Source organism: Ochotona princeps, chromosome 1 (genome assembly GCF_030435755.1).
Source record: "Ochotona princeps isolate mOchPri1 chromosome 1, mOchPri1.hap1, whole genome shotgun sequence".
Taxonomy (NCBI): Eukaryota; Metazoa; Chordata; class Mammalia; order Lagomorpha; family Ochotonidae; genus Ochotona; species Ochotona princeps.
The window spans coordinates 37,354,232-37,476,127 of record NC_080832.1 but is presented as its reverse complement, the minus strand read 5'-3'; the positions used below and the strand labels follow the sequence as shown (position 1 = coordinate 37,476,127).

Here is a 121,896-nt window from a genome sequence, read left to right as displayed (position 1 = left end):
ACTGGGAACTGCGCTTTTGCAGCCATTAAAAGGCAAGCTGCGTTTTGAGAATGTGTGATGTTTGCAAATCACTTGCTTAGAAATTTGGAGGGTTAAAAATCTGGTTCAAATGTGCTATGATCTTATTTTGTCCCTGACTCCCAAGATCTTCCCAAGGGAAGCAAAAAAATAGGGTCCCATTCAAAGATGAAAATAGCTGAGCCGCAAAGCCTGGAGCAGTGTGGATGTGGGTGTTGCATGGTCCTGTGTTTGGCATGGAGTTAAGTAAGAGTGCAAACTTTTTTTGGGCCTGGCGGCGTGGCCTAGCGGCTAAAGTCCTTGCCTTGAACGTGCCGGGGTCCCATGTGGGCGCTGGTTCTGATCCCGGCGGCTCCGCTTCCCATCCAGCTCCCTGCTTGTGGCCTGGGAAAGCAGTCGAGGACGGCCCAAATGCTTTGGGACCCTGCACCCGTGTGGGAGACCCGGAAGAGGTTCCTGGTTCCCAGCTTCGGATCGGCACGCACCGGCCCGTTGCAGCTCACTTGGGGAGTGAATCATCGGACGGAGGATCTTCCTCTCTGTCTCTCCTCCTCTCTGTATATCTGACTTTCTAATAAACTGAATAAATCTTAAAAAAAAAGTGCAAACTTTTGGATGTGTTGCAAAATTGATGCAAAATAGAGAATCAAACACTAGCCCAGAGAAGGAATCTTGGCAGGCTCTAGTCTAGGTTGCCTTCTGCAAACTCACTCACTTGCTGAGATTTGAAGAGAGCCGTCCTCTAGCTTGGCTCCATCAGGCAAGGCACCTGTAAGTATCGCATTTGTATAGCGACAGTATTAGCACCAGGGGGAAGGCTGAAGCCTCAGCCTGTTTTTCTCCACATTTAATTTTTCTATGCGTGGAACCTGCTTCATTTGTAGCATCTGGGGCTTCAGGTTGGTCCTCTGCTCCAGGACTGGAGATTACACTTAGCGGAAATCTATTCCCAAGGGGCTTAGTCACTCGTAAATCAATTCCAGCTGCTTCAGTCTGTTGCCTGAGCATTCCGACTTCTTGTGTCCTGTGTACACGGAACAGCCAGTGCAATTTCTCTTTATGAATTATGCTAATATAAAACTACCCTGGAGACTTTAGAACTACACCAAATGTCAACTGCTTTAAGAATGCTTCCCTGTGAACTTTCCAAATCCTACAGAACTTGCTCCAAGAAAACGCTATTTCCCAAACTGTCCAGAAGTCGTCTTCCCCCACTTTTCTTTCACTAACTGTACATTTTACTAGTAATACCTGGGAAGAGAAAATCCCCATTAAGAAAAATATTAGTCAGTGAGGGACAAGAGATCTTCCCTCGACTGGCTCACTCCCCAGGCTGCCACGGAAGCCTCCCACGTGTGCGAAGGGGCTGAGCCCAGTGCTGTTCCCAAACCAAGGGCAGGGTGCTGGATCGGAAGCGGGGCAGCAGGGACTCGAACCGCTGCGCACACGGGACGCCGCAGCACCCTCTCATTCGTCTACAGATCTGTCACAGGCCCGCTCTCTGTGGCTGGGACATTTCACTTTATACCTACTTCTGGCAACCAAGAGGCGAACCAGCCCTCACAGCCGGAACTGCGCCGTAGGTCCGACTTGCAACTCCCCTCCCGGAACCAGCATCTACGGGACACGGCCAGCCTCATTCTGCTTCCGTTTCCGGTCCCGCAGGCTCCGCCTTCGCGGAAACTCGGTTTCCCCGAGGTCGTTAGCGGGGGTGGGACTTCGCGCGAGGCGCGCAGGCGCACTGTGGCGGCTGAAATGGCGCTGTCCTGCAACCTGAACAAGTATCTTCTGCTGTTGGCGCAGGAGCATCTGGAGTTCCGCCTTCCTGTGAGTGCGCAGCGCGCTTTGAAGTTTCCTATCGGCCGACTGCACAGTGTGGGTTGGGGTGAGAGCGGAGGCGAGCTGCAAAGGCTTAGGGCTTGCCGCCAGGTGGTGGGCGGACCACGCGCCCTCAGTCCTTGGGCAGCCGAGGAAGACCCCGGGGACCTTGCTGCGCACGCCATGCCTTTCTCTGCACGCACACCGAGGCCGGTGATAGCAGGTGGAGGTGGGAGTCCTCCCCCTCATCTGGCCGAGCCGAAGGGCGTCCGTCCCGAACCCTCAGGGTCTTGTGCAGGTGTCGTGGTGTGCAGCGCGAGCTCGGTGGAGGTGCTCCACAGAGGAGGGAGAGGTGGGACAGCGAGTTTTAGTGCTTCTCCCAAGAGAACGTGCCGGTCACCGCTATAGCTAGGACAGTCCGAGCCTCCAGCCGTTGTCTGTTGAAGCTAAGGGCTTCCGGTTATAAAGTAAGTGCCTTGAGTAAGCGCAAGGAAGGAGACAGGGATATGTGAGTGCAGAAAAGAGAATAGTCGAATCTACCTGAGCTTGGATGCTGGCCTCTTCCAGGGCACCGAGAGAGCATGACACGTGAGCTGAAGGATGTAGTGTCAGCAGGGCCTTGGAGAGAAATCAGTGAATTAGCAGTGCACACTGTTGGTTGTTACTGACGGAGTGATAAAGGATAGAAGTGGGGACTTAGAGAAGGGGTCAGCGAAGCAAAGCATTGAACATCCTGGAGGTTGGGAGTGGAACTTACTGAGGAGGTCTGAGGAGAGAACTGACCGTATTTTTTTTTTTAATTGTTTCTAAAATACAGTGAACTTATTTCACTCATTTCACAATACTAATTTAGGAGCGCAGTCATACTTCCCCCTCTGCCTACTGCTGGCATTCCTCTCCCACCCTCCTCCTCTTTGTATCCCTTTTTTCTAATGTTTACAATGGCAGATTTAACTTCTCTTCTCAGGGGCAGGCTTAATACTCCATTAGGAAAGGTATCAACACGTGGCATATAGAAAATGAAGTAAATCAAAAAATTGAAAAATCTGCAATTCCTCAGGAATGTAGACAAAAGCTGTAACCGATAGTCAAAACCCAGCGAGTCCGTGCTGCTCGTATACGTTACAGGGGTTTGGACCCTGTGTGGTAGTTATCATGGATTAGGGAAAACCAATGCAGAATCTGATTTTTTGAAATTAATTTAAAGCAGCAAGGAGAGCCGATTTGAGAAGGAGAAGACCTGGAACTAAGAGAGTAGCTAGGGGTGTGCTGGAATTGTCTTGTTAGTTGATCGAAAGTTGACCTTGGGCAAGCAGTAAGAGAATGGACTGGAAGAGTAATGGGAGGTCAGGTCATCAGGGCTGCGACCTCCCAAAGCTCCGCTGCCCTTGTTCACCACTGGGCCTTTGACCTTCCCATGCCATGAGAACACAGCAGCACCCAGTGCTCCTCAGCCAGCAGTGGCTCCTTGGTGGGCTGTGTGCTGGGCCCCTTCTTCCTCATCACCCTGGTCAGAGTGGTGGTGGCAGTGGTCATGTATGTCCAGAAGAGGAAATGGGCGGATCAGCTTGACCACCTGCTCTCCGTGTATAGCTACGACCCAGCAGAGGAGCTAGACAAGCCTGAGCAGGAGCTCCGTTCGGATGTCGGAGACCCTAAAGTGATCCATGGCTGGATAGTGGCTACCCACACAAGCGGGCACCCGTCTGGATGTCAAGACCTGACCCGCCAACCCAGCCGTTCAGGTCCTTGGGGTCCTGTGGTTCCATCCCTCCTCCAACCAGCCTCACCGCCCCCCCCCTTCCCCAAGCCCTGCAGCTGAAACTCCACACCCACCTGCAAGCACTCAAGGGCACTTCCCGGGGTGGAAAAGGAGCTAGGAGCCAACCTGGCCTCCTGTAGGTTAATCCCCACAAGGGCTTTGGGGTGATGGGCCCAGATGTGTAGTATTCATTATATTTATATTTCTATATGTATATTAAATAAAGTGTTCTGTGGTGAGAAAAGATCATTAGGGCTGGATTGTGGGTGGATATGGTACGTCAGCGCTGAGGATGGGGACCACAGGTGTTTCCAGTGTGCTTGTGTGTTGAGTGGACGTGATGAGGCGGCAGTGGATGTGAGAGTACGCACAGAACGTGGTCATGTGGGCAGTGGATTTCTGGGAATCTTGTGCATGTGAAACTCGTAACTCAGGGTCCAGAGACCCTGAATGAACTGAGTTCAGTGTCTTTGAATTTTGAATTCTAAGGGAAAGAAAGTGGAGGCCGTGAAAAAGACAGGCAAGTGTCAGAATAACGAAGAAATCGGGAAAAGTTTTAAGAAGCAGGAATAAATAGATAATGTTGAATACATGTAGTTTTTGGTTAGAAAAGAGAAAAGTGTTTACAGATACCTTTAATTAGATGGTAATTGCTTTGTGAATTTGGCTATAGCGGTTATATAGAACATTAGTGGAGAAAGCTAGGTTACTTGGGTTTACTAGTCCCTAGAAAATAAGGCAAGGGAGACAGGCTAGATTGTTTTTTAAAGGTTTACTTTATATGTGTGAAAGGCCGAGAGAGAGAGAGAGAGAGAGAGAGAGAGAGAGAGAGAGAGAAAGACATAGATAGCACTTCCATCCACTGGCTCACTTCCCAAATGGCTGACTGGGCCAGGGTGAAGCTGGGGATTTGGAAGTCCACACATGTCTCCCAAGTGGTTGGCAGGGACACAGATACTTGTGCCATCATCTACTGCTTTCCCAGGTGTAATAGCAGGGTACTAGATCGAACCAGTGAGCCAACCCAGGGTAGATTGCAACTAGAGTGTCAGAAGGAAAAGCAAGAGATTAGGTAATAGTTTGAGAAGGATCTGAGGTCAAGGGGGGACTGCGATATGTAGACGTTAATCCTGAATATCCTTCCAGGCTAGGGAGACAGGGAGAATGGCTTTAAAGGCACATGAGGGATGTTTGTCCTTAAACAGGGTGAGAAAGAAAAAATCAGCATGAGACGGCGTGTTTGAGGGCCTGTATTGTAGGTAATGAATGAGCCCAGATTTTTTTTTTTTCAGAGATAGAGGAACAGTAAATGGAGAAATGAAAAAAAATAGAAAATTTGAAATAATTATTAAGAAAATTGCCAGGGGACAAGAAAAATTGTTGAATAGAGAGGAATATTGGTGGTACAGCCATGCTGAAAATCAGCTAAAGGGGAGATGAGGTAACTGCCATGAGGCTGGGATTTTCTTCAGCCATGCTCAGCTCATTGTTCTTAGGAGTTGTGGAGGAAGATCGGGGCATTGATTCAGCATTACATCTTTGAGTTTCGTGCAGGGAGGAGTAGTTTAGTGAGGTCTTAATGTATGGAATGTCCTGTGAGTGAAGAAACCTGAAAACCATTTCTGTGAAAAACATACAGGTGCAAAGCTAACAGAGGTATTCTTGGCGTGGGAGGTTGTAGTACTGGGCACAGTGGCTGGACAAGAATTGACAGTATAGTGCATGTTTTAGAAAGATAATCCAGAGGATCAGATAGAAAGTAGCACTTGGTGGACCCTGGAGTGGAAGTAGAGGGAGCAAGGAGGATGGGCAGATGTTGCAAGGCAGTGCAGTGAAATTGGAATGGTTAGGCTGCATCTCCAGGATAATATCCCTAATGCCTGCTCATTTTACCTGTTTCTTCCCCTTTAGTTTCTTCTTAGTAATTTATCCTGGTGCTTGTTTAGTCTTGTAAAAGCTGAGTCGTGTTATACATACTCATTGTGCCAAGGATAGAACTTTGAGCTTGGCATTTGAAGTCCACTATTGTGGGGTTCCCTGCTTTGTTCTCTCACCTTCCCCTGGCTCTCCGGATGGCACTGACTCCCCTCCATTCCTGAATGGCGTCCCCTCCTCTCTGTGCTTGGGCCTATAACTCCTGGAGCTCCCTGGCCTCTGGTTTGGGTATTCCATTCCTTGCTTTACGATCTGTTGATTTTTATACAGTCAGTATTCCTCTAGATTTCTGACATGCTTGTGGACTTTGTTGCTTGTATTTACTCTTCACATCTGTGATCTCCCATTTGTGGACTTCCCATGTGTACCTCTTACTTAGAATATACATGCCAGATGTGGCATTTTAAAATTCGTCTGAGGAGGTTCTCTGAGGCCAGGGGGAGTGTGCTTCTCTGGAAGAAGCTAGGCGCACATGGGAGCATTGGCCATCCAGTGTCAAATGAACTCATTTTCAGGCAGTAAGCCCTGTTTCTGATGGATTCATGCATCCTTCAGGGGTATGGGCCCCCAGCTGGCTGGTGGTTATCGGGCTGCCTTCCTTGTCATAGTTGACACTGTATTCCTTTTTCTCTGTAGCCTCAGTAAGCTCTAGATGGGTTATTTACCTTCATAGCTGCTTTTGGAATTGGTCAGTGTCATAGGGAGAAAGTGGAGTCATGGTGGAATTTCGGTCTTCTCCTGGATCCAGATAATTCTTGTCGTGTTTCTGTGCCTTCAAGGTAGAGGTCCAGCGTTTCTAGATTTCTTGTTTGTTCGTTTTAAGCAGGAAGCTGGCTCTTGTTCCTAACTACATAGTTTGACATTCTTCAAGGTGGATGTCCCTCAGCCATTGCTTCAGATTTTCTTACTCTTTAGGGCTTCCTTTAGTTTCCAGGCAACTTTGTTCTAAAACTGAATTAATTTCATACTTATTTGAAAGAGTTACAGGGGATGGGGAAGGAAAGGAAGGAGAAGCAGAGATGTTCCATTCACTGGATTACTCCCCAATGATGGCTGCAGCTGTTGGAGCGGGCTGTTCTGAAGCCAGGAGTGTCTGAGTCTCCCATGTTGCAGAGGCCCCAAAATTTGAGCCTTCCTTCACCGTTTTCCCAGGCCATTAGAGGCAGTTGAGTAGACATGAAGCAGCCTGTATTAAAAACTGGCGCCCATATGGGATGTTGACACTGCAAGAGTTGTCTTTATGTGCTGTGCCACAGCACCATCACCTGAAGTTATCTTTTTCTCTCTCCTGCTGGCATGCAATCTTCCTTTGGCTCTTTGAAGAGCATGTGCTATTTTCTAATTTGTATTTCAGTAGTAGGGTTAAATATTTTGCTGTTTCTACTAGGTCTTCAGCTCTCTAATGATCAGTGTGCCTTTGTGTAGCTCAGTAGAGGTCCACAATAGTAGTTGCTCTATGAATGTTGAGTTTGTTCTTGGGGAGGCACTTCAAAGGGTAAGCGCACACATTTGGGTCTGGCCAGTGTATCAGGACCACTGAGGAGGAAGGCAGTAATGATTTGTTGCCTTTATGGATTAAAACGGATTAGGCATGTTAAGTGTGACCAGTTGTATTTTTTTTTAAAATTTATTTTTATTGGGAGGTCAGATATATGGAGTGGAGGAGAGACAGAGAGGAAGATCTTTCATCCATTGATTCACTCCCCAAGCAACTGCAATGACTGAAGCTGAGCCAATCTGAAGCCAGGAGCCCAGAACCTCTTCTGGCTCTCCCATGTGAGTGCAGGGTCCCAAGGCTTTGGATCGTCCTCGACTGCTTTCCCAGGCCACAAGCAGGGAGCTGGATGGGAAGTAGAGCTGCCGGAATTAGAACCAGCACCCATATGGGATCCCAATACATGTAAGGCGAGTACCTTTAGCCACTAGGCTGGGTAGGCCCCTAGTTGTACTTTTGACAATTAATCAGGGCCAATTTCACTTGGCAGCTGCCTTCCCCTAAAAGTAAAGGTTAGAACCTTTGTTTTATTGCCAGTTCTCAAGCAGTCTCAGTGGAAGAAAAAGTGGCTAGAAGACATCCCAGATATTGCCATGTTTTCATATCCAGTGTTCAATGTTTTTCTTATTACAGAAAGATTCTCAACTGCAAAGTGTATTTGCCATTAGATGAATAAAAGTATTTTAAAAAAGATTTATTTTTATTTGAAAAGCAGAGTTATAGAGAGGGAAGTTATAGAGAAGGACACAGAGCAAGCGAGTGTGGGTATGATAGAGCAGCTCCATTTCCTGCCTCACTGCCCAGATAGCTATGATGGCCAGAGCTGGGCCAATAAGGAGCCAGGAACGTCTCCTGGGTGTCTCACATGGATGCGCCGGCCCACGGACTCAGGCCATTAGCAGGAGCTGATTGAAAGTGGAGTAGCTAGGACACACACCGACACCCATGTGGGATGCTGGTGCCGCAGGTGGATGCTTAAGCTACTATGCCATGACACCAGCCCCACCCAATGAATAAAAATCCTACATTTGCTCTTTCCCAAAGAGGTAAGTTACTTTTTTAATGTTTTCCTTTCAAATAAGAAATTTGAGTTATTTTATTTGTTTGTAAAAACATTTTTCTTTCTTTCTTTCTTTCTTCTTTTTTTTTTTTTTTTTTTTTTGTGAGAAAGGCAGAGTTACAGAGAGGGAGAGACAGAAGGTGTTATTTTGCACCCAGTGGATCACTTTCTAGCTGGATACAATGGCTGGGACTGGGCCCTACACTGAAGCTAATGGGTCCATGTCTCTTGCCTGGCTGGTACATGCCCAGGGGAACTGTTGGACAAAAGTGGGACATTAACTGATACCCACATGGGATGCTGGCACCTCAGGTGGAGGCTAACTTACTATTGCTGGTTTCTTGCAGTGTATTCTGAACAGCGAGTTTGGATGATTCAGCTAGATTTAGTCGGGTGTTGTAAATGAAATGTTAATTTCCCAATGTGCTGTACTATAGAATGAACACCAAATCCAATGAGATCATGTAACTTCAACCTCATATTTTTTTTTTTATGTGTATTAGAACTCTGCCCTTCTTGTGTGTTTTTCTAAGCTGCCAGACTGCAGAGTCAGTGTATTTGAGGCATGATCATCCTCATTCCCTTGCTAACAGTCTAGGTCCTGTCTTCCTCTCTTACCTCAGGAAGTTAGCCATGATTCCTATTTTATACATGAAGAAATTAGAGTCAGAGGAGTTAAGTTTCTCATATAAAAAACATTGTCTGAATCTGTTTGCCATTGTGGGAACTTACAAAGAATAGAGGCCTGTTCTGGCCAGCAGAGCCAGTAACGTGGATACGGCGAGGATCTGGGGTTGCGGCACCTACAAGAGACCCGTGATGGTGGAAGTCTCTCCGAAGACTTTCTCTCTCTATTGCCCTTTCACCTCTCCTTGTATACTGTTTTCCCCACACGCTCATTTGCAGAATATTGGGTACAGATGAGTCCAGTTGGACCTGGTGCTTTTAGCCCCAAGCCCATTCCCTGTAGTACTCAGCTAAACGAGTGCTAATCAACTCCTTAGCCCACAACAGAGGCCTTCTTAGGCCACAGTTTTGCAGGCTGAGAGCTAAGCTGGGGGCGCTGCACCTGCCTGGTCTTTGGTGAGGACCCTGGTGGTGGATGCCCTCATGACGGTGGCAGTGTATGGGCAGGAGATCCCGGGGTAAGACCAGGAGTCAGGCAAGAGGAGGGCAGCTCTAGCTTTTTGTCACTAAGCTGCAGTTCTTAAAGCTTTCACCGCCTCTTGATCCCACCACACTTGGGCCTAACCTTTGATGGACACCTTCAAACTGTATTAGAACCATGACAGTGACTCAGCTAGTATTTGGGAAATCAGAAAAACCTTACTCTGACACTCAAGACTCGTGATGTCATCTATTGAGATGTGTGTTATCCACACTGCAAAATAGCTGTTAGAGTTCCTTTATTGATTACTTATAGTCTGTGCTAATTCTTGCACTGACTGTATGACTAGACTGAATCCAGCCTTTTTAATATTAAGTTTTTAAGACAGTGCTTTGTTGCAGAAGCAGAACAATGGTGAGAATAGAACTAGCTGCTGCTCCATTGGTATTGATCTGGGTCACACTCTGAGCCCAGGATGCCTGTGGCCCACTGTGCTCCTGATGTCACAGTTTGCCTTCTGGCTGGGAGTGAGTGGCAGCAGCTGTTATATGTCCTGCATGCTGGAGTGAGGGTCTGCCGCTTTTATTTTTTTCCCTCTTTTTAAATTGCATAAATTTTAATTTTGATAGTTTTTACATATTTGATTAGGGTACGAAGGGCCAAGGGCTAGAGGAAAGTAGGTGAGCCCATTGTTTTCACATTTTCTTCTTTCCTGTATCTGGAGAAAGGGGAGAAAGAAGGGGAGAAGCCACACCCAGCTTCCCAACCATCCCTGGGTTCTTGATGTGGTTCATGCTCCAAGGGTTCTGCTCAAGTGGTTTTGATAGTTCGACAGTTTTCTATTGCTGCCAACCTTTCCACTCCAGTTACGATGAAATCTCTCCAGGCTCCACTGACTTAGTCCACCTTAAAGACTGTTAGGCAGACACATTTCTACAGATGTTTTATTGGGCAGCGTGTGACTCAGGGGACTCACTGGCCGTGGGGGACCAGTGTCCCCTGAACCACCACGGGGAGAGCTCCAGGCAGGACATGGATGGCCCTGACCAGAGAGGCAGCAGGGGACCAGGCCGGTGGTCACTTCTCTTGGTGCGCGTAGTTGAGCAGTTTCTTGATCAGGTCCACAAGGAACAGCAGCATGCAGCGGCAGCAGTAGCGCTTCAGGCCCAGGGCATCCAGGGCGTCCCCCTTGGCATACTCGGCTTTCAGCAGCTCCAGGTAGGGTACCCGCTTGTTGCCCAGGACCTTGCAACAGGTGTAGCAGTGCACGGGGAGGATCATGGCAGTGGCTCCATGGCTCTCTGGCTCTGAGCTCTGGAGTCTGAGCTCTACTGAGCTTCGACTCAACACGTGGACTACTGACTTGCTGCTTCTATTTAAGGGAATACTTTATTAGTGACACAAATCATAGAATTTGTAGAGTCATTCTGTGTTTATCAGTATGGTGATTGCTTTAAAGAATGTGTATGTGCTAATTCAACTGATGGCAACTCTATGCATGATGTCTTTGAAGCACCTGTTTTGTTGGTTCTCTTTCTAGTTCTGTAGGTCTCTTTAGAAAGGAGACTAAATTATCTTGTGCTTCTTGAATCTGCCGAGATGTTTCTTAGTTTAACAAACATCCCAAAATTGTTTTAAATATTACATTTTAAATAATTGTCAGATTTGTTCATTTGTAGTTTGTGAACTAGTTTTTTTCTTTTTCAAAATTGGGGCAATTCCTGATTAAGCCTTTTTAACAATGTTTCTATTGCTTCGATTTATTCAGAAATTACTCAACTGTGTTGTTACAATAGCATTCTTTTTTTTTTTTTAACTCTGAGTTAAAATTATCTGTTGAAGTTTAAATGGCTCAAGTAGCTCATCAGCCCAGTCTGTTTATTTTTAAAATCATATTACGTCTGCCTTTCTATTAGGCTGGGTTCCTTGTGTTAAAATGTGTTCCTTTTGTGATCTTTTCAATATAGGAAATAAAGTCTTTGCTTTCACTTTTTGGTGGCCACTTCTCTAGCAGTCAGGAAGCTTATGGAAAGGTAAGTTGAAGTTTTTACTAAACCCAATATGGCACACTCATAGGTAGAACCCCTTGTGTTTGAGAATAAATGGCCATCTTAGATTTGTATTTGTGTAATTACTTGTATCTCTGTCCAGAAAGAATGGAACAATGTGATTTGGAAAAATTGTGGTGCTGGAAATTTAGATTTATTCCTATTGTTCACTTATTTTCTTTAGTTTTTTTTTTATTTCGTTTTATGACACAGTTTCATAGGCTCTGGATTCCCCCAACCTTTCCAAAAAGCCCCCCTCCCCCCATGTTGGATTCGTCCATATTGTTACGGTAGTACATTTCATATCCAGTCATGATTCCTTCATTGAGGGCATGGACCATGCAGAGTCCAGCATTTTATTGTCCAGATAAATTCAACAGTTTCATTGGGAGATCTTCCCTGGTCTGAAAGTAGAGCTGGCAGAATATCATGCCCTCAATGAAAATTCACAGTACAACTTCAACAACAATTTATAACATCATGAAGTTAATTGAGATGGTATTGAATGACCAATATGTTAGAAAATGCAAGTTCTTAACCACATCCTGTGACTACTTCACTGACAACTCAATTTTAGTTTATACACAACCAGCTGCTATACACCTTAAAATGGTTGTAGGGTACTCTTCAACTGTCTCGTGTCTATTTTCATTTTTATTTTTAGCAGTTTATAGTATTGAAGTGTGATTTTTACTGAACTTGGTGAATTTTAGGATAGTCCAAACAGGCTAATAAGTCTAACAAGCCATATGTTAATGATTGAGGAGCAGAACAGTTTTAGGAGGAGGTGTGCAGAGAAGTCTTCGATACCTTAGTGAGGAGTAACTGATCTTTGTGTCCTACCTAGTAAGGTATATGGGAGTCCAAACCGACTGTTTCTTGTCTGTTCTCAACTTTCCTTATTCGTCTCTATCTGATCTAATTTTTTGGGGGGCTCCAGAGCGACCCTAATGGTCATTGCCAGAGAGGGTGGGGATCCAAAGTTGGAACTAAGTAAGGACCAGAGAAAGCTCCTCTCCGAGTCCCGAAAGAAGTTTATTGTACTTCTGTTTCTGTGGACCACTCAGGGCTCCTGGCTGTTGTTCCGATGACATTAGTTTTAATTTAAAATTATGCCATAATTTGTATATTTGTCTTTTCACTGAAAAAATGATTGTCTTCTGTTGGTGATGTATAGGAATTGAGTGTCCTTTAAGTGAAAGGCTTGGGACCAAAGTGTTTCAGATTTTGATTTTGGCGGTTTGAAAATACCTATATTTATATAATGAGGTAGCTTGGAGATTGAAGCTAAGTCTGAAACAAAATTGATTTATATTTCCCATACACCTAATGTGAACTGCTTGAAGGTAACTTTTTTTTAAAAGATTTATTTTATGTTTATTACAAAGTCAGATGTACAGAGAGGAGGAGAGATAAGAGAGGAAGTTCTGTCTGATGATTCACTCCCCAAGTGACCGCAACAGATTCACTCCCCAAGTGACCGCAACAGTCAGTGCTGTGCCGATCCGATGCCGGGAACCAGGAACCTCTTCGGGGTCTCCCGCGCGGGTGCAGGATCCCAAGGCTTTGGGCAGTCCTTGACTGCTTTCCCAGGCCACAAGCAGGGAGCTGGATGGGAAGTGGAGCTGCCGGGATTAGAACTGGCGCCCATATGGGATCCGGGGCGTTCAAGGCGAGGACTTTAGCCTCTAGGCCACGCCGCTGGGCCCTGCTTAAAGGTAACTTTACACTGTGCTTCAGGGCGCCTTTATTGCCTGTGAGCCGTGCAGAACGTCAGGGGTGGAATCGCCTGCTCACAACATAAACATCGTGTAAGCACTCCGAGATTTTAGACGTTTCAAATCCTGGAGTTTGAAGTTAGGGATGCTCATGTTTAGCTTTGAATTTAGAGTCAAATTTAGAATTTAGTTGGATTTCAGATTTATATCATGAATCTTTTTTATTTAATTTTAAGACTTATTTTACTTTTATTTGGAAAGTAGAATTACAGACAGAAGAGAGAGAGAGCAAGAGAGCAATAGCGAATGGGAGAGAGATCTTCCATCTGCTGGTTCACTCTCCAAGTGGCTGCATTGGCCAGAGATGGGCTGGTTGAAAGCTAGAAGCCAGGAACTTCTTGCAGGTCTCCCAAGTCTTTGGGTTCAGGGGTTCAAGGACTTGACCTATCCTCTTCTCTTCCAGGTCATAAGCATGGAGCTTAAGCATAGGAAATGGAGCAGCCAAGCATTGAACCAGCACCCATAAGGGATGCTGGGACTGCAGGCAGAGGCTTAGCCTACCACACCATGGTGCTGGCCTCCATGAGTCTTTTAAACTTTGGCTTTGTGTGTGGTGTAAAATTGTGAGCTTTATGTGTACATTTTATCAGTATGCAAGAGAAGTTTAGACAATAGAAAATATCATTCAAAAACTTTTTTGACAAGTTATAACTTAGGGATTCCGCCTTCTAGTGTTTTTGTGAGGTACTTTTTCCACTTGTGGTTACAAGGCTTCATCACTAACATGGTTGTACGATATTGTTTGCTGCTTTTTTGTTTTTCTTAAGGTTGCTTTTTTGTTTTTCTTAAGGAAAATAATATTAAGATGCCAATCTTTTTCTGTGTTTGAATTCTTTGGATTTTTTCTTAAGGTATTATGGATAATGTGAGGAGGAAGACCAGGTAAAATAGTGATGTCCAGGGAAAGATAAGAGAATTTAGGATGAAAGTTTGCTGGTGTTGGACTCTTATTCCTGAGTGACTTTCACTTGTGGAGGAGAAGAGAAAAGCAGGAAGATGGTGCTGCTAGTTGGCTGAGAGTCGTGGACTGCACTCGGGTTAGGTTTAGGTTGTGTTGAGTTCCGGCAAAGGATTCATCAGCGCCTGTAATGTTGTGTTTGATAGGGGTTTGGGAAAACTCCCGTGAAGATTTTTTTCCTTAGACTGTGTGATAAAAATAATAAATTAGGTCAATGATAATTAGTAATGTCCCCTCTGACTTTCCATTAGAGTAATTTCAAAGCTGCCCTCCCCGGCCCCTCAGGTGGCTGCAGCTACCAGAAGAAGAGAGATCATTTAGTAACTAAGGAATATGGACATTACTTGGAAGTAAACAAAAATAACAATAATTGTCTTAAAAGGAATGATTAGCAATAATACGAAGTTTTGAGATTATACTTCGTATAATGTCACACTACACAAAGGGAAAATGCAAAATTAACCTTAAAATTGAATGAGCTTGGATTTTATTTACTGGTAGTTGTCGTTTGTGAGGGTCACTTATAAAAATGATCTGATACTGTACTCTATTATCCTAACATGTTACCTATAAAACTTAACTAATGAAGTGTTTTTTGTCTTGTTTATATTCATATCAAGTATCCTTACATGAAGGTAGCAAGTAAGAATTTCTTCATATTAACTAATTGAAGTTTAGAGGCAATGTAACTACTCAGAAATGTTGGGTATTGTTTCTTTCAGTCTCCATTTTGGATCCTTAACATTCCCTCTGAGGATATTGCAAGAAACTTAATGAAACGGACAGTGTGTGCCAAGTAAGAGAAACTTTTCCATGCTCTCCTGCATGCGTGTACACCTCACATTTCCTGGGTACCTTGTCTTACTGTTGTTTTGGTACTGGAAGAAAGAAGGAGCCTTCGTGGAGGAAGCGCTGATAATAGCTTGTAGTTCTGGGGTTTTCCACTGGAGGACAGTGAAAGAACAGAGGAGAAAATACCTGCTGAACCAGAGTGAGAGTCTGAGGGAGAAATGTAAAAACTTTTGATTTGTTTTTAAATAGTTCTGTGTTAAGCAGAGCTATAGTTTAAGATTTACATAGGATTGATGATGTCACACTTAATTATAACCAAGACATTGAAAGTCTAAATCTGTGCCTTATGTAATAGTTGAATAAACGGATTGGTAAAATATAAAGTGACAAAATGTGGGAACTGCCATGAAATAACATTTTTTTTTATTAGAGAAAGGAATTCTGACGATGATATCTTTGTTATAAATTAATGTAATCACATTTTCGTTGTTTATTCTGATAATTTGTAGATTTTGTCATTGACATTTTTTTCCTTTCCTTTGAAAATTGAGCATATTTTCTCTAGCATCTTAAATATGAAACAGCTTAGGTTGTCTTTTAGTCGCCTTTTTTCTCCCAGCATTTTGTTAGGTTGCTAAAAGCATTTTTTAAAAAACTTAGAAATCACATTTAATTGCAATTTGAAGCTTTTATTGACATGGCTAGCAATGCTCAATGGCATGCTGTGTAATTGTTGTATTATAGAATTGGCCATGCATGGCCTCATAGTTGTTTTACATCATTTTACTGAGCAGTCATCCCAATGCTAAATCTAGTCTAAACTGAAACTTGCTAGTGAGCTTTGTTTATTAAATTAAAATAGCTGGAAAATAGAAATATAATTTAAAGAACACAGTTTGAATAATTATTAGTTTAGCTTAGCCTACGGACATTTGTGATGTCTGAATCTGAAAATTATATCATTTCTGGTTTAAAATAGCTACTTAAGCCTAGGTGTTTGGCCTAGTATATAAGACTGATATATCATTGTGGTTGGAATACTAATGCTTCATGTTGGAGAGGTTGGCTTTGACTTGTGGCTTTAGCTCCTGCCTGTGATTTCCTGCTTATGCAGACCATGGAGGCATTGGGTGTTGGCTCAAGGGTTGATTTTCTGCCCCTGGTGTATGAGCCATGAGTTCATGGCTCCTGGCCTCAGCCACCTGACTATTGGTAGTATTTGAGGGTTAAACCATTAGAAGGGGATCTTTCTCTCTCTTTCTGCCTCTCAAATAACTAAAATAATTTAAACAATAAAATAGCTGTTTGAACACTAAGAGTTTGTACATTATTATTCTGATACATATCTGATTAATAGTAAAATTAATCCTAATAGTTAACTTTTGTCAGTTGCCTTTTCCTTGAGTATTTTGTGTAGCTGAGGTGGTGACTAAGAGTAGTATTGTAACTGACTTCTGCCTGTGAATTTAATAGAAAGCAAGGAGGCATTTATTTTTTCAAAAATAATATTTGCAATCTTACTATAATAAAATGAAAATAAACTTGATAAGCTCAGATTCAAAAATAACTTAAATTCAAAATTTCCTGCGGAAGAATAGGGAATGGCAGTAAGTTTTTAGAAAATGATTTTTTTAAAATGATTTATTTATTTTTATCGGAAAGGCAAATTCACAGAAAAAAGGAGAAACAAGGAGAAAGGCCTTTTGCCCTCTGGTTTACTCCCCCAGTGGCCGCCATGGCCAGAGCTGAGCCAGTCCGAAGTCAGGAGCCAGGAGCTTCTTCCAGTTCTTTCACATGGGCGCAGGGTCCCAAGGCTTTGGCCCATTCTCTGCTGCTTTCCCAGGCCACAGGAAGGAAGCTGGATGGGAAATGGAGCATCTGGGATATGAACTGGTGCCCATATTGGATCCCAGCAGTTGCAAAGTTAGGATTTAGCCACTAAGCTATCGTGCCAGGCCCAGCAGTAAATTTTAACAAACTTGTTTTTAGCATGAAGTATTTGGCCGTACCACAAAAAGAAGGAAGAATAGAGCAGACTCTTGTGTATTATCTTGTTAGTTCTCAACATTTTGAAGAAGTTACTAAATGTTACCACTTAATAGGTAAATGTTAACAGGAACATTTTGTGCGGTTCTTTTTCACTGTTGTTATGGAGAGGACACTGGGGAAATTTGAGTTTTCTGCAGCTTTTTGCCTGTTTCACTAATACATGCAGTTTTATTACATCATTTGTTTTTGTATAAAAATGTCATGGGTGTACCGAAGTTTAGCCTGGAGTTAAGATGCCTGCGTCATAGATCGGAGTGCCTCTGTTTGAATCCAGCCTGCTCCTGATATAGACCTTGGGCAGCAACAGTGACCACTCACAGAACTGGGCTCTTGCCACTCACTTGGAAGGCCTGCACTCCTGGCTGCTGCGTCTGGCCCCGGTCAACGTGAGCATCTGGGGAGTGATCAATGGATGGAAGCTCTGTCTCTCAGATACATGAAGTGAAAACTATAAATAGAATCATGAAGGCTCGGGAAAATTCGAATTGAATTTTCCTCCTTTCTTATAAAGTTCAAATTCTCTCTCTGTGTGCTTGTGTTAGACTTCAGGTATATATACACACACCTATTTGTCAGTTTTGCTTAGAAATGCGCATAGTCAGTGCTTCTAGTGGGGCAGACATAAAGAACTGGTAAGATGGCTGTTACATATTACTGCATGAACTAAGTTTGTTACTGAGGTTAGTACCAATCATTTATTTCCTAGGTCTATATTTGAACTTTGGGGTCATGGAAAATCTCCCGAGGAGCTGTACAGTTCTCTTAAAAATTACCCAGTGGAGAAGATGGTGCGTAGTGAAACATGGTTTTATGTAGGCATATGTGCATATTCTGTAGGAAAACAACTAAACTTAGAAAAATTTATTTGTTTTTATTTTAGATTCCATTTCTACATTCAGACTCTACTTATAAAATAAAGATTCACACATTTAATAAAACATTGACACAAGAAGAAAAAGTCAAGCGAATAGATGTAAGTGAATTTAGCAAAATAACCCTTCTTCCCACCCTTTAGGATTAATAAAGTGTAGCCATTGATGATATGTAGCACAGCATGCTAAGTACTTTCTTTGTGCGTATTGTGCCGAGTGCTTTTCATGTTTTACGTTATTTAACACAGATACCAGACTTCCAAATAGATGTTATTAGATCAGCTGGTTTTTCTTGTGAATTTCTATGGGACATTTGCATTATTCTTTTTTTAAGGCACTTGAATTTCTGCCATTTGAAGGAAAAGTGGATTTGAAGAAGCCACAGCATGTATTCTCTATTTTGGAGGATTATGGCTTGGATCCAAACTGTATCCCTGAGGCTCCCCAGAATATTTATTTTGGTAGATGGGTAAGCAAGTATGCTTTGTACCTATCTCAGTTTGTTTCCTTTAAAAGCTAAGAGTTTGACCTTTGTGTTTGATTCTTTGTATTTAGAATTTTAAAGCAGGTGAAATGTCAGAGCTACTATGTGGACTATAATTGGTGGTCCTCTCCTCTCCTCTCCTCCCATCCCCAACAGGGACTCCGATGAAGTGCAAGAGACTGGTTAAATGTCAGGACTTGGGGAGGAAGGCACGTTAAAACAAGACTTGCCAGAAAACCTGGGTTTTTTGTTTGTCTGTTTTAATAAATTGGGAGGAAGGCAGAGTGCTGTGATGTTCTGAAATTCCATTCTAGGACTTCCCTTTTACAAAGAAATGAAATCACTGTAGAGCACTTCTGCCCACTGCCTGGAGGCCGACAGTGAGTATGTTGAGGCCGAGGCTTACTTAACAGGCTACTGTTAGGGGCAGAAAAAGGTGATAATTACATTCAAGTTCAATTTACTTTTTGTCTGAAAAGACACAGTAAGTGGGGAAGACATTAAACAGGAGTATCTGTCCATAACTACTTTGATTACATTATTTTTATAGATCAAGTTTAGAACAATATGAAGAGAAGTTCTTATCAGCAAGACACTGTGGTTTGATTGTGAATGATTGTCTGAAGTTTGTTCTGTATGGTTGTACTAATTAAAAAAAAAATCTGATCCAGATTGCAGATGGACAGAGAGAGCTTATTGAATCATACAGTGTCAAAAAGAGACATTTTATTGGAAATACAAGCATGGATGCTGGGTTATCATTCATCATGGCCAACCATGGAAAAGTGAAAGAAAATGATATTGTCTTTGATCCATTTGTTGGAACAGGTATTTTCATTTTACCTATGAACTACTGTAGATAGGTTATTTATGCTAATAAAAGCCATGCTAATGTGTCTGCTAAAAGATTTCATGGACAGAATAATGTTGTAATTGTCATTGGATAATGGCTAAAGAGAGAACCACATCTTTATGGAATAGCCAGTATGTTGTTGTTCTGTCACTTCAAAACTGTGGTGACATAATTTTGTGTGTTTCATTCCAAACAAACCAGTAAAGGGAAACATCTAATATTTTTTACAGCAGAAAATCTTGCAATACCGTGCATTCTACAAATGTGGTAAAGCTATCCAATTTACTTAAATAGGAAAATTCTTGGCGGGAAGGAATAGCTGAAAGACAACGTAACAAAGATCCTCTTCTTAAACTGAAAAATATAAATTTAGATGGGGTAAAAACTGTGTCTTTGATTTGGTTTGTGGATCTTTGTAAGTAAATGTGAAAATAGGAGAAGTGACCATCATTGGGTTAGAATCTGGTTGCTGGGGCCATGATGACCTGGTTGTGTATCTCCTTAATTGGAAAGGCCTCAACCAGCTTGTTGCCAGTTGAAAACATCAGGTTTGCTTTTGATTCTGGGAAGACGTTTTCCTGCTCTGCTGCACTTTTCTTCATCTTACCTATTCCCAGACAGTACTCATGGTTAGGTTTGTCTTGGCTCAACCCATTGTGGTTCTGTGATCTGTGCTAGTAGAAAGCCAAGGTTTATTGAATAGTTACTTTGGCGAGAACCGTGCTATGTACTGTAATTCTGCTGTCTAATATTTTACAACTGAAATGGAAACTTAAAAAAATTCTCTCACAGAGGTTGCACAGACAGCTTAAGTGATTCTTGTGTGAACTTTTGCAGGGTGCAAGGGTGAGATGGTTCTGACTCAGTCCAGCTCAAGAGCTCATACTCTTAAGTTCTGCATTAGGATCTGCCAGCTAACTTTATGCCATAAACTAGCTTGAGGAGTGTAACTCCTTAGGATCAGGAAGAAGTAGTATCAAGGGTCAAAAGATTTCTCACTGATGGAATGACTTGTTTTCTGTTTATTGCTGTTAACTCACCAGCCAGTCTTCATGATCCCCATTTGTGGTTTATTGATGTCTTCTACTGGTAATCTGTAGATTGTACATTCCTGGGCGGAGTGCTGCATCAGTAATTTTGTGTATGTCTTAGGGTGGAATATCACAAAGTGACTCTTTACCCCCACTGGAAATATTTTGATCAGCCAATCTGGGTTGTGTTGGATTTTCCACTCTATGATTACTTTTTATTCCTTATTGTTATTGAGCATATGTGAAGAGACACATTATGACCCTGTAAACACTCTTCTTTATCTAAATACCTCCATCACTTCCATTAGGTTAGTTCTTAGACATTTGCACATGCTCAGTTATTTCTAGCTAGATTCTTGGATTTGTTGACATTACTTGTTTCTTCAGATCAGAAAGCTGACTATTCATGATCTGTTTCTCCTGTCTGGTTACCCAGGTGAATAGTTCCTCAAACTCTTATTACAAGGGTTGTAAATACATGTACAAATATTCCTACATTTGGTGCGTAAACATATTTTTGCATATCTTAGAGATTGTGGGTTTGCATGTAACAGTATAAGTTTTGATGTTTCCTTAGAGTTTTTTTTTTTTTTTGCTTGTCCCTATTCCATATTTATGTGCACTTTATTGCACAGTGAGAAATTTGGGCTCCTATCACTATCAACACATTTACTCAACCTGTATTTTTCTCAGTTGAAGCATACTGTTTTCATTTTTTTCTTCAGTTTATCCCATAGGTGTATGTAATGTAATTTATTTGAAGTTTTGGATTTGAACATTGGTACTTTCTGATACTTTGTAGTGAATAACCTCTGTAATATTGTTGAGATAGAGCTAGAGTAAATTCCTAGAAGTAGCATTGCTGGGTAGAAGAGTGCACATCTGGCTTTGTAAGACACTGCCAGATTCTTCTCCGTTATGCTGTTATGTATTTCGGATAACAATATACGTGGGTCCCTGTTATCTAAAGATTGCACCAGTAGACTATATGGTTTAGCTTTTGGATTTTAAACATACCTCTTTGAATTTATGCCTCAGTTTTATTTTGTTACAAAACAGTCAAGTAACTTTGTGCTTTAAGGGAAATTTTTATACTCTTTTGAATTTTCTTTCATGTCTTTTGCCTGGTTTTCTAAAGGATTCTTAGTGCTCTGTCTTAAAAAAATTATTTTATTTACACAAAAGGCAGAATGATAGAGACAGGAAGAGATGTACTAGTTCACCCTCCAAATAGCCACAACAGTCAGGATTAAATTAGGCGGAAGCCAGGAGCTGGTAGCAAGGAGCTGCATGGTTAGAGTGCCCCACTGTCACTGCTTTCCCATGCACTTTAGGAAGAAGCTGGGTAGGAAGCCGAGCAGCCTGAACTCTGATCTGATCTAGAATGCATGCATTGCAAGTCGAGGCTAACATGCTGTGCTGCGATGCAGACTCCACCCTGTTCCTTTGCTAAAGATTCGTCCCCTCTCTCTGTGCTATGTGTTATAAGAATTTTTCTCTTTACTTGATATTTATCTTTTGATTTACAAAAGCAAAAAAGCAATTACCTTTTTTGCCATTTAAAAATTTTGCTTGGCCTGGCACGATGGCTCAGTGGCTAAATGCTCTCTCATGTTGCATGCACCGGCATCCTGTATGGGTGCTGGTTTGTGTCCCAGCTGCTCCACTTCCCATCCAGCTCCCTGCTTGTGTCCTGGAAAAGCAGTAGAGGACAATCCAAAGTCTTGGGTCCCTGCACTCATGTGGGAGACCCAAAAGAGGCACCTGGCTTCAGATCGACTCAGCTCCAGCTATTGTGGCCACTTGGGGAGTGAACCAGTGGATGGAAGATCTTTCTGTATCTCCATCTCTGTAAATCTGATTTGCCTTTCCAATAAAAATAAAATAAATGAATAAATAAATCAAGGTTTCCTTATGCCCAATTTAGAGGAATTCATTTGTATTCTCTTCTGGTTGTAGGTTTGTTCTGTATCTGTTGTGTGTAGTCCATGTGCAGTTTATTCACCTGTATGATGTGTCAATCTTTTCTGCAAATGTCATACCTTTATTATTCCTTAGCTTTGATCTTGAATTTTAACAGCTTTCTGTGATAAGAGAGCTTTTTGAGATATATACGTTAATATAAGACAGTGATTTATTAACTAATATATTAACTAATATAAAACAGGGGAGCCAGCATGGTTACACAGCAGGTGACACATAGGATGTCCTGTGGCACCAGCATTCTATGTGGACGCTAGTTTGTGTCCTGGCTGCTCCACTTCAGATCTAACTCTTTGCTATGGTATGGGGAAACGGTGGAGGATGGCTCAAGTCTTTTGGACCCTGCACCCATGTGGAAGATTCAGATGTTGTTTCTGGCTCCCAGCTTTGGGTCGGCTCAGCAGTGCTCTGGCTGATGTGGATATCTGGGGGGTGAACCAGTGGGTGAAAGACTTTCTCTTTGTTCAAAATCTTCCTTTCAAATAAAAATAAATATTCAAAAAATATACAAAACACATAGACCAATGCATAAGTAGAGCTTTCAGTCTAGGTAGTTTCTTTCCCTTGATAAGACTGGATATGTTATGAAATGTTGACTTCAGAGCAGTGCAGGGGCACTGACCATCTTGGGCTTGATAAGGACATCCTGTTTGCCTTACTGCAGTTCCTTACAGTAGATCATTTCTTATAGCACAATTAATGGATAATTAGAAGATCTTTTCAAAATTTATGTAAAAAAGTACATTTGTATAATGTGATGCATAGCTTTAAGATATCCATCCAGCTGTAATACTTTTTTGAAATTGTTCATAGGCAGTAATTGTGGATAGATACAGTTAGTTCTTAAGAACAGTTTGCCTTTTGCCTCATGGTTGGGTGATCCCTTTTGAAGCATTGAAAAAAGAGGCCGCCTGTGCCCTCCATGGCTGTAGGTTTTCACAAAGGGTTTAATGATGTGTTTTCTTTCACTGTCCTTTTTAGTATTATTAATTTATCTTTTTAAAATTTAAGCCTGAGACTGGGGTTATGGCATGGCTGGCAAGGCCTCTGCCAGAGACTCTGGAATCCTGTAATTCCTTCAGTTCTAGTCCTGGTGATTCCACTTTCAATCCAGTTTCCTGCTAATGGCCTGAGAGGAGCCCTGGAGGATGGTCCAAGTACTGGGACCCCTGCTGCCCCTGTCGAAGCTCAGAAAGAAGCTTGGAGCTCCTGCCCTTGAGGCCATTTGGGTGGTGAACCAGAGGGATGAAGATCTCTCTCTCTCCTCTCTGTCTCTCTGTCTCTCTGTAATACTTTGAAATAAATAGATAGAATTTAAAAGTGTAAGCCTTTGACTGCAATGCAAATGAAAGGTGCAGAAAAGGGAGATGGGAGGGAGACCAGGGAAGGAAATGAGGGAGAAAGTGAGTATCACTTTATTCTCAGACTATACAAACTGTGTTGAATCAGTTAGCAACTATAAAATTCAAGCATAACTAATTTCTTTTCCATTTTAATGATGCAAAATTGGAAATGTGTGTTGTTTTCAAGGTGCGGTCACCCTGGGATTCCTGTGAGTTATGATTTTCTCAAGTACGTAGAATAGGGTAGAAAAACCTCTGGGAACCTGTGAATTTCCTCCTGCCTAAATAATTACCTTTCCTTTTTTTATTTTGAAATTTGCTACTGTTGTTGGTAATGACATTGGGAGCTGCCGAAACTCGATCTCCTTTGTGTTTTAGGAAACATGCCAATTCTCATTTTATTTAGACTTTCTGAAGGTTTCATTGTAATTTGTCCAAAAGGGCAATACATACTGTTGGATCAGCTCTCTGTAAGCAGGAAAGGCTGCTGTTCTGGTATGTTTATGCATTAATCCAGTGAACTCCTGGCATGGTGCAGCCCTGTGTCTGAAAAACAGAATGTGTGAGTGTTGTACAGCTGGGGGTGCCTGAGTATAAAGCTTTGCTGGTATAATGTGTTTACTTCCCACTTGTTGTTTTATTTCTGTATTTGGTAAGTTAATGTTTGTTTACTTCTTTTGGTTCCAAACTCAAAGGAAGAGCTCCAAAAGCACAAGGTTTAAATCTGTATCAGTTACTCTGTGGCTTTGGGTATGATAACTTGCTTGCATCTCAATTTCGTCATTGGCGGAATGGTCCTAGTAAGCACCTTGTGAGGATTAGGTGAGGTGATAATATGCTTTCTAGGAAGCTCCTGGGACATAGTGTCCAGTGAACTGTCATGAGCGTCATTATTAATTCTGTGTTATTACTTTGTCAAGAAATTTGAGGCCTTTCTGGTGAAAGATGAGAGATTCTACTAATATTATATGGTGGTGAAGAGTGTGGGCATGAACTCAGTTTCTGGTCTTGTCTTTGTCTTAATTTCCAAGTTATTCAGAATTTGCAACGGTGGGTCAAATTATGACAATAGGCAATGAAATTGTGGCTAAAGTTACAGTCATTAGTTCCTGTTTAGTGTAAATAATTAGCACACATATGGGTAGATTGTTATAGATAGCACAGAGCTTGGCAGACATGGCTCTCGTTCTTTTTCATCCTTGTTTTCAATTGAGTCAGCTGCTCCAAAAATGAGAAGCCATGAGGTGACAGTGGGCTTCTGTCCTCAACTATCGGAGGGTACCCCATCGGTGAGAAGGGGTATCGATACCTCTGGAATTTTGTCATTGCACAAAGATTGATGCAGAAGCCTGCTGTTGGGAAACTGATCATTTTAGTTCTGGGAGGAGTCGGCAGGGTAGAAAGAGAAAGTAGTTCTCTGTGTTTGCATGGTATTTTCTGTTTCCTGTTGTTGCCACACCTCTTCATAATTCTCATTTTCTTGAGTCTCATATTTTTACTATGACTTCTATTTTTAGGGCTTCTGTGTTTACTCACATGGGTGGTATAAGTTATTGAGATAGAATTTTTTTAAGAACAGGATAACATACATATAGCATTTATTCCTAATTTTTTTCTCAGTAAAACCGTTTCCATTTGCAAAGCCTTCCTACCTGTCTGAAGGTGAAGCTTTAGTTTTCATGCTGTAGGATAAAGTATTTTCCTTTATATGATGCTACCCCAATCTTAAAGTGGGTAATATTTAAGTGATGAGAGATTGAGTCGGTTTCTAGATCACGTAATGTGCTATTATGTGCTTCTTCAACACTTCACCCTCTGGCTTAGCATCCTTCTCCCACCAAATAACATTCCTCAACAACGGTACCTGAGATATAACTAAGTTAAAAAATGCTTCCATCTAACCTAAAGAGTAGTTTTGTGATACATAGCGATTACCCAACGACCAGTTCACAGCAGCTAATTTATTATAATTTTACCTTAAATAATTGAAAGCATAGAAGACACGGAGTTATGCAGTCTAACAGATTATTCATCTCCTTTCAGCAGTGTACTGTAAATTGGGTCCTCTCAAAACTCACTCTATCCCAGTGGATCAGGTTCTGTTTAAGGAAGCACAGGAAAGCTTTTCTGTTCCCTTTGACAACTAGCTCTTCTAGGTGAGTATCTGCCTCAGCCGGCAGAATTGAAGCAATTCCTTGTGATTTGGGTGAAGTGATTTTCTGAGTATTCCATGTCCTCACATGCACTGCTCTCCCCTAAGCCTGGGCTGTTTGGAGAGTCATGGGGTTTCTTTTACTGCAACTCTCCTGTAAGTGCTTTTATAGTCAGTTTAGGAGAACCAAGGATTTGGTTTCTGCTGTACTTTGAGGCCTCCAGTTCTGTTCCTTACAAGCTCCTTATACAAATTAGTCGTTTTCATGAAAAAAATTTTTTTAAAGATTTATTCTTATCAGAAAGTTAGATATTCCGAGAGGAGGAGGGACAGAGAGGAAGAGTTTCTGTCTGTTGATTCACTCCCCAAGAGTCTGCAATGGCTGGAGCTGAGCCAATCTGAAGCTAGGAGCCCAGAGCCTCTTCTGGGTCTCTCACGCAGGTGTAGAGTCCCAAAGCTTTGGGTGGTCCTCAGCTGCTTTTCCAGGCTACAAGCAGAGAGCTGGATGGGAAGTGGGGCTGCTGGGATTAGAACCATCACCCATATGGGATCCCAATGCGTGCGAGGTAAGGACTTTAGCCACTAGGCTACTGCGCCAGGCCTTCGTGAAAAAAATGTTTTTAAGTATCTCACCAGACTGTGTTTTGTGGACTTGTGGGAAGAACACCTTTCATTTATAGTCTTGAGCCTCGGTTGGCATTGCCCATCTCAATTCCACATGTTAAATTTCAGAAGAATATAAGGGAGAAAGCCCTAGTTCTTTTTGCCTCTTTCAGCTGTGTGTATGCTCTGTGGTCCAAATACAGCTTTCTGAGGTCAGCTTGACCGATGCTAGACCTTTCGACTGTGTAGCTGTTTAGGCAAGCCCCAGGCAAGTATTTTATTTTGAATATTTTGAAACAGTGACATTTAATGAAAAGTACAAATATTAAAAATTTGTGTAACATTATGAAGTTTTTTTCTTAAAAGTTTCAAATTAGAGTTTCATTACGTTCATGATTCTTAGGAATTTCCCTCATTTGTGAACTGATTCTGTCATATTCCTTATTTTAGTCAAATTTTATTGGTGCATTTGTTCTTACATTGATTTCACACTAATTATATAGGAAAAATAGTTGTATTGTTTTTATGTATACTTGATAATGGTGGTTCATACATTTACATTTATGATTTAAAGCAAGAGATAATTATTTGATTTGTTATCAGAGTACCTGTTAAAATAGGATATAATTTAAATAATAAATATATTAACTTTTATAAATATTGATATCTCACACCCTAATTGTGCTTTTGTAGTTGCTGAAAACTGTTTTCAACGAAAATAGAGCCCAATGATAAGAATTAATTCATTTTAGATTATTCATGTAAAAAAATCCGTAAGTTTTCATTCAGTATTTTTAATGTGAACTAGTTTTTGCTTTATTTTGATGAGATCTTGCATCTGCTCCTTTCATTTCTACATACCCACAGTAGGCAGGGCTAAGCCAGATTGAAACCAAGAACCCAGAATTCAATCTGAGTTTTCCAAATGAGGGTCAGGGAGGGATCCCAGTGTTTGAATCCTCCCAGGTTGCACGTTATCAGCAAGCTGGGTTAAATCAGAGGACAGGGTATTCTGATATGGTACAAATGTGCCAAGTGGTAACATAGCTGCTATTGCTAAATATCTGCCCCTATATTCTCATTTTTAAGAAAGGAACAAGTTGCATCGGTGCTGACCTCTTGAAATATGATGAATATGTCTTAACATACTTTTGATCACAAAAGGTAGTGTTTCCTAAGTAATGCTGTTGAAAGGAATGATGCTAGCTAGGTATGCATACATTTCTTGCCTTGTGACTGGTTTCATGAGTATAACCTTAGAGGTTCTCTTTTTCATTTCTAAAGCTTGCTGAATATTGGAAAGTCCAGGGTTGTTTCATGGTACTCTGTCTGCAGCCACTGCAAGACTCCGGATCAAATCGAATAGTATACAAAATAAGAGTCTGGGACTTTCTATTTAACAGACACTTGTGTGACGTTTCAGGTGGCCTCCTGATAGCATCTGCTCATTTTGGTGCATATGTGTGTGGGACTGACATAGACTACAATACAGTTCATGGTTTGGGTGAGTAGAGATCTTAGACATTGGATTGTCTTTGCTGTTATACCAAATGTGCCTTTGAATAATTTTTATGTGACATTACTTTAATGTTCACATACAAGATTATGATACAATAATACTGAATATTGTATTGTGCGTCTGCTTTTTTATAAGGTAGCAAATTTTATGTATTTCATAATTTAGATTGAGGAGTATGCCAATACTTCCCATCTTTCCCTCTGGATATATGTTTTTATTTATTTATTTTTTAATGACATGATCCTCTGTGTGAAGTGTGATCTTGGGGAGCACAGGGGTGAATAAGAAAAAGATATTGGGTCTAGCATACGAGCCTAATGGCTAAAGTTCTTGCCTTGCATGCGCTGGAATCCCACATGGGTGCCAGTTTGCATCCAAGCAGATTTACTTCCCATCCAGCTCTCTGCTTGTGGCCTGGGAAAGCAATTGAGGATGGCCCAAAGCCTTGTGAGCTTGCACCTGGATGGGAGACTCAGAAGAAGCTTCAGGCTCCTGGCTTCAGCTTAGCTCAGCTCCAGCCATTGTGGCTACTTGGGGAACATGAAGATCTTTCTCTCTGCCTTTCCTCCTTCTCTCTCTAAATCTGACTTTTGACTAAAAATAAATCTTTTTTTTTTTTTTAAAAAAGGTAAAGAGATTGTCTCAAAAGTATTTGTAGACCTGGTAAGAGAGTTAAAAAAAAAAAGAGCAAACTATGCATTTGTGAACTCAAGGGTTGGGAGAGAAGAAGCAGAAGAGCAAGACTAGCCATTTTGTAAACCAGCATGTGTGTGTTAATGAAACAGTTCACATGTAGGATTATCACCATTTATCCAGTGATCACATGGAGTAGACTGCATTCATATCTAGTCTCCGATATCACAGGTTTGTTCTAATTTTTATAACTGGCCAAGACATCTTTAAAATACATTGATGGTAACATAACTTGAAAGATTCTGCCTTCCACTGAGGGGCATGTGACATAAGTATCTGCTTTGCCTGTGAGGTGATAAATTCTAAAAGCTTTGCTAGTGAGCTGGGAGTGGATGGAGTTGCATCAAACTGAAGAAAGGTTTTCTTTTGGCTGAAAGGCATTGACAATTTCAAGATTCATGGATGACTTTGAGATTGCTTGTGTTTGTGTTGTTCTTCATTATTGTAACTTGATCAGTCAACCTTTGGAGTACTCTTTTCTTGTTCCACACTGTGTTATTGCATAGATGAGAATTTATTATCCTTTATTTTCTTTTACTGAAGGAATTTGAGAAATGGCTCTGATGTTCTACCTTTTTTCCTATTCTGGCTATAAAACTTAGTGGTAGTTATTAGAAGGAAAATGAGTTATATTTTGTTAAGTTTACACAACCAGGCTGACAAGAATGTTAGAGCAATATGCTAGAGTAGACAAACTGCTAAGAAGAATTATCCCCAATTGCTTTTAGTAGAAGCAATGCCTCTGCTTCAAAGAAATTGTCCTATAAAATTTATTTGAATTTTTATTTGTGAAAGCTATATTTAGGAAGTTATGTTATAATCTTCGGTCTGCTGGCATAGACTTCTGGTTGAGGTGGAGTTTCTTTGGTGCTTATCCAAGGTACTGCTGTGTGTTCCCTGTTTACTTTGCCTCTGATCTCTGCTATATTGTACAGTAGTCTCAAGTTTCTCCTGTTTAAAAATACAAAACCATTTCCACCAGTCTTAAATGGGCCCACTTGCTGCCACTGATTTCTTCCTCCTTTTCAAGAATCTAGTGTTTAGTTGGTGTCCACTGTTCATTATCTCTCAGCACCGATTCTGCCCATTATAATCCTGCTCTCATGTCTGTTGCTCCGTTAAAAATCACATGATGAGGCTACTGTGAGTTGGCAACTTTGACTCTCATGAAACTTGCTTGGCTACACAGCTTGAATCCTGTAGAACTTTCTTGACGTTTCCACCTCAGTTTAATGAAGGCCCTGTGATTATCTTTCCTGCTTTTCTCTACACCTTTTTGTGACTTCTACTACATTTCCTGTAGTTGAGTCATGTTATTGTTTCCATTTGTAACTTTTGTTTTTATTGAGAAGTAGATCACAATGCATAGTACAGAAAGGTGTAAAGATATGTATGTGAAACTATAAAGGATGCAATGAACATATATGACTTAGCAAAATGTCTTTTAATCTTACGGATTCATCCTAAGCTTATATTTTGAATTCTATCAAGTGTATTCTGGCCTTCAGCTGTTCCTTAAATGTCTTTCTGTTGAGCTGCTCATTCCACCAAATAGGTTATTTGAGGAGTGAAGTAATGTCTAGAAAAGATCTCTGTCTGTGTCTCTTCCTCTTTATCTCTCTAACCCTGCCTTTCAAATAAAGAAATCTTTGTTAAAAAAAAAATACTGAATGTGTATAAAACAATTTTACTTGTAAGGTGGTGAAACAAGATCAGTTAGCTATCAGTACAGTTTACTGTTCAAATCTGTTTTTATATTAAGTTGAAATAAAAACATTTTATTTATGTGCATACATTTAACATTTTATGTGAAAACAAATTATTTGCGCAACCGTGGATTAGCATAAGTTAAAACATTACATTGAGTTAAACACCAGAAGGTAAGAATGCTGTTGAATTATCTGATACTTTCTTCCTTTTCCTTTTTCTTCAGGAAAGGCTAGTAGGAAAAACCAGAAATGGAGAGGACCAGATGAAAATATTAGAGCAAATCTTCGTCAGTATGGCTTAGAGAAATACTACCTTGATGTGCTGGTTTCAGATGCTTCTACACCTTCCTGGAGGAAGGGCACATATTTTGATGCAATCATCACTGATCGTAAGTTTTTTTTTTTTTTTTCCCCCAATGGGAAGTTTGGGTAGAATCTGTTTCCTAAAGTCGTTTACATCTATCGATACATAGACAAAATGCTAATTTGTGCTAGTAGTCCTCCCCGTCCTAACAGCTTCACCTAGTAAAAAGTAGAAAGCTGTTAATGTTGGATATGGTTCCAATTTTATAGTTAAGGTTTTACTGTATGATGTTGCTATCCTCTTTTATATACTTACATATTAACTTGGTATTCATTTTCTCTTCTAGCTTGTTTGTTGAGGCTTATATTTGTTTTAATAAACTATAAATGTTTGTTAGTGTATCAGTTGAATCTAAAATGTCATTCATAATGATCACTTTGAGTAGTGGGGCAAGATGGGTTAACCTGGGTTGACTGGATTAACCTGCTTTATTATTATCATTATCATTATCATTATCATTATCATTATTATTATTGGAAAGTCAGATATACAGGGAAGAGGAGAGACAGAGAGGAAGATCTTCCATCCATTGATTCACTCCCTAAGCGGTCGCAATGGCTCTAGCTTAGCCAACCTGAAGCCACAAGCCAGGTGCTTCTTCCATGTCTCCCACTCGGGTGCAGGGTCCCAGGGCTTTGGACCATCCTTGACTGCTTTCCTAGGCCACAAGCAGGGAGTTGGATGGGAAGCGGGGCAGCCAGGATTAAAACCAGCACCCGTATGGGATCCTGGCGCATTCAAGGTAAGGATTTTAGCTAATAGACTATAGTGCCAGGCCCAACCTGTTGCTTTAGATACCCAAGTCCCATATTATAGTGCTTGAGTTTGAGTCCTGCCTTTACTTCAGATCCAGCTTCCTGTTAATGTACCAGATGATTCCTCAGGTTACTGGAGTTGTTATTACCCACAGGGGAGAGAGAGCTAGAGTTCCCGATTCCTGCCTTCAGCCTGCCTAGCCTCCAGCTACTGCAGGTTTTTTGGGAGTGAGCCAGCAGATGAAAGTTACCTCTTCGTTGCTTGCTCTTTTCCCACCTCTTGTCTTCACTCTGCCTTTCAGATAGGTAGGTAGGTAAAACCTAAAGAAGTCCTGTAAAATTTCAGGTATCATACAGTTCTCCATGTTTCGTGGGTTTTTTTTTTTTTTTTTTTTTTTAACCTTAGAGTTCCTTTGCAGAGGTATAATAAATCAGGGGATGCTGTAAGCCACGGGACTGGTGAACTCACTGAGCTTCCGGAATGTTCATGAGCACTTATTTTCCATGCCTCGTGAGATTTTGGTTTGTTAGGCAGCTGAGCTAAGAATAGATCTGCTTTTTCTGGCATTTGGCAGTAAGTCTGTAAATAGTGTCGAAGTTAAGCCCTCTGTCTGAACCCTCCTGAGTTCTTTGGTAGCATAGCTGCTTTCTATGCTAACAAAAGGAAAATTTTTAAGATATTATGCTGGCATTGAGTATAATTTAAGATAGTCAGGCGAGTTCATATGAACATTTTGCTGTCCCACTTGGTGTATGTGTATAAAATGCGTATTTTTTTTCCTGATTAAGTAGCAGATGTTGTAGCCCTCTATTCCTGTCCTTCTGTGTGTATTTCCTAAGAAAAGAACAGAGATTATCAATTTTAGGAAATAATTTAAGTTACGTTTTATCCCATAGTTGTGTCAGGTGAACCAGTAATGGCCATTATACCTATCTTGGGGTATTTCATTTAGTAAGGATATCTTTTCAGCCTCCTTAATTTGTAACATTTGCCCAGCCTTTGTCTTTGTTTTCTGACAATGACATTTTTGAAGAACACAAATTCTCATGTTGCAATAGTGCCCGTTGATGTTGTGTCCTCAGAGTGTCTCATTTGGAGTCACATTATGTCTACTTGTCCTTCATTGGTCATTTGGTGACTTGATTATCTGTATTACCTGTTTCTCTCTAGCACCATATGGTATCAGAGAATCTACCAGAAGAACAGGTTCACAAAAGGAAATACCAAAGGGAATAGAAAAATGGTAAGTAGAATTTAGATGTAATGTTTTACTAGTTTCAGAAGAATCATGTTTCTAGTTAACAATCTTAAAACTCTTTACTGCTTTTGTAATTTTCTCTTTGTACAGTCCAGAAAGCCACGTTCCTGTCTCGTTGAGTTACCATCTCAGTGATATGTTTTTTGACCTGTTAAACTTTGCGGCCGAGACCCTCGTATTAGGTGGAAGACTAGTCTATTGGTTACCAGTGTATACACCGGAGTATGTAATCTTAATTCTGGTTTTAATTTCATTCGTTTTCTCTGACATTTGTATACCTAGTACAATTTTTTCTTTATCTCTAATTGCAGTAAGGGTATCCTGTTTAATGTGTATTTGTAGCCTTTGTCTACCAATAGTTATCTAGGAAAATATACCCTTCCTCTTACTGATCGAATTGCTTTGCTGTTGTATTTTGCATCAGGCACTGGCAAACCCCAAGTGTGTGGACCAGATATGGTCCTCTGCCTGTTTTTCTTTTTTTCTTTTCTTTTTAAGATTTATTTTATTTTATTGCAAAGTCAGATATACAGAGAGGAGGAGAGACAAAGAGGAAGATCTTTCATCTATTGATTCACTTCCCAAGTGGCTGCAACGGCCAGAACTATGCTGATCCGAAGCCAGGAGCCTCTTCTGGCTCTCCCATATGGGTCTGCACCCAAAGCTTTGGGTTGTCCTCGACTGCTTTCTCAGGCCACAAGCAGGGAACTGGATGGGAAGTGAGGCTGCTCGGATTAGAACTGGCGCCCATATGGGATCCCAGCATGCAGGTGAGAACTTAGGCACTAAGCTACCATGGCGGGTCCGCTCTACCTGTTTTCCTAAGGTGTCTGAGCTATGACTTGTCTTCATATATGTATATATATTTTTTAAAGATTTATTTATTTTATTACAGCCAGATATACACAGAGGAGGAGAGACAGAGAGGAAGATCCTCCGTCCGATGATTCACTCCCCAAGTGAGCCACGACAGGCCGGTGCGTGCCGATCCGAAGTCGGGAACCTGGAACCTCCTCTGGGTCTCCCACGCGAGTGCAGGGTCCCAATGCATTGGGCCGTCCTCAACTGCTTTCCCAGGCCACAAGCAGGGAGCTGGATGGGAAGTGGAGCTGCCGGGACTAGAACCAGCGCCCATATGGGATCCCGGGGCCTTCAAGGCAAGGACTTTAGCTGCTAGGCCATGCCGCCGGGCCCACATATATTTTTAAATTTATTAATTTTCTTTGAAAGGCAGAGTTGCCACAATGACCAGAGCTTGCTCGTCTGTTATTTGAAAGGCAGAGAGACAGAGAAAGAGATTTTGTATACACTGAATCATTCCTCAAATGCCACATCTGTGTGAAGCAGGCAGACACCTGGAGCCTGGAACTCAATCCAGGTCTGCCCCATGAGTGGCAGAGGCTCCTATCCGAGAGGTTCATCTGCTGCTGCTGTCCCAGGCACATTAGCAGCGAGCTGGATCAGCAGCAGAACTGATGCTCCTATGTGGGATGCTGGCAGTACAGGTTATGGCTTCACTTGCTGAGCTATGCTGTCCCCAGTTTTTCGGAGTTGCTAAAACACAAAAGAATATGCTAAAGAAACATATGTATAACCCATATGTTTCTATGAATCTAACATATTCTGTGACCCATTTGTAGGAAAGATTTTCCAACTCCTGTGTTACATGCTTACACTTAGCACCTTTCTGGTACCTTATTGTCATGAGAACATGTGATACAATAGATCATTTTTTTATTGATTACATTGCATTATGTGGCACAGTTTTATAGGCACTGGATTCCCCCCACCCTTTCCCAAACCCTCCCCACATGGTAGACTCCTCCACCTTGTTGCATTACCACAGTTCAAGTTCAGTTGAGATTCTTTCATTGCAAGCATATACCAAGCATAGAGTCCAGCATCTTATTATCCAGATAAGTTCAACGGTTTCTTGGGGAGACCATCTGTGCTCTGAAGGTAGAGCCGGCAGAGTATCATCCCGATCAATTAAAAGCCCCGGCATTACATCAGTAACAATTTATAATGTTATGGAATTAGTTGACATGGTATTGAGTAACCAATATGTTAAAAGAGAGAAAAAAAAGAATGCAAGTTCAGAACCACATTCTGTGACTTCTACATTGACATTTCAATTATTAGTTTATATACAACCGGGTTCTATACACCTTAAAATGGCTATAGATTACTATTCAGCTGTCTCATGTCTATTTTAATTTTAGTATTTAGCAGTTTATAGCATTGAAGCATGATTTTGCGAAACCTGGCTGTTTTTCGGGTAGTCTAACTCTATAACTCTAACAAGACATATGTCCACAGTTTAGGTGAACAGTTTTAGGAGGGGTGTGCAGAAAATCTTCCATACCCCAGTGAGGAGTAACTAATCTTTGTGTCCCACCCAGTGAGTTATAAGTGCATCCCCGCTGACCGTTTCCTGTCTGTTTCTAAGCTTTCCTTGTTGTTCTCTATCTATTCTAGTTTTTTGTTTACTTGTTTGTTTGTTTTGAGGGGTTTCTGGAGCGATCCTGATGGTCATTATGAGAGAGGGTAGGGACCCAAAGTCGGAACCAGGCAAGGACCAGAGAAAGCTCCTCTCCCTAGTCCTGAAGGAAGTTTATTGTTCTTCTGTTTTTTTTTTTTTATAATAAAGCATTATTTTATTTGTTAGATACTGGCTATTTTAGCTATTTCTTTTTTTAAACATTTTATTATTATTATTATCATTTTATGATACAATTCCGTAGGCTCCTGTCATTTCTCTCCCCTCCCCAATTCCCTCCCACCCCACCTAGTTCCTCTATATCATTACTAAAATATAGTTCTTCATACACAGTCATAAGTTCATCATTGTGGGCATGGACAATGGCAGAGTCCAGCATCCTATTGTCAAGATATAGTGAACAGTTTCATTGTAAGTCCATCTTTGTCTGGAAGTAGGGGTGCATACTGCATTGTATCCTCAAATCTGGATGTTAGTCTCCATTTCACAGCTACTGTACATCCCCTCAAATGAAAAGTCATAATACAAAATCAACAATAGAAAGAAAAATAGAAATTTACATTGCCATGAAGTTAAATGACATGTTACTAGATATGAGAGTCTCCATTACACAGCTACTATACATCCCCTAAAATGAAAAGCCACAAAACAAAATCAGCATCAGGGAGAAAAAAGAAATTAACATCACCATGAAGTTAAATAACATGCTACTAAATGACTAATGTGTAGCTGAAAAAATGAATATCAAGGGATTTCTTGCAGAAAATGATGCCACTGCGAATCATTGAATGATTTAATCGGAAGAAAGTGTTTTGAAGAGATGAAACTAACAGAAAACAACAAAACCCATGCGATATAGTTTCTGCTGATCTTTGTTGGTGAAGTGTGTCTCTTTTAGACAATAAATAGATGGGTGTTGTCTTTTAATCCAGTCTACTAATCTGTGACGTTTGATTGAGCTTAAGCCATTTACACTCAGGATTAATATGAATTGGTGTTACTTTGGTGCTGTCATTTTAGGAATGGGTTGTTCATTGGTTTAGTCTTCTGATGTCATTTTACTGGGATGTTCTTCCTGTTTGCCTTTGGTTTTGGTAGGTGCTATTCCTCTTCTCTGTCAAGAGAACATCTTGAAGTATCATTTGTAGGGCAGGTTTAGAAGAGGCAAATTCTTTCAACTTTTCTTTACTGTGGAAGAATTTTATTTCATTTTCAATGACAAAAGAAAGCTTTGCTGGATATGTTATCCTAGGCCGACAGTTTTTTTCTTTTAGAATGTGGAATATGTCACTCCATTCTCTTCTTGCCTGTAGAGTTTCCTGTGAGAGATCTCCTGTGAGTTTAATTGGCATTCCTTTATATGTCAATTGATTTTTTTCACATGCACATTTAAGGATCTTTTCCTTATGTTCAGTTGAAGAGAGCTTGAAGATCATGCATGTGTCTTGGTGAAGATCACTTTTGATCAATCCTGTTGGGAGTTCTGTGTCTCTCCTAGATCTTGTTTCCCAATTCTTTCTCCAGATTAGGGAAATTTTCCTTTATTATTTCATTAAATACATTTGCAAACTCAGCTTCTATTTCTGCACCTTCTGGGACTCCCATAACTCTTATGTTAGGCCTCTTAACAGTGTCTTTCAATTCTTGAATACTTTTTTTGGCCTGATCCAGCTCCACTTCAGCTTTTTGTTTGCTTCCCCCTGGTGACAGGAAGTATTTTCTAATTCTGAAATTCTTTCTTGTGCTTGCTTCATTCTATTTTGGAGACTCTCCAGTGTATTTTTAATTTGCTCTACTGTGTTCTTCATTTCTGATATACCAGCCTTGATTTGCTTTATTGCTTGCTTAAATCCTTTGAACTCTTCTATGTGCTTCTCATTGTTGCTCAGAAGCCTTAAAATGAGTTTTATGAATTCTGTGTGCCCTATTTTCTCAATGTCTTCCTCAGTGAACTCTGAGGTTGGCATAGTGTTTTGCTCTTTTGCAGGGGAGTCTTCAGTAATATTCATTGTGCCTCTGTGTCTTCTTTTGCTCTTGGTCATTGTACTTCTGGTTAGCAGAGTCTTCTCCTTGAGGTGGGTTTCTAAGCTGTGTTACCCACAGGTCTAAATGCGATTTTACTTAAGCAGTTGGTATACAACTCTTTGCTTGCAGCCAATTGTGCCACTCCCTCCTGCGAGTTCCTGGTCTGGGTTCTTATGTCAGATTTCCACCGTGGTCTCCGTAGCCCCGGCTCCTGGCTCACCACTCTCCACCTCCTATGGTCCCATGCTGATGCTGCACCATTGTCTGTATAATCTTTCTCCCACTTTCAGTTGGAGCTGGTCCCAGGATTAGAGAGACACCAGGCGTCTTATACAGTTAGGTTGTTGGTGGTGCTGATCTTGTCGGAACTTGATGGATGTTAGGTCTGGGTGCCACATGGACTTACTTTGACTTGTATGATGCCACAGTCGGTATTATTTTCTTGCGGGACCAGTGCAGTCCACGAACCTCAGTGAGTTCTCGAGAGCTCAGCACATGCTCAGTTTACTGTTGTCCCCTGCAGTCCTAAACCTATTACCACAGTGTACAAAATGGTGCCTGATGTACCACTAGAGTTCTTGATCAGCTGGCTGTCAGGTCTGAGGGCTACCCAGACCTGTCTTGGGTGGAATCTGTAGAATGCCACGTTGCTGCAGTTCACTGAGTCAGAAATGAGTTCACTCCCAGTTCTCTTTATGCTCAGTCCTTTCTTTTGCCTTTGCCTCCTTAGGCAACATGGCACCCAATTCAACTCTAGGGGACTGACGGCGCTGTGAAATCCACCCTGTTCTCGCACTGTCCATCTGGGATCTGCTGATCTGTCTCTGCTCGTGGTCAAATGAAACAGACCAGCAGGATGGACAGGGCTTTGTCTGGGTTCACCTCCCAAGCTCCCAGTGAAAGTCCCTTCGCACCTGGTTGCTGGTGGAGTTCCAGCTGCTGGTGGAGTTCAGATCAGCATTAGCTTAATGCCACTGGAGTATCAGTCACTACAACACCACACTGCTGTGTCCGCTGCTTTCCTGTGTCTGACAGTCTCCAGGTACCCCTCTGCTGTTGTTCTGTCCTTTCCTATTTCCTTGAATATGTCCTCTCTGCTTCATCCTGATTAAATGTTTCTCCATCCATTTAAATGTGTCCTTACCCTATTCTGCCATCTTGATTCTCTCCTGTTCTTCTGTTTCTGCGGACTGCTCAGTGCTCCTGGTTGTCATTCCGATGACCTTGAATCCTGCAAGGCAGGATTTGGGCTTCTTCCATCCTATGTGTTAGATCTAAATGGGGGTGGGGTGAGTGACCTTAGAGTTTTCAGCCTCTGAAGGCACTCCAATTCCCTGTGGTCTCCTTGGCAGTTGGTATGTAGTTCTCGCTGCCCATACTGATAGTCCTTGGTGAGGATCTGGGAGTCTCCAGAATTGGGATACAAGCCTCCTCCTGTCCACCTGCTCCACTCTGGGGTCTCCCCCCTGCTCTGTACATATGACCTCCTGTTAAGAGGTTGTTAGGATCGCTCCTGATTCCCCCCATATACCTTTGTAGTTTTGCTATTGTCTAATGCTGATTCGAGACTGTTGTCTATGAGTTACCAGTTATGATCCTGATAGGTTACAATTCCCGTCTTCCTCACACCTTCTAGGGTGATGTAAGATTTCTCTGCTCTCCCTCCCCATTTCTGAGTAGCATAGGGCCTTACAAGTATATAAGGTTTTACAATTCTTTGATGTGGATCATAAGCAGTGTGACTCATATCGATTGTTGGTTCATTGGTTACTTCATAATATCTTATTGCATGAGATACAGGCTGTTTGGGGTTGAAATAATATTACTGTTTTTTGGATTGACATCATTTCATAACAGCCACATCAACAACAACAACAACAACATTAACAACAAATTATAGTACCCTGAAAAAATAATGTGCCACTGAGTAACCAACACATGTGTGACAAAAAGGAAACACAGAAGTCTCTTGGGAAAAACGATGCCATCGTGTACTTCATGAGCACGTGATGAATTCTACTAGAGAAAAGAGATTATTTGGAAGCAACCAAAGTGAAATAAAAACATCAAAACACATGGGATACAGCCAAAAAAGCCAACAGACAATCCAAAAAACAGTATAGATTGGACTGTTGCAGTTACACTTTTCCATTTTGGCTTCCTTATATGAGAGAGAATATATGGTATTTGTTCTTTTGTGATTGACTCATTTCACTGAGCATAATGGTTTCTAGTTGGAAGCACCTGGTTGTAAATAGGATAATTTCATTCTTCTTAATAGCTGAATAATATTCCATGGAGTAGATTTACCACAGTTTCTTTAACCACTCTTCCTTGGATGCACATATGGTTTGTTTCCATGTCTTTGCTATTGTAAATTGTGCTGCTGTAAATATAGGATTACAGATCCCCTTCTCACATGCAGATTTCACTTCTTTTGGGTATATTCCTAGGAATGGAATAGCTGGGTCATATGGCAGGCTTATCTGCAGTTTTCCAAGCACTCTCCATACTGATTTCCGCAGTGGTTGTACTAGCCTGCACTCCCACCAGCAGTAAAGGAGGGTGCGTTTCTCCCCACATCCACGCCAGCAGGTGTTGTTATTCGAGTTCTGAATGTAGGCCAGTCTCACTGGAGTTAGGTGGTACCTCAATGTGGTTTTCATTTGTATCTCTCTGATGGCTAGGGAGCCTGAGCATCTTTTCATATGTCTGAGCCATTTGAACCAATTCTTTTGAGAAATGTCTGTTCATTTTTTTTGCCCATTTTGTTACAGGGTTGTTTTTTTTTGCTGTCCCTGGGTTTCTGAAGCTCTTTGTAGATCCTGGATATTAGTCCCCTATCACTTGTGTAGTGTGCAAATTTTTTCTCCCGTTTTGTTGGTTGCTTCTTTACTGTGTGAATTGTTTCCTTTGCTGTACAGAAGCTTTTTAGTTTGATGTAGTCTCATTTGTTCATTTTGGATTTGATTGCCTTTGCTTTTCTAAGAAGTCTTTCTCTGTTCCTATATCTTAGAGTGTGTTTCCTATGTTTTCCTTTAATAGTTTGATGGTTTCTGAGTGTAGATTTAGGTCCTTGAGCCAGTTAGAGCTGATTTTTGTATCATGTGACAGGTGCGGGTCTTGCTTCTTTATTCTGTAAGCTGCTATCCAGTTGTCCCAACAGCATTTGTTGAATAGACCAGGTTTTTTTTACCTGGATTGTTTTCAGTTTTCTTGTCAAAGATTAGTTGACTATACATGTGTGGATTCCCTTCTGGTGTTTCGATTCTGTTCCACTGATCTTCTTCTCTGTTTCTGTACCAGTACCAGACTGTTTTGATAACCACTGTGCTGTAGTATGTCTTGAGGTCTGGGACTGTGATTCCTCCAGTTTGATTTCTATTTTTCTGGACAGCGTTAGCTATTCGTGGTCTTTTGTGATTCCAGCTCAACTTTTGTATTATCTTTTCTATTTCTGAGAAGAATGTTGTTGGGATTTTTATTGGGATTGCGTTGAATCTGTATATTGCTTTTGGTAATATGGTCATTTTGATAATGTTGATCCTGCCAATCCAAGAACATGGTAAGGTTCTCCATTTTTCAAGGTCTTCTTCTATTTCCTTTTTAAATGATTTATAGTTTTCACTATAGAGGTCTTTCACATATTTAGTTAACTTAATTCCTAGGTATTTAAGATTCCTCGCCTCTATTTTAAAGGGGACTGTACTTAAAATTTCTTTCTCAGCCGTGGAATTATTTGCGTATACTAGTGCCATCGATTTGTGTTCATTAATTTTGTATCCTGCTACTCTGCCAAAGTCTCTTATGAGTTCCAGTAGTCTCTTGACTGAGTCTTTTGGTTCTCCTTTGTAGAGAATCATGTCATCTGTGAATAGCGATAATTTCAATTCCTCATTTCCAATTTGTATTCCTTTAATTGCTTTTTCTTGCGTAATAGCTCTGGCAAGGACTTCTAAAACTATATTGAAGAGTAGCGATGGAGTGGACATCCCGGTCTAGTTCCAGATTTTAGCGGGAAAACTTCTAATCTTTCCCCATTTAGTGTGATGCTGGCATTGGGTTTATCGTAAATTGCTTTAATTGTGTTGTAGAATGTTCCTTCTATGCCTATCTTGTTTAGGGTTTTTAACATGAGATGATGTTGGATTTTATCAGATGCCTTCTCTGCCTCTACAGTAGATCATTTTTAAAGATTTATTTTATTTTTATTGCAAAATCATATCTAGAAAGGAGGGAAGACAGAGAGGAAGACCCTCTGTCTGATGATTCACTCCCAAGTGACTGCAACGGCCAGAGCTGCGCTGATATGAAGCCAGGAGCCAAGAGCCTCTTCTGGGTCTCCCACATGGGTGTAGGATGCCAAGTCTTTGGACCATCCTCTACTGCATTCCCTGGCTACAAACAGGGAGCTAAATGGGAAGCGGGGCTGCTAGGATTCAAACTCTTGCTCCTTGGGGTCCTGGTGCATTCAAGACATGTACTTTAGCTGCTAGGTCACCGCACTGGGCCCACAATAAATCTTTTTAATGGCCAAGACTTAGGCAAAAATACAGATGCTTTTAAAGCCCTAATTATTTTTATTGTAACTGAGTTGAATGGTATTAGTAATTATTAAATAAGAATGGAGCTGTATACGTCATCATTGGAAGACAGGGTGTTTGAATATGTGAGATCTTCAGATATGTAAGATAGTTTTCAATCTTAAAATTTGGTTATTTCTTCACTATATTTACAAAACAATTATAAAAAAACATTTTGGATTAGTGGTGACCTGTCTTTATTTTCATGGTTCTGAGCAGGCTCCTGGCATTTGGAAACTGTTTTTTAAATTTGTTTTAGAAGTACCATTACCCAGCTTTAAGTTTACCAGCTGGTTATGGTACAGGTTCATGCCACATTGTTTTTTTTTTTTGGCTGCCATTGATAATGTCATTTAACCTCTTCATTTTAGTAGTGAGGACAATTAATTCCAAAGAACGAAACAACTTTGTCTCATACTAAAAGCTAATTAGCTGTAGGTTTTCCTTATTTCCTCTATTTTTGATATGTATCATGTCGGATACTATTAATATTTCGCAGAACTTAATTGTATTTTTCTGTACAAAAACATTCTGTCTTAGACAAACTGGTTCTGGTAGCAAGCTGCTTGTTTTTTGTCTTAGTCTAGCTTTTAGGGCTGATATTTGGGAATAATTTCAAATTTATAAAAATTGGGTACTCAAATACAGTACCCAAACACTTGCATCTCTGTCCTCATGCAGATTGTTTTCCCCAAATATTAATATAATCTCCTCGTGTCCTTCTTCCTTCTCTTACCCCTTACCAGTAACGCTCTTTGTAACTCTTGGAGAGAAGCTGCAGCAATGATGTCCTTTCCCTCCTTTATATTCCATTGCATTTCTCCATGTAAGGAAATGCCCTGCTATGATCATCATCTCTGAATATCAGTGTTGATAATGACATTGCTGTCCACGTCAGGAACCCCATTCAAAGTTAACAGTAGCAGTACAACCAGGATCATTCGCTATGTTCATGTATCTTGTTTTGTCAGTCTACTTCAGTATGAAATATTTCCTTACTCTTTCCTTGTCCTTTACGTCCTTGGCAGTTTTGTAGAGTTACATGGCTTGTATTCTGAGAGTTGACCCTTGACCAGGGTTGATCAATGGTTGCTTTATGACCAGACTGGGGTGAAGCATTCTTGGCAGGAATACCACAAAGCTGATCACCTTGCAGCACATTTTGGAGGAACACATGGATCGTATCTACTGGTTATGCTAATCGTGATCTTCTGGTCATGATGTTCTCTGTTAGGTGTCTTCACTCGGAGTCATCCTTTTCCTCTTTGATGAGTATTACATGGAGACAGCCTGTGAGTATACCAGGATCTTCTTGTTCATCATCTGCTACTCGCATTGACAGCTGCCACTGTGGTGGTTGCCAAATGATTTTTCTATTCTGTTATGCCTTCACCATTTACAAGTTGGCACTGCATGAAGAACTTTCACTTATGTCCCATTTATTTGTAGTAGTATGAAGTCATGGATTCCTGAATTATCCGTTGGTTTGTAATTTATTTCTTATTTTTTTGCTGTTTTTCCAGATTTGACCCATGAAGATCTCTTAAACTAGCTCCTGTGTGCTTTAGAAATGCGATTAATTTTTGTTCACTTCTAGCATATTCACTATTTTGTAGTTTAATTACAGTTGAAATTCTAGAGGTCAAGAGTTTCTTTTGGAGTTCTTTTATTTATTCCTTTATTTAAAAAAACCCTTAAATGTATTTCTAGAAACCTTTAGAAGTCGTCACTATTTCTTCAATGACTTCTGTATTTGAATAGTTTTGAACAAGTTAGAATTTCTAAATACATATAACTAAAGGAGATTTTTAGTAGAAAAAAAAGTTTTTATCATTTTTTTGCCTTGGATGTTTTGCCAAAAGGTAGATTCCTGCGAGCTCAGTGCCTGGCAGTCCTGGGAACACTGCTCTGGTGTTTGCTTTCTTCACATCTGGCTTCATGACTGTTATTGCTGGGGCCGCTGGTGTTTACTGCTAGACTTCTCTGTCTTCTCCGTTAGTAAAGTGGCTTTTTGATGAATTACTGATTATTTGTGTTGACTTATTGATGAATGCGATTTCTAGTTTATGCTAGGGAAATTGATAGCTTTTACTTTTCAGTATGAGTCATATGCACTCTTTCCTCTTGTAGAAATTACAACATCAGTAAGTTTGATCTAAAGTTATCTGCAATCCTGAAATAATGATCTTCTCAGTTAAGCAGTTTAGAATTAGTTTGGCTATGCTGTATTGGAAAATATACCTTTTCATTGAATCAGGAATAAGTAGAAATTTAATAGAAAATTGTACTTTTATACTGATAGTTTTAAGATTTTTGTGTTTTTGGTGTAGTGTATGTTCAATCCTAGTATTGAATTAATTTCTTAGGCAAATTCTGTTGTATGATTCAATTTTAAAAATAAAAATCACCTGGTGCAGGTAAGTATAGCTGAGCACACTGGATCCTTGTGGGGGGGAGGAGAGCTCAGCAGGCCTGCAGGACCACCCCATCCTGGAGCTTAGGTTTTTTGACCTGCACAGGTGCCTGTTGCTGGGTAGCCCAGACCCCAAAGGCACTGGGTGAAGCCCCTTGGGCTGCCTGTGGACAAACTGTCACGGTTAGAGGGTCTTGATGTACAGAGGGATGATGGGATTGCACAGGTGGCAGTGGGAGATGACCTGTGGTTTTTATGCCCAGGTTAGGAACTTCCATTGAGAAGTCCATGACTTGTGTATATATGTAGGGAACTGATGCCAAAGTGGTTTGGAGGGGAGAACAAGAGTGAGAGAAGTGGGTCTGATAACAAAATTTGTGGAGGCAATGTAGACTCACCCAGTGGAACTGCAATCGTTGCTGGCTTGCCCGAGAACTGCGGGTGGGTTCAGGCCTTGCTGGGGAGCTAAGGCGGTGCCCCAGCTGGGTTGGGGTTCCCACAGGTGAGAATGGGAATAGGATTGAGGGCAACAGGTGTGGATGTACATGGCTACAGACTGCACAGGTGTGGGTGTGCGCTGGGATGGTGGAGCAACAGATTAAGCTTGATTCCAGCCCCCACTTGTACTGTGAGAGCCAGGTTGGGTGTAGAATTGGCCAGACTAGGTCTTGACTCCCGCTGAACTATGTGAAAGCTGTTTCTAGGTGTGAACCGGGTAGTGCTGGACTGCGGCAACCAACAACAAGAATCAGAATGGGTGTGGCCGGTTGGGCAAGGCCATTGTTCTTGCCAGGACAGGAGGTGGACAAAGTCAACCTGGGCCAGGGACCCACTGATGTGCTCAAAAACTGCCACTGGGAGGAGACTCGATGGAGGAGCTTGAGAAATTCCTTCATTGTGATGCAGCCCCTGCAGGTGAGCGAAAGAAGCAAGGCAAGGAGCAGCCCACACCTTGGCAGATTATAATACCCACTGGCATACATGTGGGTCAGGTCTGGGGACAGACCAGTTTGGGCCAGCACATAACACCCACTGGTGGATCTGAAACCAGGACAGGGGGTAGGAGGAGCCAGATTGGGCCTCAACACCAGCCAGTTCACATTAGGACCGGGACAGAATTCAGGCTGGGCTGGGACAGGCTGCAGCACCCACCAATAGGAGCTGGAAGAGGGGGCAGGCTAGGTTAGGGCAGGCTGCGCATTAGGACTGCGGATGCTGAGGTGAGGCGAGTCATGCCAGTTTGGTCCCTGTGAGGGCTGGGTACGTGAGTCCCAGGAATGGGGGAATCTGACAGAGCTCAGGTCATGGGACCTACCTGTGTGGTGACGGCTGGGTTTCTGAGCCCCGGGGACAGGGGAGCCGGTGATGTGTGGTCAATTGGCCCAGATCCTGGGGTCCGCCTTGTAAGTTGGTGTTGGTGTTGTGAATCCTGGGGGTGGGGGATGTGTGGGGGTTGGGACTCCTGGCCTGGGTCCAAGGGCCTTCATGCTAGATGGGTGTCAGGGTCATGAGCCCCAGAGGTGGGGGATTTGGTGGGACTTGTGTCTCCTGTCCTGGGCCCTGGGGGCCCGCCTACTAGGTGGATGTCAGGTTTGTGAGCCCCGGGGGTGGGGGATCTGGTGATGCTTGGGACACCTGCCCCAGGTACTAGGACTTGCCTGCAAGAACATGTCCTACTTAATGAAAAAGGTAGAGCAGTAGATGCAGGACCTATTATAAAAGGAGAATATGGCAACATATTTGGTGTTGTAACAGAAGAACAGAACTAACTGGACAACTACCCAAACAAATGATGACAGCAAAAAATCTCGGTGAATGGAACCAATGGACATTGAGAGAATGACATCATCCTTGGATCGGTGAAATTTGCAGCATTTCTGAACTGTCCAAGTCACTTGGACAGAACTCTTGAAATATGTCCACATTGAGACTCTAGGTTGATATGAGGTGGTAGTTCCTCATCCCTGGGTACTGGGACATGTGTAAAAGTCATGAGTGGATTTCCCATTTGTTTCTCCCTTTCCCCCAGGAACAACAAGAAGAAACAGCAAATTTGGAAGCAGTGAATTCACCCAATTTTCCCTAAACCTTGATCCTTCCTACCCTGATAAACCATGTAATTATTATTTAAAAAATAAGTTAAAAATAAAAATTACACATTGTAGTCAGGTTCAGGTATAGTGATCCAAATGATGTTCCTTCATGCTTAAAATCAAAGATGAAATAGAAAGATAATGTAAAGCTTATAAATTCTTAGGTTAAGCCAGATAAATGCTTGGTAACAGTTTGAGCACTTTAACATCATTCATGTCACAAATGCTCAATAAAATTATATTGGTTTTATACTTTTAGATTAGATTTATAAAATTGTTTTTAACTATAGTTATATAAGGCTTATAGGCATAAGGGATTTATATCTAATTTATGTCTATACATATTTAAGTGGCATTTTAAATAAAAAATGCTTAAGGCGATTCCACCAAGAAATAGATTTTTTTCCCTTTTAAAAAAGGGTACATTACTAAATTTAACAGATATTTCAGTTATTCACAGGCCCTACTGTTAAGCTTAAGGTCAAAACTACATCCTCTATGTGTCTACTTTTTATTTTAGTCTCAATGATGGGATAGAATATATTTCTTCATTTATGCTTTGTGGAAAAATTCCAAACTTGAAGTTGACTGCTGTTCAAAAAAAATACGTTTCTGACTAATGAACATTACAAACTATTAGATGAAGTCTGCAGTGGTCACTGCTTGTGAAAACTCCAGGGAAGAAGGCAGAGAATGCCTTCAAGAGAATTCTTTTCACTGATAATGAGGTCAAGTGCATTGTGGATGCTGCTGGGTAAGTGGGTGGTGATGGTTTTGAACATGTGCTTGAGGTAATGAGCAAGAGCTTGGGGAAGGTCCAAGGGCACTAGAGAAGTTAAGAGTAGCAGTTAAGTGCAGCGGATGCCCTAGACCAGCTGGCTGTGGTCCCAGACCCGTAGATGAGGTACTGATCACTCTTCCCATTTTAGATCAGAGCTTCAGGATAAACTAGTAATAAACATGTGCAGACACTATCCAGAAGGGCGCAAGGCTCTGCAAAGGAACAATAAAAACTGCCCATCGCAGTGTTGTTTAAGGTAGTTTTATCTAGTGAGTGCCCTCCCTGGCCCCGTTCTTCAACATTCTACTCCACAGCTGTTTGCCCTAAGTCTGTCTCCTGTTTCTTCTGCTCTGGTTCTTCATTATTGTTCCTGACTATTCTGCTTTCCTAATATCATCTCATTATCTGTATTCATATAGGACACATGCTATACAGACTTGTTACTGTTGCTTCAGTTTTATCTCCTGGTTAATGCCATTAGAGAACTGATTTTTTTTAGTTGTATTTTATTTGTATAATTTTATATTTATGTAAGTTATTCTATAACTTTAGTGCTGTATTTGCAAGCTTAATAAAAGTCTCAAGATGCCATTAAAACTTTGCAGGGCACTTCATTTCATGGGAAAAAGTGCATGTGCTCCTGGACTTTATACTCTGGGAACAGTTAGTCATGTCGAAGGGTTGTTGGAGCATGTTCTTTTGTATGCCTCATCTGCTGTGGAACTGTTTGGTGTGCAGTTGTCACCTTATTTTTTTTTTGTGGTTTAAATTTTGAGTAGTCTTCATCAAGACAAATTTGCATTTTTTCTTTTGCTTTAGCTAAAAAAACCCAAAACTTCTTTTGGATGTCATTATATCAGAATACTTTGCATTTTAAAAATATAGATAGATGTGGGCTTCATGGATGGTTAGAATATATAGAGTGAAATGGTACAGCGTGTAATGGGAGGGTGGCCCACAGCATGAGCCCTGTGACTGGGCTGTGTGGGTGAGTGTTCTAACACAGCTTCTCTCTTCAGGTACACTGAAGATATGGTGCCCTGTCACCCCTGCCTCACACTTATTAGCAACTGTGAGCAGAAGCTTTCCAGTCACACATCAAGGCGCTTGATCACAATGGAGAAGGTGAAGGAATATGAGGTAAGTTGTCCTTGTATTTTCAGCATAAATTCTGAAATATTCCAAGGTAGAGATTTCTAAGTAATTTTCCTGTGATTGAGTTTCGAAGTGTTAGTTTTTGACTTTTGAAAACCTACAGTTGAGTGCTGAAAGAGAGGAAGTTGAAGAGGTTTGTGACATTTGTTTGGGGTTGGAGCTGGAGGGTAGAGTAGGATGCAGAAATTCAGCAGAGGTAGAAGTTGGTCTGAACCTCTCAAGCTTGACTTGACACTGCTGTTGCTAGTTCAGTTTCTGAGCAGAGCACACCTTCAGTTAAACGACTCTCAGTAAATCAGCAGTGTGTTAGCATTTTTCTCCAAAAGCAGAATCTACTTGGTTGCAGACTGTAATGAAGAGAAAATTTACTTTGAGAAGAAAGGAAATTTCTCCCTTACCTGTTATGGATCAGCAGGTGCTGTGTGTGTGTGTGCCTGTCTCACTCTCCCACATTTACATTTGAGAGGAAAGGATAATGCATCTATCAAGTCCTAAAGTGGTGAATAATGCTTCATCATGGAGCTTACTTAAGTCTACAGGATGTTGTTTGGTCTCTACTTCAGCTGACTTGGGAAGCTCTCCTATATGTCCTCGAACTGAGATGGGTCCCATCTTTGCTGTAAATTGCAGGGCGGTAGTGTTTGAAGATTTTACAATTCTTATCTCTATTCTCTGCAGTTGATTTGTTTTCACCAAATCCTTAGCTTAAGGATTCTTTCATAGTAATGAAAATAAATATTTGTTAGTGTTTCATACATATGTAGTTTTACTTGGTTCTTTTTGTCTTTCACTGTTGCTTCCATTTGCCTTTAATTTAAAATCATATTACCTTTATGCTAGCAGCTGTCAGTGTAAATGACTTAAATGATTTCTCCCATACACTTCTAGCCCTCATTTGTTTAATGATTCTTCCTAAAATATTGCATTTTTGTCATTTCATTATGCAAAATATTTTAGTGAACCTGTTATGTCACTTAGTAATGATCAGAAGTTCCCTGAATAATTTGGCTGTAAGATCAGGATTCCTCCCCAAATGGTCCCAATTGGAGACCATTATGCTCAGTGATATGAGCAGATTCCAAAAGGACAAGTATCATGTAAGACAACCTCCTTTGAAAATATAAAACAAAAAGTAAAGGTAAACACACACACACTTGTAATTTTACAAATGAAGGTTGTAATGGAGAGCAGGGTATCAGGAATCCAAGAAAATGCACAGAATGCACCTGTGAATTAGACTCCCAGTGAAACTTCTAAATCTACGTAGACAACAACCACCATTGCCTGTACCAACAGTGTCATGAGCCATGTAAACAGCAGAAAGTTGAAGTCAAGGATATACCTGATAGACTGTTTTACTACAAAACACAGGCGACAGTGGTGGGTGGATGGGAGGCAGAGAGAAGGGGATGCGTTGTGGAGAGGAAGGAAGCCCTATGTCTGCAGAATTCTAAAATGGAAAATAAGAATAATAAAAAAGATCAGGGTGCTTCCAAAAGCTCCGCTATGCATGTGTGTAAGTAGTTGATTGATATCTACAGCGTATGGTATCCATTGTATATATACACATATACATAGATGTATTGGTATATGTAATGTAGCTAAAATGAGAGTACATGGTAGTCATTTTTAAAGCAAAAATATTAGAAGTTTATATTCAAATGACATCATGGAATGTGTTCTATTTTTGTCTTTGTTCAACTGGATATACTTTTAAATAAAGATACTCATATTAAGTAATGATTTTACTTTATAGTAAGTTTTTTTCTTCACATGATGTAATTGCGCATTACTGTTCACATTTTATACCACACAGTTTACTTATTTGGTTGAAGTTTTTTTTTTTTCTTGGAAATTAAATCCTGTTTCCAAGGATGGTGGATTACCTGTAAATATTATAGATTTGGAAACTCCAGGAGTGGTTTCCAAATCATTTGCTACAGTGACACCTTCCAAAATAGTGCTTTGAAATAACCAATATATATTCATGTATATTGTAAAGACTTTCTTACCTGACATCCATTCCAAACTTAGTTTCTTAAACAATACTGGCTATTCCTGCTCTGAAATACACTGACTAATGCCTGTAATATGTTGTCTACTTTTTAGCTAATGTTTTAGCTAATGTGGAACTCTGTGATTCCACCCCTGCCTGCCAACTGAATTGTCTCTGTATATGGTGCTCCTAGAGCCATTGATACTAGTTGTACTTGTTATAATGAGATGTACTCTGATTAAATACTGGTTCAACTAGTGAGATATGAGTGTAAGAATAAAGTTGTCATTTCTATAACAAACTAAGTTGTATGCTTTAGAAATACAGGTGAGTTGCTATGAAAGAGCCCCAGCTGGATATAGATTAGAGAAAAAGTTACCACAATCTATATATGTGTACTCAGATTACTTTATGAATCTTTAAGTTATGGCATCATTTCATAAAAGTCAACATTGGGAATTTTTATAGATCTTGATTTTATATGAAGGATTAATAAATATATACAATTAAAAAATATTAGAGAGCACTCTATCTGCTGCTTTACTCCCCACACACCTTTCACAAAGGTGGGAGCCAGAAATGGTATCCAGACCCTCCTCTGGGCAGTAGGAATCCAATCACCTGAACCATCATTGCTACTTCCCAGGGTCTGTGTTAGGAGCTGGAGACAGGCATCAAACCTACTTGCTTGGATATGGGATGAAGGCATCTTAAGTGCTAGGCTCATTGCGTGCCTTCAGTATACAATTTTTAAAGTAAGTGTAAGGGTAGATGTTTGATACAGTGGTAAGATACGGTTTGGAACATCTGCATTCTGTACTGGAGTATCTGGGCTTGAGTCTGAACTCCATAGCTAGTTTATGCTTCTGCATACCCTTGGAAGGTACCAGATGATGACTCAAGCAGTTGAGATTTCGCCATCTGTGTGGGTAACTCGGCTTGTGTTCTGATCTCCTGGCTTTGGCCTAGCCCATCCTTTGGCTCTTTTGGGCATTTAAGGAGTGAGCCAGGAAAGGAAAATCTCTGAGTATTGTCTCTCTTTCTATGCCTTTCAAAAAAATAACACGTTTTAACAATTTAAAATAATTTTAATGTGCTTATAAAGCATTTTAAAAGAGGAGGTATGGTGAAGAGAGACAGAGACAGATGGAATTTCTGCCTGCTGATTTGCTGCTCAGAGCCGGCAGAAAGCTGGAGGTGTGAGCCAGAGCTGGGAATCAAACCCAGGCACTCTAGTGTGGAACATGGCCATGGCCACCATGCCTTAGCTGCTAGGCTGAACGCTTGCCCCCTGCACAGCATTTTGATTTTTTCCTGCTTTATCTATTGTTCAGTTCACTAACTGTGCTGGTCTCTTTGGGCTGCTGTAGCAATACCACAGATTGGGTGATGAAACAGGAGAGTATTGTCTCACAGTTCCTGGGGCTGGGAGTGCAAGATGCAGGTGCTGGCGGGAGTTGATTCCTGGGAGCCCTTCCTTGCTGAATTGCAGAGCATGCACTCTGCCTGTGTCCTCATGTGGCTTTCCCTTGGTGTATCTGTTTTCTCAATGTCTTTTCCTTTTGTGAGGAAACTAGTCCTACTGGATTAGGACCTCTCTTTCATATGGTCTTATTTCATCATGATTACCTCTTTAAAAGCCCTGTCTTCAAATATTGACATGTTAGAGGTTATAACTTCGATGTAAGGGATTTTAGTGAACAACATACATTGTAATATTAACCATTGCCTGTATTTATCTTGTGGAATACAAGACTTCTTTAAGACAAGGGTACTTCTAAAAGTTCATGGAAAATTGAATTAAAGGTAAGTTTATTATGATATAAAATTTTGAATCCATTCAGTTTTTTCATAATTTGTATATTTCATGAACTTTCAGGAGACCCTTCATGTGCATAGCTTTCAAAAGTTTTTTGCAATAAAATAATAAACTTACCTCTAAAGATTTTAATACTTTATTTAAACAAATGCTAACATTTTATTGTATTTGTTTCATACTTAGCTGTTCTATATATAACATACTGTTTGAAGCCAGGAATATTAATATGACCTAATGTAGGATTCATGGTGAGGATCATAAAGTGAAGGGAAAAGGGTATATTATTATATAGCGGGTATAATTCAGTGAACACAACATGTATAATTGTACACCAAGTAATTTATCTCTGTCAAGTTTTTGAAGCACACTCATATGTTAGAATATACTTCTTTTCTCCCCTTCATGTCAGTTAATTTTCATATATATATGAACATCATGTATATATCATGTATATATAGATAATATATATATATACACACATTTATACATGAGGAAGTGAGGTACTAGATAATTCAAATAGTAATATTTCAACTCTCAGAAATCATAGCATTTAATGTAACCATTAGGGTTCATAATAATTAAACTAAGTAATATTTGTCACTGCAAAACTAATACATATAAGAAACAAAAGTATTACCCAAAGATTTTATAATTTAAATCTTGATATTAGAAAAACCAAGTAAGTGACATTAGCATTCTTTATTGTGTAGCCCATGTAAATTGTGGTGAAAAAAATGGAAACAAGAAGATATAGGAACAAGTTCTTTCATGATTAATAGGACCATGTAATAAATCAGCTAGTGCTATTTTATTGGAAAAACTGAAAAATCAAGATATATCATGGACTATTTCCATATTTGCTTTCTCTTGAGTTCCTATTTTGTTGAGTACCAACTCTTCCCCCCCCCCGATTTACAATATTTCTCTAATCAAATATATTTAATGTCTTATGGAAAAGTAGGTTTTTGAGAATTTTAGTCCTGTATTAATATGACAATAAAAGGAAGATGGGGACACCCAATTGAATTTTTAAAACTTTTAGGTAGTTCCAAGTTTTCTTAGGTGTTCTTTTATACATCCTTCTTTCCATTTCAGATTCATTAAAAACAGACACACAAAGAGAAGGGGACTGCCCTTGTGCCACAGCATAAGTCACTGCTTGCAAAGCCGGCATCCCATAGGGCTGACCCAAATTGTGACTGTTCTGCTTCTGATCTCTGAGCCAGCTTGCTGCTAAGGTACCTGGGAGGCGATGGAAGCTGGTACAAGTACATGCACCCCTGCCACTCATGCGGTAGTCCAGGAGGGAGTTTCTGGCTTCTTCTGGATTTGGTTCTGGTTCAGACATGATTGTTGTGCCGTTTGGAAGTGAAGCAACGGACTGAAGTTTCTCTGTCACTGTATATTTCAATTAGTAGGGGCTACGAAATGATCAGGAAAAGCCTAATGTCTGAGTCATTTTGTGATGACCTTCATTTTCTTCTATGATGAAATTTAATCAGTTTTAACTAGAGTGGAATTTACTATAACCAAAAATTCTTTGTCAAATTAATCGTGTTTGGGTTATAATTAATTACTTCATTTCTACCTTCTGTTTGTGTGGGGAGGAGTTTATATAATTGTAGCAAGATCCCAGTCTTTTATAATACAAGTGATGACATAAAATTGTCAAACAGTTCTCACAGGCGTCTAACAAATTATTCACAGGCTTGTGCAGCACTGTTGACTTTGGCAGTGGAAGACTATTAATTTTGGATTTTTACACTTTTACATACCGTGCCTCTTTGTACTTGATTTCTCATTTGTTAGGTTTAACTTCAGTATAACTTCAGGCCCACCGTATAATATTGTTATATTCTCCTTCCCCCCCCCCCCTTTTAAATGTAAAACTAGGTTATAACTAACATGTCTAGAGAATATGGATATTTCATAAAACTTTGTATCCTTATGTTCCTCGCTGTAGTTTTTAGACTTGCTTACCTTTGCATAAGTGCTAAAGAAGAAAATTGTTGATGAATATGTTAAAATCATGAAGATACCTGAGAGGAAGAGCCACTTTTATTTCCTCATGAGGGATTCTGAGAGCCGAATGAAAAGTAGCGCTTTTTTGTTTTAAAGAAAAAGATATTACATCTGCTGGCTTGCTTTCCTAATGGCCACAACCTAAGCCAGGAGCCAGAAGCTTCTTACAGATGTCACACTTGAGTGCAGAAATTCAAGTACGGGGGCTATCTTTTGCTGCTGTCCCAGCTAGTAGCTGGGAGTTGGATCGGAAGTGGAATAGAGAGAACATGAGCAAGCACGGTAATGGGACTCCAGTGTTGAAGTTGGCTGCTTTATCCGCTCTGCCACAGTGCTGGCCTCAAAACTAGCACCTTTATGGTGCTTTGTTGGTCAAAAAACTTTCCTAAGCATTTGCTCTTACTGGTTTCTCCCCATTAGAGTTGAGGTGGGGATGGTCTAGGCTTGTCCCAAGTGGCAGAGTTGAGGATGAAATCCCTGTTTGCCCAAGTGGCAGAGTTGAGGATGAAATCCCTGTTTGCCCTGGAAATTCTGTGCCCTTTTCTCTGCATCATGGAACTTCCCTCCTGGTGCATTTTTCTGTCTTTAGATTATGCCAAGAAGAAAAGGTAAACATTATCCAGTGGCTTATGACTAGTTGCTTTTAAAGATTTTCTCTTTTTGTCTAGTTCTGGTTAGCTAGTGTTGCTCGTGGAGTTGCCATAGAGTGCCACTTGATTTTACTGCCACTTATTTTTTCTCTTGACACAGCATATAGTAATGTTGCTGTGTAGGATTGTGATCACAATGGTTGCTCCTATAATTTTCATTTTCTTATAAAATTTGTAAGATACAGGCTGGCAAGGGTACATAGTAGATAGAGTCATGGCCTGCAATGCTAGCGTCCTTCGGGGGCACTGCATTGTGTTCTGGCTTCCAATCCAGTTTCCTGCTAATGATTTGGGAGAAGCAGCAGAAGATATGACCCAAAAGTTTGGGTCCTTGCTACCCACATGGGAGATCCAAATGAAGTTCCTGGCTCCTGGCTTCAGCTTTACCTGGTCCTGACCATTGCAGCCATCTGGGGAACCAGTGGATGGAAGGGAGGGGTGTGTGTGTGTGTGTGTGTGTGTGTGTGTGTGTAACTCTGGCTTCAAAACAAATAAATAAATCTTTATGAAATGATAAAATTCGTGGGATAAAAATGCTTATCTCCAGAGCTCTTTGGAGCAGATCAGACTATAGTTATTTTGTGTTCAATGAATGTCACCTTACATAACCTTTTCTACCTGAATCTTCGTGGACAGATGAGAGCACACTCTGAGTAACACTTCTCAAGATTTTCTTAAAAAAAATATATATATATATGATATACTTATCTATTATCAGAAAGAAGGAGACAAAGATATTTCATCCATTGTTTCACTCCCCAAATTGCTGCAATGGCTAGAGCTGAACCCATCAGGAGCCAGGAGCTTCTTTTGCAACTTCCGTGTGGGCACAGGGTCCCAAGGCTTTGGGCCATCCTCTACTGCTTTCCCAGTCCACAAGCAGGGAGCTGGATGGGAAGTGGAGCAGCTGGGACACGAACTGGTGTCTATATGGGATCTCAACACTTGCAAGGTGAGGAGTTAGCCATTGAATTATTGTGCTGGGTCCTCCTTGAAATTAAAAAAAAATTTCATGTATTGCAATCTGTTCTCTAAAACATAATGGTGTAAATATAAAAATTATTTTAAGTTAATACTGTATCAAAGGAACCACCTATGCACTGTTTATTTTATTCCCCCCCCCCTTTTTTCTTTTTATCATTGATTTGTCTATTTATTTGAAAGGCAGAGTGACAGAGAGAGTGACCTTCCATCCATTCACTGGTTTAGTCCCCAAATGGCTGTAAGAGGCAGGGCTGGACCAGGCTGGACAAGGCTGAAGAAACCGGGTGTCAGGTACTCCATCCTGGTATCCCATGTGAGTGACACGTGTTCCAGTATCTGGGCCATCACCTGCTGCTTTTTCATGCACAAAAGCGGGCAGCTGAACTGAAAGAGGAGCAGGTGGAACTTCATGTGGTACTCTAATATGAGATGTGTGTGTCACAAGTAGCCCATTACATCACAATGATAGTTCCCTGCTTTATGGCTTATTTACCTAATGTGCTACTATAAACTTTTAGTCACTTATGAAGTACTAAAGTATAGGCATGTTTAGCTCTAGATATCATATGATTAATTTAGACTAATTACTACTATATAGATCAGTTGTCATTTTGTATGGCTCAGTTGAATTAATGATGGAATAATAGCAGGTCAAGTGGCAAATAATGAAAGTTTATGTGATTTTTTTGTTGAGTGACAGTCTAATAACACGAAGATGAATTGTAGACAGTCTAATAACACGAAGATGAATTGTATATCAGAATGAAGTATGCCCTGAATTGAGTGTTTTAACTAAAGAACTGAAATGTCTTGAAGCTGAAAAGAGAGAAGCAATCATTACTGCTGTAACAGTGTTTCTTAAATGAGGAAAGGTGAGAATGTACTCTGTGGTCACCTGAGAACGTGGCTTATGGATGCCCTGAAGTTGAAGAAACTTTAAAGTTTTTATGCTATACAGTTTCTTGTATTAGAATGTTTTTATTGTCATTAGATAGTGTATATATATGTATATGTATATATAGTATATATAGCCTATAATATAGTACAGTATATAGACTATATAGTATAGTATATATAGTATATATAGTATAGTATAGTATATATAGTATAGTATATATAGTCTATAGTATAGTATATAGTATAGTATAGACTATATATACTATAGTGTATAGTATATATACCATAGCATATATAGTATAGTGTATATATATAGTATATAGTATATGGTACTTACAGTGCATATTATATAGTATTATATAATGCATATATTTATTATATATTATATAGTATTTATATAGTATTTATAATTGCATAGAATGCATTGTTAGCATAACACATATGGTTATTTCCAGTTTTCATTGTTCTTTCTCAAGCTTGATCAGTTAGTGGTATTTTTCAGAGGCAGCTTCTTGATTTGATTTACCTCCCAAAATATTTTGTGATGGTTGTCTCTCTCTTGCTATTATTGTAGATTTTGCTTTTTGATTATACTTTTGAAAGATTAGAAATTAGATAGAAGTATCCTTTCATAAAGTGTAGGTGACACCTCATTTGTTGAAAGGAAAAATAAGACAGAATGATACCAAGTCAGAGTGAATTGTAGCAATTGGACATAAGCACTGGTTAGATCTTAACACTAACCAGGATTCATGACTATTAAAATGTAGCATGGGACAGAAACATTTAAAAATGTGTGTTTTAAAGGAAGTTAGATGGGAGCGTATTGTGTTGTCTGCAAATTATGTTTCAGTTTGAGGTCTTTGAAAAACCTGGACTAGAACCGTTCCAAATGAATTTGCTCTTGCTAATAGTGTTTCCTTTCGCTTCACTTTCAGTGTTGGAGGGGGTCATAATTTCACTTTTTCTTTTTTGTTGAATACATTGCAAATTATTTTGCCAAACAAACTTTTTTTTTTAATGATTGTGTCTGATGTACCAAGAAAAAGGGAAAGATCTGCTCTTCACCAATTCTGGGAAAGGCAATGAATTAAGATCTTTGAATCTTGCATCTCAGAGTGCCGGTTAGAATGACTGTTTTATTTGCAGAAGCAAGCAGTTCCCTGAAGCCGAGAGAGCATATGGTCTAGCTCTAATACTCGTGTTTTCAAGCTGTCATAGTAAAACAGTCTTTAAAAGACAGGTGTTATAGAATCTTAGGCATAGGTCAGTTACAAAATGTGAATAATAATCAGGGATCCTAATGTATGAACAGTTTAAGGAAATGGGAAGTCTCAAGGCAGACTCAGTATTGTCCTGTGGTGCTTCTTTAGTAATTCTTGAATGAATGACATATTTTCCATTTTATACTTTTTAAATCATTTTTCTGGATTTAACCTACGATAATTTGAGAACTGTTTCTTCAGTGTTTTTCAAATTCAAACATGACCTTGTATCTGCTTCTTCTCTGGCCTTGCAATACTCTAATCCTGAGTTTTTCATATGTTGTTTTTTGCCTAAAACATGAAAATACCATTTAGTAAATAGTTACCAAATGCATGTTCATGCAGTCACCATCAAGATGAAGATGACAGAGTAATGCCACACAACGTTTCTGTTCAGAAATACCTCCTTTTGCATGTGGAACCACCATTATGATACTTCTCAAACTTTTTATTTGAAAACCAGATAGATAGATAGATAGATAGATAGATAGATAGATAGATAGATAGAGACTTCTGTGTTTCCTTTTTGTCACGCATGTGTTGGTTACTCAGTGGCGCATTATTTTATCAGGGTACTATACTTTGTTGTTGATGTTGTTGTTGATGTGGCTGTTATGAAATGATGTCAATCCAAAAAACAGTAATATTATTTCAACCCCAAACAGCCTGTATCTCATGCAATAAGATATTGTGAAGTAACCAATGAACCAACAATCGATGTGAGTCAGACTACTTATGATCTACATCAAAGAATTGTAAAACCTAATATACTTGTAAGGCCCTATGCTACTCAGAAATGGGGAGGGAGAGCAGAGAAATCTTCCATCTTCTTAGAATGTGTGAGGAAGACGTGAAGTAAAACCTATCAGGAACATAACAGTTAACTCATAGACAACAGACTTGAATCAGTATTAGACAACAGTAAAACTACAAAGATATATAGGTGGGATCTAGAGTGATCCTGACAACCTCTTAACAGGAGGCCATAGGCACAAAGTAGTGGGGGACCCCAGAGTGGAGCAGGTGGACTGGAGGAGGCTTGTATCCCAATCCTGGGGACTCCCGGATCCTCACCAAGGACTATCAGTATGGGCACCAAGGACTGCATCCCAACTGCCAAGGAGACCACGGGGAACTGGAATGCCTTCGGAGGCCAAGAACTCTGAAGTCATCTAACCCCGTTTGGATCTACCACATGGGATGTAAGAAGCCCAAACCCTTCCTTGCAGGATCCAAGGACATCGGAACAGTAAGCTTCCATCAGGACTAGGGAGAGGAGCTTTCTCTGGTCCTCACTTAGTTCCAGCTTTGGATCCCACCCTATATTGCAGTGACCTTCAGGGTCTCTCTGGAGCCTCCCACCCCAAAACACACACACACACACAAGCATGCATGCACGCACACACACACAAATTGGAATAGACAGAGAACAACAAGGAAAGCTTGGAAACAGACAGAAAATGGTCAGTGTGGACTCACACATGCTGTACTAGGTAGGACACAAAGATTAGTTACTCCTCACTAGGGTATTGAAGATTTCTCTGCACACCCCTCCTAAAACTGTTCTGCACCTCAACTGTTGACATATGCCTTGTTAGAGTTATAAGCCAGTTTAGAATATCCCCAAATCTGTTAAATTCAGCAAAATTAAGCTTCAACACTATAAGCTGCTGAATGCTAAAATGAAAATAGTCACGAGATAGCTGAATAGTACCCTATAGCTATTTTAAGGTGTATAGCAGCCGGTTCTGTGTATAAATTAAAATTGAAATCTCAATGAAGTAGTCACAGGATGTGGTTAAGAACTTGCATTTTTTTTAACATATTGGTTACTCAATACCATGTCAATTAATTCCATAATGTTGTAAATTGTTGTTGATGTAATGTTGTGGCTTTTAATTGATTGGGATGATATTCTGCCAGCTCTGCTTTCAGACCAGAGATGGTCTCCCAAAGACACCTTTGAATTTATCTGGACAATAAGACGCTGGACTCTATGCTTGGTATATGCTTGCAATGAAGGAATCTTGACTGAATTTGAACTGTAATACTGCAACAAGGTGGAGGAATCCACCATAGGGGGGAGGGCATGGGGAGGGTTTGGGGGAATCCCAGAGCCTATGAGACAGTGTCACATAATGCAATGTAATCAATAAAAAATAATAATCAAAAAAATGAAAACCAGATAGATAGATAGATAGATAGATAGACCTTATCTACCTGCTGATTTACTTCCAGATGCCCACAACAACCAGGACTGAGTCAGGCCAAAACCAGAAGCCCAGAAGTACATTCAGATTTCCCATGTGGGTGGCAGGGACCCAGGTAATCAAGCCATCATTACCGCCTCCCAGGATGTTAACAGGAATTTGCTTTGCCTTGTAATATTAGCACTGTTACATTCATCCCTAAACAAATTGGGTTTGCTTGTTTTTGAACTTTACATAATAACATTGCATTTTTCTGTTTCTTTTAATGGGTTGTGGAAATTTAAAAAACTTACCTTTGAGGAGAATGGTCTCCGAATTAGAATGTTTAAGCACATATTTGTACTTTTTAATGTTACACATCTTTCATTGCTTAAGGAAGAAGAATCTTTTCCATTTTAAGAAATAGATACAACATGCAAGTTATTAATTTTTACATTGTTCATTCTTTGTAATATTTGAAATTCTACTTTTATGTGGATTTTAGTAGATAGCATGTAGAAAGTGCTAATTCTTACTTATGATATGTATGAATATTCACAATGCCCTTCTTACAGTTAAGAAGAAATTATGTATTGGATGCTAGATGTCAAAGTTCAATTGTTAATTGTCACTCATACTTAGAACTCTAGAGATGAAGGTTTAAATATTCGCTAAAATATTTCCATAGACCTTTAGGCGATTAATGTTTTCAAAGTAATGCAATATTTTTTAAAGAGTAGATGGTATGTAAAAACTTACTTTAAAGAAAGATTTCTCACCTATTTCCCATTGAGGATAGTACTAGAGGTTTTTCTTAATAATATTGGATGCCAGACTTTTGACCTGCTTGTCCTTGGTTTGGAAATGGCCTAGTGCTGTTTATAGTTGTGTAACTTTAGCACAAGTGGTTTCTATAGCTACTGTCCAGTACCAGATGTAAAACAGTGGGGAACTTTGATAAGGAGAGCAGGATTTTTAAATAAACCCAGACATGGGTAATTACCCTGAAGCTGAACTGAGGCCATTCTGGTTAGCACTGTCCTTTACATTTCATTTTACTTTGCTGATTACAAGGAAGTCAACCAAGTGCTGTTTTTCTCTTCCAACCACTTGCCTTCTTCCTCACACCTGATTTTAGGAGTATAGATTGCAGCTTAGTCTACTCATGAATCTGGATGTGTTTCCTGACAGTACCAGATGAGCACCACCAGGTTGGTGGCCTTTGCTGTGGCAGGAGCATCAGGGTTTCCACTTATCGCAGATTTAAGTTTTGTAAACCATTTGTATTCAAGTGTTTGCAATGAAACTGCTGTTTTATGTAAACTGCTGTCACTTGGAGAATACAAATGACTTAAGGTTAATACTGGTGAGGTGGAAGAAATCATTATCTCATTATCAGGAACTGTCATTGAACTAAAGGACAGCTTAAATCTGACCTACAATTAAAAAGAAGCCATTTGGTGTGGTGCTGCGTGACTGCAGAGTTCTGCGACTTCATCACCTAGAAAGGGGAGATCCCTTATTTGTGATGAACAGCAATTTTATAAATTGGTGATTAGCCTTAGGTAGCTTCACCAAAGGTTTGGGGATTCCATAAAGTCAACACATGCTGTAAAGGACACCAGGAAGGAATTTTGGCTTAGTCTGAGCATGGTAGGGACTGGTGTGAAAACTGAGATATTAGGCTTGAACAAGTACCTAATGAGTGATTTACCACTGAGAGAGGGCTGTGTTTTTCCTGAGGGTGAGTATACAGGAATGAATGTATGAGGTTTAGAACTGTTGAAACTTTGGAAAAGGTAGTGTAAGAAATGGAAAGGGAGAGTACTGTCATTTACAGTTTTTACATCCATGTGCTTTTCCTCTGTATTTTTGCCTCCTGCCTTCATTGCATATTCTCTAAGGGGAAATCCATGACTTCCCTCACGCAGTATGTGCTCTATTGGAATCATTTGTATCTAGTGTTGGCTACACAGATGGATAAGGCTGGGTCCTTCTCTGAGCAAATTTGAACACCAGAATGGGCAGGCAAGCCACTGCAGCAGCGTGTTGCGTTCTGTGGCAGTCATTGGCCTTGTGTGAACATGAGAGCACACACGCACCTGAGGAGGCAGTCACTTGGTAGGCAAGACATGAAGCTTCAGGGGGTGCAGAGGCCTGGCAGGGATGTAGTGCACACCAGAACCCTGACTGACTGGCAGGAGCTCAGCTGGAGACAAGCAGGAAACTGAGGGGGTGCTCTGTCTGGAAGAACCCTGTATGCACCAAGTTCATCCCACAGGTGGGCACAAGCCCATGAGATGTGTTAGGAGAGAGACCGGAGTTCATGATTGATGAAAGTCAAGTTTTCTCTCACTTGGAGGGGAATTTGAGTCATGGACAGATGACTTGACATTGGCGACACAACTCCTGGAGTAGCCATGCAAAGAGCAGAGCATGACACCATAGCCAAGGAAGGTGGAATTGGGAGTTTTCAGGGAAGCTAGACATTGTGAATTAGTGGATAGTAAGGCTGAGGGAGACTTTTCTGAACTCTGGCCTGTGACCACTGACTGGATAGCAGTTTTTTGTATGCTTTTAATTTCTAAATCCTAAGGACCATGGTGTGGTGCTGCTCTCCTGGGCTCCTGCAGAACTCTTACAGCTGGTTTCCCTGCTGCGTCTGCATTTCTCTCTCCCGTTTCCTGTAAGTGCCCAGGGTATCTATCAGAGCCTAAGGAAATAATGAAATTCTCCTGTGACTTTCTGTAAAATTTAGTTTCAAAGACAGAGTCCTTTGCCTAGCCCCCAGGCCAGCCCAGTGTGTCCATGGCCCCTCCCCAGTTTTGCTTTGTAACCCTGTCCCCTTGGCACATGGCACCTTCACCACGTGGATCTTCTTTTAGGTTCCAGGATGGACTCAGCCCTGTTTTCCCTCAAAGGTCGCATGGTGCTTTCTGCAGCTGGAATGTGGTTTTCTTCCTTTCTTTGCATGAATTTAATTCATCTTATATGTCTCAGATAAATCTCACTTCCATAGGGAGGCCATTCTTGGACTTTCCCCGCACATCTTCACCCAGATGTTGCCTCCTGTCTCATAACAGCTTATTTGCCTGGGCTCAGCTGGGTATAGCTTAACATATGTCTCCCCATCAGTGCTAAGGCTGTGTGAGTTCACTGACCCTGTTTCGCTCACCATGCAATAAATGTTTATCAAATTAATAGTAACTGTTGCAGTGATTATTTGGGGCCCTCATTGAAGGAAAGCAGTTATACTATGCACCATTTAGATCATCAATTTGAAGGAAAAGAAAGAGAAGATCGTTACAGCTAGCGAAAGTTTTGTCAAATTTCACTGTCATCATCACCGTGACATTATTTTTCAAAAAACAGCGTGACAAAACCATTTCAATCCTCTAATCTCTAGGCTTCATTCCCCATGAGAAGCAAACCAAAAACACTACTGAATCAAAATATTATGGAAAATTAAAACACCTTCCCGTTGTTTCAGGAGTAGATGATTAAAGATAATGGCAGATTTCTAGAAGGCAGTAATTAGGTAGATAATTTTAACTCATCCTCAGTGAAGCATCTATAAAAGTCTGAGTGGTTTGTGATGCTCAGTTTGAGAAACATATGCACACATTTTCCTGGTGAAACCCAGGGTGTCTTACATTTTATCCTAAGTGTTAGTTTTAAGTGTTAGAACTTATTACACTCCAGAGTAAAAGTTGTATATGCTACTTCTTTCTTGTCCCACAGAGTAATTTTGCAGGGCTAATTGGCCCAGGTGCCAGTAACACACCCTGGAATCACAAATGTGCATCTTTATTTGTATATTGCTATCTCATTGTTGAAAAAAGCAAAAGTATGAATAAATGTTCAAGCTCGCTAGTGAGAGAGGCCATGCTGGTCAGGTTGGTCTGTGTGAGTCTAGGACTTGCAAACATTTGGGGAAGCAGCATTTCTGACTTACACGTGTGTGATCGGCCCTACCAAACACTTTGTGTCCATAACGGACATTATGAAAAAAAAGAGTTGCTTGATGTGGCCAGCAGAGGGTAGTATACACATAAAAGTGAACCAGATTTGTGAGGCTTCCTTAGGTTTCATTGGGAAATGCGGTAAAACTCCCTGAATGTTTTCTGTTTAGAATTAAGCAGTACTGATAGGACAGAAGATTGGTTAGGTGGGACAGTGCTTAGAGGGTTTCTGTGTAAAAGTTAAGATCTGCAGTATGTGCTGCCGTAACGTTGCTGTCCAGTGTGGATGTCCTCTCAGTGTCACAGTGCATTTTGCAGGACCCCCTAATCTACCATGTGGAAATTAACTCTAACAATTGTTTTGATGCAGTTTCTACTTTAAAAAGAGAGAAAAAGAAGGTGGAAATGGCCCGAGATCTGAAATCCGATTTAGGCTATGGTTCTGGTAGTGCTGCTTGATAGTTGTATGACTTCTGCCAAGAAACTTTAACTCTCCCAACCTCATTTCCTTATCTACAGAATTGAGATGACAAGCTGAATGCAATCTAATAATTATGTAAAACATATATGTATTTCCTTTGTTAAACTGGATCTTGTAATTTTTGTGATATTTACAATTGCTAATAGTCTCATGAGGATAAACGGTAAATATAAATGCAATATGTTTCCATTAAAAACCCATTGGTAACATGCAGGAGTTTTTCTAAAGAAACAATCTTGATTTTTTTTAATGATGAGAATAATTAATCTTGATATATTTTATTCACATCTCCTTAATTATTACCAATAGCTAAGCGGCTTGGGAAAGGTGACGTAACCCTTTTTTTCTAATTTTCTGTTTTGGCATTACCTAATTCTTTGTGTTATTTTTATTTTTCATCAGGTATTTCTTTCTTACTAAAGTTGGGCAGAACTCCAGTTTTATGATACATAGGTGGTATGATTGATCGTGGTAGATAAATTGGAAGATGTTAGAGTAACTAGGAGTCATGTGGGGGAAGCTTGATGCACTCAGAGAGATTGAAGATGGTTTTTCTTGAAGTTACTCTTCTCTCCTTAAGTAAACACTTAGGCTTTGGAGAGGTGATGAAAAATATGTAGAGTTGAATATCATTGTCTCAAGTGTGAGCCCTGGTAAACTGAAGATAGAGTGAAAGAGAGGTAGAGTGAAAAGAGAAACATGTGAGCTTGTTTTCCTCAACACTGAGGTAGCAAATTCTAAATCGTGCATATATGTAGAGCAGATCAGATATGAACTAAGCATATTTTAAGAGGGTATTGTTCATAAGTGTATATCATTAATGTGGATGGAGCTGTGTATGAGATGATGTGTTAGATCAGATTACTGAATATTTGCTGAGGAACATTTGGGGAACCATGGCTTTCCCTCTTAAATGAAAATAGTAGCCAGGACCCTGTGTGTCTGGCTTATGCTGAAGCAGAGCTTATGCTGAAGGCGGTGGCAGGGCGCTTGCCAGATCCCTTGCCGCACAATGGATCGGAAGCTTTTGGGTTAGCCAAGAGTTTTTCTTAACAGATGCTCTGTTTGGCCGGTCACTTTCCTATCAAAGGGGACATTCCAGCACAGGATCCCAGTCCTTCACATTCATTCTTCTCTACGTCCTGGGGAAATAAAGAAAATAGGATTCTGCCCATACTCCCCACTCCTCCCAAAGGTACAGTTCTAGGATTAGTAGTTTTTCCAATCTTTCCCAATGGTGCATGTTTCTGATGCTGTGTCTCCAGAGCTTTGGACTTGTGTTGCATTTACTATGTTCTAAGGGAATGGTGATTTTAAACTCTTCAGACGAACAATATCATGGGTGTTTTCATTCCTCTCTTCTTTCCCTCCTCTTCCCTCCTTTTCTCTTCCCTCACTTCACCTTGCCTTCGTTTCTTGATTTGGATCAAAAGAATAAAGAGGGGGAAAGGATATGTGTGTGTGTGTGTGTGTGTGTGTGTGTATGGTGTGTGTCTTCCTTCCAGTGGGTATATTTGCTACATGACTGCCCTGGGCCAGGAAAAACCGAACATTGGGGAAAATTTGAGCTCAGTTGGGCTTCAGTCAGGGGACTGGCATATTAAATTTGCATTTTATTAGATTTGGTTTCGTCATAGTATGGAGAATAGATTGGAGAAGGGACCACGAAGGCACAGCAGCTGGAAATAGAGAAGTGAAATGAGGAAAGTGTAGGTGGAGCGAAGTAGATCAGTTCTGAGCAAATGTGAGAGGAGGACTTGACCCAGGTTCTGATTTTGGTGACTGGGTGAGAACTGATGCCAAATGAGTGCCTCTGGACGCGGCTTCTGAGTATGAAGCAATTCTGTAATTACAAGCTCACACAGGTGGATGGCTCTTCCTGCGACCTTATTTGATGAAGGAATACAATTCAAAATGAATGCCTGCAGTGGTTAATGGCAGGCCCCTTCCTTTCCTGTGCCCTCCACCAGACTTCTGATAAGCATTGAAATGAACACGTTGGGGTAGATGTGAGCACATTGCTTTGCATTGCTGTTGTCTTGGGGTCCTCCTAGGGTTATAGTCTCCTTAGCATCCCTGTGGCTGCTGTAGCTCCTTTGGTATGACAATTGTATGTCACTGAAATGTATCCTTTCCACTAATGCTTCACATCTAGCTATTTCTTGGTAGGCAGTTTGGCCATCGAAGTTTTGATCTATTAAATGTTCTTTCAAGGAGCTACCCCTACATCTGGAGTTGAGGAAAAATACACTGGCCTGAAAAAGTCTTTTTGCATTATAGGGAAGAAAACAGTCCTGGGGTTGAGCAGACCTGTGTCCACACTCAGTTCTGCCCTTACCAGCTGGGTGACCCTGGGCCTGTTCTGTTAAATAATTGCTTATCTTTAAAATGATATTAATAGCAATAATAATAATAATAATGGTAATAGTAGCTCATAATTTCTATAAATTGCTTAGTATGCTTTGGGGTTCATAAGAAATATTCAGCAAATGCTTTCATTTAGCACTCTCTAGTTGTATACCTACAGGTTAAGTACATAAAGTGTATTTTTTTAGAGATTATATGTGACCTGAAGTTAGTAACCTTGGGGTGTCTTCATGTTCTTGCAGGAATCAGAAAATATAATATGCTTAATGCCATAAAATGAATTTGGGAATGTTTAACATTTTTTAATAATTTAGATGTTTATATACTTTTTTAAGAATATGTGTGGCAAACTTGTGTCTAAATAAGCAGATGAGTCAACATACATTTATTTTGGCTATATCTGGCGGCTTTTTATTAGTGTTAAGGTACAAAGCAAACGATGAGCACTTTTTCTGATAGGAACAGGCGAAAATACGAAAAATAGTTTGAGGGTCATTATAGTCCATTACAAATATGTCTGTCACTTTTTTTTTCACTGTGCAAAGCAAGATTATTAAAGATATTCGAAATGGAAGACCTCCTGTACAACATCAGGAGAGTATTCCAAGAGAATAAAAAGCCACTTACTATGCTGAAATCAGGATAAAATATTAGGTTTTATATTTTCTGATTGGGTCTTAATACTTGTTTGCAAAATCCATAAATCCTTATGTTGTTGGATATGACTTTATAAAAGTATATAGAAAATGAGATTTCATGTCTAGTTAGACTTTTCCACAGTTCGGAATGGTTAGTAAATGTGGATGACGAACTGGTATTTCGATAAGCATTGTCCGTTCTTCAGATTTCTAGTCCATCATATCCGCGGCATTCTAGCACAGAGCAGTGTCTCCAGCGTCCACTGAATGCTGGACTGAGCGTTGGTTTGTGTTTGCCCATGACACTTCAGAGTGTGTCTTCATCTACTGCTGTATTTGGAGTGACCAGAATTGTTCGATTATTAACCAGATGTGGTTATAACCCATAAAAAGTTTTGTGTGTCCATATGACATGATAGAGATGAATTAATTTGTTGCAAGACAGCTTTTCCTTGGACAAAAGCTTCCCTGCTTAGGGGTGGCCACAAATGATTTTAGTACTTGCTAAGCTAAGAATCAAAAGTTGATCTTGACTGTGCCATCTTGCCCTGATTCTCTCTGCCTTCTCTGGGTGGTAAAAATGTTTGTCCTCTGGTCAGAGTTAGGCGGTGGGGAGAAGGGATTGTTGTGGGGGAGCAGCCAAGGTGAAAAACAATATGAACATCCGTGCTTGTTGCAGATGGAAAGTGAGGGTGAAATTCCAGTTTAAATTATAACAAATGTCCACCCGACAGTGAAGTTTTGCTTAGAGTAATGTGTCTGCTAACTTGAAAACTAAATCCAAACAGCTATTTTATTTTTGTGTTTTCCAATCTTCCAGAACCGAGACCAGTATTCACATCTGCTAAGTGATCATTTTCTGCTCTATCAAGGTCATAATTCTTTCCGTGAGAAGTATTTCAGTGGAGTGACAAAAAGAATTACCAAGGAAGAAAAAGCAAGCCAGGAGTGAGCATGAAGATTTTGACTGAAGAAGGACTAAGGAGTTGATAGGAAAGACAATCTGGATATGGACTCTCCTGTAGAGTCCAGAAAATCTGTAGTATTTCAGAAACCTGTAGTGTGTATCCGAATGCTGCCAAGCAAGCAGCTCTTTCAAAATTATTGTTGTTTTTGAATATTTTGTTGTGTGCATTGTAAGATCTTTTGGATTTTAATTTATATTTGTACTTTTAAGTATTAATGTAGTTATACTCAAAATAGTTATATTTTTTACAATTTATAAAGGAAATTAATATTGTTGACTTTTTACATATATCAGTCAGTTTTCAAGGTAATCAATGATGGTTAAGAATTTATTCATTAAGTAAATGAATTTGGGTTTTTATTGTATTTGATTTACATTGCCAGTAATAAACCTTACTGAGATTTTTTTAAAATCATGTGGTGTTTAGTGCTTTCCGGGGGCGGGGGGCAGACATGATATTTTGTTCAACGTTCCAGACAATAAGTAATAACAGTGATATAGTGGTGTTGAAAGGAGCTAGGACCTGACAATCTTGAAGATTCCAAACTCCTGAAGGGCTGTCCACATCTGAAGCTCCTCTGTACCTTGGATTTGCTCCTGCATTTTTGAACCTTGACTGCCGGTCAAGTTAACTACCCACAATTTCTGGTTTAGAAAGTAACTGATAGTTAAAAGCGGTAACAACAGCGCAAGTCCCTGATGGTTCCCTAATGGTATTAGGTCTAATCAGTGCTCTTTGAAATAGAAGCTATATTTTTCTTCAAGTAGAAAGTTTGCTGAGTTCGCATTGTGTCCATTATGAAAATATCTTGTTTGGAAACCACTCTACCCGTTAATTCCGGATGCTAATAGCTTTCCTGTTTTTGGTGGTCAGATGTACCTCAGCAGGGTGGCAGTAAGTGCAGCCTCTCCGTTTAACCAGACTATTTTTATTTATGTTATTAGTATTATTTTAGTGTTACTGCTGGCTTTTATGAACTCACAATATTAGCTTGCATGCCTTTGGAGCTCAGAAGACTCGGGTCAGGCTTTTTGCCTCTTTCTCCCTCTTGTCTTGCAGCTCTGGATTTCAGCAGCAGATCTCAAACATTTCAGTGATTGTTTTGTTTGGGTTTCTGGATATGATTTGTGGCACACTGGGGAAAATCAGAAAGTATTCAAGGACAGTTTGCTTTCAGTATTTCATAAACCAACTTATTTAAAAATTTTTTTGAGGTTATATGAGGGGTGAGTTTCAAGCTTGTTACTTAGTTGGAATATGAGATTTTAGCCCTTTTAGGTTTGTCAGAAAGTTAGACCCAATAGTTCTAAAAATCTGTAGTCACTTTGTCCTTAGAAATTATCCAGCACAATCAAAATGTCTATTAGTTGAGTTCCTCTGAGCTTTAAATCTTACTGTGAGGCTTATTTTCATATTTATCAATAGTTTAGTTTCTCATTTCTAAAATGTCAAAGACTTGCAGTGTGAATTTCTATCATTGTTGTGAAGTTTATACTCAAATGGAAAAGAAGCCCGGTCACTAAATTTCCCTTTTCTAAAGAGAGAGCCTTTATTTTTTGGCATTGAGGTGTTATTACTTTCTGCATAAGTCATAGCAGATCATTTTCTGAATTGCTTTGCTTTGATGTGAGCCCGTGTGTTCCTTGGAGCTTACCAGCAGGGATTTCACCTACCAACATGCCTGTGTTTCAGATGTCCTGTAGTGTGAACTGAAAGTATAATCTGGGAGCAAACCCTAGGTGGTCCAGCACTGGTCTCTCTAGTATTTATAATATGACATAATCTGTAATTTTGTTTTGGGCAAATATGACTTATCCATAAAATTCAAATGATTACCTTGGTGTTGGTTTGCCAGAAGGGCTTCATTCCTGTCCATTCTGGTAAGTACATTTTTTTTTTTTTTACTGGTATATCTGGGAGGGAATAGTGGAGTAGGTGGTTCTTGGTGTGTTTAGCCAAGGTGGCTAGCAGATTAAAAAAAAAGTTTAAAATCTGTTACAATTTTCTCAGCCACTTCCTGCCCAGGGTAATCCAGATTTGGGCCAGCCTGCCACCAACTTCCTTATGACTAACTCTTTAAATAAAAGGATTAAGCAATAAAACATTTTCAGACTGTTTAAATTCTGGGAGGTAAGTCAGTGTTGCCACTGTTTTGTTGTTCTTGTTGTTGAGAGAAGTCACTTAACATGTTGAGACTTCCTACATGTTTGAGAAACATAGTGAGTACAATGACAAGACCTCACTTCAAGTTTGGTAGGGAAAAATGGATTATGAAGTAACTTCACAAGATGCATTTTGCTGCTTATTTGGGTGAAAAAATGTACATTAAAATTTGGAGACATTTAAATAGCTTTTAAGATGGTATGTGTTATATTCATAACATAAATTAAAGGAGCAGAGTTCTAACATCAGGAAATTAGATGTTAAGGTTATGTTATCTAGATGCCAATGTAAGCAAACCTGGCTCTTTAAAACAAGGTCTTAGTCATTTGGTGCTAGAAGAACTGTTGACATCTTACGTTGGAAATATTATCAAGTATTGCTTATCCAAAGAGATGTTGGAATAAAACAATGTTTTCTTTGTTGAAAATTGAAGGTGATCTTTTTTAGGGAAATGGTCATCTTTCCCTACCATTTTAATAAATCTCCCTTGAAAAAGCACGATGATACTGAGATGATGTTAAAAGTTCTATTAGGAAAAAAATCCTTTGTAGATAAAGCAGAACATAAATTATTTCACTAATGCAGTGTAGGGATAGGAATGGAGGTGGGTGTTGCCAAGGAAATTGATGACCTTATTGTTGACCTGTTTGACCAAAAGAGAATAAATTACCCCAAAATAAAACCTTGGCTCTTTTTTCAAGAATATGGTTTTGCTCCATTACAGAGTTATTTAGAAAACTAAACACTTGCAAGATTTTTTTTTTCTTAGAAGGATTGTATTCATAGAATAAGTGAAGTCTACTTTCATTTCCAACTCACCCACTCCCATTTTTCTCAGATATTTATCAAGTAATGTGGTCTGTAATCCAAACAAGAAAAGTGCCTTAATCCAGAACATACACATGGACACAATAACACTAGACTGATGGTGTTTGTGCTTTCCTAAAACATTGAGCTCTTCTCTAAAACAGAGTGGTTTGAGAACGTAAGGTCTAGAGTGTAAAGAATCATAATGGAATGATAAACATATCTGTGATTCTATCAAGCCATAGAATCATAGACACAGCACATTCCTGGCTGTCGTTTGGGATACAATGACTGACGAGGGAACCTGACCCTTTGCCTTAAAAGAGGTCTGCCTCAGGTTGTTCACATGTTTCACTGTGTGGGATAAGTGCATTGACATTTAGACATAACTGTGGCCAAGCTGGAATTTGGCTCTTACCCTTCGTTCATAAGCCATCGTAGTGAGGCTCTTAAGGGGATGGCGTTTCAATTGTCATGGCAGTCTCTTAAGAAGCCCGTGTTGTGGAACGAAATGGGGTTTAATAGATGAGTGTTCAGATAAGCCAGCCCCCCTTATGTAACTTGTAAGCCTGTGAAGAGCCCTGGTGTTTCTTGAGATATTAGGACTTGCTTTGTATATTTTTGTTCTAGAATTTGAAAGTTCTTGATGAGATAATCATGTTGCAGTCATGCCAGCTGAATTGCCAAAAAAGGAATCTATTTTGACCTCTGTGACTTTGAAATCTCTCCTTTAATCAAGGTTCCCTGAGTCTCTTGGGGGTTTATCAGAAGAACACTGTTTGACTGACATCCAGAAATGAGGATTAGCTGGTCTTAAGTATCAGGTTGACTAAATTAAAATAAAAAGTCTGAACAGAAAATGAAAATAAAAATGTAAATGGCGCCGTATGCTGTTGGAATGGTCTGCCAAAGTGTTTTATGTAGTATGTTGTAAGTCAGTGTTAGGAGTCCAATGATCAGAGTTGCTATTGGTGAAATTTGAAACTTGTAGGAGTCCCTTAATATTGTATATACATTGTGGGCTGTGTGCTTTATCCCAAGTCTGAGTGCTTTAGCAAAACCAGAAGAAGTTGGCAATACGATTTTCTACCTGTTAAGAAAATTCTTCAAATATGTCTTCTATATCTGTAAGTGAGGCACTTAAGTTTCTGCATCCTAAAGTACCTTTTTGAGGATGTAGTGATAAGGATTGTTTACCCTTTACTCTCCCCCTCCCTCCTTTCAATTCCTAGAACAGAAGTCAAGTTTGCATGCAGCCTTAAAAGACACTGTCTTCTTAATAGAGCAAGAGACATGCTTGCTGCTTGTTATAAAAGATTTGGATTTTCTAAGCTTAGGGTTCCTTGAAACTTGTTCCATTACAAGGCAACTCACTGTGTGTGTATGTACCCATGTGGATTTATCCTTGTCACCTCTCTGAGACTCGAGTAGAAGGGAGAACTGATCAAAATAGCTGATTTTCATGCTGTTTACTCTTCTATAAGTAATATGTTTTCGTGACATAACTTGTTACTGTGAAACTAGCTTGCTAACTTCTTAGATTTCAATAGAGTAAGATCCGAGATGGGGATAGCTTTGATAATGAGCACAGGCTGTTGAGACATAGCTTTCCGAAAGAGGATGAGGGTCTATGGCCATGCCACCCTGAACGTGCTCAATCTTGTCTGAAAGAGGATGAGGGCTTTGTGGCCCATCAGAGAAATTGAAGGAAGTCCATAGAAATGACTAGCAGACAAGTTGACCAGCTTTCTGATTAAATTAGTAAGACAGTCTTCAACTGCCCTGTTGATGAGGAGGGATTGATGCAGTGTTACTGACAAGAAAGGATTTAGATTCGAAGACAGCAACCCAGTTGGAGTTTTTGATAACTTTTCTGGAAAGGGGAGAGAAGTATTCTTAGCCATGTATCCATTAATTCCAGGTGACTATGTGCCACTGTGACAGTACTGACATCTGTCTTGGGTGGGCTGGATAATAGTGACACAGACTTATACCCATACCACGCACAAAACAGCAAAGTTTGTGACCTCTGTAGGCAGAAGCTGGGTGAATCATTTTGCTTGGGAGATACGATGACAGGGCGCATAATGCTTGTTAAGCTGAACTGTAGTCTATCTCGGGCACTGCCATTGGACTATCATGCCAACCAGGCCCACTCATAGATGATGAAAAAAAGTTTTAGTTTCCAGTAAGTCTTGGTTACTTTTTGGGGAGCTTTGGTTTCCAGGGAATAATACTGGAGATAAACTGGAAATGGGCAGAAATGAAGCATTGACTAATATTTGATTTTTACTTCACTAGACTGAGTTCATATTGCTGATAGAAACATACAAAGTGGCCTAATGTATATTTAAAAACTGACACCCCCCAAATTCTAGATAAATTCTTGTGGTGGGCCCCACCACTTTAGAAAGCTGTTCTACCTTCTATGTGAAAATTGTGTGAGAATTTGACAGATATTTCTGGGTAATGGAACAGATGCTCCTGATTCATATGAACAACTTTCTGTTGTTGCTGGTTTGTTCGAGTCAGTCAAAAGGCACAAAACTACTGGCTCCAGTCTGAAAGCAGTGTGTCCATGGCTGCTGGGTGAGAGCGGCCACCAGAGCAAAAAATAGATCCTGTCAGATGATCTTGCTTTAGGTAGACCAAGATCACATGTCTCATAAAATAAATTGGTTACTCATTACCCAGCAAGCAGCATGATAGTCAGCCTTTTATATTAATGTGCAAAACAGCTGACCTACACAAAACTGAAATAGATACAGAGCCTTGGTATACTGGGGTATGGAAATCCTCATCCCATGCCTGCCTCATTTTCCCTTCCCTGCTACGCCTAAAGTTTATTTGAAAAACAGGATGACAGAAGAATAGGTAGATACAGACACAAAGAAAAATCTTTCACCTACTAAATGCCCACAACAACCAAAACTAGGCTACGGTGGAGTCAGGAGCCAGGAACTTCATATAGTTCTCCTGTGTGGGTGATAGGAACCCGCATAGTTGGGCTGCTATCTCTTGCCTCCCAGGCATGATGGTGTGAAGCTGGATCAGAGATGGAGTAGCTCAGAGTTAACCAGGCACTTGAAGTATGAAGTATGAGTGTCCCAAGTGACTTAACCCACTGTAGCCATTCCTGACATAAGCTTCTTCAAGAGAAATTTTTGATGGGTCTGTGGTCTCTTTATCCCAAAGGAAGACCAATGCTAATATATATTCACCCCAGTAAGCTAGTATGGGATAGTTTAGTGAGAACAGGAACTTAAACTAATGATGCTGTTGAATACAGTGCCTAATTATCTTACCCAGTCCTGGAAGAAAAGGGGGCATTCAAATTCAGTCAGTGGGTTTGGGTTGCAAATGGAAAGCTAACATGACCTTCTGATTTTGGAACCAATTCAGTATATTGTTGTTCTTTCCATGTGCAGTGTTTATGGGAATTGACATCCAAGGTGCTTGAATATTTCTGTCTTGTGAGTGCCGAAGGGTACCCTATAGCCAGAAGGATCATGCAGACTTGTTCCTTTGACCTACAAAATCTCCTGTGACTGATGGTTTTGCTGCCTCTAACCAGAAGTGCATTAGAACATTTAGACACCTGGACTAACCAAGTATGCCCTTCTAGGCACATCCTTCTGACAAACCACTGTTAGAATATTACTGAGCTCTTATCATAACTGAACCATCTAGCTACATTATCCCATTTGAAGTTGATTAATCAGACTGATGGTTACCAAGGGAGGAGGAGCCAACAAGCCTCTTCTGTCAAATCGTTTTTTTTAAAAGATTCATTTTTATTGAAAAGTCATATACAGAGAGGAGGAGAGAGAGAGAGGAAGATCTTCTGTCCTTTTATTCACTCCCCTAGTGGTCGTAACTGCCTGAGCTGAGCTGATCTGAAGCCAGGAGTTTGGAGATTCTTCTGGGTCTCCCACATGGGTGCAGGGTCCCTAGGCTTTGGGCCGTCCTTGACTGCTTTCCCAGGCCACAAGCTGGGAGCTGGATGGGAAGTGGGGCTGCCGGGATTAGAATCAATGTTCATATGGGATCCTGGTGTGTGCGAGGTGTAGTAGCCGCTAGGCTACTACACTGGGCCCTATCAAATAAAATTGTTACATGCAAGAATACAACGGGCTTAGAAATTTATGCGTAATGTGGTATTACTTAGTAAATAAAATCTATGCGTGTGGATAGCAAAAGCTTTGAAGGAACCACACCAGAGAGCACTTGGAGAGTAACACTGATGGTGACAGAGTTGGGGGGGTGGTATGTTTCTTTTATTCGGTTCAGTAGTATTTAGGCTTTTTTGGGCACAAATGCTGCATAAATATATTATCAGTTACAGAACATATAGAAATACTAAATAAATCAATCGACATTTCCACTTGTAGTATAAATCAAAGCTAAAATTTAGGAATCAGCTGTGTGGTACGGCAGGTTAAGCTGCCACATGCAACAGCATCCCACATTACAGCCCCAGTTAGAATCCTGGACATTCGGCTTCTGATCCAGCCTCCTGCTACCATTTCGGGCAAGGCAGCAGCAAAAGACCCAAGCACTTGTGCTCCTGCTAAGCCACATGGGAGATCCTCGAAGTCCTGGCTTGGTTGGGTCTAAACCTGACTATTACAGCCATCTGGGGAGTGAACCAGCAGATGGAAGATCCTCACCCCTTCTCTGTCACTGTGCTTTCCAAAATAAATAAGTGGATATTTTAAAAATATTTCAATCTCATAAAAATCTTAACCAAAACTACATAAGAACTCTATGAAACTTTTTTTCCCCACTCCTTTCCTGGAAGAATCTTCAAACATGCACAAATGAAGAAACATAATTTTATTCCCAGATAAGAAGTGAGTAATTAGCAGTTGTAATAATCCCCTTTCTGGGGTGTGTGTGTGTGTGTGTGTGTGTGTGTAATAAACTTTCACAAACTGCTTTTGTTTCACTTTATTTGAAAGACAGAAACCTAAGCAAAGAAAACAGAGACACAGAAAGATCTTCCATCCACTGATTCATTCCTGAAATAAATTCAACAGCCAGGGCTGGGTCAGGCCGTAGCCAGGGCAGCCTGAAACTCAATCCAGGTCTCCCAGATGGGCAGCAGGGCCCAAGAGCTTGCATGATCATCCACCACCTCACAAGGCGTGCATTAGAAGGATGCTGGACTTAGAATGCCCATTTCCTATATAGGATGACAGTGTCGCAAACGATATCTCACCACTGTGCCAAACATCTGCTCCTACATATAATCCAATCAAGTGATAATACAAATCTCCATGAGATTTTTGAGAAGGGTTAGGAAGATGATGGTAACTGAATTACAAAATAATACTCATGGGCAGACATTTGGGCTGGCAGCTAAGATACCAGTTAAGGCATTCATAGCTCATATTGATAGTCCTGGGTTCCATTTCCAGCACTGGTTCCTGACCCTCAACTTTCTATTAATGTTAGTCCTGGGAGGTGGAGGTCAAAGCTTAAGTGTATGGGTTCCTACCCCACTGTGTGGAAAACCTTGACTGAGTGCCCAGCTCCCAGCTTTATCCTGCCCTATTCCTGATCCTTGTAGGCATCTGTGGAGTCAGACGGCAAAAGGAACACGATCATGTTCGTTCTCTCTCTCTTTTATGTTGTCTTCCTCTCCAATAAATAAGTTTTAAAATAAAATAATTTGGGGTCATTGCCTTGGCCTGCTGCTCCAGCATCCCATATGGCTGCTGGTTTGAGTCCTGGATGCACCACTTTTGATATAGTTCCTTACTAATGTGCCTGGAAAAGTAGCAGAGTATGACCCAAGTGCTTGAACCCTTGCACCCATGTGGAAAACCCAGAAGTGCCAGGCTCCAGCACTGCTGCCATTTGGGAAGTGAACCAGTGGGTAGAAGATTCTCTCTCTCTCTCTCTCTCTCTCTCTCTCTCTCTCTCTCTCTCTCTCTCTTTCTCACTCTCTCTCTCCCCACTCTCTGTAAATCTGCTTTTCAAATAAAAATAAATTTAAAAAATAAAAAAACTGCCCAAGTTATCTTCAATTTACATGAAAAAATGGTAGCTGTACCCTTCATTCCTTGCCCTAAACCAAGTCCCTGGCTCAATGGCATCCTCAATTCAGAAAGCTTACTGTGAGAGAGTTTAAGAATGTATTTAGGTTGCATGTAGGAGATTCTTTTACTTCCCTTTAGATTAATTGCTTAAGCTAAAAACAGTGGTGTTTCAGTGGGCTGCCATGGTGGTTCACCCTCAGTGCCACGTATGCAGAACCAAACATAGATAAAGTTAATTTGGTTAGTGGGCAGAACTCTCAGCTCTGGCCAGTACCCTCCTTGATGAACACTGTCACATCTTTAGTGACTGTTAAGATGTTTCTAACAATGTGTGGTTTTGTCTGCCAATTGGAAAACTGTCGGTGTAGCTAAAGACACCCTTCCTTGGGACTTTTAAACAGTAGAAACACATTACTGCACCTGGTGGAACTGTTTGAGTCATTAATGTAGATCCTCATTGGGAAGACTTATTGTCTGATGAACCCTAGTAGAATCAAACTGTAGATCGAGGTAGCAGCATCTAGATTGCCATCTCGGTGCCTGGAGTGATTATTGTTCCAGACTTGGCAGCACATTCACTCTTAGCAGACGCTGTGCAAAATAAAGGACTCTGCTTATGGTGTGGAAGCTACCATTTGGTGCCAGATTTGTGACTCCAGCCAAAAGTTGACTTGGTTGCTTTGTGGTAAGAAAGACCACACCATGTAGGGTGTTGCCTTCTCCTGCTCCTGGCAGATTGATTTCTCCTTGCCCCTTGTTCCTGCCCTTCCCTTAGCTATTGGTTGTGCGTCACTGCTATGGACACTTTCTTAGGTTACAATGTTGCTATTCTAGTCTCATCAGTTGACTCCAACCACACCACTTTTGCCAATGAAATTAATATGTGTCATGTGTTCGCCCTTCCGTATCATTTGGTATGACCATGGTATACCTTTTTATTGCAAAAGCCACTCAACCATAGACCAGTACTCAGGATAGTTGATAGAGTTTCCATACTTCCTACATCCACAGACATCTGGAAAGTTTAGCTTTAGAAATTTTGCTCTGCTTTTGTTATATGTTTTCTCTGGCAGTCTTTCACCAAGCTTTCTCAGAAAGGGTTAGCACATTAAACCAAAGTTAACTCTACATTAGAGCAGCGTTTTGTTCTTTATCAAATACCTAAGTCTTTCAAGAAAAAGGGATTTCAATTCACGACAGTTGGTAGCTAGTAGCTCAAATCTCAGGCCAGGAAGTTTCCCGATGGAGTGCAGGAGAGAGCTGTAAACAATCTGGTGCCATTATATTGTTAGAATTATATCTACAAATCACACTGAATCTTACAAAATAATTAAAAAATTAAATAAAGACCACTTTAACTCGGTGTTCTTGACCTATCTTTATCTGTGCTTTTCTTTCTGTTTCAGCCCATTTTCCATTGCTGTAACAAAACATCAGAGACTGAATTCTTTATACAGAAAACTGTTTGGTTCACAGTTTTGGAAGCTAAGTTTGAGCCTGATCATTCCATCAGTACGGTCTCTGGTGAGGGCATTCTGACTGCATTGCATCATGGAAGCTGGCACAATGGCAGATAGGGTTGCATGTGAAAAGGAGAAGCCACGTGATATAGGAAGCCCAGAGGGTAGGTAGGGGACAGACTTGCTCTTCTGTAACTACTCACTCTATGCCCCAAAACCTCATTGCCTTGCATTTAGCCCTGCCTCTTACAGATTCACATCACCATACTGAGGACCAATGTTCCAAAAACATGAATCCTTCAAGACACGTTGAAACCATATTCACATCCTAGGCCTCTCTGTACACGTTCCTTTAGATTCCAAAAAGGGTTGATGTGTTCTTTTTGTGACAAATGTACTACTGAATTAGTTGTTTTGCTCTTCCTTTTCTGGCATACATGTTTTAATGTTTGATGGTGCTTGCTTGATGTCTGCAGTGGTACCACACATGATTTCAAAAAATCCCCCCAAATTTACAATCCAGATGAGGAGATGAGACACATTAGAACATGGCAGGATGAATTCAATGCCAGAAGAGGTCTCAAAGAAGTTTGCAGGGAGGAGAATTTTCAACAAAGCAGGATATTTAATAAATGTGCCACAAAAAATGTAATGCTTAAGCTGAACTGTTAGAGGTAAAAAAGAATTTAGTTTAATGGAGGGAAGAAGTACATTCCATGGTAATTGTGTGAATGTGAGCAATATGAGTAGTGTGAGGAAAGTCCAGTTGTGGGATGTACAAGTCCAGTTCAGAGGTTGGTGGCTACATCACGCTACATCAGGCTCACTAATGAAAGGCTCATGTGTAGGATGTGGGAGCAAGTTTTGAAAAGGGTAAATTGGGTCAGACTAGAAAAGACTTTTACTGCCCTTCAAAGGAAGTTGAATTATTGACCATAGGCTGTGGAATGTAGGCACAGACTACAGATTTGAGAGCAGGCAGTGATGTTTTAGAAAGGTGAGCCTGGCAGTGAGATGCAGGCCAGGAGATAAGTGGATAGTGCAGGTGAGACTCTGAACCAGCAGTGGGAATGGACAGCAGGGGGCACGTAGAAGATAGGCTACTCAAACAGGGGTCTGCACTGCTATGGTAGAAACCATACTGGCACTACAGAGTCAGAGCAGTAATCATGTGTTGAGTGTCGGGCCCTTCAGTGGTTGTGGGGATGGACAATCCTCACAATGCAATGACTGTAGGGAGTCATGTGGGCACATGTAGGTGAGGCTAACTTGGGGGTGCAGGGAATGGTTTCTAGAAAAAGTGGCCTGAATTGCCTTAGAAATATTGGATTTTTTTGGTTGTAACAAGGTAACATTATTCTTGACAACTGCACAAAGTATTAGTTCAGTTTAATGAATGATTGTAAAGCAAATCACAAGGGTATACAGGAGTTTTTCAGTTTAAGTCATGGAAAGATAAGGAGGTGGTAAGGATACAGGAGGTAGAGTAGCCATGCCTACAAACAGCACTGTGTGTAGACACACATGCTGTTCAGAGTTGTTGCAGTGCGGATGGCAAAGCAGCAAAGTAAGTAGAGTGTAGGGCAGGAAAGATGTTGCATTGCTGCTTGAATACCTTGGATTTTGCTCCTAGCCCAGGTTGGTGGGGGCACTGCTACCTCTGGATTATCGCTGGGGGTGCCATGTCTCAACTGTGGTCTCACTGTCCTTGTGTAGTGGTTTGGAGCAGAGGGTGGTAAGAACAGAAGCTGGATTAGCAGTCAGAAGCTGACACAGGTATCCAGGTAAGAGAACAGCAGTGGAGTGGGGACTGACTGAAGAAAGGCTTAGCAACGGAACAAACAGGTCCAAGGAGGAGTTGGGGATGATGTCTCGAACTCCAACTGGGGAATTCAGTGGGTGGCACCGGGAAGATAGTGGAAAAGGATAAGTTAAGGCCTGGGCAGTCTGACCCTGGAGAACCTACGGCACAAGCAGGAAGAACTGCACAGCAGGCTGTTGAGTGTGTAAGACTAAAACCAGATAATAAATGACTGTCTATGTGAAGAGCAGAAGAACCTTTGCAAGGACCAAATAAGAGGTTAAATTCGGCTCTAAGGTCTGTGGCATTTCCCCTCCTGCATGATATGTGTATTTGGCAAAGAGAATTGACATGATCCAATACTCATGAGACTGGATCAGGCAATTCTAAGTTTATTACAAGAAACTTATACTAGAATTACTAACAAGAAGAAATGACTCCGGTGTACCACTCAGACTGCTGAGAACACTACTGGCTTCAGGATGATGTGCTTCTGCTCGAAGTGGGTAGATGGATGCACTCCATTTGTTGTAGAAGCTAGTGGGTCATATCACAGAGTCAAGCTTATAGAAGCTGTTGTCGATTACTCCAAGAAAAACCTAAACAAATACACAGGCCACCACTGGTTAGACTCAGGAAATGGAAAAAAAAAACCTCAAAAGGGTTTCCTCTCCTCTCCTTTTTATAAAAATACTTCCCCTCCCTTTCTCTCTTATTTAACCAAAGAATACCTTTCGGGTAGCAACATAAAGACTACAGGGTTAGGCCAGAATATGGGGAAAACTTTAATTAAATCTGGAGTTTTATTTGTTTTTTCAGTTATTAAAACATGTTGGGCCAAAAAAAAAAAATTCCAATTTCCCTCTGACCCCCTTGTGCACTTGGCAGAGTTTGTGACAACCTCTTTCTAGCTGTGGACCAGCCAAAAGCTCCTACTAATTTGGATTAAACTGACGAGTTAAAAGCTTCACACTGAAATGCTGCCAGAAATGTCATGAGGTCAGTCCCTTGACACTTAACTCCACCATTTTATCTTTTGGAGAAAAAGAAATGACTAAGAATTTGGTTTTGATTTTGCACATTTAGCTTGTTTTTTTTTTTTTTTTTAATTCATTTTAGAGAACGAGATCAAGAACCTGAGAAGAGCAGAACCTTGATTTTTTTTCCTCCAGCGTGAACCCAGAGTGAGGACTTTTTATGACCCTAAGCAGGCTCCTGAGGCAAAAGAACAAGACTGGGATGTGTCATGAGTCAGGCTCTGGGGAAGACATGGCCTGCACTCCTTTGGGCATAAGAGGGCCAGGACACTCAGTCCCCCAGTCACTTCCTGTATTGGGACCCGCGGCTGGACCTTGAAGCCCATTGTTGATCTACCACTCTGAATGACCAGTAAGACATAGTCCTTTCCTTGGTGGGCTTATGGACTGGAGGTGAGACTGGTGAGAAATGAAGTCGTAGTCAACTAAAATATACATAGTTGGCTCAGTTGGCTTTGCATATAGCAATCCCAGGGTAAGGACCTAATCACCTAACTCCTCTCACTGGGGTACTGCATCGGCCAGGTGCTTTTAGTATCTTACCACCTGAGGCATTGCAGACCCTGCCCTTCCCAGGGCCAGCCAATTTTTAGACAGAGTAAAGGGTTTGCTTTCTCTGAAGGTCTTTCATAAGCAAACGAACAGTGCAGAGCCTCCACATTGTACCATGTCCTCCAGCCAGGTCTAACACCCTAAGCCATCATTTCCCTGGCCTAGTCACTCTAGCATCAGATTTGAGCAATCAGGGATGGTCCCTTCACCCCATAACTGACATTATTCAAACTTGCCAATCCTGTGCCTGCTTACTCTGCTTTGGCTCTTCTTTCATTACAAGAAGGCCTTTTCCTACATTTTTTCCTCACATTTGCTGCTTCCTGACTGACACCAGGGCTTCCCTGGGTGGCCTTGCATGACATAGCCTGCCCCCTGCTCTTGGGAACTGCAGGGAACAAGCCGTTTTCTCACAGGTATTTGTCATCTAACCTGTTGCGCTAAATAGTAACAGAACCTCTATTTCAAATTCCAACGGAAGTTGGTAACAGGATGGGGTCAGGGAAGACTTTAAAGGCGGATGACCTCTGCCAAACTTAAAGAAGTTCTGGAAGTTGCCCGATGATGTCCGGAGGGCTGGAGAGGGGGATTCCACGAAGAAAGAACAGCAGCTGACAAAAGCACATCTGGGTAACAGTTCCAGGGGTACTGAGGCCTGGAGTGAAAGGCACCGGGTGAAGAGGAGAAATGAGGCTGGAGAGGTCACGAGGGCCCTGGCATAAGGGACCAAGACCTGGCTGTGGGTGCTGGCCCCAGTCCTGGGAGAGTCTTGCTCCCTGGGAGTTCCTACCCGTGGTGTTGCCAAGGCTCCTACAAAGATTTCCCTTCATTCAAAAGGATGGCTTGGGGGGTCATACTTGACAAAGGGCTTCTAGGAAGAGGGGATTCATGGCTTCAGCCCCGCTCCAGATCTTGGGGGGTGACCTCTTCTGACTGGGTTGGGACACCTGCTAATGACTGCCAGCAGCAAAGCAATCACCCCCTTGGAGACTTCTTTCGAAAAGCCTCCATGGACTCTCGGTTACCCAGGGTAAGCGGGAAGACAACTGTAGCAGGCCTCTTAACTCTCACTGCCAGATATGAGCTCCCAAGCCCAGGCGCAGGCTCAAGTTGGCGTCCTGCAACATGGGAGATGATTTTTATTGATTTCACTTGTCAAACAGCCTCGACAGGGCAGGCCTGCAGAAGAGCAGCCAATGAAAAAAAGCTTGGGAGTTGCCAGCTCGTGTTTGCTCTTATCTCTAAGGGAAAATACAAACACTGTTTCAAGGAGCTGCTTCTCTCCTCCAAGACAAATGAGCTGTTGAAGTGTCAGGATTTTGAAATCCTTGCAATAAGCAGTAAAGATGTTTTACTGATCAACCTCAAGGAATCTGTCATAAATAAAAAAATGCCTTGTGAGTCCAGGCCTGTTGCTGCTTTCAGAATTGTGCCTTGGGGCCCATTGTGCTGGGTTCTGAGCCCTCCCTGGAAGAACTCTGAACTTCTCAGAACCCTAGCACTTCTCATGCCCATTTCCTTGAAGTTGCCCACTAAGAGCAGCCAGCCTTTTTTGAAAGACCATATGCTGGGGACTGCTATAGGCCATTATCACTAAGGGCAAAGGGAGGGCAGGATGGAATCTACTAGTTCTTATGAGACATTCATCCCAGCTGCTCAGCTGCCCCCAGCTCTCCCACTGCCTCTGTACCATTTCCTGTGTACCTTATATGTGCCAGCTACCTACCCCTTCCTGCACAAAGATGAATTAAAGGTGTATGTCTCATCTCAGGCTAAAAAGCTATCCACAGTCTTTGAACTAATTACTGTTGTTACTGAAAAATTCCATTTATCCGAAATCTCAACCTCTGGAATAAGCAAAAACAATCAATAAAATGTCAAGATGGAATCACTTTGGCACACTGTTCTCTGGAAGAGAGGCTGACGGAGGTGGGAAGAGTGGGGGAGGTGCAGTGAGGTGCTATGTTCAATCTTAAGCGAATTGAAAAATTTTCTACTTCAGCGTGTGTTATTTCTTCGCATGCCTATGTTGTGTTCTTTACATGTTCATATTTCCTCCTATAAAGTTCCACAGCCATCTCTTTCATGCTTCCTCAGTGCTCCATAAAGTTCCCCAGTCTGTTTTAAAAATTTTAATTTAAAAAATTTGAATAGGCAATAAATGTGCATGGTTTAAAACTCGAAGGGGTTCAAAAGTATATACCCAATGAAGTATTGCTCTTCCCCGCCCCTGCCCCGTGGGCCGCTCAGACAACCATTGTCACAGACTGTTTAGCTTCATGTCTGCCAGTACAGGGTAGTCCCAGTGTGAAGCCTTACTTGCGACACTTCTGTGGAGCAATGGCAAGAATAAAGCATCGGGGGTTGGATGGCACATACCAGTCCTACTAGCATAGCCTCGAAGTTATCTTGCTTTTCCTTGTTTAAACCAAACCATCATTTCCCTTTTGCTTCCTTCATTCACAGAATAAAAATCTATGAGGTAATGTGTAGGAATGCACCATAGCCTCTTTAAGGGCTATAGAAACCAAGGAAGGAAAACTCAGAGGCTAAATCATCAGGTGAGGAAAGGAACTGGGCTGTCCAGCATGAAGCAGCCCTTTCACTTGATTTCAGAGCTCCCATCGCAAAGCTGTGTGTCCAACAAGGAAATATGAAAGGCAGATTTATTTTGTGTGTGTGCTTTCAGTTCCTCTCTTGAATTCTGCTGTTGCCTAGCCAGAAGCAATGACCTCTCTTAGGACCATACCTAAGCAAAGAAAAAAAAAAGGCGACTCCTTTTCTAGCCGTCTGGTCAGCCACCTTGGGGTCAGCTGAGCTTTATTTCCTGGTCTGCTTGATTCCTTTCTGGTGTGTAGAGTGGTTTCCAATCAAGTAAAGATACGGCCAAAGCATGTGAGCTGGGAGAAAATGCAGTCCTGTTGTTCAGGACTGACATCATTCTCCTCCTTGAGGCAGAGCCTGCCATTTACTTCAGAGGAAGTTGTACTTGGGGAAGGAATGCAGACTGTGATGCACAGTTGAATGTGCGTGTGTGAAGGGGAACTGGCCTGATAGCCTGGTGCTGGAGTCCTTTTTATCCCCAGAAGATAGGAAGCAAAGAATGGAGATAACACAGGCTTTCACTTCTGGGTGCCTGCACCTGGCCCCAGAACAGCTATGTCTAAGGCTAGCACTGATAGGCTCCCACTGCCTCTGCTTGGCATAGTAACTGTGGAAGGAGCCTGTGTCCTTCTGTTCAGTGAAGTCTTGCAATCTTATCAAAGGGACGCTGACCATATAATGTCTTTTATAGACCTCTAACTTTTTAAGTGGTATTTATTTGCAGAAGATTCATAAAGAACAACTCACTTTGAATATCATTTGTTTCTTTTCAAGTTGACCTACATCAGGCCCCAGGGTTTCTGGAAGAATGTGAAGTTAGAGAGTCCTTGTGGCTGTGTTCTTTCCTTGCCTCCTTGTCCCTAGGCCCTTGGGACATGTAAGTTACTCCAGAGGTGGTTTCATGGACATCTTGACTTTCTGGTGCCAAGAGTAGAATTCTTATATATTATCTTTGAAGTTAATTATCTTCTGAGTTAGAGAAAAAGTCTCATTCTGTGAAGAGCATGTTTTGGTGAAGTACATATGGGGTGGGTATCTGAGTGGATGTACTGATTCTGCTAGGTGATCCCTGGAGAAGCTTAGAGAGGCACTGATTGAAAGGGGTTTTGGTTTATTGATTAATGTTGAATATAAATCAGATTTCTCAGCACTGTAGTGATTAGAGGATCATATTGACCATTGAACCAGTTTGTTAAACAAATTTTTTTGAAGATTTATAGATTTTTATTGGAAAGGGAGATTTACAGAGAAAGGAAAGACAGAGAGAAAGACCATCTCTCTGCTGGTTCACTCCCCAAGTGGCTGAAATGGCCAGAGCAGAGCTGATATGAAGCCAGGAGCCAGAAGCTTCTTCTAGGTCTCCAATGCAAATGCAGGATCCCAGAGCCTTGGGCAGTCCTCTATTGCTTTCTCAGGCTACAAGTAGGTAGCTAGATGGGAAGTGGAGCAGCTGAGGCATGAAGCAGTGCTTTTGGGATTGCAGTGTGTGCATGGTGAGGATTTTAGTAACTGAGCTATTGTGCCAGACCCAATAAATTTCATAAAGCTTACTAAATCAGGTGCTTTGTCATGGCCTTGGTTTTGATTAAAATGGTTAGGATGCTTCCACCAGGGCAGCAATTAGTCTCCAGCAAACGCAGAACATATCATCCACACCCTGGCCTTCAGTCAGCCAAAACCATCATCCTCATGTGAGGTGATTTCAGTGGCTTCAGCAGCAGTTACAGGGAACCTAAGTCAATACAGAGTGGCCTAACAGATGATCTCTTCATTGTCTAATTTGTCTTCCCAGTCTTTCTTCTATAGAGCATTTCTGCTGATGGGCAGACAAGGACCGACAAGCTTAGCTGGGTAGCTCCGTTTCTTCATTGCTGTCTCCAAGATGAGGTGCAGGCAGGTGACTAAGCTGGTGGATTCCAATGCTGTACCTTAGGCAGACTCAGGAACCGGCCCCAGGTCTGTGCCTTTTTAGCTTATATGTCTCTGGAAAATGTCTTGAAGAAGGGCTCTTTGCTCTTCTACTGGCACACTATCTCTGTTGATGGCCAAAGATGGGACCAATAACAGTTCTGCTTCAAGTTGGTTAGTTGCTAGATATTTAAGTTTTGTTCATTTGTAAGATCCTGGCCAGTAAAAATTCCCTTGGATGATATAAGCAAAGAGTAAATCATACTATTCAGGTTATTCCTCTGTCAGTACAATGGGAGCAGATATCATTTCACTGAAAGGAATATTTAAGACACTCTTCATCAACAGAAGAATGCATGGTAATGAACTAGACAGAAGGCTGAGGCTGTCAGGGGATTCAGTCGGCAACAATAAATGCAAGGCTGATTCCTAGTGTACCTGTTGTAAGAGCTTTCCATGTAATCTTAGTTGGCCATTTTGTGCAACAGGAGTTATTTTCTTTGACCAAAAAGAAAACAACTTTGTAGAGGTGAAGCAGTCTGTGCTGTTCCCATGGTAGGTAGTGCTGGGGGTGGGATTTGAACCAATGTCAGACTGATGAGCTGTGTGCCTCTCACCTTTGCGCTCTGCCATAGCTCTTAGTTTCCATCTCCTCCAGCATGTAGGTTTCTACAGGATAAGGATCCTGGCCAGTATCTTTCTGCCCTTCATATCTGCTCACAGTATCTGACTGTGTGGAAACTGAGGCTTCCATTGGCATGGCACTGCTTATTGAGTTGTTCAAAATAGCTGAAAAAATATTCAGAGAAGTTCCCGCTAGGAAGAGAAGAAGGAATTGTGTTTAGTGGAGATGTGGGCACCAACTGTTCTGTGTACCACGGCATGCTCTTAAGTTCCACACCCTCTGGCTGTTCTAGTGAAAACAAATTGACAAAGACAATCAAGAACCAGAGAAAGATCAGATAAACCCTAAGGATGCATTTCAAAATATTGTGGCTTTTCCCTTCTGAGGTTCTATTTTTATCTTTTTTAGGATGTAGACTTAGCCTAGACCTGGTTGCAGGGTTTTTATGAGAATATTTCAGAAAAGTTTAAGGAAAATGATTACTGATAAAAAGCTGCATGGATTTGAAAATTTTTGCACCAAAGTAAACATCTTTAAATTTCACTTTTTTTGTAGAATGAAGTACCAGCGTGCTTCTTCAGAGCCTTGGGTCAAACTGCAAAACTACAGGGATTGTGCTACTGCATTGCCTACTGCCTCTAAAAATAATGTTTCACTTCAGAACTTGGCATCTTGTGTTTCTTTTACATTTATCTTATCACTGACTGTTGGGCTCAAGCTGTCCATTGAGAGAAGTGAAATGCCAGAGGGACTGTACGGTTCCCCTCCCCCATCTCTCCTTCAAGCAAGTTAGATCAAGTGTGCTCCAAGAACACTGTCAACTCTGCCTCCCTCCAGACAGAATAGGTCATTCAGCAGCGGCTGTATCCATCGGTGCCTCTGTGACAGGGTGCTGATCAAAGAGCATCACTGCACCCAGCGAGTGTGCGTTGACCCTGTTCATAAGATGTGGCCAGTCACTGCTGGAGGTAAGGACAGGGCCTGGACTCTGGCCAACAGACCCACATCAGATTCATTTCCAAGTTTCTCTTTTTCCCTTTTGATTGGAAGATGAATCCTCCAATTCTGCTGACAGACAGGGGAAGGACTGTGGATCAATCTGTAGCTCAGGTTTCTGGATCTCTCAGGACTTGGAGAAGCAAGATAGACTGCTTGTTTTCTGCTTGGAGATGACAGAAGAGATGCCTGGTGTCATTCGTGTGCTCAGGAATGTGCACAAGGGATGTGCAGTCCCTTGGATAAGTGAAATCTGCAAAGCTCACTGTAGTGGTCAAGCCCAACCTTTTTTTCAACCATTCTGTCCTAAGAACTACCGAAAAAGTATTTTCTTGCTGCTAGAAGGGATGGGAGAAAGCACAGTGGCTGAAGGAGGGACTTCCATGGCAAGTGGCAGCACAGGTGCAAGGGGATTGCATTGTTTAGTGTTGGGGGAGGCTTGCTCTTTTAGCATTTTGCCATTCAGATTACTGTTTGTGAACCACCACCACCACCACCATCATCATCATTATCAGTGCTCTAAGCTTGATACAAATGCAGAATCTCAGGCTGTCCCCCGGACCTGCCAAAATTGAGCAAGAGCCCTAGCTTGTTTCTATGAATGGCACAGTCCCAAACTCAAGACATGATACCATTTGTATGTTACAATTACTGTCTGCTAACAGAAGAAAGATGACCGAAGTCATTAACACAGATCTTAAACTTTTGTTATCAAGGTTAATCGTTTGTTTATTTAAGCTAAAATGGCCTGCCTTCTATGAAACCATTTGTTGGGCCTATCAGTAAATCACTGTTTTGAATTTACAGGCTTTCTTTCTTTCCTTTTTCTTGTTTGAAAATTCTCAGAACTAAGTATACGTCAATTCTTTCAGCTTTTGTCACCTGTAACCAATTCAGTTTGACACAGGACTATGTTGGCATCGTTTCTATTTCCTTAAGCAGTGGTTAGCCATGAGAATTTTAGAAAATAGTGACAGGGGCAGGCCTGTGTTGTGCAGTAGAGCAGTGGTTTAGATACTGGCTACTCTGCTTCATGCTGATCAGCTCCATGCTAATATACTGGGAAAGCAGCTGAAGATGGCTGGGCTGTTGGTGTGCTTGTCACCATGTGGGAGACCCTGGTGATGTTCCATGCTCCTGGCCTCAGCCTGGTCCAGCCCTGGCCATTGAGGGTATCTGAGATTGAACCAGCAAATGTGAGATTCTCTCTCTCTCTTTTCACACACACATATATATATATCTGCATTTCATATAAATAAATAAATTTTGGAAGAAAATAATGGTTATTATGAAAGCTGTTAACCTTGCTTGCTCAGATACTTCTCCATCAGTTGGTAATGGCACCTTCCTTGTTTGAAGCCTGCATGTTGCTGGGTGGGATTGTCAACCAAACTCCTCTTCTCTCCTTGGCCAACCTTTTGCATGTGACTGGCCAGTCAGCTGCTCTTTCACTGAGACTGATACTCATTTCTTCACAATATCCAGAAGGAACAGTTGTTACCTAGGTGGGAACCTTTGGGTCACTGTCTTACCTGAGATCTGGCTGTTTAGCTTTTTGTTCTGATGCAGTTCTGCATTCTTAAAATTTTTTTCCTTAATTTTTTTAAAAGGCAGAGTTACAGAGAGAAGAAAATGCAACTTTTCATCTGGTGATTCACTTCCCAAATGTCCATACCAGATGGAACTGAGCCAATCTGAAACCAAAAGCCAGGAGCTTCTGGGTCTCACATGTGGATGCAGGGGCCAGAGGCATTCAGTCATCTTCCCAGCCCACACTCAAGGAGCTGGATTGGAAGTAGAATACCTGGAACATGAACTGGCACCCATATGGGGTGCTGGCATTATGCAATGTTGCAGGGAGAAAGAGAGAGAAAAAAAGAGAGTACTTCCACCCATTGGTTCACTCCCCAAAATGGCTGCAATGACGGGTTGTGCCAGTTCGAAACCAGGAGCCTGGAACTCCATTTGGGTCTCCCATATGAATGCAGAGATTCAAGTGCTTGCCCATCCTCTGTTCTTTTAGGTGTATTAACAGGTGGCTGGATTGCAAGGGGAACAGCAGGTGCTTGAGCCTTTGTTCATATGGGATGCTAGCATCACAGGTGGTGGCTAAACCCACCGTGCCACAATACTGGTCCTTCATTTTCTCTTGTTGAGTAAAGCTTCTAAATATGATTCATGTTTTGAAAAAGTAATTTTCTGAGGGAAGGTACTTTTGAATCATTATATCTCTGCTCTGTGTTTCAATGCATGAATTGTGTTTTATAGTCAGGTAGAAATGATTTTGAGATTGTTCAGATTTTTATTATAATCTTTCTTCCTTACTTTGTTATGGTTTTTTGGTCTATCTGTATCAGTGAAAAGGCTAATGGAGGTCAATATTCACCAAGTTCAGACAGTCCGTATTTTCCTTTGGTAGCAGCTGCTGGCATAGTCTCAGTGTATCTGTTTTAGATTATATAGACACATGAATTTAGTCTTCAAGGTTTCTTGGTGCCTCTGAAATGAGTTAAAAATTAACCCCATGGAGCAGGAATTTGGCCTATGCCTAAGATGCCTGCATATCATTTCAGAGTACCTGGGTTCAATCCTTAGCTCTGGCTGTTGACTCCAGTTTCCTGTTAATGAATACCCTGAAAGGCAGACGTAATAACTCCCTATACCAAAGTGGAAGACCTGGATTTAGTCCACTAATGGTAATAACATTTATTTCAATGAATTAAAAATACAGCCTTAAAAAAATCAGTTGGGTCAAGCGCCAAAGATAACTGACACATAATTTCCAATAAGGTTTCCAATAAGCCTTTGGAAAGAAATGGAACTGGATTCTGATGAAACATTCACTAATTTAACATCCTAAATAATCAGTATTCTTCAGACATTAAGTGATACTACAGATTAATATTTGTTCAACATTGTTCATAATAGACAAAAGATGTGTACCTTGTGAATACTTCTGTAATTTCTGGCACATGTGAATGAATTATTCTAATGTCCTACAGTGGTTATCTCTGGGTGGTTTTTGTTTTATTGATTTTTAGGGGCCAGAGTTGTGGCATATCAGCTTAATCCACTGCCTTGTGACACTGACATTCTATATTATAGTGCTGATCTGAGTCCCAGATACTTGGCTTCTGATCCAGTTTCCTGCTAAAGTGCCTGGGAAGGCAGCAGTTGATGGCCCAAGTAATTGGATCTCTGCCACCCATAGGCCTGGTCTAGTGGTGGTGATTATGACGATTTGGGAAATAAAGCAGTGGACGGAAGATCTCTCTCTCTCTCTCTGTGTCTTTTTTCCTCTTTCTCTTTCACCCACTTCTATCTCCATCTCTGCTTCTTTGTCATTCTTTCAAATAAATCGAAGTATGGTAGAGATTCAGTAGGCTTTGTGTGTAAATTGATATGGGAAATATGTTATCATTTGGATATCTAGACTAACACTTGTGACAAATAGAAGAAGTATACAAATATCAAAATTTCCTGAGAATTTTGAAAAAGTCCTACTAGCATTTATTTTTAATTAACTGAATTCAATAGAACTTAAATTAAGAAAAGATGTCTGTAGCAGTTCTGTTTGATTTTTATAAAGATGTCCTCCAGTTAGGGATTTATATAAATTTTATATTCTAACAGGCATTGCTGTCTGCTAGATCAGAGCTTCTCAAATTTGAATGTGCAGACACAGCCTGCAGGGATCTCATGAAAACACAAGGGGTGGTGGGACCCGAGGTGCTCTATTCCCCTACTTGGAAAAGCAATTGGATTCCCCTGGTCCTTGGGCCAGGCTTTGAGTGGCAAGGGTGTCCACTCTGAGTTCTTACCCTTGATGATGTTGTAAATCTCTCCAAGGCGGAGGAAACATGGGGGTGTGAACTTTCTGGGTCCAGGACTAGAATGTTTCATTTGTCAGTTCAAGAACGGAGGCCAGGAATCTAGGCAGAGGACTGCGAAATGTGATGTGGAATCCGATCAGATGGGTGGGCCAAGGGACACTTTAGGGGAATGAAGACCCTGCCACTGACATGGCTGTGTCTTAGGACATTGTTTGATTTTATATTTCTGAAGGTGTCATGCTAATGATCTTCACTACATGGGTTAGGAAGAATAAGACATGGGCAGTTTTGGAGAGGAGGTCAGGAGATATGGGGGATTTGTAAGGCAAAGGGAAGTGAGGGAGGAACAGGTGGGGATGTCTGGGTGCTGGTACTGACTGAGCAAAGGTGAGCATGGGAGCATGAGCAAAGGGAGAAAGGGCACCTACAGGCATCTGGAACCTTTGACTGCTGGTGTATTTGAGCGCAGCTTGTCTGAAAATCTTCTCTTGTACCATCTGAAATGACAGATTAGACCAGGGCTCTGTGGACACTTTAGAAGAACTTGTAAAGCCTTCCATAGGAATTAACACTTCTAGTCTCAAAAATGGGAACTGGGGTAACTTTAATACACAGCTGCTGGGTGGCCCCAGAATTTGGGGTCTCTGTAATTAGAGTATACAGGAATTATTGCAGAATGGGTTGGGAGATTGCATTTCTTCATTGGCCTGCATCCTGAAGCTGGAAGACATTCTCAGAGAAAAAAAAATTGATTTCCTTCGATGTCTGGGGAAAGTCATGCTGAAAGATTAAAGATGGTCTTTTGAAACTGTATTCAATAAACCATGATGGCTTCTGGCAAGATAAAGCACTTCATAAACCATAAAGTGTAAATTCTATTTTGAGAACAAGTAGCAAGTCAGAAACACAGTTTCTGTAGGCCAAAAAAATCATGCCCATTAGGCTCAGATACATGGGAAAAGGAGTTGACCTTATGGATCACTTGTCCTTTCAAATTGGTGGTTACTGTTATCCTTCCCTAAAGGTCAGTATTTCCTTAAAAGTGGGAGGGTACTGTATGACCTATGAGTCAGTGAAGAATTTAATAAGAGAAAAAAAGTTTTGAAGAAATAAAAATAAATACAAAAATCTTGAAATCCATGAGATGTAGCAAAAGCAGATGTGAAGATACAGTGTAGTATGGATCTCTATTTCCAAATCAAAGATGGACTCCCAATGAAACTGTTAACTATATCTTGACAGTAAGATGCTGGGCTCTCTGCCATTTTCCATGCCTATAATGTCAGGATACATTTCCATAGCAGAATGATGGACTTATGACTGTTTATGAAAGACTATACTATTGTAATAATATAGAGGACATCAGTGGGGGGAAGGGGATATAAGAAGGGAAGAGAGCTACAACAAAATAACAGGAAGCAAAATGGAAATTTATAATGCCATGAAGGTAAACAGCATGGCACTGGATATGATAGTCCCCATTACTATAATCCCCTTTAATGAAAGCCACAAAACAAAAACAATAATAGGAAGAAAAAATTGAAACTTACAACACCACGAAGTTAAATAACATGCTGCTGAATAACAATGTGTCACTGAAGAAGTGAAAATGGAGAAACAGTAAGTACATCACTTTCTTCGTCTCTATCTCTGTAATCCACCTTTTAAGAAATTAAATAAGCTTTACCATGAGAAAATTACCTTCAAGGGAATAAGCTAACAATTGTGACCCATGTCGTATGTCTGTCAGAATTGAATAAAATTAAGGTAAAGGATGGTGAAAATCAATTTTCTCACTCTTGAATTGAGGCTATCAAGAACAAGAGAAGAATTACAGATTTACATATACGTTAACCACAGCAATCTTTAAAAAAATGAATGGGATAATCACTATATCTGAAGGTTTCAGAACAATTGAATAGTTGACCACTTTATATTTTTCTCTTTATCTTTGTAACTGTTGCTCAAATCCCAGATGGTATGCTAATGCTTCCAAAGTGATCCATGTTGTATTAAAAATCTCTGTGACATTAATATTAATTGCAAAACTTTATGAAATGAAAGAAAAATGGGCTTTGATGTGCATTTATATTCAAAAATTTAAGAGTGACATTTGTTGAAATTAAAATTTTGTTTAAAAACTAAAAAAAAAAAAAAAGAACCTTCTTGAACAAAATGATGCTATTGTATGATCTATGAGTCACTGAAGAATTTAATGAGAAAAAAAGTGTTTTGAAGAAATGAAACTAAAAAAACCCACCAATTTCATGAGATACAGTTTCCACTGATCTTTGTTGGTGAGTTATATCTCCTGTAGGCATCAAGTGGATGGGTTTTGTGTTTTATTCCAGTCTTCTAGTCTATGACATTCGATTGATGAGTGTAAGCCAGTTACATTCAGGTTAATATAAATAGGTGGTAATTTGGTCCTGTCATTTAGCAATGAGTTGTTCATTAGTCTTCTGTTCCTTTACTGGAATGTTCTTCGCATTTGTCTTTTGTTCTGGTGGGTGCTATTCCTCTTCTCTGTCAAGAGAACTCCTGAAAGTATCATTTGTAGGGCAGGCTTGTTTAATTCATGGTATTGTAAATTTCTGTTTTGCTTCCTGTTGTTGATTTTGTTGTGGCTTTTCACTTCGGGGGGTGAGTTATACTGACTGTGTAGTGGAGACTGTCATGTCCAGATGTGTTGATATGGCACAGAGTGCATCTCTACTTTCAGATCGAGGATGGACTGCCAGTGAAACTGTTGGATGTGACTTGACAGTGGGATGCTGGACTCTCTGCCATTGTCCAGCTCACAATGATAGACTTATGACTGTTTATGAAGAACTGTGCTGTTGTAATGATGTGGGAGAACTCAGTGTGTGTGTGTGGAGAGGATTTGAGGAGAAGGTAGGGGAAATCTAAGGGCCTATGAAACTGTATCATAAATGATAATAATAAAAAAATGAAAAAGAAAGAAGGCATAAGAAGGCATTGGTGTCCAGCATTGTGGTATAATAAGTTAAGCCACTTCCTGCAATGCTGGTATCCCATGTAGGCGTCAGGTTCTCCACCTCTGACCCAGCTCCCTGTGAGTGTTCCTAAAAAAGTAGTGGAGAACAACCCATGTCCTTTGGCTCCTACACCCTTGTGGGAGACCCAAATGCAGCTCCTGGCTCCTTGCTCCTTGCTTCTACCTGGCTAGGGCCTGGTCATTACAGCCTCTTGGAAATTGAACCAGCAGATGAAAGATTTGTCTCTCTATGTTTTCCCTACCTCTTTCTGTGACTTTCAAATAAATAAAAAAATAAGTCTTAAAGAAAAAAGATGGGGGTAAAGGAAATCGTAGAGCCTATGAAACTGATCATAAAATAATAAAAAATGAAAAAAAAAAATAAGTGGGAGGGTAGATTGTGCTTCCTAAAAGGAGTTTTTATCTCTTGCTCCTTCTCCTGATCATTTGTTTAAAGGTCTTGCCTTGTGTTTGCTGAAGTACATTTGTTAGTACATTTGGAAGTAACTATAAAAGCTCTCTCACCATAAGTCCTTGATACTGCAACAAAAACTGCTTTCTGTTTAGGAAGTGAAGGCTGACCCCAGGAAGCATCGGGGTGCCTGCTCTATGTCTGGGAGCACTCAGATTCATCCCCAAGATTCTCATCAGCCTTTGCGTATGAGGCTGCAACCTCCACTGAAGGACAGAAGGGACACCAAAGGGGAGACTCAAAGGATGCAGGGGCTTCTACAGGCTCAGGTCACTGATAGTCTCCAGCTGCAAAAATATAAGCCATTTCCTTCTGAGAAGCAGTGCTGAAAACCCAAACAACTGAATGATGGCCTTTACAAAAAGTTATTTCATAAGCAGCTCAAGAAAACTACCTGTTATGAGGAGACGTTGTTAGCCAGAGTGATGTAAGGAGAGGAGGCAACTAATCACATGATCTTGTTCTTCTTTGGTGGGCATGAGCACTCATGGTGGGAATGGAAGCAGAGTCCCACGGCCTGTGAGAGGAGCCATGGTGTGGCCATGCCATCAGGCAGCAGGGACAGTGCCTGGCAGCCAGTAAAGACTCAGTGGGTTATACTGAATAGGTGACAGTATTTTACTGTTTTGGTTAAACTGTGCAGCAGAGAGCAAGTTGTTTGATTTCTCTGCAGCTGATCCTTACCTGTGTGAGGCAGGGCATAGTGCCTGTGCTGTGTAATTATCATGATCACAAAAGGGCAAACTCTGAGACAGATGCTCAGATATATGCAGTTGGGATGGTCCTGATTACCTGGGACAGTGTTGGGGCCTGCACAGCCATTTAGATAAGCATTGACTTCTTAGGGAAATAGACTAAGGTTTCAGGCTCTTGCTTGACAGCTAGAGGAAACTGCCACGATCAGGTTCAGAATGTGAAATAGGTGAGCAAGGAAACCCTCTGGGAAAAACTCATTTTGTAGCTCAGCACCTAAGCTGGTGACTGCCCCCAGGCCCAGGAGTGAGGTACAGCTTAGCACATGCTCTGGGCCCCTCATCCTGCCCTTGCCTGACAGTGAGGGAATTTCAGATCTGGGCTGTCCGTGTGTGAGCCTGGGTGGATTGGCTCAGTCATGCAGGGCCACCACAGGCTGAGTGCTCTGAGCAACAAACTGCGACTTGTCACACTTTTAGAGGCCGGGTGCCTGGAAGCAGAGTACTAACAGAGTGAGGGTGCTCTTCTGGTTTGTGTCCTCACGTGGTTTTTCTTTTGTTCCTTGTTGGAAGCTGAAGAGAGAGCATTATAGCCTGTCCCACCATGGGGGCTTCATCTTCATGACCTTGGTCACACTTTCTTCTAAAAGGTCCGCGTTTTAATCCTGTCCTATGTAGGGGTTGGAGTTTCAGGTTAGGAATGTGGGAGGGTGAAGCACACATAGTCCATAATGTTTACAGTCATGCAGTAAGAACACTGCACTGTCTTGCTTAGCCGTGGTGGTAACTCACAGGGGGTTGGTAGACCTTCCCTGAGGGAGGGGCAGTGTGTCAGGCACATAAGCAGAGAAATGAGACTTGCTGGAATGCCACCTGCTCAAATGACCAGGACATGGATTATGCTCAGCCCCTCTCAGAAACAAGAGTGTGTGGTTAATGCTTGGAGTGCTGGGAGAGAAGCTAGCAACTTCCTTCACAGCTTTCTTCTTAGTTTGTAAATATTGTTTTGAAAAATATGACACACAAAATTCAATACATAAATGTAAGTATATTGGACCTGGTGCAGTGGCTCAATTGACTAATCTTCCCCCTTAAGGCATCTGTAATGTTAGAATGTAATTTAATATCTTACCCCTTTAAAAACAAGTCGTTCCTTCTTTTCTTTCCTACCTGTATTTTTCCTGAAATTTAAGAGTATTGTTATTGTTCTTAACTTTGTATTTCCTTCAAAATTTTTAAATTACTTTGTGAATTTTCTCCTTCCTGCCACCCCCACCAAATATTTGTTAGAACTTTATTTTAATGAAAGAGACTGTCATTGTCATACAGTGGGTTAAACTACTGCCTGCATTGCTGATACCCATATGGGCCAGCATTTGGGTTCCACCTGCTGCACCAACAGTCCAGCTCCATGCTAAGGCACCTTGGAAGTGGTAGAAGGTGGCATGAGCACGTGGGCCCCGATATCCATTTTGGAGAGCTGGCTGGAGTCTCAGGCTCCTGGCTTTGCCTGGTCCTGCTGACCGTTACGGCTCCTCCACATCCATCGGCCATGCCTTGCTTTAACTTTATGGCCACCAGGAGAATTCTGAAAATAATCCCCAAATTAATCAACCGTTAGGTGTCTTTGGTCTTAGTTTTCCTTTTCATCAATGCAGTAAAACCCTCAAATACAACCACAAAACCTCCACATGGAATTATATTTGGCATCAGTGGTTTAGTGGATTACACCTTTGTCCAGTCCAGAACTTGAAGACCATCATTAACCTGCAAGGCTGTTGGTATCCAAGCTCTTCTTGTTGACAGCTTATTACTGGCAACTGCATCGGTTGCTGCCAGCAGTGTCCCTGTTTCCAGGACTTGTTGTCTTGTTTCTGTCAGCATTCAGGAGCATCATCTTCCCTGGTTATTGGAGACTTCTAAAGAACAATTTCCCTTTTGTTGCTGGAGGCTGTCATTTTATAGACATGAAGTGAGAGGTTGGCTTTTGTGCTGTCTGTGGCTCCTATTAGAGGAAGGAGGTTTCTTGTTAGTTTCATTGAAATGAAGAAGGATCTGTTGGTAATGCCCTGTTAGAATCACCTTCACATTTGAGAAGTCCAATGGAGGGGTTAGTTAGGATGTAGTTACTTTCTAATCATTTCCGTGTGAAGGGCCTGGGGCAATTAAAGGATCCTATAAACACAGGACCGTATAAATCAATCAAAGCCAAAAGCATTCAATGGTAGCCACGGGTCTTATTTCCTTTTCTCAGTTCTCCCAAGCTAAATGCAAGAGAGACTGATATCTGGAGACAGTGAAGGAGAAGAACTTTCCAGTAGAGGGTGGAGTAGTTTCCATGTCTTTGGCCTTCTCTCTGGAGTTCCCATATTAGAATCAAGACCCTGGTTTGCCATACTCAGAATTCAGAGAACTCTGGAAGCATGCCATTTGACCATAACTCCTTTCTGTGGTTTTCTTTCTTTCACACCCTCTCATGTACCTGGTGTTAGTTCACATTCTCTTTCTCAAATTTGAATTAAAAAAGGACTTTCAGATGTTACATTCATCCTAAAGGAGGGGGATAGCAGAATACAGATCAGAAAATTTAAGTAAGAAAATGAAATTATATAGGTAGAACTGTAGCAATCAGCCCCACAGGAGAATTTTGAATACTTTTAACTAATCCCTCCTTTTTTTCCTCTTCTCTTTTTATGAAAAAAAAATTTATTTTCCTTTTTTGAAGGGCAGAGAGGTGTCCAGGGAAACATAGACATAGATGGACAGGTAGCTGCCTTCCACAGATTTATTCCTCAAGGGCCTGCACTAGCCAGTGCTAAGCCTGGCTGAAGCCAGGACCTGGGAGCTCAAATCAAATCTCTTCTTGTGTGTAAATGTGTTCCAAGTACTTGGCCAACATCTGCTGTCTTCCAGGGTACACATTAACAGAAAGCTAGCTCGAAGTGAAAGAGGATGTAACCGAAGCATTTTGGCCTGGAATGCAGGTATCTCAAGTGATGACTTAAGCACTGTGCATTGCCTCCCTCCTTCCTTTCTATGAAAAAAGAAAGGGATCTACTAGCTATTCTCCAGGAACTGGCATTCTAGTTTGTGACACTGTCACACCGAAACCAAATTTCAACAATAATGACAACATAGTAATGCTGTTTATTCAACATTTTATTAAGCATTGTGCTAAGCATCTTACATGTGTTATTTCATTTGCTCTTTAAAACAATTCTATGGTATTACTAGCACTACTTACCACATGTTTACAAATGGGAAACAGGTTTACAGGCATTAAGCCCTTGCTCAATGCCACACACCTACTAAATGAAGAATCCGCCTGGCTTGCCTTCCAAATACTATACTAATTCATCAGAATGTTATGTCTTACAGACCACAGCGATTTGAATTGTAGAAGAAGGAACTAGGAGGTCAGTGAGGGGTTGGAGTGAGTTGATTAGAGTTAATCATGAAAGATGTGTTGAGGAAGTGGGCAAATGAGTGTCATGTATGGCCTGATTATGTCCCCAGTTCTGATCAGTTCTTTTTTCTTTTCTTTTTTTTCCAGAATAAAGCAGTCCTTCTCCTTGCCATACATGGACTTTGGGAGTTTAGTAGTTTTCCACTGTGAGTGGAAACTGGTTATCATTAATCACTGCATGCAGCCCTGTTTCCTCTGGGGGAACTTCCTTTGGATGCTGCTAAATCTTCCTAATTAGCTTTAAAAACTACGGAAAGTCAATGTCATGTGTTAATCGTAAGCCACTTGGGCCATTGACATTTGTGTCCTAGCTTGAAGTCTTATTTTACCAAATGGCTTTGAATTTATGACATGTGTAATAGATATCTTCTAAGTCCACACAGCTCAGAACCACAGAAGCTATGAATTGTTTTCTGTAACTTAATCACAGTAAACCAGAGCCAAAAATAAAAAAGTAAAGCATTGACATACTTGCCATATGTTGGTAGAATACTGAAGATCTTTGCAATCTTTTCAGATAATTCAATGCAGGCCCGGTTTTCAGAATAAAAGTTGGCATACTCATTAGAGAGGGAAAAATGTTTTTGTATTTTTCTCTGTTTCAGAAATTAAAATGAACACTTCCAAGGGTTAGGGAGGAGAATACAGAATTAGAGTCACATTGTCATTGGCCTTCACTACAGGGATTAGCATCAGATCAGGTTAGGAAAGTTGAGGCTCAGCTAAAATCTTCCCATGCTATGGTATATCAAGAGTCTATACTTCAGTATGTGTCAAAATCATCTGAAGAATTTATTATACTATAGGTTGCAGAGTTCCTGATTTAGTGGGTGCTGGATGAGACTTGAGGTTTGCATTTTTCAAAGACTTACTTATTTTTATTGGAATCTGTTCTACAGAGAGAAGGAGAGACAGAAATAAAGATATTTTATCGGCTGGTTCACTTCTTATGGCCACAGTGGCCAGAACTGAGCCAATCCAAAGCCAGGAGCCAAGGGCTTCTTGTGGGTCTCCCACATTAATGCAGGGTTCCAAGACTTTGGGCCCTCCACTGCTTTCTCAGACCATAGGCAGGATGCTGGGAGGGAAGTGGAGCAGCTAGGACATGAACCTGCACCAACATGGGATCCTGGTAAATGCAAGGTGAGGCTTCAGCCACTGAGCCTCCACACTGGGCCTGACATTTGTATTTCTATCACTTTCTCAGATGATAAAAATGCTGTTGCCACCAAATTTTGATAGTCTGTTATAGCCATAGCTCAGTGGGATCTACACACTTCCAGTAGTCAGCTTAAGTAATCTGAGGACTCCTTGGTGTCTTCTGTCATCTAGAGTCACTTTGCACTTTGTTCAATGCTGGTTTGGGAACCTACAGTGTGATATATCTAACAGCAGTTATTGGGATCCCAGCTAATAAAACAGTTGCTTACATTGTGGAGAGATCTGTTTTGCTTGAAACAGATCTTGGAGATTTTCTGTCTCTGAGTTCTGCAGGTGACTCAATGCTGTTCCTCACCATAGGGTCCTTGTAGTACGTGCCTCAGAATCCGGCCCTCTGATGCAAGTACAAGCACCACATTGAACAGAGCACAGTGTGGCCTGATATTTTCTTTAGAACTCATAGTTTGAAATAGGGTTTATGTGAAAATTGCAAGCCTGTGTCTTTGTGTATGTACTCCCTAGCACCTAACAGGAAGTCTTCAGTATGCTATGTATTTAATAAACGCTTATTGAGTTGAAGCATCAACTAAATTTAAACTTGGTCTCTAAAGCTCAACCGTAAAATAGTAGCCTTTGCGTAGACAAAAATAATGAGAAATGTTGCATTTTGTATCTGTCTTAGCTAAGTTTAGGCTTTTGTAACCATAGGCTGGGTAGTTTAACCAACACAACTATATGTCTTCAGTTTCTGTGAGGGCCCTCTTTCTGGTTGCATTTGGCTGTCTTCTCTTTGTGTCTTCACATAGCAGTTGGCAGAGGTCAGCTTTTTCAGTTTCCTCATGAAAAGGATCCTTTATTCTATTCGTGAGAGAGCCACTCTTATGAATTAATTATCCTCAAAAAGCCCACTTACATGTACCATCACATTTAGGATGTAGGCATCAACATGGATTTGGGGGGTGACACAAACATGCAGTCCATCGCAATGTGACTTAAGATTGCATCAGACCTTGGAAATAAATGAACAAACTTCTTCAGTTTTCCTTGGACTTTACCAAAGCTACAGATGATAACAGGACTGTTGGGTTTCTAGCATGGGGAGTCCTACATGGAGAGCACTGACTCCCCTGACAAGGATTGCAAGCTGCAGCTTGTTAGCTCTGTGGTCCCTTAGAAGCATTTACTGTGTAGTCATCAATAGACAAGTCTCAAAGGAAATCGAAATGCAACTTTTAGCAAGGCAGACACACTTTGAGCCACAGCTGAGTACCACTTGAGTCTATACGAATGACTGCTCTCCAGGAGTTTCCCCACTGCTCATGAAGACTATTGAATGATATTTTCTGGTAAGATAGGATCAGAATCATTGAACTTAACACACCAAAGGCATATTGATAACTCAGTTCTTAATTTTTGGATGCTAGGATAAGTGATTTTTAGTTGATAAATGGAGTCCTCTGACAAACTATGTGACCCTTTTAAAATTTCCTGTACTTCAAAGGGTACATGAGAAAGAGAATCAAGATGGCAGAATTGGGTAAGGACACATTTAAATGGATGGAGAAACATTTAATCAGGATGAAGCAGAGAGGACACATTCCAGAAAATAGGAGAGGATGCAACAACAGCAGAGGGGTACCTGGAGACTGTCAGACACAGGAAAGCAGCGAAAACAACAGTGTGGTGTTGCAGTGACTGATAATCCAGCAGCATTCAGCTAATGGTGATCTGAACTGCACCAGCAGCTGGAACTCCACCAGCAACCAGGAGGGAAGAGACTTTCACTGGGAGCTTGCGAGGTGAACCCAAACAAAGCCCTGTCCATCCTGCTGGTCCGTTTGATCTGACCAGAAGCAGAGACAGAGCAGAAGATCCCAGACAGACAGCGTGAGAACAGGGTGGATTTCACAGCGCCGTCAGTCTCCAAGAGCTGAATTGGGTGCCATGTTGCCTAAAGAGGCAAAGGCAAAAGAAAGAACTGAGCATAAACTAAGCTAGGCGTGAACTTGTTTTTGACTCAGTGAACTGCAGCAACTTGGCATTCTACAGATTCCACCTAAGACAGGTCTGGGTAGCCCTCAGCCCTGACAGCCAACTGATCAAGAACTCTAGTAGTGGTACGTCAGGTGCCATTTTGTACACTGTGGTAATAGCTTTAGGACTGCAGGGGACAACAGTGAACTGAGCATGTGCTGAGCTTGTGAGAACTCACTGGGTTCAGTGGATTGCACTGCCCCCACAGAAAAATAATACCAACTGTGGCACTGTATGGGTCAAAATAGATCCATGTGGCACCCAGACCTAATGTCCAACAGGTTCTGGCAAAATCAGCACCAACAACAACCTAGCTTTATAAGACACCTGGTGTCTCCCTAATCCTGGGACCTGCTCCAACCAAAAGTGGGAGAAAGGTTGTACAGACAACAGTGCAGCCTCAGCACGGGATCACAGGAAGTGGAGAGTGGTGAGCCAGGAGTTGGAGCCGTGGAGTTCTTGGTGGAAATCTAACATAAGAACCCAGATCTGGAACTTGCTGGAGGTTGTGGCACAAGTGGCTGCAAGCCAAGAGTTGTGTACCAACTGCAGAAAGTAAAATTGAACTGTAGACCTGTAGGTGACACAGCTTAGAAATCTGCTCCAAGGAGAAGACTCTGCTAACCAGAAGTCAATGACCAAGAGCAAAAGAAGACACAGAGGCACAATGAATATTACTGAAGACTCCCCTGCAAAGGAGCAAAACCCTATGCCAACCTCAGAGTTAACTGAGAAAGACATCGAGAAAATAGGGGGACACAGAATTCATAAAACTCATTTTAAAGCGTCTGATCAACAATGAGAAGCACATACAAGAGTTCAAAGAATTTAAGGAATGTGTTAAACAGGAAATAGCAATAATAAAGCAAATCAAGGCTGGTATATCAGAAATTAAGAACACAGTAGAGCAATTTAAAAGTGCAGTGGAGAGTCTCCAAAATAGAATGAAGCAAGCAGAAGAAAGAATCTCAGAATTGAAAGATATTTCCTGTCACCAAGGGAAGCAAACAAAAAGCTGGAAGCAGAGCTGGATCAGGCCAAAAAAAGTATTCAACAATCGAAAGTCACTGTTAAGAGGCCTAACATAAGAGTTATGGGAGTCCCAGAAGGTGCAGAAAGAGAAACTGGCTTTACAAATATATTTAATGAAATAATAAGGTAAAATTGCCCTAATCTAGAGAAAGAATTGGGAAACAAGATCTAGGAGGGGCACAGAACTCCCAACAGGCTTGATCAATAGTGATCTTCACCAAGACATATGATCATCAAGCTCTTTTCAATCGGACATAAAGAAAAGATCCTTAACTGTGCACATGAAAAAATCTACTGACATACAAAGGAATGCCAATTAAACTCACAGAAGACCTTTCACAAGAAACTCTACAGTCAAGAAGAAAATGGAGTGACATATTCCAGATTCTAAAACAAAAAAATTGTCGGCCTAGGATAACATATCCAGCAAAGCTTTCTTTTGTCTTTGAAAATGAAATAAAATTCTTCCACAGTAAAGAAAAGCTAAAAGATTGTGTCCTCTTCCAAACCTGCCATACAAATGATATTTCAGGATGTTCTCTTGACAGAGAAGAGGAACAGCACCAAACAAAACCAACGGCAAATGTGAAGAACATCCCCCAGTAAAATGACAACAGAAGACTAAATCAATGAACAACCCATTGCTAAAATGACAGGACCAACTTACCACCAATTCATATTAAACTCTGAGTGTAAATGGCTTAAGCTCAATCAAACATCATAGAGTAGTAGACTGGATTAAAAAACAAAACATACCTATTTTTTGTCTGGAAGAGACACATTTCACCAACAAAGATCAGCGGAAACTCTGTCGCATGGATTTTGTTTTTTTGGTTTTTGTTTGTTTCATCTCTTCAAAACACTTTCTCCTGATTAAATTCTTCAATGACTCATAGATCATACAGTAGCATCATTTTCTTCACTGAAAGAGCAGAGGGTACACCTTTGAACCACACCTGTGGTAGGAGCACCATTGTTCATAGTGAGTCCATCAGGTCGTCCTGTGTGTTGCCACCTGCTGTCTCAATAGCTCTCCTCTGGTTTCTGACAGTCTGCCATGACAGCCATGTAAAACGTAGTGTCTCAGCTTCCTAAGATGAACTGCTGGAAAACAGGTGTTTTCAACCGGATCCATGCATCACCCTGTGAGTTATCCCTATGAGACATAAGGCTGAACATGCTCAGTGATAAGGCACGTCTTTTTGAAAAAAAAAAAAAAAAGGTTCATAATCTGCAGTGTCTCCAACTATATCCCATAACATGCTTGGTGACAAAAAGAATGAAATCAGCCAATTCAAAGAAATCTGTCCTGACCTCCATGCCGAAGCTTTCAGCATGGTTGTCCCTGGGGGCAAGACAGTTTGTCGTCCTTCTGTGCTCCTATTGTAGCACTTTGTCCTCACCATAACCGCCAGTAACCTGTGCTTTGTGACACCCCAGTCCCTTTCACTTCAGGCCACAAGCTTTCTTTCTTATAGTGGTAGTCTGATGTTTGCTGCATGCATAGGTTATAAATAGACCTTTTTAGGTGGGATTGGGGGAGATCTAAGCTAAAATATTTTTGAATACTACCTATAGCTAAGAAAAATTAGCAGGAGGGCCATTACATGGAGAGAAAAAAAGAACTAGGGCCTGGGAGTTATTTTATTTCTTTGACAGTTGAGCAGTGTCAGTTTTTGTATGTGTTTAGTATAAAATACATCATTCTTTGATTTTTTCTCAATAATTAATTTTGTATGTGTCTTTACATATTTTACATATGCATGCCTTTACATGCCTTCTGAATGAGCAAAAAGATGCACATAATATGGCAATATCTCAACTTATTATTTCAATGTATTTAGATAAATAAGAATGTAATGAGCCAGAATCTTCAATGAGCTGAATCCTAATGGCCCCAGACTTCAGATTAAAAAAAAAAAAGAGCAAATATTCAACAAATTGTTTTCAAGACTGGCTGTCACAGAAACCCAAAGGGCAATTCTCAGTCTATTTCTTCATTTATTAAAGTACATCAAATAATTGCTATCTATGGTTGTGTTACATTGGCAAAAGATGTTTAATTAAAACTGGCTGATGGAAATATCACATTTTAGAATAATTCTCATAAAGACTGAAAAAACATTTTAGCATTTGTAGAACATCTTATTTAGGGAGTCCGGTTTTGGTTGCAGAGTCCTAAATGTTAATTAAGTTTCAGTAAAAAATAAACACATATTTGCTAACAAATTAATTATGGAGACATATGCAAGGCATTTTGAAAAACCGGTGTTACTCTCTCATTAAAGTAAACTTCCAAATTTCCATGTTACAAAGGCAGAGAGGATATGACTATGGAAAAATCCTTAAGTAAAGCTGTATTTGTTCTCATTTTTTTTGCAGGAGCTGTGAAAAAACAGTAGTATTTCAGTTAATGTAATTGCCCTGAGTTGCTGCAACAGGAAAATCATACCCATTGATGCATCCCATTTATGTATCAATTCATTTGTCCTTAAAGATTTGATCGTTTTTATTGAAAGGCAGATTTTATATAGAGAGGAGAGGTAGTCCCCCATCTGCTGGCTCATTCCCCAATTTACAGCAGTGGCCAGAGTTGATCTAATCCAAAGCTTGGGAGCCAGGTTCTTCTTCAGGTTCTCTCATGTGGGTTCAGAGTCCCAGATTTGGATTATCCTCCACTGATTTCCCAGGACATAAGCAGAGATGGGATTGGAAGTGGAGCAGCTGGGATCTGAACTGATGCTCATATGGGATGCTGGTGCCACAGGCTGGAGGGTTAGCTTGTTCCACCACTGCACTGGCCCCTACAGTTATTTTTTTGCTTGCGTGACGTCCAGTTTGTGAGGGAGGTCTCCCTCGTCTTGTAGCCATCCAAACTGGGTCCCAGAATCTCCCATATCTTTTGTGCTGTGGAGGTAGAAGATGGAAAAATAATGTTGCTCTTAAGTACCTTGCTTAGTCAGGAAGTGGCACATATCACTGTGGTTCAGTGTATTGTATAGATCTAGTCGTATATAGCTTCAGGAAAGCTAAAAAATGTATTTTACATGCACTCATATTGTTGGTGAGCACTACTTGCTTTGCCACAATATTCTTGGTATTATAATGTCACACATCATTTTCTGACTGCTTAGTGTGGTGCTAGCATTAGTAGGGTAATGATGGGCAATATGTGGGGCACATCTATTATCTGCTATAGTAGGAGACGGGAGAATTATCTGTCTCCCAGCTTCAGTTCACATAGTTTAACTTTTCCCTTTCATCCAGGGCTGGACATATGTCTATATCTGATCAATCAGAGACAGATCTGTGAATCAAAAGGGTCCTTCTTTGAACATCAGTAACTACTTAGGCATGTCATGGCAGGAGCTGTGGCAAAATAATACCAATATGTTTTTGAAATTGATGTCAAACCAGAAGCCTATTGAGCCAAGAGGAAATAGTCTTTGAATGGAATTGAAAGAACACTTGAATCAAGCAATGCTGGTTTTGGTCTTAACTTCCCCAGTTATGCCATCCTTTAGTTTAAATTTAGGTTCACTTGGGTTTCTGTAATACTCAGCTATAAGAAAAGAGCTTGTAGTAATCTTTCCTATGTCCCTTTGTTTTTACATGTGAACAGCTATGACTCGTGTAAGAAAGTATTGACAGTTGCAGCCTGTACACTCACATAACAAAATTGCTACTTTTGTGATGCAGAGCTCATATAAGCAAAGAGTTACTGTTCTTTAGTTATCGCTTACTCCTAGTTCAACCATTAGTAACGTTTTTATAATTAGTAATTGGAGATTACTCTTAGTTAAAATTAATTCAATATTTTTAAAAACATTTACTTATTTTAATTGGAAAGGCAGATATACAGACAGAAGGAGATACAAAGATCATTCATCTGCTGTTTCACTCCCCGGGTGGCCAATACAGCCAGAGCTGAGCCACTCCGAAGCCAGGAGCTTCTTCCAGGTCTCCCCCTGGGTGCAGGGTTCCAAGGCTTTCTCAGGCCACAGGCAGGGAGATCGATGGGAAATGGTGCAGCCGGGATTAGAACTGGTGCCTATGGAGGTCTGTAACTACCAGGCTACCGCACCAGGCCCCAAATGGATTAAATCTTGACAGTTAATCCTTTCCACTTGTGGAGTGCAAATATAAAAATTGTCTTCAGGAATACCAAGGAAAAACTCTATTTCTAGCATGTCTACAAAACTCAGACTATTTGTTGATAGAATGTTCAGCAAATATCTCAAATACATCTGTGTAATGTTTTTTCTGACCATGACACTATAAAGATATAGAAACTACAGGCAGCTTCAAACTCTGTGGAGTGTTTTGGGGGATTTGGCCAAGTTGCCCTATTTAACCTAACACTTCACCAACCAGTCTGAAAGAAGATAAGCAGTAACTTTCTGGTGACCCAAACCATTGTAACCCCGGTCTCTAAATCACATGACACTAGCTTACTTTCCTGCCAGTAGGCTGATTAATTATGCATCTTCATTTAGTATTCTAAATAAGGAGCCAAAAGAAATCGGTACAGCTGGGGCCAATTTTTAAATTTAAAACTAGCGTCCATTTAGCTGTCTGATGTTGAACTGAAGAGTGACTTTGCTTTAGCACTGTCATCACCACATCATCCTACCTGCTCTATTCTAGATAGGCAACATCTGGGCTTTGAAGAGTGTGACCAGGAAATCAAATAAGACATGTGGACATCTGAGGGAGATAAGAGGCTCCAGCAAGTCCCGTTGCTTTCTTATGTCATTTCTTTCATCTGATTCTTTCAGCATTTACTGGAAATCTTAATCTGGAGAGCAGAAGTCTTCCTCTTCCATCAGAAAGGCAGCACATGTGAAGGAATGATTATTGTCCAAGAGAATTCAATGAGATAACTAAGAAGGCCGAGGAAAAGTTCCCCAAATCCCTCCCCATAAAATGATCTCAGGTAATAAGGTAAATTACTTTTACTCTCACTCGCTGCATAGAAGATTGTTATTGGATGCTTCAAGGTGGGAACTTTGAGGGATGAAGTTTCCTTTTTTTTTTTTAAAGATTTATTCATTTTTTATTACAGCCAGATATACACAGAGGAGGAGAAACAGAGAGGAAGATCTTCCGTCGGATGATTCACTCCCCAAGTGAGCCGCAACGGGCCGATGCGCGCCGATCCGATGCCGGGAACCTGGAACCTCTTCCGGGTCTCCCACACGGGTGCAGGGTCCCAAGGCTTTGGGCCGTCCTCCACTGCTTTCCCAGGCCACAAGCAGGGAGGTGGATGGGAAGTGGAGCTGCCGGGATTAGAACCGGCGCCCATATGGGATCCCGGGGCTTTCAAGGCAAGGACTTTAGCTGCTAGGCCACGCCGCCGGGCCGGATGAAGTTTCCTTTTCTAAAAAGATGTTTTGTAATATATTTTCTTTCTTCTTGGTAGGGATGATTTTTTCCTTCAACATATAAACACAGCTTTCCAATAATAATAAAATCCGGCTTTCCAATAATAATAAAATCTTTAAGAAAAAAAAAGAAAGTGACGAGTGAGGACTGAGCATTTCAGTTGACAGTTTGAATTGACAGTGGTCTGCATACTCAGAACACAACATCTGTTCGGCAGTCTTGGCTTAGACTTTTTTCTGTTAAAGATTTATGTATTTTACTTGAAAGTCAAAGTTGCAGAGGGAGAGAGGGAGACACACACACACACACACACACACACGCACATTCTGGCTATTGGTTCACCCCACAAATGGCTGTGATGGCCAGAATTGGACTGGTCTGAAGCTGGGAGCCAGGAACTTCTTCAGCTCCCATGTGGGTGCAGAGGCCCAGGCCTTGAGCCATCCTTTGCTGGTTTCCCAGAGCATTAGCAGGGAGCTGGATCAGAAATGGAGCAGCCAAACACAAATCAGTATGGGATATCAGTACCTCAGGCAGGAGATTAAGCTGTTATGCCACCGCACTGACCCCAAATTTGGTTTTAGTTTGGTTTGGTACATAGGATTGTCCAGGGGTGGCAAGAATTATCAATTGAGTATTAGTTAGTTCACTTACAATTAAAATTTTCTTTACTGTTTGGTTAAAAAATCCTGAAAATATACTAACTAGTATAGACAACTGCTAGTTTCTTTAGCTGAATCTGAGGGTACTTTAAAATGTTTGTGGAAAATGAAATGAAAAGATAAGTTTATTTTTGGTACAGAAGAATTGAAATCCCTGCATACAAAGTTTTCAAAGAGTTCATAAAAATACCACTGTGAAAATTATTCATGGATTTCAATTTTTGGTGGTAGCACAATAAACTTTATTTCACCTTTTCACGAACTTTTTGAAGTACGTTCTATTAGCGTGCTGCTACCCACTGGGCAAACATCCCTTATCCACTAATTACTGAGTGTTAGTTCACACTATTCGACATGCTTACATGGGGAGAAGTGAATGGAGGCAGATGGGAAAGTCCCTACCTTGGATACAGTCTAGTTGGTGAGACAGTGGTAACATAGGTTGAAGAAGGACCACACATAATATACAGCATAACATTAGTAGTAAGTGATGTATAGTCTAAAACTTTCAGAGTTTCAGAAGAGGCTGTAAGATTCAGGGATTGCTCTGATAGAGCTTTATTCACATACTGTACACTGGAAACACATGTGTCTGAAAAAATGCCCAGTTCTTGTCACAAGATAAGCCACTCTGTGCTACGGCAGTAAACAAGGCATGCGTTCTATGTATTGTGTTTTTGTTGCATAAATTTTATGCCTGTTGCAGGCAATATTTACCCTTAGTGTACCACATCCTTTCTTATTTCTGTAAGAGAGAAAAGTAAGGAGGTCAGTCCCCTGAGAGAAATACAGGACTCAGTGATAGAGAGGATACTTTGGGAGAATTGCCTATGAAATCAAATTTAGGTAGAAAGATAGCCCAGCAGCCACATGCAAATCATTCCCGTATGCAGAAACAATAGTGTGCTTTGGATAATTCGATAGAAAACATTAGTCATTTATCATCCTTAATTATCTCTAAGTGCATCTGGTTTGCGTTTTTATTAGAAAGATTTTTTCTTTCTTTCTTTCTTTTTTTTTTTTTTTTTTTTTTTTTTTTGAGCTGGACCCAGCCGTTTTTGCCCTTCCTTTTCTGATTTCATTTTGTTATTCTTTTTAAAATTCCATCCCTAATTCCCATGATGTGAGGAGATTTCTCTTTCCTAAGACAGTAAATCAAGCAGCTCTTCTGTTGTAATGCCGTCCTAATTGTGCATTTGCTGTAGGGCCAGATTGCAGAGTTTACTCGGGGTTAGAGAGTCAAACTGCCTTGAGGACAAACTTAACTCGCACTGTGGGTATGCACGTAGCCGCACCAGAGGAACAGAGGTATGAAACACCAGTTAATTTGAGGGAGACCAGCTGCTTCAGAAAAGGCAAGTGGTAAAAACCAGCCCTGGGATGTTGTGGAGTTTGAGTGCCTTTGTCCTGGTACTCTGGATGGTGTATGTCTATGGTTCCCGTTGTATGTAGAATTGGTATGTGGTGGTCTCCTCTCACAAGTGTCACAACCAGTGTTGTTAAATATTTCTGCATGTTCTTCTTTATGCAATGTGCTTTCATTTGCTGTACATTCAACTCTCACAGCCACCTTGTTTTTTCATATCTTTTATGTATGTGAACAAAAGACATGGCCTCGGGAAGATGCAGCTGCTTGTTTATTTTTTAGCCAAGGAGTCTCTGAACCACTGAGGTAAGATAAATCAAACTTCAGGAGGCAGGGCTATGTTGGAATTTCTCTCTAGAGCATCATTTTAATCACAAAAATTGCAGGACAAGATAGGTAATATCCCTATTTTTCCCCCTGTGGTATGGAGTTTCCCTTTAACCCAGTTCGTAATTTTGATGTTTGATTTTTTTTGTTCTATTTCCTATCTTTTTTTCTTTTTATTGATTGCATTGCATTATGTGACACAGTTTTATAGGCACTTGGATTCCCCCTACCCCTCCCCAAACACTCCCTCTATGGTGGATTCCTCCACCTTGTTGCATTACCACAGTTCAAGTTCAGTTGAGATTCTTTCATTGCAAGCATTTACCAAGCATAAAGTCCAGCGTCTTATTGTCCAGATAAGTTCAACGGTTTCTTGGGGAGATCATCTCTAGTCTGAAGGTAGAGTCGGCAGAGTATCATCCCGATCAATTAAAAGCCCCGACATAACATCAGTAACAGTTTATAACATTTTGGAATTAATTGATATGGTATTGAGTAACCAATATGTTAAAAAAAATGCAAGTTCTGAACCACATCCTGTGACTTCTTCATTGTCCCGACCTGCAGGACACAATGCTCAAACCCTGAGGGTGGACTGGGAATGCCGGGCTGGTAGTCCCGGGCTGCTGGCCCAAGAAACACATGGACACTCGTACTTGGTGGAAAAGAGTGCCTCCCTCTTTATTTTTACTCCTCACATATATACCTTCTTCTCTAGGGGAGGGGGCGAAAGGGAGGGGCTTCCTGGGAGTAATTATCTTCATTGAAGCAGGGAAGGAACTAATCATCTATATTGAAACAGGGGAGGAATTAATTATTTGAACAGGAACAAGGGTGGAGGTTCTATTCTGCTTGCTCTACAGAGGATGCTCTGGCCTAATATCCTGCTTGCTGTGGCCCTGCTTGCCCAAGCAGGCTTTGCAATGCAACAGGCTGTCAGGTAGGCCAAGTCTAAGGCCCGTAAGTCTGTGGCTCGTAACACTTCATTGACATTTCAATTATTAGTTTATATAGAACCAGGTTCTATACACCTTAAAATGGCTATGGATTACTATTCAGCTGTCTCATGTCTATTTTAATTTTAGTATTTAGCGGTTTATAGTGTTGAAGCATGATTTTACTGAACCTGGCTGTTTTTTGGGTAGTCTAACTCTATAACTAACAAGACGTATGTCAACAGTTTAGGTGAACAGTTTTAGGAGGGGTGTGCAGAGAAATCTTCAATACCCTAGTGAGGAGTAACTAATCTTTGTGTGATATTTGATTTTTTAAATGCATGTGTTTAACAGTTTGTTCATGGAGCTCCTGAAGATTTTTCATGGTAGTGCTACGAGCTGGTGTGAGGTGAGTCCAGTTGCTTACTGCCGGTGCCTAATGAGCTTGAGACACGGTAGATCACAAGGCAAGTGAAGGAGGAGGAAATTCAAAGACTCAAGCTAGGAATGCTGAGATGGGTGTGTCAGGCACAAACTACACATTTATTCCCAACCATGGCTCTTTAGAAAGCCCAGCGACACCTCCTCCACTAAAACTCTGAGCAATGTGTGTGTGTCCCTAAGGGGAATCTTTGCAAAGCTCTGTGGTTGCTGCCTTTTGTAGCCCAGGTGTAATTGTGAAGGTTATGCTGTTAGAAGGTTGTCCTGATTGTCACAGGAGTCATAACTGTTAGAACTGTTACTGATGGATTCCTGGAGTTGCAGAGGCCATGTGGTGACACGTATCTGCCAAGACTAAGATTGGCATCTTCATTCTGTGGGGTAACAGACATTCTAGTTGTCAGGATGCCTGCATCAGGCTACAGAGACTGTTGATAGGGGCTTTACACTTGAGTATTTCTTGATCTATTCATAGACTTCAGTTTTGGTGACCAACCATCTGACTTGGGTTCCTGTAATGGAGAGCAGGTTTCCTACCAAGTGTCCTGAAAGCCACCAGTTTACAGGGTTGTGGTCTCCTGTGTGAAGGAGACTCCAGGTCTCCTTGAGGAAGACACTTGACTCATTATCGTGTGCACGTGCTGTAAGTCTTTCTCCAAACCTTTTTCCAAAGAGACTTATCTGTGCATTCTGGAAAAGAAAATAACCAGATCTTTCAGGAATTGCTAAATATTCTTAATTTATGTTAATTCCTATTAAATCCCTCACTGGTGTCTACCAGTTAAAATAGGAACTTTGTGTGGTTACAGCACAGTTTAACTCACAGAGGACTGCCTTGGAAATAGCTGTGGTTATTCCCCCCGTTTTTGAATCTGTAAGTAAAATTGGCACACCTGAAGCTGTCAGAGTACCCACATTGATTCTCTGATACATAAAGGAAGGGTCATTATGGTGGAATGAAAAAGTGGAAGTCCTTGGAACTTTCCATTTCTACAAAGCACAGTAAAGGTACTAGTGCATCCTTGGGGGTAACTGTACAGATTAATGCTGCTGTCAGTGATAGAAATGTGCAAGGTGATACCTATCTTATGCTAAATTTAATTCACCTATCTTATGCCAAATTTAATTCACTGGTACAGTTTATGCCAAAATGGAAGGTAGTTTGGAAAATGGTTGTGAATCATAAACTTAATTAGGCCACCATTCCAATTTCAACTACGGTCTCAAATACAGTATTTTTGTTAGAACAAAACAAGGCAGCCCCTGGCACTTGTGGAGTGTATGTGTCTGAAAATGCCTTTCTCTTCCTTCCAATTTGCAAGGACCACTGGAAGGAGTGTGATTTTACCTGGTGCATCCAGCAGTAGTGATGTCACTGGAATCCAGGCTGTGCCATTTTGCTCTCTGCTGTAACAGCAATTCACAAACAAATTGATTGTTTCGGCACTGCAGAAGGTGCCAAACAAGTATTCTTCAGTAAACATGTATTTATTGAATCTGATAGGCAGAAAGTATCAAATTGGCTGTTTTTGGAAAAGAGATATCAACTAGACAGTGGGATATGAACCTCACAAAAATTCAGGGCATGCTTCCTGAGTCAAGGACCTTGAAGCCTTTGGCCCAGACTAAGGATAAAAGGAAGTTACCATACCTGTTGCCGTCTACCACAAAAAGAGCTACAGAAATTCAAATGTAGTTTATCTTTTGTTTTTTGGAGGTCACATACACCATATTTGAATCATGCTATGCCTCCCTGTCTGCAGAGTTTTCTATAAGGCTGTCCTGTTAACACGAGGACCAGAGAGAAAGTAGGCTGTACAGCAATGCCAGCTTCAGTGCCTTCTGTTTTCTCCCTAGACTCTGTAACCCAAGAGATCCAGTACAAGTGTAGTCAGTGGGGATGCGCTACGGATTTTCTGGCAAGACAACAGTGAATATAGATCTCTAGAATTTGGGGCAAATTTAAGTCCTCTTCTGCAATATTATACTTCTTTAAAACAGCTTCTGGCCTGCTACTGCAACTTGTACAGATAAATGCCAAACCATTTGGACATCAAATGACCATCATGAAGTTTAGATGAGTTTGTAAAGAGTATTATCTTTCATCTTGATACTAACCAAGAAAGAAAAATCTTGAACTTGGTTTACAGGGGTTTCTGCACTAGAAGTGGATATCTCCTACATCCCAACTTAACAGTGACTCTAAAATATGAATGTTCCATTTCTCTGAACCCTGGATAATACCAAACACAAAATTATTGGGATGTGATATGATTATGATATATTATTAATAATTAGTGTATATTTTACTATAATACCACTATTGTTATAATGACAATTGTGTACCATGCTAAATGCATGCAATAGTGCAATAGCTATTTTAAAAAATGGAATATTTTTATTGGAAAAGCAAATTTATGGGGAGAAAAAGAGATATAAAGATCTTTCATTCTCTGTTTCACTCTCCAAATGTCTGCAACAGCTGGAGCTGAGTTGACCCAAAGCCAGGAGCCTCTTCTGCATGTCCCTAATGGGTGTAGGGTCCCAAGGTTTTGGGGCATAAGCAGGGAACTGGATGGTAAGCGAAGCAGCCATAACATAAACTGGCACCTCTCTGGGATCCCAGCACTTGCCAGGGGAGGGTTAACCAGTGAAGCCATCATACTGACCCCTTACAATAGCTTTTCACATTGATTGTATGCTCTCTGAAGATTTGATTACTGCCCTGTAGACCCTTGAGCCACATATTCATATGTTCACTTTATGTAGTTTGCTTTTCATTTTTAAAACTAGTCTTTGGGCATCTACTGTGTTTTAAAATTCTTTAAGCATTATCAGCTACAATCATATTTCTCAAAGTTCTGGATATGAGATCAAGAACTTAAGTAAATGACAGGGACTCATTTACTTTATCACTTTTTTCTTTCATTTTAGAATTTGATCTTTCTGTTACTTATTTGAAAAGCAGAGATAAAGAAACAAACCAGGGAGAGGGCGGGAGACAGCAAGAAACACAAACTGATACGCGAACATACTGTCTTCTTCCATCCATGGTCTACCCTTAAATGTTTACAACAGAGATGGGCTAAGCTGTCACGAGCTGAGAAATCAATCTGGGCCCTCGTGTGTAGTAGGGACCCAACTACTTCTGCTTCTTTGGGTGCACATTAGCAAGAATCTGGCATTTGGAGCAGAGATGGGGCTTGGACTTAATCTCTATGATCTAGGGTACAAATGTGCTGTGGAGCATCTTAACCATAAACAAGGCCAAATGTCTGTCCCAAGTCTGCTTGTTTAAATTGTTTTTAGTTTTCAAAGACTATAGTTTTCAAAAGATACTGCGGCAGATAACTATTGGAGCAGGTACAGTTTCACTTTGATCTATTGATCTTGCTCTTCTTTGATTTGAATCATGATTTTGTTGAATGTTATTTGAGAAGCCTCAGTTTATTGAAAGCTTTCTTAAAAAAATATTTATTTATATTTATTGCAAAGTCAGATATACAGAGAGGAGGAGAGACCGAGAGGAAGATCTTCCATCCGACGATTCACTCCCCAAGTGACCACAACGGCTGGTGCTGGTGCTGCGGCTGATCCGAAGTCAGGAGCCTGAAACTTCCTCAGGGGCTCCCAAGTGGTGCAGGGTCCCAAGGCTTTGGGCCATCCTCAACTGTTTTCCCAGGCCACAATCAGGGAGCTAGATGGAAAGTGGAGCTGCTGGGATTAAAACCGGCACCCATAGGGGATCTCGGCGTGTTCAAGGTGAGGACTTTAGCTGCTAGGCCACTGTGATGGGCTCTGAAAGCTTCTTTTTAAAAATACATTCATTAATTCATTTTTTTAATTTGAAAGGAAGAGCTACAGAGAGAAATGAAAAGACACAGAGATCTTCCATTGCTGGTTCATTTCCCAAATGACTGCTATGGTAATAACTGGGCTGATCCAAAACCAGGAGTTTCTTATGAGTCTTCCCGTCTTCTGTGTAGGTTCAGGGACCCAAGGACTTGGGTCATCTTTTGCCTGTGAAAAGTTTTTTGTTTTTTTCCCCTCCTGAGATTCTTTTAGTCCCTTGCAAATTGGTTTCCATCACTATATCTCTATATGAGACAATACCAAGGACTATTAGGAGTTTATCAGTAATAGTGCTATTTGGCCTGGACCTCTCTTTTTTTCCTGATCTCAGTTCACCTGAGTCTGAGCCAAAGTCTGAAGAGAAACATCTTTTTTTTCAATTCAAAACACCACAAAAACACTAAATTACAAAACTTGGCAGATAGTCTATGGTTCTTTACACTTGATTTGATCCCTTCATGAAGTTCTGTACTATTTATCTGTACTATACATCTGTAGTATTCTGTCCATATGTTTTCCTAGTTTTCAATAAACTCTTACACATTTGAACATCTTTTTAACATTTTTAGTTTTCAATGGGCACTACTCTGTGTATTTAAGATATACAGAGATGCATAGGAAAGTAAAAAGGTGATGGGGGAGGGCATTTGGCACAATGGTCATGTTGCCAATTGAAATGCCTGTGTTGCCTATCACAGCACCTGACTTGAGTCCAGCTTCTACCTCTGATCTGGATTCCGGCTAAGGTGCTCAGTGGGAGGCAGCAGGTAATGACAATAGTTTATGGGTCCTCCTGTCTGCAGGAGAAATGCAGATGCAGTTCTAGGTTCCTGAGTCTGGCACAGTCCAGCCCCAGCAGTTGTAAGATTTTGGGAGCAAACAAGAGGATGGAAGATTCTATCTGAAATGAATTGGAAGCAAATAAGTAAATATATTTTATGAAAGATTACTATAGTGAAGCTTAGAAAATCTATACATCTATCATCTTACATAGTAGCCATTTTTTTTTTGAGGCAAGAGCAGTACAAACCTACTCATTGAGCATGAATTGTCTTCATATTGCATGTTAGAACTCCAAATGTGTCCTACATATAAATATGCTGCTTTATGTTCTCCGACCTATATATCCCCATCCTCATGCTACTGGTAATTAGTGAGGTTTTACTCTGTCCCCCCCCCCTTTTTTTTAACTCCAAGTGCAAGTGAGATAATAAAATGTTTTTCTTTCTACATCTAGTTTATTTAGTTTTATATTAGCTCTTCCAGGATCATTCATGTTGAGATAAATGATGTGATCTTCTTCTTTTTTTAATTGGAAAGTGAGATACACAGAGAGGAAGAGAAACAGAGAGGAAGATCTTCTGTCCATTGATTCACTCCCCAAGCGTCTGCAATGGCCAGAGCTGAACCAATTTGAAGCCAGGAGCCTGTTTTAGGTCTCCTGCAGATGTTCAGGGTCCCAAGGCTTTGGGCCATCCTAGACTGCTTTCCAAGCCACAGGTAGGGAGCTGGATGGGAAGTAGGACTGCTGGGATTAGAACCGGCATTCATATGGGATCCTGGAGCATGCAAGGCGAGGACTTCAGCCACTAGGCTACCATGCCTGTCCCCGGGATCTTGTTCTTCTTAAAGGCCTGAATACTATATCATTGTATTTCTGTACCTTTATACATCCAGTTGCTATTAATAGACACTCAGGTTGCTTCCATATTTTGAATATCATCACAAAACATTGCTAGGAACACAGGAGCATAGGAGATAGTGATTTCATTTCTTCTGAGGTATATATCCAGAGAGGAATTGCTGTGTCATGTGGTAATTCTATGCTTAATTTCTTTGGGAAACTCCACACTGTTTTCAGTTATGGCTGTACCAATCAATATTCTCACCAACAGTGTGTGCAAGTTCCCACAGCCTTGCCAGCACTAGTTATCTGTTGACTACTGAATAGACTCATCCTGTCAGGGGCTATTGATATATAGTGTTCTCTCATGCGTATTTCCTTGATATTGAGCACCTTTTCGTATGCCTATTGATGTTTTTAGGTGTCTTTTTCTTTTTTTCTTTTCCTTCTTTCCTTCCCTCCTTCCTTTTTGTTTTGTTTTGGTTTTTTTTTTTTTTTTTGAGAAATGTCTATTCAGGTCATTGCTCACTTTTCAATTGTTCTCTTCTGTGTTCTACTGTTGAATTATGTGTGTTCAGACATATATTTTGAGAATGTGTTTTCCCAGTCTGCAAGCTGTTGATTGCCCTGTTGATTGTTTCTTTTGCTGTGCAGAAGCTCTTTAGTTTGATGTGCTCCATTTATATACTTTGGCTTTTATGTCAAGCCCAATATCCAGAAGCCTTCTCCTATATTTTTTTGTAGGAGTTTTATATTTTTGTCTTATGTATAGGTCTTTTATGAATTTTGAAATCCTTCCATTTATGACAACATGGAATAATTTAGGAAATTATGTTAACTGGAGACCTATGGCATGGCATTCACACTAAAGTGTTTATAGTTAAAAATGTGTTGTTTACTTGAAAGTTGCTGAGAGAGTAGATCTTAAATGTTTTTACCACATGTGTCCCAGCTCCATATTCTCCAGATGGTAACTATGTGAGATGATGTATATAGTAATTAGTTTGACCATGGCAACCAACTCAAAACGAGTGTGTTTGTGTGTGTGTATATATATATATATATAAAATATTATATGCATATTTTTTGCCAGTTATACTTTAGTAATGCTGAAAAAAATTATTCCTCCTGCCAAAAAAGGTTTTTTCCATAGTTTGCATATTTCTGCAAGGGCAGTGACCTAACTTAGTTTCCAGATATACAGTATCAGTAAACACATGCTAGGTAGTGCTCTGGAACACTAGTTATTTATGAAATGAATAGCAAAGTTAATTTATTTATTTATTCTTCTTTCAAAGAGGGAGTTAGGCTCTTTTACCATTTCCCTAGGATCTATTGCCGTTTCAACATCCTTTACTTATGAAACATAGCAATCATTAGAACAATGTTTGATATATGATAGCATAACATTAACCAAGAGGAAAGCTTAATTCTCCATTGGATTTTGAATGTGTATTGATGTTTTCCATATACTCATTAAGGCCCTTCATGTCAGTAAGCTAGGCCAGTCTAACACAATTGAATTGTGCAGTTAATTGATATTATGGCTGAGTTCAAGTTGATCCCTGCCTATTTTCTCTTTTCTAGAATTGAGCTAAAACAAATATAGACTTTAGGGCAGTCAGACTATTCTGTATGACACTACACTGGAGCATACATATCATTTCTCCAAACTCATAACATGTACACCATCAAGAATGAACATGAGAGTATACATTTGGCTTAGTGCTTAAGGTTCTGTTTGAATATAAAATTACATGATGTTCTTTGCATCCTGACTTCAGCTTCTTTGTTAATGCAGATCTTGGGAGGTAGTGGTGATGACTCAATTTATTGTGTTCCCACCCTCCACATAGGAAACTTGGATTGAATGCCTGTCTTCTTGCTCTGGCTTAACCCAACCTCAGCCATTGTAGCCATTTGGAGTGAAGAAACAGTAGGATATTTTCTCTATTTGTATCTCTTTGTCTTTCAAATAGAAAAACAAATTACTTTTTAGAAGAGTGGATATAATGAGTAATGAATAATATAAACTTTAGATTATGCAGGTAGGGCATATCAAAATAAAAAAATTAAATACTGATTGCTACAAAATCTGCATTTTTTGAGCATTGACATAATGCTTCAAATGGAAAATTCCACACATGATCTCATGCAGTGGATTACAATCAAGGCATAATTGCATAAAAATAAAATATAAAATTACAGTTAGGCTATGTATGTAAAGTACATATGAAACAAGCAAATGTTGTTTGGTCCTGAGACCCATTCCCCAAATATTTGGTTATATATGTTCAAGTATTCATATGTCTTAAACACTTCTGTTCTAAAAATTTTGGAAAAGAAACCTTGATCCATAATGATGTGTCCATATAGCAAACATATCATTCTAGGGATGTTGGCAATGAGTGGAATGATGCATGTATGGTGGATATGGGTTTATATGGGATATATGGTAATTCTCTGACTCTTGTTTTAATTCTGCTGTGTATGTAAAATTTCTTTGAAGTTTTTTTTACAAAAATGCCTTTTATTTTACAAAGTCATATAAAAATTCATACTTCTATTTGTTTTTGTATATAATTACATGAAAGAATAATGATCTGAGTGTTTCTTTGGGAAAACATTTGTAAGAAAAACAGAACTGCAATGAAACAAAATAAAAATGATGATTAGTGATATCAGGGTTATGGTTTTAGTAATCGGAGCAGATGTCTTCAGATGACTTAAATGGAAAGGATGCTTTTTTTTTTTTTTTTTTTTTTTGCTAATTCTTGTGCCGATGTATGTTAAAGTAAGTACTAAAATTAAGAAGTGCTGAATTTGGAGAGAATCTAAGTAATAAAACCACAAATAGAAGTTTACCTAGTTTTATACGTTACATCAAGAATGAATGACTTACATTTCTATTATTACCCATACACATTTATTTAATGTAACTTTGGGAAAAATCTGTTTACATCATGATGAGAGTAAAGCAGGACTGTTTAGTTTCATGCAGCATATCATGCAGTTGACTGAGTTGCACTCTTAGACCCCATCGTTGTCTGCCCTCTCTCCATTCCCAGACTTAATTCCTAACAGATCATGCACCAATGTCTGTCAGATCTCAATGTATCTATGTTTCTATATTTGTACTTGTACTACTGTGGTTTATAGTCTCATTACTCAAGCAGGTTGCAGTATCTACTCTACCTGGTCTCCCTGTCTCCATTCGCCTTTCCAAACCACAGCCACATGAAGCCAGCTTACACATTTTCTGGCTTGAATTACTTTGATGATTTTGTGTTGTTCAGCCTTTAAGGAGTTGCTCACATACTTGATCACATATTTGATTTTTTAATTGCATAAATTTTATTTTTGATAACTTTTACATAGTTGATTTAAGTG

General features: G+C 40.6%; 2 protein-coding genes across 4 annotated transcripts; one reads left to right on the top strand and one right to left on the bottom strand.

Moving 5' to 3' along the window:
- The first annotated feature begins 1,731 nt into the window (after positions 1-1,731).
- On the top strand, positions 1,732-68,597 carry TRMT11 (tRNA methyltransferase 11 homolog). Of its 3 annotated transcripts, XM_004587224.3 has the most exons (13): positions 1,732-1,845; positions 11,164-11,229; positions 14,703-14,776; positions 17,528-17,609; positions 17,702-17,794; positions 18,028-18,162; positions 18,849-19,005; positions 27,566-27,646; positions 30,288-30,452; positions 32,354-32,426; positions 32,532-32,663; positions 47,856-47,976; positions 68,082-68,597. In XM_004587224.3, exons 1-13 carry the CDS (start codon positions 1,774-1,776, stop codon positions 68,211-68,213), a joined length of 1,383 nt encoding a protein of 460 aa, XP_004587281.1. In that variant the 5' UTR covers positions 1,732-1,773; the 3' UTR covers positions 68,214-68,597. The 3 variants fall into 3 exon arrangements, with proteins under 3 accessions (XP_004587281.1, XP_058533780.1, XP_058533730.1); XM_058677797.1 differs by lacking the exons at positions 1,732-1,845; positions 17,528-17,609 and having other exon boundaries at positions 11,192-11,229; positions 18,053-18,162; positions 68,082-68,594; XM_058677747.1 differs by lacking the exons at positions 1,732-1,845; positions 11,164-11,229; positions 14,703-14,776 and adding an exon at positions 17,014-17,207 and having other exon boundaries at positions 68,082-68,594.
- On the bottom strand, positions 10,274-10,477 carry LOC105941944 (DNA-directed RNA polymerases I, II, and III subunit RPABC5-like). The gene has a single exon (XM_058677875.1). The coding sequence runs from the start codon at positions 10,475-10,477 to the stop codon at positions 10,274-10,276; it is 204 nt and encodes a 67-aa protein (XP_058533858.1).
- Positions 68,598-121,896: the final 53,299 nt, after the last annotated feature.

What these genes read in the sequence shown, in the direction of transcription:
- LOC105941944 (XM_058677875.1), bottom strand. Translation starts at nt 10,477, where the DNA reads ATGATCCTCCCCGTGCACTGCTACACCTGTTGCAAGGTCCTGGGCAAC.
- TRMT11 (XM_004587224.3), top strand. Translation starts at nt 1,774, where the DNA reads ATGGCGCTGTCCTGCAACCTGAACAAGTATCTTCTGCTGTTGGCGCAG. An exon ending in ATTACCCAGTGGAGAAGATG is followed by an intron (nt 17,610 to 17,701) that starts GTGCGTAGTGAA and finishes TTTTTATTTTAG; the next exon opens with ATTCCATTTCTACATTCAGA. An exon ending in AGAAGGTGAAGGAATATGAG is followed by an intron (nt 47,977 to 68,081) that starts GTAAGTTGTCCT and finishes CCAATCTTCCAG; the next exon opens with AACCGAGACCAGTATTCACA.